The sequence below is a fragment of the Monodelphis domestica genome, chromosome 8 (assembly GCF_027887165.1).
Source record: "Monodelphis domestica isolate mMonDom1 chromosome 8, mMonDom1.pri, whole genome shotgun sequence".
In the NCBI taxonomy this organism is placed as follows: Eukaryota; Metazoa; Chordata; class Mammalia; order Didelphimorphia; family Didelphidae; genus Monodelphis; species Monodelphis domestica.
In genome coordinates, this window is record NC_077234.1 from 246,806,770 (window position 1) to 246,950,948 (window position 144,179).

At 36.5% G+C, this 144,179-nt stretch overlaps 3 protein-coding genes and 1 long non-coding RNA gene across 6 annotated transcripts in view; 2 read left to right on the forward strand and 2 right to left on the reverse strand.

The window, feature by feature from the left end:
• Positions 1–13,045: 13,045 nt before the first annotated feature.
• NSUN3 (NOP2/Sun RNA methyltransferase 3) lies at positions 13,046–33,724 on the reverse strand. Its single transcript, XM_007500795.3, has 6 exons — positions 33,534–33,724; positions 30,876–30,985; positions 28,945–29,288; positions 23,552–23,706; positions 22,427–22,548; positions 13,046–13,804 (listed from the first exon to the last, which is right to left on the reverse strand). The coding sequence occupies exons 1-6, from the start codon at positions 33,546–33,548 to the stop codon at positions 13,537–13,539; spliced, it is 1,014 nt and encodes a 337-aa protein (XP_007500857.2). The 5' UTR covers positions 33,549–33,724; the 3' UTR covers positions 13,046–13,536.
• A 105-nt stretch (positions 33,725–33,829) lies between these two features.
• Positions 33,830–43,921, forward strand: LOC103104861 (uncharacterized). The gene is made up of 3 exons (XR_471077.3): positions 33,830–34,396; positions 36,212–36,405; positions 41,060–43,921. It is a non-coding gene; the product is annotated as an uncharacterized LOC103104861 (long non-coding RNA).
• A 5,182-nt stretch (positions 43,922–49,103) lies between these two features.
• ARL13B (ADP ribosylation factor like GTPase 13B) lies at positions 49,104–118,948 on the reverse strand. Of its 3 annotated transcripts, none has more exons than XM_007500790.3 (10): positions 118,489–118,948; positions 101,232–101,302; positions 96,802–97,051; positions 72,803–72,908; positions 70,944–71,146; positions 67,730–67,838; positions 65,561–65,813; positions 61,741–61,860; positions 60,965–61,033; positions 49,104–51,435 (listed from the first exon to the last, which is right to left on the reverse strand). In XM_007500790.3, the coding sequence occupies exons 1-10, from the start codon at positions 118,533–118,535 to the stop codon at positions 51,359–51,361; spliced, it is 1,305 nt and encodes a 434-aa protein (XP_007500852.2). In that variant the 5' UTR covers positions 118,536–118,948; the 3' UTR covers positions 49,104–51,358. The 3 variants fall into 3 exon arrangements, with proteins under 3 accessions (XP_007500852.2, XP_056662980.1, XP_007500853.2); XM_056807002.1 differs by having other exon boundaries at positions 118,160–118,920; XM_007500791.3 differs by lacking the exon at positions 60,965–61,033.
• An 8,492-nt stretch (positions 118,949–127,440) lies between these two features.
• Positions 127,441–144,179, forward strand: part of PROS1 (protein S) — an 85,543-nt gene continuing 68,804 nt past the window's right edge. Inside the window, exon 1 of the mRNA XM_007500789.3 lies at positions 127,441–127,771. Within this exon, the coding sequence (XP_007500851.2) occupies positions 127,687–127,771 (85 nt within the window). The 5' untranslated portion in view covers positions 127,441–127,686. The remainder of the gene's footprint in view (positions 127,772–144,179) is intronic.

The following is a 144,179-nucleotide window of genomic DNA, read 5'->3' on the forward strand; positions in this document are numbered from 1 at the left end:
CTGCCGGAGTCAGGTGTGCTGCGAGAAAAGAAAACACTCCCTTCAAAGCGCATGTGTGGTGGGCAGAACAAGGACAGCCTACGAACTTGGCGAACGTCCTCCTCGTGAAGACCCTCCAGGGCATGTGTGAGGAGGAGATCGATCTCCTCCTCTGTGTGTTAGAATTAAGTTCTATGGACGAGGGAACATGAAGAAGGGAAGACAGACATCAAACTGCACAGGGGGACTAAAGAGCCTTCTATATGGCTACGCAGTGCCACAGGGAGCTTTGTGCCCATCAGTGCGCTGGAGGGAAGCGCTAACCAGAAGCCTTGACCTTGCCTGTGCCACACAGAGAGACAGCAGAGATGCCCGAGCCCTGGGGAGCAAGGACTGCCCACAGGCAGGCGAGCGACAGGAGGGAACACTGGAGGCATCCCAGGACAGCTCTGCTGGACACCCCAGCAAGGGAAAATAAGGCTCCCGAGAAGCCTATGGGCGAGTTTGCTTGATTTCTGCTGCATTCTATAAAGGATGTTTATTACGTCCAGATGTCTTAGAGCAGTTGTGAATTGGCCCAGCCCTTCCATGAGGGATCTGGCGTTCCGCTCTCAAAGGGGAAGGGGAGCGCAAGAACCCCAGCGCTCTTGGGCTCTGGATTCCAAATCTCCGCGTACGGCTTCCCCAGGAAGTCGGAGACGAGAACAAGGTCCCTGTGGAGCGCAGTAGGCACAGCAGCGAAGAGGTAGCACAGGGTAGACGCACATTGGGCAGGGGATGGCTAAGCAGATGACTCAAAGGCACGCAATATGATCGTGCCATAAGAAACAGGGAATGTAGAATGCAGAAAAGCATTGTGAGATGCAGCGGAAGCAGAATCAGGACGAGAAAACACACGATGCCCACCATCACGTAAAGGGAAGGAAACTGTAGAACGCAGCCATCGGGGCCAGGTCTTTGTGCCATTCAAGGCCCCTGAGTTGCCCGATTGAGGACATGTAAATCTGACAGGGTAGAGGGGTTTCTGGGGTGTCCTGTTCCTTTAAAGGTATGAATGGACCTTTGGGAAATCAGCATCATTGTGAAGTGAATCGCTATCAAACGAAGCTTTCTCGGTCTTCCACAGTCCTGCTGGGGATGCACCACCCTCTTCCCCATCCTCTCTACCAGCACCTCAATGCCCTCTCTGAGAGGGGGACCTCCTGGGAATGAAAATGCTATTTTATATTTGTATTATATTTACAATATCACTGAAGTCACATGTGTGTGTGTATTTTAAACCCTTACCTTCTTAGAATCAGTACAGTGTATTGGTTCTAAGGCAGAAGAGAGGTAAGGGCTAGGCAATGGGGGTTAAGTGACTTGCCCAGGGTCACACAGCTGGGAAGTGTCTGAGGTCGGATTTGAACCCAGGACCTCCTGTCTCTAAGCCTGGCTCCCCATTCATTGAGCTACCCAGCTGCCCTGAAGTCAAGTGTGTTTTGAGAAAAGAGAACACTTGGGATTCTATCATCTCTCTCTGCATTGCCTCAAAAATTATAAAATGTTGCTCCAATATACCAAATTAGACCTGACTCTCAGAGAAACACTTTCCCCAAAAAAGTGCACCATACAATAACCAACCTTGCAAAAGTTCAGGAGTCGGGGATTGCTCAGCCAAGCCCAGAGACTGGAGGTCCTGGGTTCAAATCTAACCTGAGAAACTTCCTAGCTACGTGACCCTGGGCATTGTGCAGCCTTACTGCTCTTCTGCCTTGGAACCAATACACAGTATTGATCCTAAGATGAAATTTAAGGGTTTAAATTTTTTAACAAAGAAAGAAAAATGTTTCTTTCCTTGGCAACGTGAACCCCAAGATAATGGATAGCGCCTCTCACCTTTCCTTAGCTGTCACCGGTGTGCTCTTTTGCTGAACTGTCCTTGTGTATTTATTTATTGATCCTTTTTTATTCTTCTGGGGAGTGAAAAGGGACAGAAAAGCCTCAGAAATATTCCACTTCTGCCCCCACCCTGGGCTCAGATCTTCTTCCAGCCTGGGGGGATTCTGTCCATCCTCTGTCACTGGGCTTGTGGAGAGGTCACACTCCAAAATAAGCATACTAGAAGCCAAGAATCTCTCCGAGAGCCTCTCTGCTTCCCCTACCAAGCCTGGGAGAGTTGGCTAAGTCAGGGTAGAAGCAGGAGTCGAGAGGTCCGCAAGAGCACAGAGGGGTGAGTGCCTGCAAACATGTGTGCACGTGGCTGACCATCCAGTACCAACACATACAAAGAACTCCCAACCTCCACCAGCTACAAAGGCTCCAGGGGGATCCCTGAGGGGCCTGCACGTGCTTGAGTGCTGACTCCATTGGACCAGGCCCTCAGAGTTCCAGGGACTCCTCGGGCTTCCCTTCGAAATTCTCCTGCATCCTCCCCACCTCACCCATGACAAGCGCTGCCCCCTCCTTGATGTCTTAGTACAAAGGGAGCTTCAGGGGCGGAATCAGGCCACTTCAGTTGGGTGCTGATCCGGCCCAAAGGAGAGGGGGTTCCATTCAGGACTAGAATCATCTCCTGGAGACTAATTCCATCTCTTGGGCACTGAGGCGACACCCATCCCATTTCCTCACTGAAATAGGTGGTCCTACACATGTATAAATTGTTTTCTTATTATTGTTCAGTCTTTCAGCCATCTTTGTGATGTGAACTTTAGATTACTCCATCCTGCTTAGTCTAACAAATGGGAATGTATACACCCCTACTTAAGGATTAAAAGTGTTGAGAAGGATGACCTATGGCAGACATGTGCTAGCAAATGACAAATCAGAAACAGCTGGCAGACCCCTGGGCTGTCCTAAGTCAAGCTTAAGCTACCATTGGTACATGTGAGATGCAGGAAAGTGATGTAAAACCGTCTATATATTTCACGTCACTTGCTCTCTCCAGCCTCTTGGACGGCGGAGAGATGGCTGGTGGCAGCGTGTTGGGCATCTTGGCATGACTACAGCTATTGTCCGGCTTGGCAGTGAGTTTCCCTTGATACCATACTGAGAGAAGCTGAGTATCTAGTTCAGGTTCAGGCATCTTAGCTGAGCTCTCTCAGAGTTTAGGCTGATACTTTCTCCTTTACCTTCCAAACACTATCCTCCTAGAGAAAGCCTCTAATATTCCCCCTGGTTCAGGCCAGGCGGCAGAAATCCTACACCTTTCCCTCTCCATTCTCCTTAATTTCTTTCCTCCATATTAATTAAAATCGCCATAAATTTCCAGCTGATTTGGGTGTTTTATTTGGAATATTCTCTGGTGACCAAAAATTAAATTTAGATTAGGTCACAATCCTAAATTATCCTTACAGTGACCCTATTTGAGTTTTTCTTAGCAAAAATACTGCAGTGGTTCTCCATGTCCTTCTCCAGCTCATTTTATAAAGGAGGCAAACAGGGTTAAGCAACTTCCCCTGAGGCCACATTCAAACTCGGGTCTTCCCAATTCCAGGCCTGGATCTCTTCACTTCTCCACTCAGCTGCCCTTTAAATTGTTTTATTTCTCTCTATAAACGTAGCTCTGTAGTTTGGACTGGGTCTCCAGGCTCACTCTAACCGCATGATGTTAAGAGTTCCCGAGTTTTCCTTAAAGGACCAAGGCAAGGCACAAACCAGGATATTCTGACAATGGTGTAAGTCCAAGGCAATCTTCCACCAGTGAGAGTCTCCGAGTCTCTTGATGACTTCTGCTCTCCTTTCTTTCAGGGCTCTGATTCAGTAGGATAGAGTGAAAGCTCTGCCAGGGAATGTATTTCCCATCTCCTTATTTCCTGGATTTGACCTGACCATGTCCACTACTGGAGTAAAGTTCTCTCCACTTAGGTGGTTATCAGTCCATTTAGTGCCAGCTGGCCTTCTCTGTGGTAGGCCTGAAAACCCCAGACCTCTGTCCAATTGCTGACCGTGATGAGCCCTTCTACTTTCAGACTTATGCGGGTGTTCCGATTATCTGCAGAAAGATCAAGAACCACTTGGGAAATTGGGACCCCCACTTTGCTTTCCTGTCAGTTTCCTCAGCAGAAGTCTACCCCTAGTTCAGTCCAGAGGGCTCCCCTTGTCCATGGGTAGACTGCTCTTGGGGAGAATCTGGCTGAGTGTAAACCTCAAATTTCCTTAGACTTAAAATTGTTGGAAATTTTACCATTGGGATATTTCATACTTGGAAAATTTCTTACTGATAGTCTATTGGAATGGGAACTCCATTGGCATGGGAGGTTCTTTCTCTTCCCTTCTTAAGATTACTTTAGGACAGAAACCCTTTGCTGAACAATGGAAAGGACTTTGACCTATGCTTAAGCATAGAACAGGAATTTCTTTGAGTCTTGATTGATTTTAGAATTGATACAATGGAGATACTTGGAATAAATCTCCACCCTATTCAGTCCTAACAGGATTGAGTAAGGGCTGCAGCCTAGATCAAAATTTAATTATTCCAATCTCTACCATACTCAAGTTAACAGGATTTAGAAAGGGCTGTAGCAAAGGAGTATAGATTTAATCATTTGAAAATATGACCTTCAACAGACATGTGCAAAAGCCAGGAACCTCTGGGCGGTCCTGGGTTAAGCAAGAGCCTCCATTGACAGGGAAATTGATGAAGAGTGATTGGTAGATGTGAGGACTGAGGGGAGGCAACTTGGATGGTTTCCTTAAAGATAGGAGGGTCTGGAGACTCGAGGAGGAGGTGGAGTTTTTGAGCGGTGTGGTTCCGGGGCTCTGAGGAAGCTTGCTCTGAAGGAAGCTGAAGGTGGGGGCCTCTGAGACTGTTTCTCCATTTTGGACACGTGAGTAATAGGGACTGATCTCTTTTCTTTGCCCCAGCTATCTAAGGGCTTGGGCCTTTTGGCCCAGCCTAAACAGAAGGGGTATTTAAGCCCTATTCCCTTCTCTCCCCTTTCTCTCTCTCTCTATATCTCTAATTCCTTTCTTACTCCTATTGTAATTAAACTCCAAAAAAAGCTGACGGCTGACTTGAGTTTTTCATTTAGGAATTACATAGCTGATTCCTTGGCGACCTTAAATTAATATATATCAGTCTTTTAAAGTGATTCCCTTGTAACATGAGAAAGGAAGAAAAGATAGGATGACCGCTTGAAGGGATGATAAAGGTTGTTTTCCAGGGAAGGTTTTGGAGGCATGTAAAGGAGTGGGGAAGCAATAGATAAGGAGAGGCTGGAGATAAGAGTGGGGATAATTAAAGGGGGCAATCTGCTGGAGAAGACAAGAGATGTGAGCAAAAGAGCAAGGAGAAAGTCCAGCTCATCTGAGACAGAAAAAGCCAGACTGAGGGGGATAAGTCAAGGGGTTTTGAGACAAAGGGAAGAGGAAAAGGGAATTCCAGGCAAACAGTCTAAATTATCTCAATAAAGTAGAAAGCAAGTGAGACAATGAGAAGGATATGCGTGGGAGGAAAGAGAAGGCTTGGAATGCCTTCTTCTTTGGGTAGTCATTAAGGATTCAATTGGAAAGGAATAAAAGGGTTGTCTTGCTGTAGGGAAGGCCCTGGTGAACATGGATAACAGAAATTTATAGAGTACCCAGTAAGCATAGTTGTATGACTTCCTTCAGTACTATTCAACAGGAAGGAGGAATGGGGGCAAGTGATGGACATTATCACAGGGGTTTGGCAAAGGACAAGTGGTGAAAGAACATGGCGGAGAGGGACTAAGGAGTATACAACAATGTAAAGTCATACTGGTTAATTATAAGGTCAAGAAACCTGGGCAGGAAGGAAAGTAAAGTTGGAGAAGGGGTAATAGCCTGAAGAAAAATGGAGGCAGAGGGATCAGAGGCCACGGTGAGGGCAAAAAAATAGGCAGAGGAGACATAAGAAATAGATGAGTTTATGGTCAGACAGAGGTGACAAGTTGTTTTATGAAACTAATGGGCTCCGACTCACTCTAGATTGGATTAGTAGGTTTGTCCTAGCCTGAACAATAAACCTTCAAGCACCCAATGACCTCAGCCTCAGATATAATCTCCTTTAAGTATCCTAGAGGCTTCTCCCAGGTAGTCCAGCCCCTGACTGGAATCCTCCTTCCCCAGTCTCCATCTAATCCAGTTAGTTGTCCTTCCTTTCCTTTATAGCCCAAAATTCCCATGATGGAGATTCCCATTTTGTGGAGTGAGAAACTAATGTGTTATTCTCAAGTTGTTAATTATTAATATTTACCCCAATAGTAAGCTTGTCTCTCTGTTGTGGGGTATCAAAGTGTACCCATGGGATTCCAGAAGGATTCCTTTCACAAGAATGCAAGACACCAAAACTTAGCTTAAAAGTAAAGAGAGATTTATTAGTAATGTTAAATTTTTTGGACAGCAAGACAGCATGAGTGGTGCAACCTGGGAGGCTGCTCCCTAAATGCCTCCATTCTGGGGTTTTTATATTCTTCTACAGCAGTGGAGACTTGACTCTGGAGCAAGGGGTTGGGAGGGGGAGGAGGTTAGCCCAAGGGCATGGGGGTGGTTCTCCTGATTTGGAAAATGAAGGAATGAGGTATGACTCTGTCCATCTCAATTCAATGAGGCAATCAAAGGAGGATAATCTTCTAGGACAGGTGTTTTGGGTTGGGAGGGTCTAAGGGAGCAGAGGAATTTCCCTGATAATAGTTTGCCTGAGTTTCTGGGAGTACAATGCCCATGACACCTCTACCTCATCCTTCTCCCTGCAGGAAAAAGGCCTTACTTCAGGTAAGTGTTTTGGATTGCCTTAGAGAGGTCCCAGGCAGATCTTGTCTTAGACCCTGAAGAACCCAATGATCAAATCTTAAGCATCCTTTTGTCTTCGAAGTTTCTCCCATAGTAGGTTTCTCCCAGGTGGTCAAGCCCCACAGCTGGAATGATCCTCTTGTATCCATTGTAAAACATCAGCCTCTCCCAGGTAATCCAGCCCTGAACTCCTCCTCTCTTTGTATAATATTGCTGTCCTTTATTTCTTGATTAAAACCTGTTTCCAACCCTTGTAAAAATGTTATAATCCCTTCAGGGATGCTTGATTGTATCAGGATTTTCCTATAAATAAGGGATTTTTCTGTAAACTTTTGAAAATTTGAGTCAGTGGCTCGAGGCAGTGTTCCACATTTCTCACTCTCTCCCAATGAAGGGAGCATTTTAACTGATGGTTCTGCCTGATCTTATTTTGAAAAAGTGGCTAAAGTGGGTTCACAATGATTGAGATTCCCATTCATGGTGCATCTTCCTGGAAAGTGTTCCCAGAGTCCCAGAACTTGGCTCTGGGGTGGTGTTGTGTATGTGTATACCTCCACATGGTGGCCATAAGAACACTGTTTCCATGTCCTGATTAAAGGTTTGTTCTGCATAACTGTTGTTTTAGTGGTTCTGTGTTTTTCTGGGTTGACAGAGGAATATCATAATTTTTTATTAATGTAGAGGAATACTTGCGTGTACTATCCCTGCCAGAGGCTGAGGTAGGGTCAGGGAAGATGTATGGTTTCATTAAGTATTTACTACATCCCAGCCATGAAGCCCCAGGATTACAAACAAAAGCAAAAAGGAAGCCTCTGCCCTCAAGGAGCTTACATTCTAAAGGAAAACAACATCAAAAAAGGTATCTGAAAATTAGTGCAAGGGGACAGGGGAGATCAAGGAATCAGGTATGAAAGCATGGCTTCAAAGTCTGAAGGAGATGGGGGGAGGGGCAGTAAAGTCTCTGAGTGGGAAAATTCTGGGCTTGGCTTGTAGCTGCAGTTTTACTGGGAATTATGTACCTAAGTAAAAGTTAACCCATGGTAGTCTTTTGGGATTGGGTTTGAGGGTCTGATCTTTGGTGATATTTCAGAGAATTAAGAGTACAGGTATTTTGCTCTTGTATTATTCCTTCTGAGGTTAGGGGGAATAGCAATCATGCAAATTCCATAGGTAAGGGATGTTGATGAGAGAGGTTATGCAAGGGGGATTGAGTGGGCAGTCACATCTTGCCAAAGGCCACTTTGTGGCCTCCTTAGCTACCACGAGTGACTTTGTCAAGGTGTCATGGCCTGATGGCTCCCAGCAGAAAGGCAAACCACTCCAGGATCACAAAGAGTGGGACATGACAGAATAACAATAACAAAGAGTATAAACACAACTTTTCCAAAGTATGGTTTTTGTCAGTCCTCTAAATTGCTTGTTAAATTATGTTGGTGGTCTATGGAAGATGTTTTAAGAATAGTGGCTGGTCTTTTTTGGTGGCAAAGAATTAGAAATTGAGAGGATGCCTATCAATTGAGGAATGGCTGAGCAAATTATGGTATATGATGGTGATGGAATCCTAATGTGCTGTAACAAATCATGAATAGGATGATTTCAGAAAAACAGCTGAAAGACCTACATGAACTAATGCAGAGCAAAATAAACAGAACCAGGAAAACACTGTAATAGCTATATGATGGAATGATCAACTGGGAAAGACTTAGCTACTCTTGGCAATAATGATCCAGGACAATTGTGAAGACTTATGACAAAGAATGCTACCTACATCCAGAGGAAAAAATGGTTGGGGTTGAAACACAGATCAAAGCATACTATTTTTCACTATGGTTTATTTGGATTTTTATTTTGGAGTTTGGGTTTTATATGAATATCTTCTTATAAAAATGAAATCAGATGTATGTTTTGCATGATAATGCACATATATAACCCACATCAAATTGCTTACCAGCTCTGGAAAGGGAGAGGAGAGGGAAGGGAAGGAAGGAGACAATTTAGATCATGTAACTTCAGAAAACTTACATGGAATATTGTTATTATATGTAATTGGCCAATAAAATATCTTTAGAAAAAAAGAATGTTGGCTGGACTAATTTTCAGTGGTACATAAGAAAATGAATACATATTCTGATTTCTCTTCCATTTTCAAGTTAGTAGTTAATACACCATTAAATGCACTTCAACCCCTCACATTCCTAGATGAGCACATGATCTGTTTATAAGTTTTTGTTTGGTTAACATCACCCTTTTATTTACCAGTATGCCAGAAGGAAAAGAGAAAGAATATGGACACATTTTTTTTTTAACTCTTACCTTTTAAACTCAATACTGTGTATTGGCTCCAAGGCAGAGAAGAGTGGTAAGGGCTAGGCAATGGGGGTCAAGTGACTTGCCCAGGGTCACACAGCTGGGAAGTGTTTTGAACTTAGGATTTGAACTTAGGACCTCCCGTCTCTAGGGCTAGCTCTCAATCCACTGAACTACCCAGCTGCCCCCTTGGACACATTTTTAAGTTTGTCAGTTCCCTGCATGAACAATCAATTGAGAGCTGCTTTTTCCTCAAAATAATCATGTATTAGATCATGATCAAGTCCAAACTCTTCATTTCTGTCTTATATAGTTCTATTTTCTTTTCCTTTTCAGCCATCTGTTAATTTTTCTATTTGTCCTCAATGTAATTTTTATGAATTAGGATGACAAGTTATTTTCTTTTTTCCTTTTCCATGGGCTATGAGTTTTTATTATTTTTCAAAGTATGGTAAGTTTCATCATCATTTGTATAGAACAGGTTTTTCCACAGCAATACACAAGTAGAGGATTCCTTTTTGATAAGCCATATCAAGTCTAACTGAGTTATAATGTATTCTATTAGATAAATTAGATAAACTTCAAATGTGGCAAATTAACCCTTTTTCTTAGGTATTGCATAGTTTCACTAGGTTTATTATAATCTATATAATAAAACTGGCTCCTTCATTTGTGAAAAGAACACTTTCAGAAGTTAATATCTGAGTTCATTAATTACATTTTAGCTAATACTTTATTGCTATCAGGATTCTATGTTTATATTTAATGAAATTCATCTCTGAAAATCTTACATAGTGAATTATTGGGCCAAGATTTTTTCAATTCCATTGTTTATTCAGTTATCAAATGAACATCTCAAATAATTTCTATTCTGTTTTCCCATTTCAAATGCCACAGGATAAGTAAAACTGATAAAAACTACCTGACAAGATTCTCTCCCGTTGACTTTCCAGCCTAAGGCAATTTCAAATTCTGACATTACTTTTAATGTTTTTAGGACAGTTGCTATTGGGACCTTTAGTACAATATTTAATAACATCTGTATGTATTAGCAACTTGTGAATCTCCATTTGAATAATCTTTACATTCCCATGGGATCTAGGATCTAATGTCAGGATGAACAGTAACAGCAGAAATGGGTAGCATCCTTACCTCCTTCCTCAATTCAGTAATAAGGCACGGTGGGAGATTGTAAACCATTGATTTGAACCATATAAATGGATTGAAAATAAACTGTATTATCTGTTTATATTTGTTCCGAAAGCCAAATTTACCTAACACATAATACAAGTAGTCCCATTCAATTGCATCAAAGGATTCTTGGCATCTAATAAAATTGCTGGTATTGGTTCCAATTCCTTTCTTGTATCCCAAATGATTATATTAGCCAATGTAGATTATCTGATGCTTGTCTCCCAGGCATAAAGTTCACTTGAATCAAGGTCTATTACATTTGTGATTACTTTATTTAGTCATGTGGCAAATGTTTCTGCACTATTTTATATCGAAGCACACTGTATAAGTGGAATATTTTTCAGAGTATTGCTAAAAAGGGATAGCATGCAGTTGCCAGTAGAAGGTCATATGGGAAAATTCTTAATAGTCTCAAGGTCTGCAGGCCATCAGATTCCCAAAACATTGATAATATCTACTGCTGTAAAAATACAGTACAAGCTATTTAAGCGCATCGCATTTATTCACACTCGACATCTAATACTGAAGGCTTTTTAGCTTGCTGATGAGATATAGAAGTTAATGTATTGGTAAGCAACCTACATTTCTTTAAAGCTATTCTGAAAGTGACTCGACGTCACAGAAAGTATTATCAATTATCCTTGCTTTTCAAATGACACTTGCCAAGCTGCTTGAAATTCCCATCTTTCAACTTAGCTTCTACAGAGCATAGGTGAAACGGAAACAAATACCTCCAAGAGGGAATTTTATGCATCACAATCATAAGGAAGCAAATATAGTCAACTTGCTCTAAAAATATTTCAAAGGATTTTTCAAATATTAATTAACCTTATATCCTGGAGTCAGGCAACTTCATAAAAGCGAAAAAAGAGGAAAACTACGTTATGGGATATCAAGGGAAACACAGTCCTATGTTTACAACGAACACAAAATGAACTCTGTACTATTAAATATCACAGGAAACATGTTGAAACCTAATATTTATGTATTCAGCATAGACTTGAAAATGGCTTAATAAGGGAAAGTTTATTATAAAATTCAATCTACTTCACTTTTTCATTAAAAAATATTTGCCACTAACTGATTACTACTTTTGATAGAGGACCTATATAGAAGAGAATCAATAATTGTGAAGATTAAATTTAACTTTCCCCTGATTGTGAAAATTAAATTAACTCCCCTGCCCACTTTTAGATTTAACCACCAAAAGTGTAAACATACTACTTACAGCTTAGTGGGGAGATCTGCCTATTTTTAGATCTAATAACCAAAAATATAAACATTCCACTTAATTATTTAGTGGGAAGGTCTGTGACCAACCTGTGCAATAGTGGGTGATGAATCAGAATCGAATGACTGCCCCCTAGGCAGTCCTAAGCAAGGCTTTAGACTATGATTGGCCCACGTAAAAAGTGGAGGAAGGCACAGGAAGTGACACAAAAGAGTCTTTAAAAGGAATTACAACTTCCTGTGAGACTTAGTTCTTCATTCTTTGGAGTTGAGATTGGAGAAGAATCTGCTGACTGGACCTGAGACCCTGTTCCTGGTGAGGTTGTTCTTAAATCTCTTCCTTTGGACTGGCTTGTGGTGAGTGAAAAGGCTGCCTCCATTCCTGGATTTTCTGAAGAGACTAGCCTCAGGAGAGACTTATCCTCTTGAGAGAGACTCTCTGTATCCCCAGTTCCTTGGCTACAAGAGCCAAGGCCTCTCCAGTTAAGGACTAAACTCCTCTGCCTGGTTTTGAGCCAGGGTCAGAGTAAATTACTTAGTGCTTAGGATAGATATCTTAACCTATCCTCCCTCTGATTTTCTTACTTCACTCTTTATTTTTTGTAAATAAATTATAAATAAATCTCTTTGGAATAAATTAAATCCCTGGCAACCCTATTTTAAATATAATCCAGTTCAACCTTTTTATATAATTAACCTCTTTTTTCCCCTTACACAATCATGTATAGAAGATCATTAGTATACCTTTTTGTTTTAATTCTGATTTATACCAGACATGATCAATTTAAAGAAACTGAGACTGACTGGCCCATGGAGATGAGGAAGTATCTGTCTTGTGAGCAGTTCCTTAGGCCGAAGTTTCAGAGAAAAGTAACGTACCAAGGCTTCTTCAACATCTTGCTATATATATATGTTTAAAAATAATTATGTTATGAGAGATGCAATGAGACAAATTTCCAGCATTTCAATCATCACTCTTTCATGTTTCCATGATCTGAGAGGAAAAAAGTTATCTACATATATGTGTAAGACATACAAAGACAGTATCCTTTAGTCAGTTTTTCAGAGAATAGCCACATTATTTCTTAATGATAGTAAAATCTGTTGGGATCTCTATAGATTTTTGAAGGGAAATGGATGTTTACTTAAAGATCTAATTCAAAACATACATTCATAGTACTCAGATGAGAAAACTTATTTAACAAGACTTCAAAGTTTCTGTCAGTGTAATCAGCTCTCAATAGAACATTCTTTCTTGTGTATCATATATGTGACGTGAGATTCACACAATATTGTTATAATCCAGAAGTAAAAAAAGCTCTTTGAGTATAACTATGACATGATCCATTTCTGTACTGCTCATTATGACTATAATTACATAACCAAATTCTACAAATAAGAGTTTTGTCACTTTGGTTTTGTTTCAAGTACTTACTTTACAGTCTGCTGGATAGACATTATTCTACAAGCTGAATGTTGGAAGTCAAGCATATGCATGTGAATATGTTATTTTAAGAGCTTTCTGGCTAGCATCATTTACTCTTTAAGTTGTATTTAATTAATGTGATAAAAAGGGAGAAGAAAACTGAAATGAACAGAATTGTTGGCCTTTGGAATTAACAGAAGATAGTCTTTAATAGTAAACAAGGTGGCAAATAAGAAACCTACCTTTCTAGAATTAGAAATAGTTCTGCTTAGGAAAATAGATACTGAATACAAATCAATTTTTAATACGAATCTAAAATACTCTATTTTTTTAAAAAAGGGAGCAAAGAAGACACCTAGTAAACAGTCAAAGTTTAAAGATTCAAAACATTAACATGTAAATGCCTTGGCCATTTTAAAAAACACAAATATGGTGCATTCTAAAGATCTCAACTCTAAAATACCACCCAAAACCACTTTAAATAACTTTTAATGATATAGTTCTAAGAAAAAAACCTCAAATATAGATTTTACCTGTAGGAATAAAATCTAATAAACTAAAATTCCAAACACCGAAGAAAAATATCAGCATAATCATTTATATATTCCAACATACAGATTACAAAAACAAATAGAACAATTTGTTAACATGATTTATAAAACATATGTTCAGGATACTGATTTCTTTAATTTTGCTACAAACATTGGGCCCCAGGCTTTACCTTTGTCTGGAAGCACCAACAACCCATATTCCTGTCCACTAGGAGCAAATGTGAAATCATGAGATGCTGCACTAGCCATTTCCTTCATGTCCACTGGGAATATGTTACTATGAGAATTTAGGACTTGACTGATTACTTCACTGTTTTCTGCCTTGGAAAGTGTGCATGTAGAATAAACCAGTGATCCTCCAGGACGCAATGCCTTGATTGCTGACCTACAAGTAATCAGAAAAGCACGTACCGAAGGCTGGTTTAATTTAAGAAAAACAAGAGGATATCACATTTAAAAATCAACAATTTAAAACTACTTCTTAATTAGGCTACATTAGGTTTTTTTTTTTAATTTAGGATATTTTTCCATGGTTACATGATCCATGATCCCACTCCCCCCGTTATTTCCTCCCCCTCCCAAATCTGACAAGCAGTCCCACTGGGTTATACATGTATCATTGCTCAAAGCCTATTTCCATGTTATTCATATCTGCAGTAGTGCTCTCCTTTAACATCAAAACCCCAATCATGTCCCTATCACATTACATGATTGATCACATATTTTTCTAATGCATTTCCATTTCCACAGTTCTTTCTCTGGATGTAGATAGCATTCTTTCTCACAAGTTCCTCTGAACTGTCCTGGGTCATTGTATTGCGCTGAGTTAGTTTTTTTTTTAATGTTAGGTCAGTGGAACAGAACATACAAGAAACAGTTGTAAAAGATTATTTTGCAAAGCCTTGTGTTCGACAAAAGCAGATATCCAAGTTTTGGAAATAAGAATTCACTAACTGGTAAAAATTGTTGGGAAAACTGGAAAGCAGTCTCGCAGAAACTAAATAGAGATGAATATTTTACATCATTGAACAATATAAGATCAAAACCTATACATGACCAAGGGAAGCATCATAAACAAATCAGAAGAACAGGGATCATATTAACTATCAGATTTATGGATAGAAGAGTTTGTTAATAAACAAGAGACAGAAAGCATTGTGCAATCTAAAATGCATAATTTTGAATACATAAATTGAAAAGGTTTTGCACAAATAAAATTAAGACTAGAAGAAAAGCAGTAAGCTGGAAAAAAAGTTTATAGTTTCCTGTATAGATGTTTCATACCTCAAATATAGAGAACTTTGTCAAATATATAAGAATATGAGCCATTTCCCAATTGCTAAGTGATCAATAGGTATGAAGAGACAGTTTTTAGATGAAGAAATCAAAGAGATGTGTGTGTGTGTGTGTGTGTGTGTGTGTGTGTGTGTAAAAAATCCAAATCATCATCAGAGAAATGCGAATCAAAATAACAGACATCATCTCACACCTATCAGATCAGCTAAAATGCTAAAAGCTAAAAATGGCAAATTACCCAGCAATATCAAATATTACATTGATTTCCTTAGGTGTCAGGGGAAAAGAACCTACATGTTCTAACATATCTATAGCAGTTATCTTTGGGTGGCAAAGAACTTGAAAACATGGCTATCAACTGGGAAATGGCTGAACAGGCTGTAGGATACAAATGTGATAGAATACCAATGCATGGTAAGAAATGACAAGCAGATTTTAAATTTTTAAAAAATGAAAAAATCTATACTAAATTATGAAGAATTATGAGCAAAACCAAGAGAAGATTATATTCAGCACTAGAAATATTATGTTAAGAATGACTTGTGTATGTCCACCTCCAGAGAAAGAATTTATGAATAGAAATAAACAAGACAGTTTTATATATACATATATCTTTTATCAAATTAGTTTTCTAATGAGGGGAGGGAAGGGAGAGAAGGAGTTCGCTAGATATTTTAATCTAACAAACAAATTTTTAAAAATAAATTAGGTCTTTCTGCAATATAACTCTTCTGAGTTATACCTTGTTACCTTATTTTTTACCATAATTATTTCTCTTACTTTCAGTTTTTGAAATTAGATCAATAAAAAAGTTCTTGTTTGGTTAATTCTACCAAAATTGGCATGTTATGCTTTATTTTTTCTTTGCAACTTTGCCACTTTTAATCTTAGCAATCAATAAAAATTTAACATTTAAAAAAATACCCTAATCATACAGTCAATCCAAGCACAAGGGTGCTGAAACCAGCTCGAACCAGCAGATAAGAACCAATTGTTAAATTTTCAGCTTGGTCACTTACACCCAGAAACTGGCAAATGCTAGAAATCAAGATTTCTTCTATTTTTTAAAAATTTATTGCTTTGAAAATTGTCTAGATAAGAAAGTGATGGAGAAAATGTTAATACAAATTAAGCGTAAAAATGTTTCTAGCACACTTTTCTTTCTTGGAAAGCTAGTTGTCAAACATTTACAGACACTCTGCTGTCTATAGTTAATTCTCCTTGGGGCAACTTAATGATAAGAAATCAAAATGCCTAACAGAAATCTAAGCTATACCTTTTTATATTACTCAACTATCTCATATTTCATTCACACTTATGCCAGTAGAAATTTAATATATTGGTAAAAGGTACTCATTTATATAGTAACACTGAAGTGGAAGACTGACTCATATAGCTAAAAGGAGAAGCAATTCAAAAGCGTCTTTTTTCCCAGTCCACTAAAGTTAGTTAAATCATTTGTAAACTTAGAATAAAATTAGACGACTACTCAAAACTCAGCCTCTCCCTGGCCAAACTCTTTTGAGTGGTTATGAATCCCAATTAAAAGGCTCTGTAATTAATATACTGTCATCTGCTAACTACAGAATCCAGAAGACCTCCAGTGAGATTCCTTATTCAATTCACTCATTAAACAGACTTCATAACAGTGGCAAATATATTTTGTGGAGATACTCCTTTTTTATGGACTTAATATTAACTCTCAGATAATCACTGACTCATCTAATTAATCAGCAATAATTTATTAGACACCTACTTTATGCCAATCACTCTCCTAAGATGTCATGAAAACTTAGAGAAGAGAGATTATCCATAAGGTATTCAATAGGGTCATATCATATACAATAAAGCAGTTAAGAAGGATGAGCTTTGGGAAAGGATGAGATCCAGCAGTTGAGAAGTCGTTGGTAATTTAGAGAGAACGGGTTCAGTTAATGGACGCGCTAAGATGCCAAACTAAAAAGTTACTGAGGATGTAAGAGCAGAAAGAATATAAATAACACCCCCCCCCCGAAGAAGGGAGGGGAAGCTACAGGAGGACACTTAGGGGATATTAAAACCAGTGAATCATTTTTAAGGAAGGACTGATATGACTGTAGACCTCAGGTAAGGCACTAAAAATACATACATATATAGGTATATAAAGATGGGTGAGTCCAGAGAAAAGAATGACTGAGATGGCAGTCGGCTAGAGAAGACAGGAAGGGACGTAGACACATGCAAAGATGGTAGCTAGGCAGCATAGTAGACAAAAGCACCGGGCCTAGAGTCAGAAGCCCTGAGTTCAAATATGGTCTTAGACACTCACTAGCCGTGTGAATGTGGGTATATCATTTAATGTGTCTCTTAGTTCTCTCAGTTGTGAAATGGGAATAGAAGCTCCTATTTCCAAGTCTGTTAAGATCATGAAGGGAGTTATTTATAAAGTGTTTAGCACAGTGCCGAGCACAGAGGTGGTGTTTAACAAATGCAGAGTTCCATGTCTGCTTTCTTTCTTCCTCCCTCAGAAATGAGAGTAACGGGGAATAGAGTCAGGGATAGGAAGCAGATTCCGGGATGAAGAGTAGAAGAGGAGCGCCACCAAAATGAGTGGTACTTGAAGAGTGGCAGTTGGAGTAAGTCACGTTGCATGGGGGTGTAAAAGGAAACTGTTTCTACCTCTAGTGAGATTTTTTTGATATTCAGTTGTAAAGGAGTAAAAGTGATAAGTTGTTGCAATTATCAATGAATTCTTGGTGATCTTCAAAACAATGCTGAAAAAGAGCTTTGAAGGCTGCTGAATCAGTGCTAAACAATAATATCCACTGTACCTTCCTTCCCCCAAGTCAGGCTTCTAGAATGTCTTCAGACCTCCCACCAACTACTATATCTTCTCCAGAAAGGAGATAATAAAATAAAAACGTTTAAGGACGTACCCTCGGAAATGGAAGTCGGCTATTCAGAAGGACCCATTCTTTGCCAAGTCTTGCTCATTTAGAATTGCTCGAATCAATACCATTTACAGTACAGTTCTTTTATTTTTTAGAAATGAAGTCAAACCCTTTCTACGTACTTTTCTCCTCATTTGCCATCACTCGGCACTGGCCTCTCCCTGCCTAGCTGCCATAGCCCTACGAAAAGTGTAGTGAGGGCCCAGCTCTTGTCTCTAAATCACAGAAACCTCTGGTGAGAGCCTCAAGGACTGCCTATGGGACAAGTAGGGACACTTGTAACATAGACATGATGAAAATATGGACGCCATCACTACCACCTTTCATGTTATTCCCGAAGTACCAGGATTAGGCTATATTACTCTGTGCAATAGATGTATGCTTGGAAGTAGATGACTTTGAATTCCCATCATAAAGATTTCCAAAACTTTGCCTGTTTTGTCTGTTAGGGGCCAAATCAAGTAAATATGATTCTATCTTATGATACACATCCAAAAGCAGTATGTTCACCAAAGTAACTTTTTTCTGCTTCATATCAATTTAAGTGCATTCCTGATACTGCCCAAGTTGTCCGTCAACTTTGATTTGTTTTTTTGACCCCAAATTCATCATTTAGATTTCTAAAACTGAATTTTGGGGATATAACTGGTTATATTAATTTCCAAACAGAACTTTTTGTGGTAAAACTGCTTCATGACTGTAATGGTGAACCATAGGATCCTAGGGCACCATTTTTAGGAATAACACTATAAGGTTTGGGGATTTTTTGGTTATTTGTTTTACAATATTGGGTTGTTTTTTTCTTCTTTCTTACATAGAAGTTTATATTTTGAAAATTTAATGAAACTGAAAAGATCAAGGATATTTACTAATAGCCAATATTATTATCATGAATTGGTAAAATTCATATTGATAGATATCAATGATGTTCTTCTCCTTTAGGCCCATACAGTGCAACTGGCATTGTTATAAAGAAATAGTTGGGGGTAGCTGGGTGGCTCAGTGGATTGAGAGCCAGGCCTAGAGACAGGAGGTCCTTGATTCAAATCTGGCCTCAGATATTTCCTAGCTGTGTTGCCCTGGGCAAGTCACTTAACCCCCCCTTCCCTAACCCTTACCACTCTTCTGTCTTGGAACCAATACATAGTATTGATTCTAAGATGGGTTTAAAAAAAAAAAGAAATAGTTATCAGTGAGCCAGAACTTATTCCATGAGATCAGTTAATAATTTTAATCATAAAAATGAGTATTTAACAGTGATACAGAATCACAGAATTTGAGAACTAGTGGCCTTTAAGTCCAATCTCTATACAATAGGAATCTCCAATATAATATGTCTGAAAAGTCCTCATTGATTGCTAGGATTGAGGATTGTGACACTGACAGATAGTCTCTGTATGGAATATCCTTAATTGTTTTTACTTTTCAAAAGAGAGAATGCAATCTGAAGAGACCAGGAAATGATTAAAAGATGAAACCTATCAACAAGTATTTATTAAGTCATTTATATGTGCCACACATCATGAAAAAATTTTATTTAAAATACAGCATAAGCCCCCCCCCCATTTCTAGTCATGATCTTTCCTTAACATTTTAAAAGATAAGTTTGGTGTGATATTTTAAAATGTATAAGGGAGTGGAATGATTCTATTTCTCTTAAAAATAAGAAATGAAGATAATAAAATATCTTTAGAGCATCAAGATCTATGTGGATCAGAACTCTTGACTATTTTCTAACCAGCACCATACTATAGTTCACACATATTCTGAAACACTGAACAAACTAGAGAAGTTTCTTCAAAACCACAAATAATGAAACAGATATCAGATGGATTCTAGGAGACAGACATCTAGCTATCTATTGGAAAATAAGAAAAGGATTACTTTGAAAAGAAGAAAATCTAAGATTAGGGCAAAAAAGCAATGCTTTTGCAAAATGATAAAATCAAATTCTGAAGAATCCTTGTCAATAACTTTATTTAAACTGGAAAATTTAGAGGCTGGTAATGTAACAACTGAGGCTGAAAAAAATCATATGTTTTCAAAACAGAAAAGGATGGCCAGAGGGGGTGACTAAAACTGGTACAATTTGGTTTGCTTTGCTCCAATTTAACATTCTGTTTTTCAATTAATATCACTTCCCTGAAAACTGACATACAAGTATTCCTAATTCACAGAAAATGATTTAGTAAAACAATCAGAAGTGGTATATACAAAGGATAAGAGATGATTCTTTAGGTTTCAGTAATACTTAGCAAAATTCAAATCTAAACAAGTAGTGGATAAAGTAGAAATTATGAGCAAGGAAGACAGAAAAAATGACTAGTTGATTTTAATGTTTTGTTTTCAGAGAAAGAGTGCCAGCTTGGCAACAGTATGAAAATAATGACTTTGAAAAATTGGAATACTTTAAAACATCACAGAAACTTGATGGTTACTAAAAGTCACAAAGTGAAGATTGTTTCATACCAAAATAAAGTGAATCAATTTTGTATCATTTTGTTCCAGGGCTAAATATTGATCATTTCAAATACAGTATGTGATTTTTAAGAAGAGTTATTAAAATCTTGGCTTCCAAATTCCCCTTTTCTAGTTGCTTCTTTTGGTGAATGATTAAATATTTGGCATTTTGCTGGGTCACTGTTAATTAGGTCACAAAATTTAACCATTTTTTGCATTACCAAATAAAAGAAATGAAAGCAAAATAAGAAACAATAGCAACAGTGCCATCTTTTGGCTAAAATTACAAACAGACCTTTCATTAATGTCATAAGTCATGATAATCAGCAATAAAACCTTTTAAAATTCTCTCTGTAAAGGGCTTGAAGTCATATTCACTGTTCTTCCCAGTTATCAACTTGATATAAATAAAGCAACTATAGAAACCAATACTCTAGAAAAAAAATTTTAAAGGACCAAACAATTTTTTGGTTCCACTTTTCCTCTTTTATCTCACTAAAATCTAAAGATTATAGACAGAAAGACATTCCTATTTTTAGGCCTTCAACTGTAGCCTTTTTCTTTTTAAACCCTTACTTTCCATCTTGGCATCAATATTGTATACTGGTTCCAAGGCAGAAGAGCTGTAAGGGCTAGGCAATAGGGGTTAAGTGACTTACCCTGAATCACACAGCTAGGAAGTGTCTGAGGCCAGATTTTAACCCAGGAGTTCCCATCTCTAGGCCTGGCTCTCAGTCCACTGTGGCACCTTGCTGCCTTCTAACCGGTTTTCCTAACCCCACTGCCAAATAACTCTCTCTCCAATTGATACTTGCCGAAGCTACCAAGAGAATGTTATTCAGTCATTTTTTTTCTGGAGAAAACAATAGTCAGTTACGTATAATAATACTGTATTTAATTTCTGATCAACAAAACAATAAAAATGTCTCTCAATAGGATGTGATATGGGTGAATTGAATAGCAGCAGCCAAGCACTGCATAAAGAATACAGATTACCAGTAAAAACTTCTATCCTATACCAAAATCACAGGAACCATTGGGCCAGCAGGAACAAGAATACTCAGGTACAGTGTGAATTTTAATTAGTTTTCAGAGGAAGTTAACAGCCATGGGATGAGAACTTAGATAGGTAAAGCCTTAAGAAAAAGGGTGTGTATTTGGAAGTCATTGAAGGATATACTTAAATAGTTTTGAAAGAACATGGAAAATTGAAGAGAAAAGCTAAAAAATTAGGAGCAGCTGAGGGGAAATGATCCTCTGTGCCAGAAAAAAGGAAAGTCAGTTCAAGGAAATTCCATGGACAGGTTCCAGAGATATAAATAAACTGAATCCTGGTGAAAAAGAAGGTTCCACCTAAAAAGGGGTACCTTTGGGCTAGAATAATGATGTCCTATTGACAAAGGGAACTAAGATGAATACCTTGGGCCTTAGATGAAAATAAGAGGTAGCTAGCAATGAAGGAGAAAAGAACTTGAAGTGTTCTTTCTCCATGCAGAGGATAGGAGTGAAACAGGAAGATCCTAGAAGAAACTAAGCAAATAACTCAAAATAATTTGAACTGAGTAACATGAAGCAATATTAAACTACCTCTTTTTATTGATTTATATCCCAAGATTACCTCACAACACAATCATTTCTTTTATTAGAAACAGAAGATTTTTCTTATCCTCCAACTACTGGTATGCCCTCATTTTCAAAATGTATTAAATTATTCTGTATTTATTCTCTTTAGATTCATCATGTACACTAATAAAAATAAATATAAGTATATTTGTATCTTTCATTTGAAATCTGTTGTTTGTATCTCCTTGAAAGTAGAGACTGTTTCATTTTTTTTATATTTGTACACCAGGCTCCTGGCACAATGCCTGGCTCATAAGCAGGTGCTAAATAACTACATGATGATGGACTGTGTATACTAGGCATAGTAGAGAAGGAGTATCACAGTAAAACTGAGTGCCAGAATCCTAGGTGTGTGTATCCAAAAGATAGATCTTCAAAATACTCCAAAATGGTGTGCCTACCTGGGAAAGAGGAGCAGTTCCCAAAGAGGATCTAGAGCAGCAATGTCAAACTCAAAGACAAACCAAATTTAGATTTAAAGATCCCTTGGTCAACGGTATATTAACATTATTTATGTTCTAGTATATTTTTGGTTATTTTGTTAAACACATTCCATTTGCATTTTAATATGGCTTGGGAAATACTCGGAATTGTGGGTGGCATATTTGACACCTCTGGTCTAGGTTGCTACCTTTTGACACATACTAGCTGAACTGATAATGGGCACTATATTAAACATCTGTCTTTCCATTCCTCACCTTAATAGTTCTAGCTGTACAAGAGGCAATTCCTTCCTTTGGTTTAGCCTATAGGATGCCTTCTGGGTATCAGAAGAGAATAACCAACTTCGATCATTTGAACATGGGGCATCGACTAACACCTATAGAAAAAGGAAAAAGATAATACATTATTACAAGGAAAACATATGACAAAAACCATGAAATAACATGTGTAAAGCAGTTAATATACAATGCCATGTAAATGTGAGCTATTATTATTATATAGCAATTTTTGTAATCATTTTCCACATATAAAAAAGGGTTGGAGATCCTTGAAAAAAATTACTAACAAGATTTGTCATTCTTTTTTCTGGAGTAGAAGAATGCATAAAAGTCATTCATTTAAAAAGTACTGCTATTTTATTTCTGCTTTTTAAGCATTTAACTTACTGAATGTTTCTATTTCAGTCTCTTTAAGTCCTCTTGATCTTCAATTATCATTAGCTATTGTTTAAAATACTATTGAAATAAAGCATTATTATACAGTTTTTTAAAAAATTACTTCTATTTGTAACATTCAAAATATTAATATATGATTTTTTTTAGAAGCCCGGGTTTTCCCAACTTGCACACACATAGGGGCTACTCACTGGCCTAACTCCAATATTGACTGGCATCTCCATTTCTGACTTGAGCCAGTTTCACCTCTAGGCAACCTACTGGCCAGCTGAGGGGAATGAGGACAGCTGAAACCACTGCCCACTGAAGTTCTGCAGTCCTAAGCTCAAGAGACCCACCTTCCTCGACTCACTCTAATTGGGATTACAAGTGTACTCCTACCATGCCTAGCTGTACATTTATATACTGACAAAGAGCATCTGTCTTTCAAAGCATCTTCTGAGCATATGGAAAATATGAAATGCTCTTTAATCTCCCAACTCCAATGTTACCAAATACTTGAGCCAAACTAACCATTAAATAAAGATTACTATAAAAAGGAAAATATTTCAAATGAAGACACTTCCATTTCCATTTTATTAAAAGTTCTCAAGGCACTAAAAAAAGGCAAGAGACCACATGAGGGTTTATGTGTGTGAGGGCATGGTGCTTAAACAGGAAAAAAAAGGCGTAGTGAAATTTAGTCCGTTTGCTCAAAACTATTACCTTGTCAAACATTTCAGGTTGAAGATCTCCTATCTCTCGGCCATCCAATTCTGACACTTTTATTATATTCATCATGGGTTGTGGGATGAAGGATTCTAGTGTCTGTTTCAACCACTTCGATCTCAGATTATCATACTCATTGCAGTGAAAATAACCTAAAAAAATGTTAAGACAAAGATTTGAAACTATAATTATTTAAACTTTAAATTTTGCTATACAGGTTTTATTTAAAGAGTTATAATTATACTGTTTAATATACTAAAAGCCTTCACTGTTAACATTTATGACCTTTTTGTGCATAAAAAATAAGTCACAAACTGATGACATTATTGGTGGAGCTGTGAATTGATTTAACTATTTGTGAAAATAATTTGGAATTATGTGGGGAGAAAATAACTAAACTGTTCATACTCTTTGGCCTAAATATTTCCAATGCTAGGCATATAGTCCAAGAAAATAATAAACAGAAATATAAGAGATATACACATACACACAGGAAAACCTTTTTGTTCCAGCAAAAAAATGGAAGCAAAGTGGGTACACATTAATTAAGTAATAAACAAACTAGAGTATGTGAATCTAATGAAATATTGCCACATTATAAGACATGGAAATTAGTAATTAACTCTGAAGCTTACCTTCTAAGCCAAAATGGATATGTTCAATTTTGGAAGATCTAGGGGGAGGTAAACATAGCTAGTAAAATTGTGAACTGGTATAATAATCCTGGAAAATACTAGAATTAAGCGAAAATAGTCATTCAACTATTTATAACCTTTAAGTATATACATCAAGGAAACAAATGAAAGGAAAAAGGGTCTCAAATGTAAAAACAAAATTGTGATAGCAGTCCTTTTTGGTAAAAGAAACTGTAAACAAAATGGGTGTTTATTAATTTTGGGAATGGTCATATTAATGATCACTGTAAGAAACAAACATGAGGAATTCACTGAAGCCATAGAAGGAATTATATAAAGTAAAAAGAAGCAAGAAAGCAATATATACAATGACCATAAAACAAAATTAAAGTATACAAAAATTTTCCTTCTCAAACAAATCCTCATAAGTCTCTGTCTTTTGCAGTGCAAAAGATAATACTAAAAAGAAAACACTGGTGAATTGTAATGGAAGGTCATGGTCCTGGAGAACTGATGATGAAGCATACTGCTTCCTTCTCACAGGAGTGGATGTGGAACTTAAGGTTATGACATCAGATGTGGCTGCTATGTCATTTGGCTTTCCTACTGTGTTAAAAGGAAGAGTTCATTATGTAAGACTGTTTAAGGAAAAAGAACTGGTACAGAAAGAAAAGAGGGAAAAAAAGATCTAATTCTAAAACAGATAAAACTATAAAACAAACAAAACAACAGCAGGGATTAGTTGCCTATAGAGCAACGAAGGGCACAGTCATCATCACTGAAATCATGGTTCTATTGACAAAGTACTGAAATAAGAACACACTTGAGGAAAAATTTTTCTCAATGAAAACTCACAATCTAGCTTTTGGTACTCATATGTACCATAATTGTATGTTAATGTTAAAATAATTGTTTTATTATAGATGAAAAATTATTATAGCTATCAATTGGGAGGATATATTAAAGAAACAAAGTACTACAAAAAGGATAGCAAATTTCTCCTATTTCTGAGTAAACCTTCTCTTGTAAGCAAAAATAGAGGAAATGACTATTCTGTAGTTTCCTGCTTCATTTCTGTGAGATTTAGTTATATACTGATGTAAACAAAAACACTGAAATCTCTCAGGACTTTGAGACCATTTCACACAGAATCATTAAGAGCAAACCCCCTCCCCCCCAATGAAACAAAATGAAACTATATATATATATATACTCACTCTCACTCTCTCCTCTCTCTCTCCTCTCTCTCTCTTTCTCTCTCTCTCTCTCTCTCTCTCTCTCCCTCCCTCCCCACCAATCTAGTAATCTAGTTCTTTGGGGGTTAGAACCCTATTTAAGAGCTCTACACTCCTAAATAATCACTACTAAACACATCTCAGTGTCTGTTACAAAGGAAGTGCTAAATGATTGTTGAATAACTTCTCTCTCTCTAAATGTTCTCTTAACTGAAAGAATTCTCAATTCTATGTAGTTTTTTCTCTGAACACAAGATCTTCAACTTTTAATACAGATTATTTTATTAAAAAATTATATTTTGAGAAGCATAATAATATGGTTGACAAACTGCTACAAGTGAAGAACAGAAGCATTTTTCATTAAAAATATAATTTTAGATCTACAAGAAAGAACACTATCCACATTCAGAGGAAAAACTGTGGGAATAGAAACACAGAAGAAAAACAACTGCTTGATTATACGGTCGAAAGGATATGATTGGGGATGTAGACTCTAAATGATCACCCTAGTGCAAACATCAACAACATGGAAATAGGTTCTTATCAAGAACACATGTAATACTCAGTGGAATTGCATGTCAGCAACGGGAAGGGTGGGGGGAGGGGAGGGAGGGAAAAAAATATGAGTCTTGTAACCAAGGAATAATATTCTAAATTGTCTAAAAAAATAAAAATTAAAAAATGCTATTTAAAGGAAAAAAATTAAAAAATATATAATTTTAGTTAAAATTTGTAAATTAGTTATTTAACATGACAGGTTGAAATATTGAACAGAAGTCATTCTTCCTGTGTTCAAGTTTTATTTTAAATTTTCTTAAAAGTTTAAACTTTCTTTTTCTATTTGAGTTTATTATCTGACAAAAATCAAGCACTGTTTATAACATGTATTCCATCAAACTAAGTTGATACTCCATCAGAAGGGATAATGATACACTATGTATGATCCCAATGAAAGGGATATAGACTTTTCATTCTGAATCATGATGCCAACTTCTGATGAAATTAACTCTAATAAATTGAATCCTAAAATTTTATTTCCAAAGAAGAAAAGGAAAAAGAACTCTCATAAATTGAGATTTCCACTAGGCAGCTTTTCTTTCTCAGTGAATAATTTTTAGGTTTTTTAAATTGAAAGGAAGCAGATTAATTCAATGAAGAAAGGAATGAGCTAAAAAGCAGTTCCATCCTATTTTTAGCTCTGTCAAGGACTTTAGGTGAGTCAGTTTGCACATTAGGCCAGTACTATGACTATTTTACATATTTATTATATGTGAAAAGAGTAATTATAACACTGTTCCACATCCCAGCAATTATATGAGTTAATTAATAATTAGATGCCCTAAGCTACCTAGAAGCAATATAACATTTCAAAAAGGACAAAACAATAAACATAAATTCTTAAAAGAAAACCAAAGTTAGCTAGCAACACATTAGTGAAGCAATGTATTCAAGTGGATAAATCACTGGCCTGAGAATCAGCTGACCCAGGTATTACAGCCTGGGCTCTGCAATTTAATGTTTGACCAATTAACCTCTATAGTTTCCTCATATGTTAAATTAAGCGTATAGTTTAGATGATATCTAAAGTCATTCTAGACCTAAAACATCATATTTCTAATAAGGAAATAGGCTCTTCCTTAAGATTCAGGAAATTCCAACCTGTCCTTTTGTTAGACAAGCAATCTATTTCTAACCTTCTCTATTTCTTAATACAAGATTGTAAAATATTCTCACTGAGTAAAAGTGGATTTCACTCTTGAAGGACTTTGAATGAGTAAGCACAAAGCTAAAAACTATGCCAATGATACCAGCAAGTAGTATTTTATTTTATTTCTGAAGCGGGAAGCTAAGCACACAAATTCTTCTATGTAGAATTCTTGTTCTACAAATACCTTAAGAGTTAGTTACTAGATGCTTTGAAACATCTATTATCGATGGCCCACTTTTCCTATCCTCCTAAAAGACATCTTTTACCTTAAATGATGATTAAATTTCAAATATATTAAGATTACACAAAGTATGCTTTAATAGGAAATAGCAAGGTGATGGAATCTACATTTAAAAAACAATTTTAAATGACAAGTTTTTAATAATTCAAAGCTCCTAAGCCTTTGACACAATTTAGGGTCTAGCTACAGCATTGAGAAAATCAACAGCTGAATTGTTAACTCTTGCTTTGCTTAGACAACTTTGATTTGCATTCAAACTAAATTTGGGGCTAAAGCTTTTAGTATCAGCATGCATTCAGTTATATCTGTAGGTATACCATTTAGGGAAAAAAGCCACTTTACTTGAACCTGTGTCTATATATAGTTTATTCCACTTAAATGGAAAAAAAAAGTTAACATTCTTCTCTATTTAAAGCTTACGGAATCTACAGCCAACAGCAATAGCAAATTTTACTTACATAAAACATTTAACAAAATTCTGGAGAGCTAGTTATATGAATTTTGGTCTAAATTTCTCTTTAAAATGGTAGTAGATATACAACCTGGATATAAAAAAAACAATAAATTCTAATAAAAATTAGAAGAGAAAAATATAGAGTCATGTATAATAGCAACACATTTTATCTTTTAATACCATAAATAGAAACAATTTCTTTTACTATAAACAATCTATAAAAGAAAAAGAAAAAATTCCTGCTTTTCTGGTACCAAGGAAAGCCAAAAAGTTTTAAACAGATTTTCCAGATTGAAAGGGCATTGTGCCCCTAACCCCTACAATGTGAAAGGGATACCTATACATGACTACAATAATGTAAATGTAAATAACAGTAATCACAAGTAAAATTACAGCGTTTTAGAGTGGCCGCACAGAAGAGAGATAAGTAGAGACTTCTCTCCCACTTGTTTGCAGATATCAAGGATCCACAGTTGTGGAATATGACATATATTGTCAAATGTTTCTCCCAAGTATTAATTGGTTTTGCCAATTTATATCTCTTCTTGCTTTTTTTTTTCCCAAAAAAAAAACACCTTTATTTTCTCAGAAGGGGAAAGGGTTGGAAGCAGGAAAGCTACAGAGGAAATTTTAGGCAATATCAAAACAAAAGGTATCAATAGAAATGTATTATTAAAAATTAGTAATGAAGTGACTACTAACTCTGAAATAATTTCTGTCTTCTATCTATAATTGTTTTTTGATACTTAAAGCTTCACTTTAATATTAAAAATAATAAAGGATCCATAAAATATTCATAAATTTTGACACTGTACAGAAAGCCAACAATACTAGGGTTTTTATCAGAGGCTGTGGAAGATTTTTTTTTAATTAAAAAACTCTAAAATTCACAGTAAACTAATATTTGCACCAATGTTTTATTATGCAAATTATTTTACCTGTTTTCCTTAGTTGAAGAATTTCAAGTCACTCTATTACACAGTGGACTTTGAAGCTTTCTACAATCCAAATTTACTCTTATGTTTCTATGTTCATCGGGTTCATCTATCTATAAGGCACTGAAAATCCTTTTCATATGGCACCCTAATTTAATATATACTAAAAAGAAAAAATTTACCTGGATATGCACACTGTAGAAGAGCTACTGATTTACCCCCAGGAGCAGCACACATATCCAAAACTCTTTCTCCATTCTGTATTTCCAGAGCCAGCACTGGGAGAAGGGAGGCAGCATTTAGAAGATAATATCTTTTCAATTTACCAGCTTGATGTCTCTCTGAAGGTATTCGGCCAGGAATTCTACTAACGTAGCATGTCAATGATTCAGGATAGTAGGGAAAATATCCTTGAAGAAGAGTATGATATCTCTTCAACTGTAAATCCTTTTCTAGCTCAAAAGGATAGTTGAATCTATTAAAAAGGATTGCATGTTGCCAACATGATGGAGATGTCAAGATGTCCCTAGAAATAGAAAAAATTAGGAAAAAGAGAACTATTATAAATATTGACTTTTAATATCATTATTAGTTACATAGGCATAACCTAAGTTTTAATCTTTAGATTGTCACAGAGTAACTAAGTAACAAACTGAGCTGTCTTATATTACTTTCCATCTATTTAATGGGAATAATATAGATCTAATTCACATAAGAGTATGTTGTATTCATAATAAAAATTTAGTGCAATAGATTGATACTAATGCAACATAGGAAATTATTTTTAGTATCCAAGTCTAGGTGTATTAAATGTTAGAGGAATTCCAATTATCATAATTATCATAATCAATAATGGGAATCAGATAATATAAAGTAAAAGATGATCCAAAAATAATTTACATTTGATACAGGAATACATTTTATGACTTTTTGTTTTTAGATTTGCTATCTTAATTTTGTTCTACTTTGGTATTAAGTTGAACAGAATTCTCCCAACTCACTGAGAGGAGAAACATAGTGGATAGCAAGTAGAACCAAGTGGGGATTAAATTTTAGATTATAAATTGGCAGATAATTTTAGGGAATCATTTTAGTTTCTTTCTGGCCCCAAAAGTTAAAATTCATACTTTTATAAGTGTATTAAGATTAAAGCTTGAAAAAGTCCTGGGGCAGCTAAGTGGCTCAGTGGATTGAAAGCCAAGCTTAGGCTTAGCGATGGGAGGACTGAGGCTCAAATATGGACTCAGATACTTCCTTGCTGTGTGCCCCTGTGTGACAGAGGGTTTGCACATAGGAAAAGTGCCAAGCTGAAGAGTTTTTGTGGATCTGCTCACCTTGAGGGGAGAGGGATCCCAGGAGATCTGTAATGTTGAGAAAACAGAAGATTCTGGCTAGGATTTCAGTTGGATAGGGCTCAACCTTGAAAAGCCTAGGAGGAGAGGTCTGGCCAAGCCTTTCTCCTGGGATATATCCATCTCTTTCCTCTCCTGATGACTGGGCATTCCCCCCCCCCCCCTGCACCCCCACCCCAGTTCCCAATTGAAGAAACATCTGAAGAAGAACCTTTGTCAAACTTTTACCTCACAGTTCCTGGTGCCCTGGGTCTGAACTGTGGGCAGGGGGCCAAACCCAGGGTCAGTCAACCTAAATATCTCTCAGGGAGATCAGGCTGCTAAAGCCCTTTGATAATGAAATATTAAAAAGAAAAACCCATAAAGCAATGTCTTTACAACAGTATTTTGTCACTCAGAAACTAAATGTTATGTAATAAAACTCACCTTCTCACTTGAAAAAAAAATGTTTGTCTATTAAATTGTAATTAATTCTGCCAACCAGAATTGTTGTTGCTGTCAGCAGAAATTAAAGCAAGCAGCTAAATTTAGTTAGAAACAAATAATTCAAAATTAATTTCAAATAGAGAATTCTCATTCCTAAACATAATCTTCCTAATTTTCCCCAGATTTGACTTAGTTCCTCCTTCTTATTCTCAATTAAGACAATTTCTCAGCTCTTCTCCCCATAAAATCGGAATACAATCTGTTTCCAAATTATAATTCCCTGGCACTTTCTCAAAAGCTACTTCATGGAATAGTAGCAAAATTTTCATACCAACCTTATTGTAATCCATGAATCTCCAAGCTCTTTGACATACTGCTTCTCAAAATGATCCAACACAACTCTGCAAATCTGTTTTGTAAGTTTTCTTTCTGATTGTAGTTTCAGCTATGAGAGTGAAACAAGGGAAAAATTACTCTGGTAGCCTGGAGTCATTTCATATTTATTAAGCCTAGATTACACAAAATAGTATTATAATAAAATATATTAGTAATAAATCATATATAAATATGCATTATAATATATATAATATTTTAAACTGGTTGCTAGCAATTTTTGAAAATAGAGAAGCAACATTAAGTTAAGTATGTTATTTAGTGCCAAATGGTTACCAAAACAGAATTACTATGAAGTAACTTTTTGTAGTTGAATGTAGGGACTAAAGGGAATAAGGAAGATAGAGGGAGAGAGTGAATGGGATTGAAGGGCTGAGAGGATGAAGAGATTGTTCTTCCCCTCTCTTCTTTTTGGGGAGAGACAGCCATGTCCTGTCTGCTTGAAAGAGGGAGTATGTCTTCTCAGAGAATGGTCCTGGGAGATGGAGGACAAGAGACTAGAGGGGGAAGTCTTAAGATGACACAATGCCCCCCCCCCCCTTGAGGTCCAATCTATTCTTGAAAGGCTAGATGAATTCCTATGCCTCTGTTTTCCTCAGGGACATCAACTGTCAGTTCCCTTCAGGATCTTGGGACTACCCCACTGTCAAGGAGAGATGTCAGTTCCTTGGGGCTGGCAGTCTTAGATCAATGGGATCCAGAAGTTAACCCCCTTTTTTGGGGAGAGGTATGACCCTCCCCAAATCTTCAGTCCCCTTGACTATTGTTAGAAACTGGTCCAGACATAAATCTAAAGTAACAAATGATTTATTTGGATACAAACAGGGAAGGAGTGGTAAGGGTATCAAGCAGGGAAAAGGGTGAATAGGAAGCCCTACAAATTGTGCTCTCTGGCAAATTGGTCCTCCAAAGTCTAGAGGTTCAAGGCTTCTCAGCCTTGATCCCTCTTCTTGCCAGCTGCCTATTGGTCCCTACTCCTAAGCTAACTAGCTTAAATACAGGAGTCCAGGAACAGATAAGGGAGAGAGATATGGAGAGTGAGATCTTTGAAAGGGATCTCTGTGGACAGCTTTCTTCAAAGTCCCAGTCCACAATATCCACTGATGACTTTGATTACTGTTATTGAGATTTGAGTGGGAGGTATCCAGGGGTTCAGAAAGACGCAGTTGATCTCCAGAGAGACACAGGCTTCTTCCCAACCTAAGAGATCTACTTCTTCCCTCAGGCTCCCAGCTGGAAGTAAGTGGGTGGCCAGTGCAGCATCCAAGCTTCTGGTTCTCTCTTGGAACTTACATTTTTTTCTTCTTGCTCCTCCCCTACCCTCTCTGCAGCTGATCTGTCAGAGACTGCTCTCTTGCTCAAAGTGAACTATCTCTCCTCCTATCTTATGTGACTTACCCAATTTCACACAGATTAATGAGCCGCACTACTATAACTTTAAATTTGTGTTCTATTTTTCTCATAATTCATTCAATATAGAAATATAATCCTCCACAGAAGCTAATAAAGAACAAAGGAAAACTGAAACAACTTAGGAAAACCTTCATTTAAAGTTTTTTTTTAAAAACTCAACATGATAGATCCTAGGACCAAAGCACCTTTTCCCCCTTTTTTCCTGTTGTGACCCTCTCCCCTTCCCCTGTACCTGCTGGAACTCCAGAACAAAGTAGATGTTCCATTCTTTGGGGTGCTGTTACTTACCATGCTATAACCCCACAGATCCATGATGGATTAATATTCTGGGGCTATCCTGTCTGTATGTTAGGAACTATACAACCGTGGGAACCAGCAACTTCCCACCCCCAGAGACAGGTTCCACACCCCTTAGGGCCATCCAATCATGTGGACACAAGTACTCTAAATTTGCTTAATAGAGACAATCCAGACTAATTCCAGACCACCACCCTATAAAAGATTCCTCCCTTCTCCACCCAAATGGAGAAACCCCCTACCCTTCTACGGACTCCGAGCTCCCCCTAGCTCTCTCTCCTTCTCTGCCCTCCACTGCCATAGGCCTTCCATCTCCCCCCTCCTTTCCTCCAATAAAGCCTTGCTACATTACTCAATCTCTTTGTCTCATTAGTATCAGTTAGGACCCCGGTCAGACAGGGCACAATCCAGCGGGAAGTAGATGTTACTGAGAGAAGATAATAATTTTGCTTTAAAAGCGTCAGATAAGCGATTTAATAAGAAGGGAGGATCGAGGGGATACTAGGGGTAATAATAAATACCTAGCATTAATATAGGGCCTTAAAGTTTGCTTAGTGTTTCGCATACGTTGTCATTGGACCACAGCAATAGCCCAGTGAAATGAATTACTATTAAACCAATTTTTAAAACGAAAAAAAGACAGCAAAGAGAAATGAAGTAGTTTGTTTGCTCATGGTCAGAGTTAAGAAATGTCTGAGATAGAATTTGAATTCAGGTCTTCCTAACTCCAAACGGAGAGCTCTATGCCCTGTGCTAACCTGCTGCATAGAAGATAGCCTCCGTCCAGCCTAAATTCGCAGCCGCAAACCCCGACACGGAAAAGAAGCTTCTCCCCACCCCCACCACTCCCCACATACACAGGTGTTCAGGTCTTAGTAAATGGTCCTCACCCGGCTCAGCACCATTCCATCAAGGTGAGCCCTAAGCGACCGACTTCACTGGGATCCGCGGTCGGGATCCAAAACATCTCGCAGAACAGGAGCAACTGGTAAGTGAAACTTTAACCAAACAGAAGCTACAGCACCCACTTCCTTTTGCCTAAACCCCGCCTTGCCCCGCCCCCTGTCCAAGTCTCGCGCTCTTCTCCCTCCCAGATCCCACGCAACGTGAAGCCTCCTAAGCATTCAAAGCCTTCATGGTGGCCTCCAAATCCCGCGATATTGTTTTATCCCCCGAATAACGTGCCTTGCGTCATCACGCCCCGCCATAGATTGAAAAGTATTTAAGCCGCGGGAAAAGCAGTCCTAGATTTCATTGAGAGAGCTGTCTTGGGGACCTCTAAAAGAGACAGCCGGGGAATCCAAGATCTTCAGACGTCCCGCTTCTGGAGCCACTCTCGGGTATGAGTCGGATGATAAGAAAAGCTGCTTCCGATGGAGAAGCGAAGCCCTGGACCTAGCGGCGCCGAGTGTTGTTCCATTGAATTCTCCCTTTACTTTCTCTAAATGTTTCCCTCAGGAGGGGGAGCGTTCATTTGTAACAAACCTATATGAGCTCTAGTGCTGCAGATGACAGCTGTAATATGTACAAATTAAGAATGGGACGCAGTTCCCGTCTAACGGCCTCACACGTCTTTGAAATCACCCTACTTAAAAGGTGAAGAGGGGAAAGCAAAAAAAAAATGAATGTGTCCCAAACCGAACTCATTAGATTTTCCCATCCATCCTCAACCTCATGTTCAAAGGAGTAACACCCACTAGCAACTACATGCTCAGAGGAGTAAGTCTGACAGCAGCCCTTTAAAGTCTAGATGGTGAGTAGACTCAGCTGATTGAATGAATCGATTATCATTTGTTAAACACTATGTGCGAAGCATTCTGCTAATGCTGGCCATAGAAAGAGTTGTCTGTCTTTTTTCTCAAGAACCTCATATTTTAATGGGGGAGACAATCAATCGGGAAGGTTCGGCTTCGGACCTTTTAGAATGCACCATTGAGGAGCATGCTAATTCAGATCCTTTGTTGTGGGATGGAGGAGAGACATTTATTTCGAATATCGAACATCTGAACATTTTTTTCTTTAGTAGCCGTGACTGCTTTAGAGCTGTGGGATGTAGCACCTTTGGAGGCAGTTGATCTCCATATGATAAGAGCCTAGGCTGGAAAATTGAAAAACACTGAAGTTGTTAGTGCTCCATACAGGTGCCCTGGCCACACACACCTTACATATGTGCATCCTTGTCACAAACGTTCCTTATACTCTCCAAATCAGACATTATGTGAGCTGTGTGCTACACCAAGTACATTCCATAAGTATATGTCCAATCTACTCTCAATAAAAAAATAAATAGTGAGAGGTGGTTGAGTTAGGATTTTAGACAGTCGAGGAACCACTGAGTACCTAAAATATCAGGTACTTTAAGGAAGAACAAGTAATAAATGGGATGGATCCAGGAAGCATCCACCCTCTGGAGTCACTGTTAAAAATATTTTTCTCTCTTCAAACCCCAACACCACTTCCATCCCCCTCATAGTTTCCTGAGGTCCTCCATTGTAGTCGAGGCTCCACCTCCTCTTTCCTTTGTCTTTGCTTCAGACTAAGATGTGGATTAACCTTTACCTAAGCTGGGACCAAGGATGGCACAGTAAACTTGAAGGAAGCAGGATAACACTTATGAAAAGCAAATTGTGATAAGGTGGGCGCCTATCCCCTTGTCTGCCCCTCTTCCCCTTGTTTGTATTTGTAATAAATGAAGGATGTGGGTTAACCTTTGAACACCTGCCTATCCCTGGACCAAGATTAGGGTTTCTGGAATGAAGAGTCATAAATTCCTGTGGGTTTTGTCCAAGTAGTCTTTGCCTATAAAAGTTCTGTGTGAAGCAAATAAATCTGGCACTATTTCTCTTTCATATAGTGTCCATCTCTTCTTTCATTTTTCGTTACATGTTATTCTTCATTTTTCGTTACCCCAAGTGGGATCTCACAGGACTGGCTGACCCTGTGCAGGAGTCCTACACTTAGCTCTACACTCCATCGTAACCATCACCATATTTTTCTTGATCATACATCAAAACTTTTTATCTTCATTGTTCTTCATTGCTGAAGAAGCATCTAAGTAGAGATATGTAAAGTTTCATGAAGCACCTTATTCTTCCTGAAATCCTGCCTTTTACATTTTCTCTGATTTCAGAAGATAAAGTAACCCCTCCTTTGCTAAAGCTAACCCCTTCATCCATGCCTTTATTTCCATTCCTTCTTTCTTTTCTAGGGCATTGACTATCACTTATTCACTTTATCTTCAAAGTCTTATCAACTTCGTGTGCTACTCCTAAACTCAAGATAAGTTCCCAAATCTTTTTCCTTTCACTGATAGAGCCCTACAAAGAGTAAGCTACATTCCTCAATCTTTTACAACCTGGTTATGATCCTCACTGAAAATAACCTCTAGGATCTTTACCAATCTCTGTATTGTCAAATACAATATTCCTAACTTTCTAAATCTCCATCTTCTTTAACGTTTTATGTATCACTTGACATTGAGTATCCTTCCTCCTTGATTCTATCTCCTTGGATGAAATCATTGTATTTGATTCTACAATCTAACTGCTTTTTTCATTTTGTCTCTTAGGGTATTCAATAGCTCAACTTTTCTTCTCCCTAAATGGTGGAAAGAGGCTTATCTAAAATGCTGTCCTTAGCCCTCTTATTGATCACATCTACTACCATGAACATTATCATCTCTATGTGGACAATGCTAAAATCTTTAGCTCCAGTCTTGACCCTATTTTGAAGGCCAGAGATGTCTACTGGATACTGAAATAGGTGGGTAATGTAGATGGAAAGTTTTGTAAACTCCTTGTATCAAGTTTTGGTACACCACTCAGAGGGTAGGTTTACGCTATCTGACTTGTTGACAACTTGGTAAAAACATTAACTGAGGTTTATTAATAATCAAGTAACAGAGGAAGGGAGGAGGACCAGGAACAAGGAGTCCCTAAACTTAAAATCTTGATTCTCCACCCAACTTTCTAAGGGCCCACAAGGACCATCTTCAAAGTCTTCCAGCTAACCTTTCACTTCACTGGCTCTCTATAAAAACCTGCACTAACTACCTAATCTGAGGTAACTGGTCTTTCAAATTACTGTTAGACAAGTTAAAAGTTCATCAAATAATGATAGCTTGAACTCTTGGTGAGTTCACCCTCTTACGCCAAAGGCCAAGATGGCTGGGCCTTTCCCACAGACTGGTTTCACTGGATACTGGCAGCTCTCTCAGCAGTCAGGAAAATCAGGACACAGGATCTTATAGGAACAAAGTTAGCTGGAAATTGGAGCCAGGGATGAATAGGATTTCAGGATCTCTAAATTCTTACCCCAAATAACAAACTGTTCTACACTTACTTACCTACTGCTTGAACAAGGGAAATGAAGGGAAAGGGAAGGGATTTACAACTGTTACAAATATCAAAGTATAAACATTTGCAAACATGAAACAAGAAAATTTCTGAATACAAATACAGACTGCATATGATTTTATACAATCATATAATAAAATCTAAAAGTCAAACTGCAAATACAAAAACTCTCACAAAAACAGTTTGTAACAAAAAACTGATGCTAATCCAATATAAAACCAATCTTATCTAAAAACACTATAGCAATGTATAAAATAGAAAAAATTACAATGTAGCATAAGCTTTTATAAAAAACACAATCTAACTAAACAAATAAACATGCAAAATGAATTTTAAAAAATCTAAGCTGAACAATTCAAAACAAACTCTTTCTATGCTAAATGTTAATGCTATTACCTAAAACCAAAACTGTCTACAGAGAACTTTGAACTAAGCATTCTACCTTATGAATCTAAGGTTTTCCAATCATTTTAACTATGCACATACCTATTTTACATAACCTGTACGTATATCTACATAGCTGTATGGCACATAAGTATATATTTACATATAAGTACAGATCTGTAAAATTCCTGCATTACAGCAACTATGGAAATTAAATTTATATATGTAATATAACTGTAATATGAGGGCAGGGAGAGAATGGAGTCAAAGTATCTGATTCCAGGGATAGCTTGTCATCATGGAAGAGTTTCTGACTTGTGCTAATCCCTTCCCCATATTTGTTTTCATGTGTGTGTTTAGATGGTTTATGGTCATTGATTTCTGGATGTTGTGGGTAAAATCTTTTGCTGTTGGGTTTAATTTTTGATCTATTTACATTCTCCTCTAACTTCTCTTGTTGTTCTTTTGATGTTGATGTATACATAATCTTTTCTGTAGCTTGTGGGTTTATGGTGGGGGTTTGTTATTTCGAATTCTACTTGGATTGTTTCACTGCTCGTTTGCTTTGTCTTTGTCCCTGGGGTTTAGAGAATCATGGCAATGCCCCTTCATTGTTAATGTTGTTTCATAGTGCTGTTTTTGATTGGAGGATTCATTACAATTCTTTTTGCTCTCTACTCCCACTCCATATCTACATGTTAAGAAATTTTCTAAATATTTCTTGATTTGCTCTCTAGTTTTCCCATTGCTTCCTTCTATGCTACAATGTGACTCAAATACTGTTTCTCATGTCTGCTATGTCAATTTGTAGTTCCCTCTCCATCTCTTGTATTTCCTTCTGTTTTTGAATTTTTGTTTCCTCTCTCACTCTCCATAGATTTCAATTCTCCCACCATCACTTATTACATTTTCCTCTCTGTAGTGCTATCCCATTTTCCTCCCTTGCACCCTCTGTGCATTATATCTAGCAATGTCCTGGTTTCATGCTGAATATCTGAGATTCCCTTTTGCCAGAACTTCCTTTGCTCCTTGATTTATTAAAGTTTGCATGGTTTTGAGATCGGGTGTTGTCTCTTCCTTGTATTTGCAGCAGTCACAGCATTTGGTTTTGTTTGCCTCACTGTGTATCTGCTGCTTTCCTTAATTTGTAACATTTGTTCTGTGTAAATCTATTCTGATAGTTTGAGCCTCTGCTATAACCTTGCTCATATTTAGATTTCATTGGGCACAATCTCACTATGTGTCCAATTCTCTGGCATAAAAAGCATTTCCTGTTATCTCTTTGCCCCTTTGGTTGGTATTGTAGCATTTGGCATGTTTGACCTCATCTAATTCTTTTTGTCTAAGGGTTTCTTTGGTCTCTTGCAATTTTTGTTTTAGTTCTTTCTTTTCTTTTTCTTGTTCTATATCGGTTTATATAAGTATGTAGCAGAGTCTCTCAGGTCTGAGATGGATAGAGATTCAAACCCTGGACAAAAATGAAGAAGTACCTCAAATTCTATGAACATTCCTTCAAAAACTGTCTTCTAACAGGGGAGACTGCTTCCTGCTTATCCTGATTATAACCAAAAATGGCTTCCATGTTCTCTAGAAGCTTGTTAACATATACAGATGGGTGTTCCGACTGCTCTTGCCTCAGTTTGTCAAATTTTCTTCATGCATTTGGTCTTGCACCAAATGATTTGATTGCCTCTAGCAAATCTTCCCTAGCTTTTTTTAGGTAGGTCAGGTTAAGTGGATGTGAAAAATCAATGTCTTCAAAAACTTTAGGCCAGCTAGTAAGGTTTCTGTCCTCACAAATTTTGTTAATGAATTGTTTGTGATCTTGTGGAGTAAATAGCTATGAAGGAAGGATCCCTACATTTTGGAAACCTGAGTCATAAAAGTTTGAAAGCTCTTTTCAGTTCTTTTAGAAAACAAAATGGTTCTACACAGAATCTAGGCATTCTCCATTTTAGGGAATCCAAGTCCTGGATGCTAAAGGACTTGTGTACCTTTGCATGGAGAATCCCTGAGTCTGGGATTACTTTAGCAAAATCCCTAAGTCATGATCTTATGTGCCCCTGGGACTTCCTCAGGCTCAGTGCTTGTTTGCTTGTCCATCATGATCATCAGTGCACACCCCCACTGTCAGAGCTGTTGTTATATTGGATGTCTCAGTGCCCTTGCCTATGTCTTTGTCCCTATCATTGTCCTTACTCACCTCCCCTGTAGCTGTCTCATTTCACTTCCCTAGTGTCTCAATCTTCCTCATATTAAATTTCTGACACATCTCTGTAATGGTGGACATTTGTGAGAACAAGAGATCTAGTCTGCTATCAATATGATTGCCTAATATTATTCTGATCCCCTTCTTAATGTTGTTATATATCTGCCAGATAGCCCCTAAAGTCCCATATCCCGCAGGAAAGGCAAACTATAAGGTGGATATCTCTAAGGATATTTGATCCCAGTATTTTGTGATGTTAGAAACTGTCCCTATAATGTTACATATTATGCCAGTGATGTACTGTAAATGGAAAATCACCACCAATGAAATAAAATGACTAACACCAGTAGTATCCAGGGTATGTGGCATTTAAAAGAGTGGAATGCCATAAACTGTAAGAGTTAAAATGGTTGAGGTCTTAAACTGTAGTGATTAAAATAGTGGAAGACTTAAATTGTGATAGATAGAAGAGTGGGTAAGTAAATTGTGACTGCAGAAAATATGTTTTCACTACAGTGTCTTGTTTAAAATCAAATATACGGTGGTTGCCAGGGAAATATTCCCAATTATGAATATACCCAAGTCAACTGGGTTTTATAGAGAATTTAATTAATTATATAACGAGGAATTTAAGAAAGAGAGAAAAGGGAAATAATGAGAAAAGGATAAGCCAGTCCTGGCCAGTCCTGGCCAACCCAGGCCTAAGCCCTAAGAGAAAAAGATCAGTCAGTCCTTAATCACTCACCACAAGATCTGTCCAAGCAAGGATTCTAGTGATCACCAGGCCAGCTCCATCTCAGCTGACTTCACCAGCTCAGTCCTGAATCTGAAACGTCCCTGAGAGTCTCGAGAGAGATCCTTCAAGGCAGCCTTTCCCAGCTAACTGTTCCCAGAGAGAGTTTTTGGTCTCCTTTTAAAGGGCAATTTCTCCTATGTCACCTCCCCTAAGTCCTTACATCCACCAATCACAGTAGACATTTTCCAAAGGACAGACCATTCTGAATTCACATTTTGTTATCACCTTCTTAATTCACATCTTGCTCTCACCTTTTCTGGGTAGACTAAAACTTCTGAGTAATTCACATCAGGAAAGCTCTGAGTACGTTTTTACCTCTTTGCTCCTTGTAAGTTCACAAGTTGCCTGACCTTTATTTCTAAAAATAGGCATGGCTTAAGTACGGGTTTAAGTACTTTTCATTGTTCAGCAAGGAGTTGTTTCCCCCCTAAAGCAGTCTTAAGTACAGGTGGAGTAGAGGTCTTCCCATTTCTGATCTAAGTAGAGTTCTCGCTTTCCAAATGGTGAAAGGTCCCAGTAGGGAATTGTTCCAATGGAGAATTCCCCAATGGGGAATTTTTTTAACATTCACAAGTCTGAGAAATTTCAAGATTCACAGGTATTTTCTGAATCATGATGTTTTTCAGTTATGGCTAGCCCCTTCAGTTGTTTTATTGTTGTTCTTCTTTATAGGACTCAAGATGTCTGCCTTGATCCTATGTATTCACCCTGAAGTTCCTACTCCCCAAGATGGCTGCCCTACCCAGTCAGTTCCAACTACCAGTCAGTGACAGTTGGTGATGGATTCTTTGACCACAGGGGTGCCACTGTAATATAACTGTAATATGAGGGCAGGGAGAGAATGGAGTTTTCCTTCCCTGCTGGGTCAGGATCTGAGAGAGGTAAAGATGGAGCAGAGTCAAATAGAGAGAGGATGGATTGTCTTCCCTCTGAACTCTCCCTGACAAATCCCACTCTGGTTGCTTTTCAAGACTTTAACTTCTGTTCCCTCAGAGACCTTGGCTAAACAGGCTTGATACAGTTAGGTTCTTTTTCCCGGGGGGAGGAACGTTACTTCCCTTCCCCCAATGTCAAGTCTCTCTAGATGTGGAGTCAGCCACTTGTTCTTATTAAAACTGTTTTATTCTAAGGGAACAAGGCAAGGGATAGGACAGATGGATTTAGGAATGAAGCAGAAGGGAAGAGGGAGCAGGGGGTCCCTAGAATAATTGAAACCCCTCCTCCCAAAAGTCTGGCAGATGAGACTTTGTTGATCTGACCTCCTGGGTCAGTTAGTGAACAAGTCCTGGCTCTAACTTGGCAACTGCAACCAGTCTAGGACTTTAAGGGATCTGGAGGAAATCTTCCTTCTAGTGAACAGCTTCCAGTTGAAGTCCTATTCACTTTTGTCTTGGGGTATTGGGTCAAGCTTTCACAGGAGATGAGTGCTGGTTCAGAGATCCACTCAGTTCACCTTCCTGGTAGCTTCTCAGAGAGAAGAATCTTTTCAACTGTCCACATCAGCTCACTTCCTCTCCTTTCCTCAGAATTCTCTCTCCTTCCTGCCCTTCCCTGTTCCTGCAGAATTCTCCAACTTGCCAGATCTGCTTCTCTCTTTTCTGCTGGCAGATTAAGTCCAGTTCATCTTTTACAAATATCTTCCATACATATACAGACTATATAATCTCATATATACACACACATAAGTACATGTATTTATATGCATGTACATCCCCTATATTATACTTGTTATCCCTATTTTATAAGTATGTACATATATTACAGAGCTATGTACATGTCTAAATGTGTACTGTATGTCACTAATCTCTACATTGATCCCTGTATGTTTCCTGATATTTCCTAAGTAGAATATCTCGATCACACCTCTTTAAGTAACATTTTATTGTATCTAATATGTAGAACTTTTATTGCTATATTAACCAGTTTATGAATATCCATTTACATGGATGTATAGTAGCAAATAAAGATCTTAAAACATTTATTGAAACATGTATCCTTTATGTGCTCGTTGCATATAAATATACTTACCAACTCTTCAGATCCTCCTCTTCTCATGTTGTCTAATGATTCTCTTCTATCTTCAGTTCTTGTGTAGCTATATAATGTTGTATGTAACTAATTTGGAAATATAGTGTATTTAATTACACATTTCTCTCACAATCTTGAGTCCAGTCCTCCTGTTCCTCTTCTTTGCAGATTCCTGTACAGTCTTTGCTATTCTGTCAACATCAGGTCATCTGTTTCTGCTTCCTTCTTCCTGCTGCTAAGATCTGCTTCTATGCTGTTCTCCTCCCTGGTCAGCTTGTATCATCCTCTTCCACTGGACTTATCCCCTTATGATCTTTTTTGCCTACAGACTCAAATTGCCTCATGAATCTCTCAGCTCTCTTCTATCACTTCTTCTCCTCCTATCTCAATTTCTATATCTCCTATTTTCTCTGTGTGCCAATTTCACATGCAACCAATGAATCTATGATTGTCTAAGATTTTTGCTGCTCAATGTGAGATTAATATAGTTGCAAATGGTCAGATCCAACTTTCTTGTGCTGCCGATGTTTTTCCAAAGTTCTTTACAGAGACTAAATCTTCTGGTTTTATATTGTGTAAGGAGTAATCCTATGGCCCAGATTGAACGAACAGTCCCAATCATGTAACTCTCTTATACTGTCTTGCAAAGCTGTAATAGAAGATGCTATCTGCATGTCTCTTCCTAGCACTGAGACAGAAGCCGGTTTGCAAGTTTTTGCCTGTAGAAGTGAATGTCCAAACAATGTTTCATATAGGAAAATATGTAAATCTGTCCAAGGCCTTCTACATAGGTAAAATAGAGCTAAAGGAAGTATTTCTGGCCACTTTAAATGAGCCTATGTACAAAGTTTTCCCACCATAGTTTTTATCTCTCTGTTCAATCTTTCAACCCGTCCAGAGCTCTGTGGATGTTATGGCACATGAAATCTTCCTTTTATTCCTAGATTTTCATATAGCTGCTGTAATATTTCCTGTGTAAAATGATTCCCCTGGTCTGAGTCTATGGTAACTGGGGTTCTATACCTAGGAATTACCTCCTTTAGCAATATTTTCACTACAAACCCTGCTGTATTTGTTGTCAATGGAAATGCTTCTGGACATTGTGTCAATCTATCCACCAATATCAAGCAATATTTATATTTCCTGCTTTAGGCATATTTATGTAATCTGTCTGAAAACTTTCAAATGGAGAGTAGGCTTAAAGGTCTTCCTACTCTTTCTTTCTAAATGCTACCTGATTGAATCTTTGACAGAACAACTATTACAGACTATTTGCAACTGTTGTTATTCCTGGAGCTATCCATGTTCTTTTAATGGAATTCACCAAGGCTTAGGTGCCAAAATCTCCTTTACTATGGATGGAATTACATATATGTTAAGAACTCTTTTGGCAAGATTGGCTTTCCAGTGTCTGACAGCCAAATGTCATTTACTTTTCTTGCTCCAAACTTATCCTGCCATGCCTGAATCTCAGAGTCTTTATAAGCTTTTGTTAGATCAGCTGACTGTGATGGATAGATTCATAACATAAGCTGGAGCTTCTCTAGTATGTTAAATAATAGAGGTGATAATGGGCATCCTTGTTTCACTCCTGATCTTATTGGGAAGGCTTCTAGTTTGTCCCCATTGCAGATGATGTTGCTGATAGTTTTAGATATATACTGTTTATTATTTTTAGGAAAGGCCCTTCTATTCCTATGCTTTCTGGTGTTTTCAATAGGAATGAGTGTTGTATTTTGGCAAAGGCTTTTTCTGCATCTATTGAGATAATGTGATTTTTGTTGGTTTGCTTGTTAATATGGTCAATTATGTGGATGGTTTTCCTAATATTGAACCCTCCTTGCATTCCTGGTATGAATCCTACCTATAACCCCCGTGATTACTTGCTGGAGTTTTTTGCTAGTATCCTATTTAAGATTTTTGCATCTATATTCATTAAGGAGATTGGTCTATAGTTTTCTTTGTTTTTGACCTGTCTGGCTTTGGAGTCAGTACCATATTTGTGTTGTAAAATGAATTTGGTAGAACTCCTTCTTTGCTCATTCTGTCAAATAGTTTGTATAATATTGGGATTAGTTGTTCTTTGAATGTTTGATAGAACTCATTTGTGAATCCATTTGGGCCTGGGGATTTTTTCTTAGGGAGTTCTTTGATGGCTTGTTCAATTTCTTTTTCTGATATGGGGTTGTTTAGGTAATCTATTTCTTCCTCTGTTAGTCTAGGCAATTTATATTTTTTGTAAATATTCATCCATATCACCTAGATGGCCATATTTATTGGGCATAATGATTTTTAATGATTGCCTTGATTTCTTATTCATTAGAGGTGAGGTCTCCCTTTTCATCTTGTGGAGCTTGTCTAACAGCATATTTGGCTATCATATAAGCCCTATAATTCCCTTTAGACACTGATTCTTTCCCAAAACCATGTGCTCTGCAGTGAATTATAGCTATCTGCTTTGGCTTTTGGATAGCATCTAGCAATTCTACAATTATTTTTGCGTGAGCCATATGTTTTCCCCCAGATGTTATAAAACTACGGTTCTTCCATATTGGCCCCATGGCATGGCAGATTAAAAAGCCATAGATTCTGTGTAGATATCTGCAATTTTGCCCTCAGCAAGGTTACAAGCTTCCATTAATACAATAAATTCAACCCCCCGAGCACTTATGTTGTTAGGCAGTGATACAAACCATAGAATCTCAAACTCTGTGACCACTGCAGCTCCTGTATAATGAATTCTATTGCAAATGTAAGAAGAACCATCAGTAAATAAAATCAGGTCAGAATTTTCAATGGGTATATCTTTAATGTCCTGCCTCAGTTGTTCCACTAATTTTATTACTTCCTCACAATCATGCAGTGGCTCACCATTTGTTGGCAAATTAGGAATCAGTGTAGCTGGATTTAATACACTACACCTCTTGAATTCTATGTTTTCATAACTTAAAAGAATCATCTCTTATCTAGCAATTCTTTGATCTGTAAAAGTTTGAGTGCAAAATCTTCTTAAAAGTGATTCAATTTGGTGAGGACAATAAATTACTGTTAATGGGGACCCCAAAACTAAATCTGCTGATTTCTGCACTAACACAGCCACAGTAGCAATGCCTCTGAGACACAGCACTATTCCAGCTGCAATTGGATCTAGCTGAGAACTATAAGAGGCAATTGGATGGAAGTTTTGTCCCAGAGTCTCTTTTAGAACTCTAGATGCTATTTCCCTGGTTTCATTCACAAACAACTGAAAATATTTAGAATAGTTTGGGATACCAAGTGCTGGGGCTTCTAGAATCGATTCTTTAAGCTTTGCAAGATCTTGTAGACGTTCAGGTTGGAGCTTTAAATGTTCAGGTTATGCATTTCTAGTCAGGTCAGTGAGACACTTGGTAATTTCACTGTACCCTGGGATCCCCTGATGGCAGAATCCCATTGTCCCAAGAATTGTTCTGAGTTGCTTTTTAGTTTTTGGAGCACTCATCAGTTTCTGGATAGTTGCAATCTGTTTCTGGGTAATGCTTCTAGAACCTCCCAATAGGACAAACCCTAAATACTCAACCTTTGGCAAGCACCATTGTAGTTTTATGTCCACACTTATAGAACGTACATAGAAGAAACTTACTGAACCTCAGACAAGCTTTTGCAAGAGGGGACACTAGAAGAATGTCATCCATAAAATGCACTAGCTTTCTCTTCCTAAATTTTATCATTTTGAGGTCTTTGTTTAGGATTTGGGAGAAGACTGAGGGGCTTTTGGAGAACCCTTGGGGCAGATGACACCATTTATACTGAGCCCCTTCCCAGGTAAATGCAAAAATGTTTTGTGAGTTTTTATGAATAGGGATAGAGAAAAAAGCTGAACTACAGTAAATTATCTAGCATGACTTGGGATAGAGGAGATAATTGTAGCTGGATCTGGTACTACTGGGTGAGATCTTATTATATGGTCATTTACAGCCCTTAAATCTTGAGTGAATCTGTAGACTGGTCTGCCATTTTTATCTAGCTTTCCTTTTTTTATAGGAAGGATTGGTGTATTATATTCAGAGAATGTTGGCACTATTATACCTTGCTTTATTAATGATTCAATGATTTGTCTTATCCCCCCCCCCCCAGCTTCTTTACTCAGTTTATATTGTGGTATACAAGGTGAAGGGCCACCTTTAGTTCTCACTCTGTCTGGGGTTGCTAACTTTAATAACCTTACATCAGTAGAAGAACTAGATGACAAATCTTTAGGTGTCTTTAGGTATTGTATAGACAGACCTTGTGTCTTCCTCAGCCTCTACTGAATCTAAGAAAAGCAATGGAAAGGCTTTCAAAGATTCCTCTGGAAAATGAAGTGATATGTCTCCAGAGGGTATATACTGAATTGTGGCTCTCAGTTTACACAGTAGATCCCTACACCCTGTAGGTTCATTGGGCAGGAAGGCATGAGAAGAAATGTAGGTTCTCTCACAATACATAACAAAGGCAAGAGTGCAACCAGTTGGTAAAACAAACAAAAATAATAATGATCTTGCTTCCTTATCTGTTCTACTTTGATTTCCTTGTTAACATTTACACTTGATATGACCACACTGAATTAATCTTCCCTCCAAAATTTGTCCCTCTGTGTCCTCTAACTTCTGTTCATTACCACTAGGCATTAGACATTACCACTACCTAAATTGAAAACTTTCCACGTTTCTTCCTCTACTGATTTCTAATTAGTTGACAAGTCCTAGTTGAATCTACTACTATAATTCCTTGAAGCAGCCTCGTGCTCTGTACTCCCACTACTATTACCTTCATTCAAGTCTTCTTTACCTCTCAGAACATTATTGTAATAGCCATCTACCTTGTCTACTTATTTCTATATTTATTCTAGCACCCATTAATTACCGATAATATAATGATAGCTAACATTTACTTAGTATCTTCTATGTGCCAGGTACCCTGCTAAGTACTTTACAAATACTGTCTCATTTGATCTTCACAATGACACTAAGAGGTCGGTACCATTATTAATAATTCTGCATTTTACAGATGAGGAAACTTAAGCAAAATTTGCTCAATAATACACAGCTAGCAAGTATCTGATGCCAAGTGTGAACTTGGGTATCCCTGACTCCAGGTTCAGCATTCTATCTACTCTGCCATCTTTTAAATGCCAAATAGCTTTTTACATATACAATTCTGCTCATTTTACAGCTCTACACACACACACACACATTCAAGGACTCCATGTGGCCCAGAGAATTAAATACAAATCCTTTGGTGTGAAGTTTAAATCTCTCCACCATCTGACTCTAAACCAACTTTATAGCTTAATTTCACACTACTACTCTTCTCTATGTTTTAAAATATATAACTAATTATACTTAAGATTTGCCCCCTTCCTGGCTGCTTGCATTTGAACAGGTTAGTCTTCCCTAATACACTCCTTCTCTTTCTTCAATACTGTAGCATAGAATTAAAAGAAAAATTGAATAACATTCAGTGATAAAACAGGTATCACAGCTGGAACAATGTCTAATGAACTATATACATATTATATGGTTGAGAATATAAAATGTAGTTTACATATGTAATAATAAAATTTAACATCATTAAATGATACCTCAGACTATAAGCTTATCATTGATTTCAAAATGATATTAGAGTAGAAAATAAAATTGTGTCTTTAAGAGAAATTATATTACTGATGCTTTTCTGATACTGCTATGTGGTATTTTAAGTTACTAGAAATTACTTTACATCATGGAAAATGAGGCATTCAGAAATTGGTACATATCTCATTGATTATAGGAATTTAGTAGTGAAAAGAATTATGTGGAAGGAAGAATGAAATGTAAACTTTCAACTTATTGACTATTAAATTTTAAATTTTCATAATTCAATGCTTTAGTGTAAAGCACCAAGAGACCCAATCTTGGAGGTTTATACTATATTTGTATTCATGAACAAATAAAGGGAGTCCTCCCAAATTCATAGTAATATTCTATAATGTACTGTATGATTCATTTATCAAAGATAAATTTAATTAAAACGAATGCCAACAATAATTGAGGACAAGAGCCAATTTTTACTATGTATTTTTATAGAAAATAACGTTAAGTAGAAGTATCTGGTATTTGAGGTGCTCATTGTATTGATGTTAAATTTTCTAAATATGTTTATAAAGGTTTTTGCCAATGCAAATTTGACACAATGCAAAGTGCTCCAACATCTTTTTTCAATAAGTATGATATCATAAAGCATTTACAGCCAGGTTGATTATATTTCTGGAGTTTGAAATAAGATAACAAGGAGCACAATAGCTAGTTGGGAAAACTGTTAATAAACAGAACCATCAAAGAATCATTTCAAATACATAACAGCATGTTCTCTAATTAGGATGTTTACTCTATGGCTAAAATCTCATTTAAAATTTTTAAGTAAATTCTTTCTTTCCAGTAGACACTTTAAAAAGTAATTAAAAACTTTTAAATATATGAATGCCCATAAAACAGCTTACCTTTTTTCTCTATACCGTTATAAACAAAGAGGCCTAAGAAATATCTTTTAAAATAGCACAGTAAAACATACCAAAGGATACTAATGTAACCCCAAATGTGTCTTAAATACATTTCATTGCCAAAAAAAGCGAAATTTTCCAAACAAAGAGGGAAGGCGGGGGGGGGGGGGGGGGATCAGAAACAACAAATTGATAAAAATTGCTTTATTATGTGTAAATATCAGTCTTTGAGAGTACAAAATTCATGATAGGACAATAAATCAAGCATTTCATAATTACAAACTAATTACATTTACAAAATGTCTTTTAAAATATCTTATGAGTTTGGAGAACAAATTATGCCAGTTTTGTTTAATTTTATAACCATTTTTCCTTTACATTTTCTAAAAGACTCCCACAAACCAACAGATAAAGCATTGATTCTGGATTGCATAATAGAAATTAAACTTAAATAAAACTGAAGGAGCTAAAAGCTGAGAAAACAATTATATATACTTCTATCTATATAACTATATATGAAGTAAAATACAAGTTCAATTTTAAAAACAACATGGATGTGTGCATTATATATTTATGTGTGTACACATACATACACAAACATATGAGCCAAGTCTAACTACTAAAATTTTCACTCTAGAAATTCAACTCACAACTGGATCATGTCTTATTAGACATGGACTATTTTTTCATATTTATCTGCTATGCAAATACTAAAAGAAAAGGCTTTTTCCTCAATAAGTATGGTATACATGGTGACTTAAGCAAACAATTAAACATCCCCATAAAGTTCTTCAAAGTCAGGACTAGAGTTCCATGGAACTAAATCCATGATAATTCAAGGGATTAAATAAAATGATAGTTAAAATGTGATACCATTAATTATAATGTTAAAAGTAAAACTGCTATTATATTACTTCTGCTCTAGAAATACTAATATTTTTATATCAGATAATTCTAAAAAAAGTTTTAGGCTTAAATATGGCTATACATTTAATTAACAATAAAGTTGTTAAGATATAGCAATAAAATATGTAACTGAATCATGTCATATGTGTATGATAATTGTACATATAATCATACCAAAAATAATATCAAACTTAAAATAAGCTCCACTACATTACTTTTAATCTGAAAACATTTATATTATTTCTATTGTCTATGAAATACTATTTAAAGAACATAGTATTCCATAAACTTTTTTTGTTTTTTTATCGCTCCAAATTTTCTCAGTGTCACAACTATTACTTAGTTATAAGAAAGATTTTTGGAAGCTACATTAACTTTTTGTGCAATTAAGGTACTGCTCAGCAAGTTTAAAAAACTGTACTGAACTTCCTAGCTGTGTGACTCTGGGCAAGCCACTTAACCCCCACTGCCTGGTCCTTCACTTCTGCCTTAGAACCAGTACACAGTAGTGATTCTAAGATGGAAGGTAAGGGTTTTAAAAAAAACTGTACTGAAAAAGTTATTGAAACCTGAAAGTGATAGTATAGATTTTAAAGGATTCGAGGTATCACCAAACTATGATTACTGAAATTTGTTATTAATATATTCAACACAGAGGGATTCTTTAAATTGCTTCTCATATAAGAATATAATTTTAAAAGGTATGGGCCAATAAAATATTTCAAATCTCATTTATTGAATCCATTGAAAACAGTTAAAAAAAAAACCCTGAAAATTCTCCTTGAGTAATTCATTTTGTCAGTATAATTTGGTATAGAATAAATTTTAGGTTTCTACTATAAGAAATATAATATAAAATAAATCAAGGCAAATAGAGAGGAAAACTTTAAGAATAATGCACTATTCTTACAAATGTATATAAATATATTCTACCTCTACAGTGATGTTGGCCAAAATGAATCTATTCCACCAAAAACAATTTGGATATTAACCATCTACAGAAAATAGCAAAACTTAAATTATACTTAATGTTAGAAACAAATTTTTAGAAAAAATATAAAAATATAGTTTAAAAATTTAGTTTATAATTCCCAGAATTTACCAACATGTATCTTACAAAAATTCTTAACATGTAAAATATATAAATACTAGTTATTAAACAGAATATTAAAAAGTGTCTCAAGTCCAATTGCTTTTTGCCTGAAGTCGTTTTCCTTCAGATCTGTTCCCACAAATGTTCAATGTAAACTTGAATAGTCAACATTTTATGCTGTGTTGTTTTCAAAAGTTTTAAGCATATCATTTTATACCGTTGCTTCTGTAAATGATGAAGAGCAGGTAATAGTAACTTAGCTGGAGAGTAGAAAAATTGATAAATTATATCCCTAAGTAGATTTCCTGGGAGAAATTTCAACGAACCCAAAAGATATCATCTCCACAGATAAACCAACTTCAGAATATTTTCTTCTTTGAAAAAATAAATTATCCTTAATTTAGTCATTAATAATTTGTCATTCCTGAAAAAGGTCACATGAGAACTATGAATGAGCATCACGGCTATCACTGTTAGGTCTCTGACTCATCAATGGTGGCAGAGGCTTTTTTCCATAGAAATCTACATAAAAAGAAAAGAAACCAAGACAGAATTAGTCCAAATTTACTACATTGACCTCCATTTTCTACATAACATTCCTTACAAAAGCCAGGCAACTCTAGGCTTGGGGGGCAAAGAGGACAGGGAGAGGGTTGGGGAAAAATTCAACACATTCTTCTTGGATGTTTCTACCAAAACAAAACAAAAGTTTCAACCACTGGAATAAAAAGCCTAACTCTTACACTCTTGTATAAGTTTGGTTTGGATTTTATTTACAGCATCAAAAGGTATATAATAATCCTGATTTTATTTCAAAGAGAATTCATATCCTAGTAAATTAACTTAATAATAAATTAAACTACATAGGATACATTATCTTCTCTTGAATTATAGTAACTATGTAAGATGGCCTAGGTGTTACCTATTTAAGATAACTGACCTAACATTAAAATTTGGGGGGGGTGGTGTTTTTTTTTTTTTAGTGAATTCATAGCTAAAGGACAGATCAATAACTATAAACTCTCTCATTTGCTCCCAACTTACTCTCTAATACTTCCTCAGATTTGGGAGATTTGGGAGAAATGTTACAACACTAAGATTTCAAGTTCATTCGAGATAAAAAAGGAACACATTTTGATCTTCATAATTCAACCTTACTCCTATACTAAAAAATGATTTTTAAATGCCTGCATGCTGATGGAAAAAAGAAACGTCTGTATTTCAGCTCAAAGGTTCCACTTACAAGATATTTACTCTATCCACAAAAAAAGAGTGTATTAAAAATTTATCAAGAAAAAATCTATCCAAAAACCATTGTAAAACTGAAGAAACATTAGATAGCTTAAATTAATTTGGTCCTTCTTTTACTGGTGGTTTCAATCTAAAATAAACAATTTAAATCTACAATAAATACAACTATTTGCTATAAAAATGCTATTTAATGTAAACATAATTAATATATAAATAAAATGTAATGCTTAATAGCCATTAGACCAAAGATAAATTAAAATTTACTCTAATACTTTTTGTTTTCCGACATTCCAAGATCAAGCAATCTACAAACTTTTTTAAGCATATAACATGTACCAGACACTGAAGAAACAAATACAAAGAAGAAAAAAAAAATCCTTATTCATAAAGAATCAATTTCAAATTTGTGTTCCCTTTTTAGTATGTAAGCAAAATGGAAAACACTTATCTTTTTCCAACTGACTTCCTATGAAGCCAAATGTAGATGTTTTCTTTGTTAGAAAATGAAAATTATTTAATTTTCTATTAAAATTAGACTATAGGAAGTTTATAATACTCATTTTCAATAAGCAGTTTCTTTAAGTTACTTGATAGTATCTGCTGTCTGTTCTCTTCTATCTTTTTATTACTGATTGCTCTATTTTTGTATTATGTGAAAAGCTGTAAGCAAGTTATAAATCCTAAGTAAAACAAAATGGTGACTCATGAATTACATAAACAACACATTACTCTGATAATAGAACTCATAGATAGAAATCATATTATCAGAGAATATGAAATTTAAAGATACAACTTAAAGGTACTAGTATTTCATGAACATATCGTCTATCTTCTCTATTTATAAAGTATGACAACAAAATGTTTTAGGTTTTGCATTTGGCATTCAGGAGTGGCAGAATCTACATAAAATACTGGCAGACCATGAATGGAACAATTAGTAATTTCCCAGGACAAATTACTCAAGTTTTAGAATATACACAAATACATGTTTACATGGTAATGAAAATAAAGCTAAAAATGGGGCCAGTCACACTATTATCAAGGTAAATGGCTAATATCAAGCCTCAATTAAGAAATTTCCTTGAACATTAATTTATAAAATGACCATAGGAAATTGGGGATAGGTTAAATGACAAACTAAGTAAGTTAATTCCTCCTCACTGTCCTTTCTATATTAGTTCTGCCTTTAATTTTTCCACTTGGAAATCAAATATTATTTTTCAGCTTCTCTTGCAACATTATGTCCAGTGGTAAAACAATTGAAACTTGTTTTAAATTTGCATTTTGATGATTATTTCTTAATTTATGTGCTGTATTTTCCCCCACAACCAGGCACAGAGTTGACTTTAGATACATGCAATAGAGACTTAGGAAATTTAGCTATTTAAACAGCATTCAGATTAATACATGCAACTACATGCACATATGCAAATTACAATGATGTGATGAACAGAAATCTGTGGAAACTGAAAGATAAATGTTTAAATTTTTCAAAGTAAAAATTTTTAATTTGAGCTTTTGTTTTTCTAAACTCAAATTTAACAATATACTTGAAATTAAAAGGTAAATTATGGTGTATTTAAAACCTAAATATTCAAAATTATACTATTTTCTTGGTGTACCATTGCTTAAAACAACAACAAAAACCTCAAGGGGGAGATTTTTTACTTTACTATATAATTATATGATATAAATGCATTGTGTTTCATATCTTAAAATGAAAATGTTACTATTTTTTAATTTCTGGTTCTGATTTATTAAGAAATATATACTACTAGTTCAACTCAGTGCTTCAAACAAATTCTAAAACTGAAATACTGGATATTCCTTTAATTTGTGACTTCACTAGGATGTACAAATTTAAATGTTCTTAATAATGGTTCTTTTTAAATCAAAATGAAGGGAAAGTTTTGGTCTTTAAAAAAAAAACCGCTAAGATTTATAGTTCTTTAATTCATATCCGTGATTCTGGAAAAAAAAATGGAAAGGTTAACCACGAACTGGTAATCTGTTTGAAGTGGCTGGAATGGCAAGACAATTCTCTAGACTATATATCTAACTATACATCTAGACACCTAACTAGATAACTAACTACGCTATACATCTAACACCAGACATCTTTATAATAAAGACAAATCTGTATCTGTACTTCTAGATCTTGTATAAGACCAGAACAAGGAGCTGAATGCTCGAATCAAACAATGGTGCCATGCTTCCACAAAAGCACATTTCCAGTACTTCCTCACGTGTAGTAGTTTTGGGTTCACAATTCAATTAACAAACATCAAGTGTCCAACAAAGTGATTTTTTTTATGCAAAGCACTGTGCCAGATGCAAGAAGACAAAGACAAAAATTAACCAGTTCCTGACCTCCAAGAGATTATAGTCTAGGTGTATAAACTGACAGGTTCAACCATTCTGGCAAGGCTTTGAGTAGGATACTAATATAAAGTGGTAGTAGGCCAGCCACTGGATGTAAATGCTACGGCAACTCAGGAAACAGTGGAAAATAAGAGGACGTGCCCCCTTGTACTTCTGTGGTAACGGTACTAGAGGAGTGGAAAAGATAGCTGAAAGCATTATGAATCCTGCCTTTTTCAGACACTAAATGTGAAATCCTTATTCAGTGGCCATTCACTACACTACTAAAGAAAATGAACCATACTGACAAAAATGGAAATTTTTACTATGAATAAAACTAGATGAAGATTTTGGTCATTCAGAGTGTTCAGATGTGAGGGCTCAGCAAGCTCTCGTCACGGCTGCTTTCCTCCTTTGTTGTCCAACTGACATTCAGCTCTCCTGTGTGCTTCCAAGAAGCTATACGTAGCCAGTGGCACAGCAGTCACACCTCGGTAAGCAGACTAAAACCAGATTGAGGTCAACTGACAGGCCTCTAACCCATTGTGAGTTGGGAGGAGGGGCATATGAAGACTTCCTCGAAAAAAGGCCATTCATTGCATCCCAGATTATCATTAGTCATCTTGACTTTTGTCTTGCTACCAGACTTTGATGACTAGAACAGAGCGAGGCTAAGGATTGGTGCAATTCGGCTTCATTTAAATCCAGTTGATGTTTGAGTCAAAAGATATCACCCACACCGATATTAATTTGGCCTTCAAGTACCAGGGACAACCAACCAATCCACCAAAAGAGACAACAGTTTGTTTCATTGTGCAGTCAATGGCTACTAGCAACATTTATTCAAACTTTTGACCTTGCCTAGATATACTCATGACAAGAATAAGCAAAAGTCATGAAGATAAGCTCAAGTTTATTCATGAACATCTTTTGTAGACGATGAGGAGGTAGATAAAATCTACAAAAATGTCAATAAAATCCTGCACACTACATTAACATCTCGGGACTTGGGCAGCTAAAGGACGAGAATGGTTTTCAAAAGCCCGACCAGCAGTCTCTCGAAGCTGAGGGTCCTTTTCTGCCTAGGTGGGGCGGTTTAGATGAATAATGAATGGGAGACAGCTTGAGAGGTCAGACCTGGAGCTCAGTGTCACAAAGTTGTTCCGCCTGGCTCAGGGTTCGTGTTTATTATATAGTTCAGTGGGTACACGCTTTTCTGGCACATAATCATTTTTCAATCATACATGATCTTCTACAGATAACTGGATATGTCACACATTAAAAAATTGCTTAATCAACATTCTGTGATCACATACCATGTTGCTACAACAGAAAAATACATGATAGAGCTAAATGACATAGGCAGGGTAGCCAGGGGGTCAGGACCTGTGGGATGACCAGCTAAGTGAATCATTTTTGCTTTTGATCAGCTTTCACAATCAATCAGAATTACTTAGGAGATGGGTAACAAGACATTTCGCAGCTAGGTATGGGGTTAAAGGGTAATTTAAGACAGACCAGAATCAGGAATTTTCCTGAACTCCAAGTTACTTTTTCTCTGTGTTTCATTAAGGTGACTTAGCAATGCTGCCTGGTTATTGTACACAAACGGACTCAATGAAGTGTGTCAGTAGCTTGTGTTTTAGAGGAGTGATTGATGTGCCTGTCGTGGTTGGCCTGCAATGGATGTGAAGAATCTGAATGTAGTTTTGCTGAAGGAGAGAAAGGAGGGGGGATAATGGGTACATGAAATTCATTAGGTTTTAATTCTGTGAATATGATCTTTGGAGTGGGGTCTTTAGGGTGATATTCTGGGGGGATTAAAGTGGGGCATATGTGTGGTGATTCTGTATTTGCTCTCATATTTCTCTTGTTCTGGGGAGAAAATAATTGTATTAGTAAGGGAAGTTAGTGGGAGAAGTCACATAGAGGGGTTCAGTGGGTATCTCGTCTTTTCTGGGGACTGCCTTGCAGTCCTCAGTTTCCAACTGCGACCATGTCAGACAGCATGAGTTTGATGGCTTCCCCCCACAGAAGGGGGAACAGTGTGTTGGAAAACATGGCTTATGGTTAAAATATTTTTAAAAAGGCAATGTTTCTGAACTACACAACAGACATACCTCTGTAAACCACGAACAATTCAAAAAGAGAATGTAGTTATTAGATGCTGAATGATAACCAATGAAAATTATCACAAAAAAATAAAATGACAGTTTAGCATTGTGAAAGTAATTTCTGAATCAGAAAGCTATGTGCAATCAAACTGAGTTGAAAGAGCAAAATCAAAATCAACAGCAAATCAGAAAAGGTAAAAATAAAAATCATATAATCACAACAGGAAGTTTCTAATATATACCAGGAAACCCAAAAGGAAAAAAGGAAAAGGTCTCAATATGGAATGTATCTGTTTTCTACAGAAGTTTTCTATGTATGGAGATCAAAAAAGCTCAGAAATCATTTTATTGATCCATCATGACCACTAAGAAGTAACTACCTGGTAAGTAGGCAAGGAGTATCATCAATTTAGAATATAAACTTTAAAAAGGAGGATGAAATGTCACATGCAATGTTGCTTCAAACAGAGGCAGAGAAAAAATGAGTTTGCAAAAGGGATGGCAGAGACTCAACTGAACCAAAAACAGTAATTTATAAACTAATTAAACTGGAAGGACAACATAAAAGATCTTTTAGCATTTTGATAAAAATTATTTTCATTACCAATTACAATGATACAGGATTTTGACAATGTACAAGAAAACAGTAAAAGTAGTCAAAGAAAGAAGAATATCTAGACCTCAGGGTACTACAAAGAAATCAGTGCTGGAAGTAACACAGAATTGGTAGCACTGAAAGACTATCAAGTTACCTAGAAGAGAGAAGGATATCAATAAATACTAACTGCTATGCCTATTTTCTATTCTTTATTAATATATTTCTAAAAAGTATCTACACGTGTGTATAAAAGTCAGGTCTTTATAAATGATATTCTACAGCAAACCATGACTTTATACTTAAAGAATTGGCAGAAAGTTGTAGATGATTGGAGAGTCCTGAAATATTGATTACTTGTCATTTATAAAAAGCATTTGATTCTGTAGAGCAGATTATGATGGAATACCATTGTGATGTAAAAAATGATAAAGGGGTGTTTTCAGAGAAACTTGAGATTTGTATGATCTAATGTACAGTGAGCACCACTAGGTGAACAAGTTATATACAATACAATACATACTGTAAAAGCAAACAACTCTGAAAGGCTTAGGAACTCTGATCAACACAATGTCCAATCACAACTCCAGAGGACTCAAGATGAAACATGCTACCACCATAATAAATAAATAAATAAATAAAACACTTAATAAATAAAATAGGCAAATAAAATCAATTTGAATTTTATTAAAAAGAAGAGTTTGGCAAGCAAGAAAAAAGAAAAGATGTCACCTGTTGAGGTCTAGGTCTTTACCTTTTCCTTTGAACCTCTAGAAAGTTCAATAAGTAGAGAAGGGGATTTATCACTCTACTCATTCCCCTTGACAAAGATTTCATGCACCAGCAGTATGAAATGACTATTAGAATATGCCTTACCCAATAGAAAACAGGACCAGAGTTAAGCTGTAGAGAAAAGCGAGCACAGGGACCTTAGTGGAGTAACTCATCCAGAAGACAGCATGTCTGGGCATCCAGGTAAAGCTATTCCGGATTCTACAGCCTCGAGTTCAGAAACACATTCAGTAACTAGTACAGAAGCGTGCATCAAGTGCAACCTCAGCAGGCGATGTGAGCTGCCCCTCCTCCCACATGCTTTGGCTACATCTATTCCCTATGCCTGTGTCTTTCAACTACAGAACTCTTCCCAAAGAAGCTATCTATGCTTGTAGAAGAGTGTGGCCTAGGTTTAGTAGAAAGCTGTTGTGTTGCTACTGTTAGTACTATGCTATTTTAGTAAAGTCAGCCTAAAACGGTGTTTTCTGGCTGGTTAAAGAGAATTATACTGGCAAGAGACTTAACAAGCTAGAGTTTTAGAAATGAAGGCTCAAAAGAGTGCATTGAACCTGGGAGAAAATTGTCTTCCAGGGAACCGGAAGTGAAAGTACAAGTTAAGCGTATGTGTAAAGGGGGATGACTTCAGGAGGTCTCTGTACCAATATCAAGCAAGACAGAAAACAGAAAAAGTATGTTGGCCAAAGGTGTTTGTGTCTGCCATAGGAGACATCCAAGATGTAACACAAATGAAAAAGTGGATTCTTTACTGAGGGAAAGACTACTGTTTTCAGAGGATATTGTACTGATTACTCCGATCTTTAGAATAATACAGAGCCTCCTCAATAAGATCTACAACGACACAAATGAACTTGGCTCCCTAATTCGTGCAAGAAAAACCAAATAATAAAAGAATGTCCATTGTCCAAATGATGATACCCTGAATAAAAACAGAGAAGAGCTAATAATTAAATCAGAGGGAAAATGTAAGTATGATTGCTTTTAGTAAGTTGTGTGATGGTTCCCAATAATCCTAAACTACTACCCAAAACAAAAATCGATTTTCTTAACATTAATCAGGAGTAGTCTTCCTATGACACTATATGGTTGCTAAATCATTCACTACTACAAATAATATTTTGGATGGTCCAAAGGGCAAAAGGAAGAACCAATTGGTCTCCAAATTAGCTTTTCTCTTCCCAGACTATCTTTTCTCTAATTTATCTTCATATAGCTGCCTAAGTAATCATAGCATTCAACATTAATTTCCAGGCTCAAAAATCTTCCAGGGTCCCTAGGTCTTCTAAGATAAAATATAAATTCTGGTAACATTGAAACCATTTCGAGTCTAACTTGGGCCTACCTTGCCAGATTTATTTCACACAATTCCCCTTCCACATATACTATGCCCCATTCATTCAAATTGGCCTATTTCTTGCTTCCAGGCCTTTGTAAAGTCTGAATGCTATGAACTGATGCTCCGTCCCCTAACTCCACCTGTATGAATCTTTACCTTCCTTTTAGGCTCTATACTTGAGATCACCTCATATGAGAAGCTTCCCATGTTGTTAGTACTCATTCCCCACTCAAATTATTCTGTATTTACTTTTCTATGCACAATATATTGTGAGCTCTTTGAGGGCAGAATTCATTTTTCATTTTGTCTTTGTATTCCTGGTGACTAGCAAAGTGCAAAAAACATCGATGTTTAATAAATCCTTGTTATATGGTGGGCACACATAATCTACAGAATGATTCCAATGCAAAAGTACAAAAAATATTATCCAGAAGATGTATGATCAGAAAAGAATATAAGCTTGTCTTATAATGAGAACATAGACAGTGTGAATGCTTACACTAGTGCCCAAATTTAAAGATCCTAGAAAAAGAAATATCGACTGGACTCTGTGGAAGATTTATGGGAGGACACTGAAAAAAAATCTCAAAGAAAAAAAAAGTGTATTAGTACTGAAGTATGAAAAGGATAATTATTTAGACCATCAAAAGGTAATTTCACCTAAAAAATTAGCACTGATCCTAGGTTCAAATCTGGCCTCAGACACTTCCCAGCTGTGTGACCCTGGGCAGGTCACTTAACCCCCATTGCCTGCCCTTACCATTCTTTTGCCTTGGAGCCAATTGACTCCAAGATGGAAGGTAAGGGTTAAAAAAAAAAATTAGTACTGAGTTGAGAAAAAAGGACTTTTTATTTAAATAGTGTGGTAGATACACTATCAATCTCTATACCATTCTCTTTTTAAAATTTCACACTACTGTTTTAAGCTCTAGTCATTTCCTGATTAATACCTGGCAAGCCTTCAGATTGAAGTTAATTTAAAAAAATGTTGTATCTTGTGTGTCTTACCTGATTCACATTTTAAAAAATAAATTATTTCCAAAGTTCAATATGCATCAAATTATAGAATGTGACAACTTCATGCCCATTCAGCACATGTATTTAACTAAATATGTGGACATTCAATTTAGTGGGTATAGGAAGATCATAATCCTTTATTAGACCTTCAGAGTTTAATTCCTAATTCCTGAACTTCTTTTTACTAGAACTTTATATTAATATTTGTATTCAAGATCCTTATTTACATAAGAAGACTCATGTGGCACAGTTATTTAGTATATAAAGAAAACTTGAGATTTTTTCATGTTACCATTAAATAAGGTCTTATTTTCCATTTCAAACACTTAAAGACTATTCTTTTTCTTTGCCATCATTATTGGATTAATTATGATGGGCAAATGATAGCTAAAATATTTTTTACAATTGCACTTTAATAAACTATAAAGACATCAATGTTTTTAAAAGGGGGTAATAAAATAAAATTTGGGGGAAATAATAAGAAAACAGGTTTGAAAAAATAAAATATCAGTTCATTGACTTGGTATGTGTAAAAATGGCTGGAAGGAAGAGATGAGACATCAAATAATGATCTTTTTGCATTACCATTTTGACGTATTTCACCAAGAGGTTCAACTTTTGGAAGTCTAGTGATTTTGGGGGTTCCCCAGCCAACTGAAGGAAAACAAAAACATTCAAAAAGATCACAATGCTATCAAGTTGCAGGTCTGCCGTGAGTGTCCTTGTTTCATTAGAAATTATTAATAAATGTAATGGCCAAATAAAAACTAATGATCATTCTAGATCTCTTTATATCGCTTTTAAATGTTTTCTAGTAGTATTTTTAATTAAAGGCACTTACGTTCATTATTTATATATCAAATTTATGTAATAAAGGGGAAACCACAGCATTAATAAGAAATAGCTTTCAAATTTAAATAAAGAGTACTAATAAAAATGTTAAAGGAAATCTATACACTTCAAGTTTAATAATTTTGGAATCACAATAATACTATAAATTAAGAATCAGATACTTTAAGGAGTTGCTTAAAAAAATATAATGCAATAAATGTCAAAATTATACATGCAAGTCTACCTAACTGAACGAGTGTGAAAAACAGTATTGTAAGGTAGCTCAACTCAGCAATTTATCATTTTGTATAGCAATCTGTGTACAGACCTTTAAAAGAAAACATGAAGGAAAAACAAAGTTATTTTCCTACTCTCAGTAGGAGCATAAAGATTGTGTGCAAGAGTTACCATGACTGAAACTTTATGGACAAAAGTGAAAACCTGCTAATTTAGGACTCAGAAATTGTCAAAAAATGTGTTGGTAACAAATAAATAAATAAATGAAAAAATTTTCCCCCCCAATTACTTACCAGGCGTTTTAGATGGGGATGTTCGTGGACTCCTTGGTTCAGATTCCTCCGTATTAATTGGTACTATCATGTTATTATTCCTTTTAAACCTGAGCCTCTTATTTTTCTTTCTATTTAGACCTACAAGGGATATAAATATTATGTGAAAGATAAATTAACTGACATGACAAAAATTATAACATAGGAAGATGAGTAACTTTTTAAAAGTCCAGGTTATTAATATTCTTACTCTATCTTATTCTTATACATCATCAGGATGAGGAGGTGGCCTCAAAATTATTTTAAAAAATACAAATTCTGCTAGGTCCGGCTAAACTAGAAAAGTTTTAGTTCAGGGCTTACAAGAGGCTTTCTGTCTCTGAAGTCTACCCTACTAAGTTTGGAAAGGTTCTTTGCTACAGAGTTGGATACTAGGTGATGAATTAAATTTGGACAGAGTAGCTCACTAAGGTACAGGAGGATTTCAATCTGTTATGGTAGATGATTATCAGCCCCAAATCTACCCCTGACTGGCAGCTCCCTAATATTGTCGTCTTAGGTTAAGCATGACAAGACACATGCCTATCCTACACAAATGTTTGAAAACAGAGATCACCCAATTCTTCCCATATCTTCTGTTGTCTAAGCTAAACAACAATCATCACTCATTCAGTGGACTTCTGTGTGATGAGATTTTAGTACTTCTCATTTTTCTGGCTGTCTTACAAGGAAGAATGCGCCAACTTTTAAACTGATACACCTGTCATCCCATCTAGGGAAGGTGGGGAGAAGGGGTGGGAGAGAGCTGAGATTGTGGGGCTCTTAAGTTTGGGAGTTCTGAGCTGCAGTGCGGTATCCAGCCCATATATGAGCAGTCCCTGTGCTTCCTGACTGGGTAAGATGGGGGAAACTCAGTCTTTTAAAACAAAAATGACACTTGGAACTGAACGATATTCAAAATGCAGTCTAACTAAACTAGAGTGAACTGCCCTTGTTATAACATTATGCTTTTCTGATGCAGCCTAAAACATTCTTCTCTTTTTTGGTGTGACTACTAACTCAAACTAAGCTCAGTCTACCCAAAGCCCCAAGGTATTTAATAAAAAAAAAAACACAAAATACCCCCAAACTCTTGAACTTCTTATTTATATTCTGAATCCAAGTATGTCTTTCCAGTCATACTTGTTGAAAATGTCATCTTTACTGAGATCATTATGGATCTATTTTGTAATATTAGCTTGTTATCTACACCTGATATGCATTCCATAGATGTCTTTAAGGTCTTAATAGAAATGGTGAATTGACAAGGCTAAGGTCAGAGCACTGGAGATAACCTTCCAGGCTGGTATTAATCCTCAATCAGTATCTTTGATGTTGATATTTCAAAAAGTTCTGAATTCACACAATCGCACCCTATGAGCAAATCCAGATCTCTTCCTTCAACCAGGATATTATGAAAGAATATGAAAGCAGCTGTTAAAAACCCAGGTGTACAGTGTGGGAACTCCCAATCTACCAATCTAGTAACTGTTAAAAAAAAGAAAGGAGGTTAAAGTGACAGTCCACAATTTATCACCAGTTTGGCAAGATTTCCCAGAGCCTCTCTAAATTCATAATCACCTAGATACAATGAGGCATCAAGATAGCATAAGTGATTTCTAACTCATATAGTAGAATACATAATTCTTTCTGCAAAATGTGAACTGTTAAATAAGCACACTCTGTGCCAGTGATGTCAAACTTAAATAGAAAAAGATTCCTGGATTGCTAGTGGCCTTATATTTATTTCTCACTGCATTACATTTTTATTCATCTAATTAAACATTCCCCAATTATATTTTAATTTTGTTGGCAACAATCTGGAATTGTTTGCCACAATGCAGGTCCCAACTTTGACATGTCTGCTCTTTGCCATCTCTCTCCACATGTCTTTCAAAAACTACTCGTCTGTCTCTATCAAGGTCTACTACCTCTTGCCCTATCCAACTAGTTATCAGATCTGTCAGTTCTCTTCTATTGCATCTCTTATATATATTCTTTTCCTTCTATTCACACCCTAGTCCTGCCACTAACTGCTTGGACTATTGCAAAAGCACTAAGTCTTTCCAACTTTTCTCCCCCTTTCCAATCCATCTTCCACATAGCTGCCAAAGTCACCTCTTCAATAAATCCCAAAGTCCTCTCTTTGACAGTTAAAGCCCTACACAACTTGCTCACTCCATGCCGGGAATGTACTCTTTCTTCATCTGCACTTCTAAAAATCCCTAGTTTCCCTCAGAACGTGGCTAAAGTAATACTTTCTATATAAAACCTTTCCTCTTCTCTCCAAGCAATCGTGCCTTCCTCACTTGCCTTGTCCCTTCCAAATTACTTTGTATTTATTGTACATATGATTGCATGTCTCCCCGATATAATGTAAGCTCTATGCAGGCAGAGACATGTCAGTTTTTTATGTCCTGTTGCCTAGCATAGCCTTTTTGGCATAGTAGTTACTTAACAAATATTTGTTGCTTGACTAATGGAAAGAATTAATGAAGTTTTGAGAATTTCCTTAAGCATTATCAACTTCCTTGACACTCTTAATACTATGAAGCCACACCATTAACCAGGAAAGGAACCGTTTCTGAATCAGTACAATTGATTTATCATGCTAGACAAACCAACAACCAATTCAAAAAGAACATTTAAAAGCCAGTCATTTTAGCATTATACAGGAGCGGGGCAAAAAGCTAGTTCACTTTTCATCTAGGCTATGTTGAATAACATTAAATATGCCTAATGATAGGAATGCTTTTGAAATGCAGGTTTTATTATTACCAAGGGGGAAAAGTAAGCTAATAAAAAAGATTAAAAAACAAAAAAAAATGCCCCTGAGACTGACGGTTAATGACAAGGATTGAGGATTCCTGAAAACCCACAGTGCTCTATCTCCATGAAAACAAATGTAAGAATGGAAATATTGAATGGAATATTTTCTGTAGTAATGTACAAGTTCCACTAAAAAATTACAGTAATTTAAAAAAACAAAACAACTACATATGCTTAGCCAGGAGAAGAAAAGACTTGAATTTATTACAGAAAATATAAACAATGGATAAAAGTTAGAAAACCCAATTTTGGAATTAGGGAAGCGCTTCCTTCAAATGAGAATCTTTCAAAAAAGGAATCATGTGCTCCTCAATAGTAAAGGTGTTCATTTGGAAGCTGGATTAAACCGTGTTGGAGATGTGGTAGAACTAGTTCCTCCTGTTCAAGAATTGTTAGTACAGATAAACTAGGCATGCCTTCCACTTCTGAAATTCAAGAATGTTATGATCCTTACCCGTAACTGAATATTACAGTTATCTCGACATATATAAGATGCTGTTATGGCAGGGAGAGTCTTTTTAAAAAAACTTTTACCTTTTGTCTTAGAATTTATATTGAATAAGGGTTCCAAGGCAGAAGAGCAGTAAGGGTTAGGCAACTGGGGTTAAGTGACTTGCTCAGGGTCACACAGCTTAGAAAGTGCCTGAGGCCAAATTTGAGCCCAGAACCTCCTGACTCCAGGCCTGGCATTCTACCTACCTGCCCCTAGGGATAGTGTTTTGACAAATTTTTAGCTTCCCTAAACCTAGTCCAATGCTCTATACATAGCAGACCATCATTAAGCTTTTGGGAAATTAATTCAAATGAATTCAATTATGAATTAAATGAAAAAAAATTAAATAAGTGTCAAATAAGTAGTATACAAAGATCCAAACAGTTTGAAGGAAAAGCCTTGGAAAGAAAACATTAGACAGATTTGTTTAGAGGTATTGTAGCTCTTATTTCATAACAAAAACAGTAAGTACTCTTTCACCTGAGTTATCACCAGAGTCAAGGCTTTCAGAGGGCTGTTGTTCTGTCACATCTTTCTTCTCCTCCAACTGCTGTGTTAATGCCTCCTTACAAGTGTCTATTAATCCAATATCACTGTGTTTTTGGTTGCTGGAGCTGATATGGCTCTGGGTCTCCATTTGTTCCTGTTCTGTGCTAGGTTTTTTCAGAGGAATGCTGTCCCTATCTTTTTCCATCATCTGCCTCTTTTTCTCTTTTTCAATTTTTTTTTCATTCTAACAAAAACAAAGCATAGCATCTTTACCATCACAATGTGTTTAATGTAGTTCCAAAAATTTAAAGCAGGAAATCTTAAAATAACCATTGTAAAATTGGAGCCTTTTAAAAATGTTAACATTTTAACAAGAAAGTGAAAAAACAAGGCTCCACATTGTTACAATAACCCAACATAAAATTCTAAGAAGTAGTTTTTCTTTCACAAAACAGTTTTGAAAAAACATTAGATTTTTTTAATAAGTGATTTTTTAAAAAAGAAACAAAGTTTTAGGAAGAAAAATTCAGACAACATAAAACTAAAACACAGACTTCTTCAATGTATAAAAAGAGAATTTGGAAGGTTTACAACTGAAAAATAAGGTATACATGGTTTCCCTTTTTAATGTATGATCTAATAAGAAATGTTATTATAAACACACAAGGTGTAATTTCACCACATCAATGTTCATTCTGAATTTTTAAAATAGAGCCTAGTTCACCATATTCTCAAGTAATGTTTCATTTCTTTATACTGTGGTACAATGTAGCATGTTTTGTGGAAAGGGTCATGCTAGTCGATCTGTATGGATTGGCAGATTGCTTTATAATATCATTTACCACAATAAATCTTACCATTTCCAAACTACTCACACAAATAAATTTATGTAACCAAGTACAGAATGCTTTAATATTCCTTCTGTATATTTTCAAATAAACATAAAAATGAACATAATATTTAACAGAAATTGGGTTGTATGTGATATACATTATTTTACTCATATTTGCAAACAAGAACATTGTTAAAGAAAATGTAACTAGAGCAATCAGAAAAAAAACACCAACACTAATAAATGCTCTGGTGTCTGAACAACTGAATATTCTAGGTAACTAAGGAAACTCAGATATACATGTTTCTTTTCTGAACTGCCTACACATTTCAGCAACAGATCTACTGAGGAAGAATCAATCAGTACTTGTTGCCCAGTGGGAAACTGTCATGAAGCAATGAGGAAGATTTTAGCAAATCATCTGCACAAGCAGAAGCAACAATTTAGCTAGATGAGCAATCTACCTAGAAACAGAAAACTAGCACACGTATCCCACCCACCCCCACTGTCTCTCTCCCTTCCTCTCCGCCTCTTCTCTCTCTCTCTCTCTCTCTCTCTCACAGAGACACACTTCTGAATAAGAATGAAATTCCAAAATTAATTTTGGTACAAAATTCAGACAACTAAAAATTATATTTACATGAGGATACTCAGACACAGTATTTATAGTCACTTGGAACATATACTCAGAAAGTAGTCAGAAAATAGTTTACAGTCTAAAGTGCATCTCTATGCTATAACAATGAGAATATAATAGCAAGGTGGAGGGAAGGAAGAGACCCAGAGTACCTGAATAGATACAACAAGAATTAACATATTCTGAAATGAAAGAAATGATGGCAATGGTTCATATTCATTACATTCATGCCCTCATTTTGGTTCACTTAATTCTCATCTCTTTCTGACAACTATCTTCCACGTTCCTGGGGACAGATTCTGGGCTTGTAACTTATTTCACTGGTACACGGATCTCCCACTGAGTAAGGAGTTAGTGCCTGTGCAGGGCAGCTCCTCTTCTGTAACTTGGAATCCTTCAAAGCTGCCTACGTGGTATAAAGTTAAGTGATTTGCCCAGAATCACAGAGTTAGTACATGACAGAGACAAAACGTGAAATCTAGGTCGTCTTCGTGGCTTTCAGACCAGCTTTTTATTAGCATTACACCACACCAAGTCCAGGACTGGGGGAGAAAATCAGATTGGTTATTCATCCACCAGATATATATCATGTATCTTTTAGTAACTCTTTCTCTGGCTTTCCTTCCACATTCCTCCCACTGCTTATGGACTTTGGTTTAAAGACAAAAATTGTGCTTGTCATCGTCCATACCTCCTTGATTACTGCATTTATGGGCTTAAAGGGGTTGACAATTGGCTCGGCATCCGCTTCAGATTCACTATGTTTGGCATATCCCTCAAGCTCTTTCTCCTTTCGTTCTCTGTTAGGTGAAGAAGCCAAAAAGAAATCTGTCACCAAAAAGTCTTAACTCATGCCAAGTAATTTCTAAAGAAGCTAAATTGTTTAAAATGCAAACAATTCACCATAAAAGTTATATGTGATTGACCTCTGCTAAGTCCCTTTCAGGACTCCAAACACTATTCTAGCCTCAACCATGAAATCTCTTTGTATATGATTATTTCTCACTTGTTTTCTTGCCTTTGCCTAGGCCCATGTTGGCGAGTCTATGGTGTGCATGCTGGAGGGGCTGCTCCCCTCCCTCTCTCCACAAGCCTGAAGACAACATTCCTTATTTCCCCCTCCCATTGGCCCAGTAGCCCAATAGGAGCGCTTCCTCCCTCCCCTGTCTGGGATAAGGCAGGGGCTCACTGCTGCATGAAGGTTGCAGTTTGGGCACTGAGTCTCTAAAAGGTTTGCCATCACTGGTGTAAGCTGTCCCCTAGGCTTAAATACAGCTCCTCTTCACTTCTGCTGTTCAGAATCTCTGGGTTCCTTTTTAGTTAAGCTCAAATGATACCTTCTATGTGAGGTATTTTCTGATTCCCTTAATTGCTAGTATTCTACTAAAATTACTTAGTGTATGACATGTGTTTACTGACTTATACTTGAACATGCTGTTTCTTGCAATAGAATCTAAGTTCCCTGAAAATGTAAGGGATTGTTTTGGTTTTTGGCCCAGCACCTATCATAGAGCCTAAGTAGCTTATAAACAAACATTTGTTGATGGATTGTTGTTTTTTTAATTTAAGTGCAATTTGGTATGGGAAATCTTGGACTGACTTCCAACCTCAATAAGATCATAGGTTTTTTAAAAGCATTATTTATTCCAAATGACAATGATTTTTGTTTACCATTTTTCCCAGTGTTTAAAAAAAAAAAAGTCTGCCTTAGGTATAGAAAATTCAAAGAACATTTTCCCCAAAATCTTTATCTCCTTCTTTATGAGATAGCTGATTTTTTGACATGCTAGATGATAATTACTCCTTTATTTGACCTGTTTCTTGCCTTTTTCTTGAATATATTTATGTAAAAATAGAGAACATGCGTACCTAGATAGAATTTGCTTACATACTTAAATAACAGAAAACATAAGGAAAAAAAGATACATCATTAGAACTCACATGTTTAAACCACTACATAATAGTTGTATTCCTGCACAACAATAAAAGGGCCTTTATGTTATGTAAATAAAATAAAGCAATACTCTGGAAAAGTAGGTATCAATGGCATATTTACTGTATCTCTAATGTAGAGCAAATGATAACTATATGAAGGGTGATTAAACATTCTTGAAATAGTCAAGAATATAAAAGAGAACATTTTAAAGAGTATGTTAGCTCTGGATCATGGCTATAACATAATATCATCAAGGGTCAGAAGCTGATTATTGTTTAATGATATAAGGAAAACATGACTAATAACCTTTCAGGCCACACCTTAATTTGATCTCATTTTTCAAGTTATTCATTTAAGAGTCATTTAAAAAATATAATCAGCTATATCTATGAACATAACACTAAAAATAGCATTTTCCAAGTAAGCTAGAAATGAATAACAGATCAATGAGACTAAATGCTAGAAAACAAAAAGTTTCTGTATCACTCACAAATTTAAAGCTAGGTTTTGGTCATTATGGAGGCTCTGCTCACCAGAAGGGGCCTTGGAACACAAGTAGGTTTGGGTCTGCATGAGGCAACAGGAAAAGGAAAAAAAGGGGGCGGGGGGGAATGTTACAGGGAACATTGTCTCCCAAATGGTCTGTAGTTTTTTGAGAGGAAGAACAAAAAAAAAACTTTGAAAAAAACTACTGATAAATGATTTTTTTCCCCATGAAAATTGCTCATCAAAATGCTTGCTTTGTGTGAAGTAGGAAAAAAAAAGTTACTCAAAGAATCTCAGCAATATGAATACAACTTTTTCCTTATGACAGAACTTGTCCAAGTTTAATCTGTACATAATACTCTTATTTTGTACTTTGAATATAATACAATATTCAGGATTTTTAAAATGAAATACATAAAATACCTTGAATAAAGTAAAAATAATTCAAGATTTCTATGAAAATTAATTAATATTCTCATTGGCATATTATTTATCAATTATCAATAAGACATGTAAAATGATGGCATTTTAAATACTCTCCGAAAATAAGGACATTACTATATGCCTTGCTTTCTCAGGAAAAGAAAAAGTAAGAAAGCTATACTCTACAAACACTTCTTCCTGAGGATCAAGTCAATACGTGACTTGTAGGAAAAATTATCATCAGAGAATAGTATTACCATAGATTTTGAAAACATGGATCTATCGCTCTGTGGTCAAAACTGATCTTTTCCTGGTTTCTGATCAACACTAAGGAGGCTCATAACCTAGTAGCTCCACCCTATCGTGATCTCTACCATTCCTTTTAGGTCCATGCCACCTTTTTTTTACTCTCCAAGTAAGGAAGGAGAGGACAATTACCCCTTCTTGTGCCACCTTCTTTTAAATTTCCTTTTCTCCCTTGACAGTAAGAGAGACAGATACATAGGTTAAATAGAATACCATATGCATTTTTCTTCACATTTTAAATTTCAACTTATGTTTATGTTGATGTGTTGCTTAAAAATAAAAAGGTATTCATTTTTAATCTTGCATTTAATAATTTAAACCTTAAGTGTTTTATTCAGATGGTATTTTTTTTAGTACAATTTTTCTTACCTTTCCACACCAGAAAAGTAGATTAACAGATTTTGGTCTAACAATTCCTCAGAAAATTCACTTTGTCTCAAAGGTGACAAAAAGGATAGACAAAAACACAAAACTAATGATAATGAAGGGTTATAAGCAAAAAAAGTTGATCTTTGTGTAAATTTGTCTATAATATTTGTATAATAACTGTATTATGTTACAAGTAGTATTATAAATACATCATCCACATTTGCATTTGCAAAAGATCTATAGAAATTATAAGTTCTTACCCAGTGGCTTCCTTCATACAGAAAGAGGAAACTGAATGGATAAAAATAACAAATATAAATTACTCCCATAATTTTGGTGATTTTGACACGTGATCCATTGGCTATGTGTTTGAACTAGTCAGTACCTTTCTTCTCGTATCTTCTTCACTCGTGCAGCTCGCTCCAGTTTCTCTTGTTGCTCAAGAGCTCGTTGCTCAGTTGTGTCTTTTTTGATGCGCTCATGTAAAGTATCAAAGTCATTTGCAATGCTATGCAACAACCAATAAAGCCCTTTTGTTATGGACTTGTCAATTTTCTTCCCATAACCCATGACTGCTGAACAGGATTCCTGAAAACATGTTTATAAGTGTTTAATGGTAAATGGTAAAAACAATGACTACCTAGATACGAAATATAAGACATTTACCAATATCAGAGACGGCACTTTTAAAATAAGATAAGAAAGAATATAGCTTTTCGTCTAACTTAAAAAATGTACTGCTTACAGGATTACACATTTAGAGTTGGAAGGGACTTTTGGGATCATCACATCCAAACCACTCATTTTGCAGATGAGGTAACTGAGATCCAGAAAGATTAAGTCACACAACTAGAAAGTGTTTGGGGCAGGATTCAAACCCGGGTTTTCCTGATTCCAAGTCTAGCACTGTATCCATTACCTCAGCTTAACTGAATGTCTGTAATATACTTTATAATTAAACCACAATGTATATGTCAGTAATTATTACTATTGCCATCATATTTATATTTGTACAAAAGGAACTGAAATATAGGAAATACTGAAGTCAATGTAATTTTAAGTTTTCATAGCTTTAGTAGCAATAAGATTTATGGGACACGTATTTCAATTGACAACTTTCATATGCTATTTATAATAACAAATATTATACTGGTCTAGATCTTTGAAGCTAGGTATGTTCACCCGAATGTGGAAAGAAAACACTAAAAGTTTCTACTTACATTTTTAATTTTAAAAAATTAAGTCTCTCTCCGCCCTCTCCTCCCTCCCTTTCTCTCCCTCTCTCTCCCTCTGTCTCTCTCTCTCTCCCTCTGTCTGTCTGTCTCTCTCTGTCTGTCTCTTTCTGTCTGTCTCTCTCTCTCTCTCCCTCTGTCTGTCTGTCTGTCTCTCTCTGTCTCTGTCTCTTTCTCTGTCTCTGTCTCTGTCTCTCTCTCTCTCTCTCTCTCCCTGTGTCTCTCTCTCTCTCTCTCTCTCTCTCTCTCTCTCTCTCTCTCTCTCTCTCTCTCTCTCTCTCTTTCTCTCTCTCTCTCTGTCTCTCTCTCTCTCTCTCTCTCTCTCTCTCTCTCTCCTCTCTCTCTCTCTCTCTCTCTCTCTCTGTCTCTCTCTCTGTCTGTCTCTCTCTCTCCCTCCTTCCCCTCCCAGTCACTCAGTCAGTGGCACACTCTCTGGGCCCAGGAGGTATCTCCAGGCAAGAAGACTGATACTTCAACATTGACGTATCTTAAAGCCTGAATGTTCATTTTGTGGTACCAGACCTATATTGGATCCCTTTACATACTATTCAACACTAAAATTTTCCTACATTCTATTTTTTAAATGAAAATAATTTTTAAAACCATAATTGTGATTTCACTTAGAATAAAGACCTAAAAGGAAAGAAAGGTCAAATGGCATAGATTAGTAAATGCTATTGAACTGTATTTATAAATTTTTCCTTGTTTATGGAAAAGTCAGTGCAATGTATAGCATATTTTATAGAGCATAATTATAAGCTCTAACCAGTAAAAAACTGAAATTAAAAAAAATTTTATAGTACTGATGTGACAGTTTGTAGAAGTTAATTTAATGGAAAACAAATGTTATAGCATTCATTAACACCAAGAAATCGAGAAAACATGATTTGTCCGAATTATAGTATCTACATATGACTGTTGTCTAATAAGCCTATTTAGCATTTTTCATAGAAATAAAAAAGCTAAATATAAAATAATTAGGAAAGATAGAATGAGAGATGGAGAAACTTACTATTTGACAATGACATTTATGTTCATTGACAAGTTTTTCTAGAGACAAACATTCAATTACATCTGCTTCTGCTAATGCTCCTTCTTTATCTTGTTTATTTGCCAATCTAGAAAATAAAAATAAGACATGGTTTTCAAACAGGCTTATAATCAAGTAAGTCATTCAAAAATATATATTGCTGGGGGCAGCTGGGTAGCTCAGTGGATTGAGAGCCAGGCCTAGAGACGGGAGGTCCTAGGTTCAAGTCTTGCCTCAGACACTTCCCAGCTGTGTGACCCTGGGCAAGTCACTTGATCCCCATTGCCTAGCCCTTACCACTCTTCTGCTTTGGAACCAATACACAGTATTGATTCCAAGACAGAAGGTAAGGGTTTAAAATATATATAAATATATATGTATATGTATATATACATATATAAAGTTTTTATCTATTAATCATGGATTTTAGAAATTCTGTAAGATTTCTTTTTACCCTTTATGTATGTAAAGCAAATTCTTAAGAGAATTGTAGAACTCATCTAGTTTACTGCTCATACTAATAAGTGTAGAAAAGAAGTTCTCCTCATTTTGATTTTACCAATAAACTTCACTTTCCAAAGTCATATTGATTTAATATTGTTAAAGGTTATTCTATGTATTTGTGTACACATTTCAATATTTAAGTGGCCAAAAGAGTTCTCACTTATATAGTAATAGAAATTAAAATATTATACGTAAAGTACTTTCTAAATTTTAAAGTGCTACTGGTCAATTGTTGTTATGTTCTACCAACTAAGCAAAATTACATAATAAATTTATTGACCTGGGCATATGTATCACCCCAGAAGAATATAAGCTCTTAAAGCCATGAACTATAATTTTTGTCTTTGTTCCAAGGTCGCAGCATAAAGCAGGCACTTTCAAAATCATTTCTTGAACTGCATGATGACAGCGGGGAATACCCTTCCAAAAAAATCCTACATCTCCCTGTGTCCCTGGCCAAACCATACTGTATTAATAATTATTATGACATTAGATTCTTGAGAGCTTCTATTTGCTATAAATTAAGATTTCTAAAAGTAACACAATAATTACTGTCAATTACATAGTGTTTTAACATGTGCAGAGAACTTCATACATGTTCATCTGTGCCTGACCATAACCCTGTGAAGTAGGTAGGGCATGTATTCTTATCACCATTTCACAAATAGGGAAAGAAATTTAGCAACATTGTAGAGTCACCCAGGGTTATAGAGCAATTGGCAGAGGTGGGATTAGAACACATATCTTCCTAATTCCACATTCAGAGTATTCTACTACATCCCCTTGTATTTGACATCTTTTTGTTTGCCTAAGTGTAGCACCCTTTCTTATGTATATCTCACAAAAATACCTACATAATTGAATTGCAGAGCTTTCTATCACTTTAAGAAGGGTATCATTTTCAGCATTTAAGAGAAAATATAATATACTGTGAGTCAAATATCATGAATAATTTAAACTTCTGTGCCTAGAGCCAAATTTTTGAGTTATTTGAGTTGTACATGCAACATTTCCCCCTTAGAAATTTTATTCGCAATATTTAACTAAATACACAATAAGAGCAAATATTTGAGCTTAATTTAGCATGCAGACTGAATATTAAGCTTCCAAAAACTAGTTTCCCTCCTACTTTAGTAACTTCTTGGGAAAATTGTTCAGAAAATTAATATGAACAGGGGATCACATACCCATAAATTAATGACACCTTTGAGTGAGAGTAAAAAGAGAATGCCAGTTATACAATTTTATTGAAAAAGAGAAATATTTATGTCTTAAAAAGTTGACCAAGAAAAAAATATTTTCATGGAATTGATGATTTAAGGCATTATAATAAAATGGGAAATGATATAAATGAGTAATTTCTCCTATTTGATACTAGTGTTCAATAAAGTAAATCACAAAAACATATCAATGTAAAGTCAAACTCTTTCAATAATGCAATAGGATTGCAACTAAAAAGATGCTTGGAAGTCATTGAATGATGTTTTCTGCACTAATTGCTTGAATCTAGCAGTTTTTCAAAGTTTTCATTAGACTTTTAATAGTAATATTATCATAATATGGAAATGGGTTTTGATCAGTGATACATGTAAAACCCAGTGGAGTTGTTCATTGGCTATGGAAGGGGGTTGGGAGGAGGGGAGAGAAAGAATATGAATCATGTAACTACAGAAAAGTATTCTAAATTAATTAAACAAACTTAAAGAAAAAATGAGTAATATTATCATAAAGAAATGTTTCCACATTACATAATTTTCTCACTGAAAGATGACTACCACTTTTTAAAGGACAAAAATGAAGTTATGTAAAATACTTTCACATGATTCAAAATATTCAGGAACTGAAGAAAATAAATAGTTTTTAAAGATACTTAAAACATATCAACAAACTTTTATTAACTACTCTGCATAGATAACTATGTTAAGTTTTAGAAAAGATAAAATGTTAAGATAAGACATGGATATGATCCCTCAAGGAACTTGTAATCTGGAAGGAATGTGGCACCTTTATAGATAATTATAAAGCATGCATGTGCACATGTATGCATACAGATAGACAGATGTATATGGATAGACAGACATACAGTAGATAGACTAGGTAATAAAATTCATTACCAACTTCCCTGCTCAAGGGAGGCTTCATGGATAATATGTCATTTGAGCTGGACTTTGAAGAATTCAATAGGCCAAAAAAGAAGATACAGATACAAGAGGAGATCCTAAGCATAAGGAACATAAGTACATGAAATGGGGAAATGAAGCAAGATAGTAAAAAAATGTGCTTATAGATCAGAAAGTAATATTAGTTGGAGCACAAACTGTTGGGAAGCTACTGAAAAAATCTATGTTGGTGGTAATGAAAACAGTGCCAATAGAGAAGACAGATATCAGATATCTGCAGAGCCTAGAATTAGCAGTGATTAGTATATTAATATGCAAAAAATGAGGGAGAAAGAATTTAAAATGTCAAGGTAGAAATGGTTAAGTAGGAAGAACAAGTTTAAGGGAGAACATAAACTTGGTATTGAGCTAAGTTTAAAGTACAGATAGAATGTTAAATTGATAATAAAAAGCTATTTTTAAAATACATATATGCCTTATTTTATGTTCCAAGAACTACTATGGATGGCTGAAACCATAGATTAGTGTATCTGAAGGATTTTATCACACAACTGACTGAAACTATTTCCAAACAAAATGAAAATTCTAACTAAGTCTATTAAACCTGCTTCTACCACCGCTACAATGACAGCCACTGCTTCTACTAATTCCAATAAGCAAACTAAACCTAAAAGCCAGAACAAAGAATAAGTAACTATTAGACACCACAGACCATTTACCCCACAAGATATGGAAGGATTTAAGCAGAGCACCCCTTCATTTGAGGAGGATCCTGTAGCAGTGATCAAAAAGACAAACTATTTGTAGGCAGTTCAATCCAACATGGATTGATTTTTGAATACATATCAGATGAAGTACTAAGAGGGAAGAGGATAAAGTCATTAATATTACTAGTGAGGAGTGGGGCACAATTAAATGGCCTCAGAAAGACCCTCATTGGGACTAGAATAATCCTGAGGACTATACAAGATTATACAAATGTTAAATTTTATGGTTGGACTGAATATTTAATTGGTCCCCAGGGATTTAATTACTAAATCCCAAAAATTAATTACTAAAGTCAGAACGGAATTTATGGTAGTTTATTTTTATAATAGAGGGAAGATATTCAGGAAGAGAGAAAAGGGGAAGGGGGAGGGAGACAGGGACAGAAGAAGAGAGAGGGAGAGAAACAGGAAGAGAGGAAAAGAGAGAGAGAGAGAGAGAGAGAGAGAGAGAGAGAGAGAGAGAGAGAGAGAGAGAGAGAGAGAGAGAGAGAGAGAGAGAGCGAGCACTCTGGCTCCCTCTGACCCAAGTAGTAATTCTAAGGCCCCAGACAAGGGAAAGGAGTCTCAAGATGAAGGGCCTTTCCCAGAGGCTCACGCCTCCAGAAAGGGCAAAGAAGGAAGTCAGTCTTTACACTCATCACATTGTCAGTTCAATCAGATTCTTTTATCAGCCTCAACTCCAAGTGATTTCATTGCAAGCTTAGAGCCACAATAACTTGCTCTCCAGATGGCTCTATGTCACTGGAATTGCCTGAGGAATCCTTAACTTTGCTCCCTGTACTTCTTTCACACACTCATGAGATGAAGGAGATCTCCACTGATATACCTGAGTCTCTCTGGACCACATCATCTTCTGATGTTGGCCTACTTAAATTGGCTGTCCCTGTTCAAATTAAAACAAAATCTAACCCACCTTCATTCCTCAGTACCCTCTCTCAAAGAAGGCAATTCAGGGCATTAACCCTGTAATACATTCACTAATTGATCAAGGTATCATAAGTCCCTGAAAATCTGAATATAATGCACCCTTCCTGCCTGTTAAAAAGCCAAAATTGGTGTCAAATGGCAAACATCTCTATCATTTTATCCAGGATTTGAGGGCTGTGAACAATCACATTATAAACAGACACCCTATAGTTTCCAACATAAATACTATTATTTCTTCTATTCCTAGCATAGCTACATACTTTACAGTAGTAGACTTGTGCTCAGCTTTCTTTTCTATACCTATACATGAGGATTCCAGGAATATCTTTGTTTTCACCTAGAAGGGTTCCCAGTGGACCTGGGCTCATTTGCCTCAAGGGTTCAGACAGCCAGACTTTGTTTACACAAATCTTAACTACTGATAAAGATGCCATTAAATTTAAATACAGCCATTTAATGCAATATATGGATGATTTGCTCTTGGCTTCACCAAATGCTGAAGCTTGCAAAGAGGATAGCAAACACCTCCCTTTAGAGCTACATAAGAGAGGCCACAAGGTCTCTAAAGACAAAGTTCAGAGGTGTCTCCCAAAGTACAATATTTAGTTTTCATTTTAACTCCTGTGTCCCATTTAATTTCTCCTAAAAATATTGAAAGTTTCCAAAAATTAAGTGCTCCTACCACTAAAAAGAGATTGAGGCCAATTCTTGGAGCAAAAGGATTTTGTCGGCAGTGGATCACTCCCTTGTTATGGGGAAATCACTAAGCCCCTTGTATTATGAAAAACTCGGTCCCTGAACCACTTAAATTGGAAACGCAACACCTAACAGCTTTCAAATTTAAAACAGGCTATCCTGTCTGCCCCTGCTCTAGGCATCACAAATTACGATAAACTATTTACCGTATATGTCCATGAACAGAAAGAGGTAGCTTCAGGTGTTCTAACTCAACTTTGGGGACCTGCTCAATGCCTGGTAGCCTATTATTTGGCCCAGCTGTATCCAGTAGGTTCAGGAGCACCAACTTGACTTAGAGGAGTAGCTGCCACAGCTTTATTAGTAACCAAATCTGCTGATCTAGTAATGGGATGCCCTCTGACCATAATGTGCCCACACAAGTTTGAGGCACTGTTATTAAGATATAGGACACAGGCATTACTGATCAAAGGATTAGGAGGTATGAGATAACCCTATTGAATAATGAACATCTCACACTGAGATGCTGTTGAGTTCTTAATCCTACAACCTTGCTCCCCAATTTGCCAACTTCTGGAGAACCATTACACGATTGTATATCTTTAATGTCCATTGCTGATACACCTCGTAATGATTTACTAGACACCCCTTTGGATAATTCGGATTTAATATTTACAGGTGGTTCTTCATTTATGAGGGATGGCGTGTGCTATATAGGAGCTATGGTAGTTACTGAATTTGATACTCTGTGGTCAGCTTCCTTACCTTCAAATGTAAGCACATAAGGTACAGAACTCACAGCTTTGAAAGATGTCTGTATCATTGCAAAGGATAAGAGAGTCACAATTTACACAGACTCCCTTTCCACTTTTGGCATATGTCACACTGTTAGCATGCTATGGCTTTAGAGGGGATTCCTAACATCAACTAAAAAATGTATTGCCAATACAAACCTCAATACTGAACTTCTTTCTGCCATCCAGCTCCCCGAAGCCATAGCTGTCATTCACTGCTCTGCACACACAGATGGCACTGACCCTGTCTCCAGGGGAAATAATCAAGCAGATCTTGCAGCCAAACTAGAAGCCTTAGAAAAACCTGAATTAATTTTGCCACTAATAATTACTGATGATTTGGATCTATCCCTTTCCTATAATGATAAGGAAGTGGGAAAATGGAAGCAAAAATTTGAAGCAAAACATTAATAGAGTATGGGCATCCTCAGACGGCAAACCCCTGCTTCCTAGAGCTTTCTATAATCAAATTTGTCAAAAATGTCACTCCATCCATAAACATGGTCATTTTGGTACCCAGGGTATTGTAGATTCTTAAAAGAGTATGGATAGCACCTGGAATAACAATTGCCTCCCAACTAGATAGTTTGTCCTACCTGCTAGGCTTCTAATCAATATGCCTTTCATGGAAAAGCCTTTGGTGGTCTTCTTCTCACACACTGTTTGAGTATTTACAAATTGATTTTATCTCTATGCCAAAAGCAGAACAGTATAAATTTTGTCTGGTCACAGTTGATCAACTGACCAGGTGGCCTGAAGCATTTCTTACTGCTTGGGCCACAGTGGCTTTTGTTGCCAACGTCCTTTTGAAAGAAAGTATTCCTTGTTTCAGCCTACCAACACATATTTGGATAAAGGAACTCATTTTACTGATTTGGTCTTATTGCAAATTTATTCATGTTTGGGGATAACTCCTAAATTTCATACACCATATCATCCCCAGAGCAGGGGCCAAATTGAAAGAATTAATAAAAAAAAAAAAAACTTCAAAGTATGATTGGCAAATTGTGCACAGAGACTCATTTAAAATGGCCCAAAATTCTACCTCTGGCCCTATTTTATCTCAGAAGCAGACCCAGAGATAATTTACACATCTCACCATTTGAGATGCTATTTGGACATCCACCTATTCAGAAACAACCATTTACCGCTACCTATACTTCGTTGTTAGGAGGGGATACAACCATTGCCACATATATCAAACAATTACAAACAACATCACAAGAAATCCAAGACTCTGGAGCTGCTGTTCAGGCAGGCCCCATAGACTTCTCACTTCATGATTTAAACCCAAGAGATAGTGTGTACATAAAGAATTTCAAAGAGACTGAGTCCACTGAACCTGCTTATGATAGATCATTCCAAATCCTACTAACTATACCAACAGCCATTAAAATTCGGGAATGGGACTTATGGATTCAAACATCTGCTGATAATGAATAATTACTTCTACTGGTTGTATTTGACCATTGATTGTGATGATACTTCTTCATTGCTGGATTTGTACTATTTTGTCGCACTTTATTTGATGATCCTTGTACTTGAACAAATTACTCTTGTGGGATAACACATATACTACCTCAAAAAAAGAAAATCTGTATTAATGACCTATATTGACCTGATGTGCCTTTTGTAGCATTTTGTGCCATTTCTAATCTTTTTCTATTTTCATGAATGTATTATTGCTTTATCTACCTCATTTGCACTCACACTGCAGATCATGGAAAGTTAAAAAGGAAATGAATCTTATTTTTTGGAAAGTAGCCTCTATACTTTACCTCTGTGATTGTGAAATATACACATTTTTAACATTTTTGTTTTCTTCCTACATGAGCCATACAGTATTTGATTTTTTCTCTCATTATTTGCTTTTGAAGCACATGTCCCAGTTTTGAAAAGCTTTTTTTAACTGTTTTGATTTTTGCAATATAATAAGCAAAGATGTCCATTTACCTAACATATACAAGCATACCCATATTTTTTTGGAGTAACTGAGAAGACAGGATAAAAATAATATTAAAATGCTAAATTACATCTTATATAATTACTATTTACTTACTTCTCATAACTGTTCTCACTTTACAAAAATGTTAGGTATAAAACACATTTACTTTGATATAAGATCCAGTGCCCTCCACTTACTTCACCAAATAGAATGCTCATTCACATAAGTATCCTGAAAAGATTCCATAATATGGCTAAATTCAAACTTTTAAAATAAATACAATCACAAGATCACTTCCATGTAAAATCGCTTTTCTTACATTCTTACATTTATTTATTCATAAATTATTTAGCTACTTTATAATTTTTGCCCAAAACAAAGTAAATTCATTTAATACATACATGGATTTCTCATTTAAATATAAATTTTCTCTTTTAGAAAAAACACTGTATGTATACCTGGGCCAATACTACTCTATGGAAGAAGTCAAATAAGCACTTCCTGTTATTGGCTAGCTCCAATGAAAATTATACTATTTTAGGTTAAAGGATGGGACTCCAACAGGCAGGACCAGATTCCCCAAGGGTGAAGTAAGCAATTTTTGAAGCTCATACCATGTTAACAACAAAGAGCCAAACTATCTCTTTCTAATATCCAAAGCAGGAACATATCTGATTTTCAATTCAGCCTACTAGAAAAATCATACAGAAAATGGAATATAACTGAGATGTGTTTATTTAAACAATCTATGCAATCCACTAAACCAGCTGACATTCAGATCGCTTTTAAAAACAGGAAGACTCCATGTCTTAGGAAGAAATCTAGCTTAAAGAAAGTCTTTAAGGTAAAGCTGCCAAGGTTAGATAGTAAAACCAAACAATTCAGTAAGTAATAGTATATTTTTTGTTCAGACTTATGATTAGGCTACTAGCAGTTAAGTTGCTTCAATCTATAATCAACAGGAAAATTGGGTTTATGCATAAAGCTTGTTTGTTTCCGAAAACTGCCAATTGTGATAAAAATCAGTCTTAGAGGAAGGAACTTGTTTTTAATTTTGAAGAAAAATTATTTTATTAAATTAGTTCTCATTTTAGACAAAGTGACAGGACATGGCATGCAAAAATATCTGAAATTCTTTTGTCAAAGTGAAACATGTAAATTGTAAAGGGCTCACTTTTTTAAAAATCTTGTAAGGTTGAAAAAACCTTTAAAAATAATTTTTTCCATTTAATGTCTGAATACGGTCTTATAAATTGGAAAAATCAAATCTCATTTGTTTACTGTAAATTAATATCATATAATAACTACTCTGTGATATTTGTTCAAGAATTTGCTTGGTTCTTTACAATTAGCAAAGCCCAATAAAAATATTTGGATTATGAAATTTGGTATTATCATTATCACTGAATTTGTCAGGTCCTACAATTAGTTGTATTTTGAAAAACTTGCCATTAAAGTGAAAAACATTGCCAGGCAATGTGACTTGTTCTAAATCAAAGTTTATCTCTATAGTACATCAATTACAATTAACTTTAATAGCTCTCAAATCTATTTTTCTTCTAATAATGGACCTTTAAAAAAAAGAGAATTTAATTAATATTCAAATTTACCCTAAAATGAGTCCATTTTTAAGAGTATCATAACAAACAGAATTACTAATTTGTCATGAAGCACCTTAATATTGATTAAAGTTCTCTCTCCAAGGATGAAATATTTAAAAGCAAAATAACCCTCATAATAAATTGTATAATAGCAAGCATCTAGCATACAGCTAGATGTTTACTGATTGACTGTAGCTCCTCTTAAGGTACTTAAATGTTTACTGATTGGTTGTAGCTCCTCTTAAGGTACTTAAGTAAACAGTTTATCTATGGAAAAATTTTTGATGGTCTTCAATCAAGCTTAGGTTAAATAAACCAGATCTAAATGAAAAGATGTAAAATATGTCTTTACATAGATAATTCAAAATAAGGCAAATAAAATAACCATAGTTTACAATAAACTCTTGATAAATTTATAGGAAACAATACCACTTTTAAGCATCCAAAATAATTTCAAAATAAGATTAATTCTTTTTCAGTTTGGAAGTAAGGAGTCAAGTGTTACCAGTTGTAAAGATTTATGCTCACAAGTAAAAAATGTTCTATTTGAAGTTAGATAAAACTAGGTTATGTCTAGGGTTAAGGTTAGCATTAATATAGTAATTAAAGGAATTTTATTTGTCACTATTATGTATTAAATTTTTAAATGTCTAAAGAACAGTTCTAATATAGAATATATTTAGTCAATCCTTCTTCCTTGTTTCCTTGGAGAGTTCCCTATGCCACTACACCCTGTCACTTGAGCCATACAGGTTTACTCCTCTTTTTCTTAAAGTGGATTCATAAATACATATATTAATTTGTGCAAAGCATAGTTTCAACTACAAGTTCTAAACTATGGAGAGAAATCCACATTCAATTGTTACAACACAATTATAAACCATAGCAAAGTCACTAAAATAGTCAGATGAGTGATATTTGCTTAGAAATCTTTCATAACTACAAAGATCGTGACTTATTTTATTGGGTTCCAAAGATAAACTTGCTATCATATAATTGATTGAACCATGTTCTAGGCCAGTAGTGTCAAACTCAAGTAAAACAAGGGACCGTTACAACATATATATGTATCCCTATGAGCCACATATTGACTTAGAAGACAACACATGTTTACATCTTTTTTAAAAAGTTAATACATCAACACTTTAAATTCTGACAGAAATGTCATGTTAATGTGGTTCTGGTCACATCCAAAAATATTATGGGCTTCACACAGCCTAAAAACAAGTTATAGATCTGTTATAGATCCTCTGTTATAGATCCTCTCATTAATTCACTTTGTGATTTGGGGCTTAATCTCATCCCATTTTTCTGACTCACAACATGAAGGGTGGAATTGTATGATCTCTATTGGTCCCTTTTCAACTATTAACATAATATAATTCTAACTTGAAATATTCTTTTACTGTATGAACTGGTACAAAGTAAATTGCATGGAACCAGGAGATTATTGTGACAGTAACAGCAATGGTACAATAATGATCAACTGTGAAAGGCTTGGTTATTGTGATCTATAACAATGATCCAAGACAATTCCAAAGGCTCATGATGAAAAATGGTGAACTCAAGTGCAAACTGAAATATAATCTGCTCGTTCTTCTCTACTTTTATTTTTTTTTTGAGATATGGCTAATAAGCAAATGTATTTTGCAAAATTTTGCATGTATAATTGATTTCATTTTGCTTGCCTTCTCCTTAGGTGGGAGATGGGCAAAAGAGAGGTAAAGAATCTGGAACTCAAAATGTAAAAAGAAGGTCAAAAATAAATAAGGAGATGGAGAGAGGAACTATTATCTTTGTATAAATATTAGTTAAGCCAAACACATCATAGGCTGTATAAAAACTACTTTTTAGATCTTTTCTCCAAAGTTCTACGCACACAATTATTTTCACATCCTCACAATTTTTTGTTTAGTTTTTGTCTATAAAGTGTTAAGGAATTCTAAAATGTTCTGTAAAAACCTTCAGATGCAAGGAATAACATGATTATGTATAGTTAATAAACTATATGGGACATCTAGGTAGCTTAGTGGAAAAAACACCAGGCCTAGGAGTCAGGAAGGTTCAAATAAGACCTCAGCCACTTCCTAGCTATGTGACCCTGGGCAAGTCACTTAACCCCAATTGTTTAGCCTTTAACATTCTTTTGTCTTTGAATTGATATTAGGGCAGAAGATAAACATTAAAACAAACTATGAAAATAGCCATAATGACGCATAGCATGCACCAGAAAGCTTTTGGGTACAGATTTCACTTTTTTTTAAGCAAGAACATGAGTAATTAACTGGTTAATCATTCAAAACTAAATAATTTGGGAATGGCTGGAAGGTACTGACTAATGTAAAGTAAATGATTAATCCCCGAGTACCATCATGAGCTCGCCTAAAAACAAAAACTGATAAGCATTCATTAGTAAACTCCAGAAGCAGAGATGAGAGGTAGAGTACATCATACGGAGCTAAGTTAGAGTCATGCAAAGTCAAGGAAGATTTCTTCTAGTGCCGCTTTCAAGTAGCTTCCAAATGGGTACAAGATCATAGCACGTATCAAGGGGGTAGGGAGACCTTATAGATCCCTTGGGCCGATTGTCATTTTATAAATATAACTCCTATGTATTTGTGTATGTGTACATTTCAATATAATTATTAGACCACTTACTAAGAACAACATGGAAAATACGCACAGATTAGCTTTATCCCTAAATAAATTTTAATGAGACTTGAATTTTTTGTCAATAAGACATTTAAAATATATGGGACTTTTTTTTTTTAAGAATACCATGAAAACTCCTGTAAAGAAAAGAATTCTATCATAAAGGAAATCATCAATCTATACTCAATCTTATTTTTGACAAATCTAAATCCTGCAATGTTTATTAGGCAATATACACAACTTTTTTCTAACTTATGGGAATAAACATGGCAATGTCAACTAGTCATTAATAAGGAAGAACATTCTTGGTGCTTACCCTTGTTTTTCTTCAATGTTGCAATTTTGATTAAATTACACAGTATTCTTACACTCAATGAATTTTTTAAAATGAGGATGATAATGCACATTGTAGCACAATAGAGTAGCAAGACACTGAAGAGATCGATGATGAATCCTAATTCTGAGGCTTGCTAGCTGTGTAACTAACCATGGGCCCGTCACTTAACCCCTTAGTTTCTTCATCAGTAGAATGGGGATACGAGAATGCATGTTCTACCTTCTTCACAAACTATTTTTGAAGACAGAATCTTATACATTTTACAAAGCTACAACATTCTGAGTTAATTGTATTATTTTGGTGATACTGAATCATTTATCCAGAAAACATTTATTAAGTACCCACAAAGTGCAAGGTACTGGGAGGTAGCTAGGTGGCTCAGTGGATTGAGAGCCAGGCCTAGAAGTCCTAGATTCAGATCTGGCCCCAGACACTTTCTAGCCGTGTGACTATGGGCAAGCTACTTAACCCTCATTTGCCTAGTCCTTACTGCTCTTCTTTCTAGGAACCAACACATTATTGATTCTAAGATGGAAGGGAAGGGTTTTAAAAAAAGGTACAAGACACTGTGCAAACCTCTTGAAAAAGACTCCTCAACCCCTCAACATGGGGCAGAAGGTGGTGCCCCTTAAAACTCTATTGCATTTGTTGTTTTGCTGCTATTAACCCTTTTCAGTTTTGTCTCCCCTTAAACATAGCAAAAAAAGAAGAATTTGTCTATCCCCTTGATTGATTTGTGCCATCCTGTATTTGACTCTTATCTTTATTTGTGCCTTTATGGAAGTCCATAACAACTTGTATTTGGGAAACTTGTATTTGTGGAAATTTGAATGTTTGGAATTTTCTTTATACCTATATTACCTCACAGAAAAACTGTATTAGTGACCTGTATTAATGACCTGCATTGACTTGCTTTGTATTTTGTGACTTTTTTGTGGACATTTTTTTATTTTCTTCAATGTTTTATTGGTTTTATACCTCTTTTTGCATTCACACTGTGGACCATGGCTAAGGTAAGATAAAATGCATCTAAATTCTTGGGTAAGAACCTTTATATTCTACCCCTCCTTAAGTAACACTACTGATTGTAAAAAAATTTTTTTGATTGTCACCGATTATTAGAAGATATGTATTTTTGAATTATAGCACATTTCTTATAATTGCACATGCAATTTAATTTTCTTAGGCACATCATCTAACTAAACTGAAAGGTTCTAGATTGTTGTATGAGTGTAGATTTTCTATGTCCATTAGTTCTAACTGTAAATAAGCCCAAAAAGCCTTAGACTACTGAAACTACCATTAGTATTTATATATTATGGGAATTAGTACATATGTCTTATTCAAAGAAATGGGAACAAAAAGGTGCACAGAGCTGATGCTCTACACAGTGCCACAGAAGTACATTTTAACCAGAACCAGAATGGTGCCAAAAGAGCACACAGGTCAAAAAGAGAAACCAATCCTACTAAGATTGTTGAAACTTCTATGCCAATAAAAAAAGGACTTAAACCTAGTGTGAGACTTGAGAAGTTAAGGACCTAAGACACAGGACCCCTTGTACCACACTCCTTGTGAAACCTATGTCAAGTACCTAACAATTGGCTTTATTGGTGCTTATACCACTAATACTGCTTCTAACACCAATGACAAAACAATCACTGCAACCAAAACAACTAAACAAAAACCACAAAAAGGCAATGATACTAGCTTTTCCCCGTTGTGTGAAGTGCCAACATTCAATCATGATCACAAACTAATTAATATCAGGCAACATCGACTATTTACCCCTACCGACATGGAAGGTTTTAAGAAAGGCAGTCCTTCCTTTGAGGAGGAACCAAAAGCTGTAATAAAGAAAATGGAAAATATTTGCAAACAATGGAATCCAAGTTGATTTTGAATACATGGATGAGCTATTGACAAAACGTGAAAAGGAGAAAGTGATTAAATTAACCACTGAAGAATGGGTCACTGTTCACTGGCCTTCAGTGATCCTCATTGGGATATGAATGACCCTTTACATTATTGCAGACTAGTCCAGGCTAGGTAAGCAATTTTAACAGCAATGAAACAATAAGCCAGGGACATGGAACAAATTCGAGATGAAATAAATACATGAGTTTTGGAGATGGGATAAGATGTTTCTTAGGCCAGTATCAGAAGAGTAGCCTGGTTTTGGGAAGGCCACCCAAGCCCAGTGCAGGCAGAGCCAGACCCTGAGATGAGACACACACAGAACCCTATGTTATAAAATAAGATTTTTAATAACATTAAGCATTGTTTAATAGGGATAGATTGGAAGGGATTTGGGATATAACTTACTCTAATAATAACTACCTATGCCTCCCAGATCTACAAATCTCTTCACAGAGATCACTTCTGAGTGTTTTCCCTATTCTACTCCTATACTCTCTCTATAACCCAAAATACTGTACTCAGCTAAACTAACACTAAATCCCCCTCTTGATGATCTAAGGAAAGGGTCTAAGTCTGACAGGGCCCAACGATGGACCAAGATCCAAAGATCTAGGCCAGGTTTCACAATCAGCTGTCAGTTGTCATAAGAACAGTACAGTAACTCAGCAGGTGTCAAATAACCCAACAGGATAATAGGATAATCCAAACAGTAGGTAGGATCTGAAGAACCAGCAGTCAAATGCCACAGGGAAAAAAGCTAATCTCCTCAGGCCCATCCAGAGAGAGAAAATCCCCAGCCCCCAGGCTCAACTGTCTCTCTCCAAGAGCAGCTGCTCTACCTCAAAATTCCAGAACTCTGCACTCTGCTGTCCATCTGCAAACTCACACATCTCACTTAACTTTTCCTATAATAGAGAGACTAAGGCAGGAAATAGACAAAAATCCATCTAAGTTTATGTTAAATAGAATTGGGAGAAAGATATAGACTTGGATATATCAAGAAAAAGGGCTATTTCACATCTAAGTAGACAATTTGTTTAAAAACTGCTGTAATGTAGTAAAAAACTATTTTAAATTGAATTTTCCCAACTGGAGTAGCATGGATTCAGAACTAAGAAGGATAGCTATGTATGTTTATATAGGGCATCATGAGAAAAAAGATGAGGATAGTAGTGAATTAGTGGAGGAAATGAGAAAAGAAATAAAGGCATTGAAAGGAAAACTTGATAAAACTGAAAAAGGGAAGACCACTCCTGGGTTGGCATTACTATGGGAATATAGGAATCAAAAACAATTTACTCATTAAGGACCAACATGTTATCTCTGTGGGAAAAGGGGAAATTTAATGCTTAACTGCAGATGCTGGAACAAAATACTGGGCAATTTTAGGAGTAATGGTGGCAATTTTAAGAGCAATTTTAGATTACAACAACAACTTTAGATACAATAGCAGAAGCAACAATTTTAGAAATGGGAATTATGGAGGCAATGACACAATAACCAGACTGAAGCAAATGAATTATTAAATTATACAAGGAACGGTGCACATCCACATAAAAACCAAATTCAAAATGCAAATACTCCTCAATGTTATAAGGGGAATTTTGGAGAAGGGAAAGGTTTGAGGAAGGGATCACACAGTTCTCTAAACAGTTTATTAAATAAAAGGGAAGGGAAGGGCAAGGGATGGAAATCTAATTTACAATTACTCACCCAGGTATTAACTAAGATTTCCTAATCTAACTAAATCTGACTGCTAAAGGGTAATAACTTTAAGAGGGATTTGGTAAGGGGAAGCCAATCCAGGGCCCTAGGAATTTCTCACACATGAGAGTCCTCCTTGGGTCCAGCCAGCAGCTCGGAGGGATAACAGCAATCTCCTGTAGATAATCCACTTTTCTAGGCAGGTTTCAGCAACTAGAAGCAGGCAGTAAATCCAAACAGCCAAAGGGAAGAAAAATTCAGTCAGGTATTCCTCTGGTCTATCTTGTGAGCAGGAGAGATGCAGCTTCTCCCTTCAATGATGTCCAGACACACCAACTAATTTTTCCAGTAATAGTTTCTGTGTTCGGCCCCTGCTCCTGGGAGAGTTCTAAGTGGAATATTGACCTTGCAACCTCTCGTGCATCTAACTTTGCAAAATCTCCTTACTACTACTACATCAAAGAGAAGAAGCTCAGAAAGGTGCACGCGGTCCATTATGATGGTGTAACAGGGCAGAAAGGACTATAGAAGCAAATACTGAAACACTTAAATTTCCAGACCCAGATGTAATTACACTAATAATTCAAGTTCATTCTCCCTCAAATAGCACAGAAGCAATGTAACTTTAAAAGTCAGAAATACATTTTATGATTGTCTTTTGGATACTGGGGCATCAAGATCTGTACTAATGATTACACCTGATTCAAACTGTAATTCAATGAGCTCAATGAGTGTTGTTGGAATTTCAGGAACTCTTTTTTGAAGTCCATGAGCTTTTACCAAGAATGGTGACTGTAGGGCCTTTATCTTTGGAGCATTCATTCCTGTTAATGCCCAATTCACCTATGAATCTATAGGGAAAGATTTGCTGTGCAAAATTGTTCTCAAGATGGTGACATAGCATTAGAATTACCAGAAGAATCATTGAACTTGTTCCCAGTACTATTTTTAGATAATCAAGAAATAGACAAAAATCAAATTTTTACAATACCTACAGATATACCAGAAGCTCTCTGGGCTACATCTTCCACCGATGTAGGCTTTTTAAAATCAGCTATTCCAGTCAAAATAACAACAAAAGGTGGTCCTCCTCCATCTACACTGTAGTATCCATTAGAAAAAGAAGCCACAGAAGGAATTACCCCAATGATAGACTCTTTAACCAAACAATCCCTTGCAAATCAGAAAATAATACACCTATTTTGCCAATTAAGAAACCGAAATTAGATGAGAATGGAAAACCAGCATATTATTTCATCAATTCCTAGCAATGCAAAGTACTACACATTTTTTTCAATACCCATACATGAAGATTCCCAAAAGATATTTGCATTTACATGGAAAAGGTCATAGATACACAGTGTCAATTGCCTCAAGGGTATGTAGAAAGCCCTACTCTATTTTTCCAAATTTTAACTCAAGATCTTGCAAATATTGAGTTTAAGGAGAGCTGATTAATCCATTTGCGCGTCACCTACTTCTAAAGTGTGTAAGGAAGATAGTAAAGACCTTCTGAAAGAATTATACAAGAGAAGACATAAGATCTCAAAATCAAAAGTGCAGTGGTGTCTCCCAAAAGCAAATTATTTAGGATATGTGTTAGCAAAAGGTGCACATTACATCTCTCCCAAATGTATTAAAGACATACAAAAATTGAGTGCCCCAACAACGAAGCCACAGGTGTTTACAGACAGTGGATTCTGTGTTGCAGGGAAATCACCAGACCCTTCATAGCTTTGATGAAAGATATAGTTAAGGAACCACTAAAATTAAATGCAGAACATTTAGCAGTCATTACAAAGTAAAAGAAAGCAATTTTGTTTTACAAAGTTAAAGCTTTAGGCATCCCTGATTATAAGAAAGATTGCAAAATGATTCTGCAAAATGAACTGCATTTGATTGCCAGGAACATGTGACAGAGAATCACATGGAAGCCTGGGTCAGGATTCTAAGGTCCCAACTGAAAAACAAACAAACAAACAAACAAACAGACTTCTGTGGGAAGTTTGGAGGTAGCTGAGATTTCCATCTTTCAACAAGGTTTCTGGCCCTTTTGTGAGATATCAGGTTGAGAGGAGAAAAACTGCTTTTACTAGCTGCTAGCAGCTGGACAGAAGACCAAAGAGAAACCATCCCTTCTCTGCTGGACCTACTTTGGATATTTCCTCGGATCTTGGCTCATTTACTGGACTCTGTTTTGTGAAGTTCTGTTTGGGGGATCTTAACTTATTTAGCCTAGATAAGATAGCCTAGATAAGATATTAAGGGATTTAGGTTTGGGAATAAGATTAAGAAGTGTTCCTTCTCCCTTGTTACCCTCTTTCCTCTCCCTTTCCCATCAACAAACTTAAAAATATTTAGATGTTTCTTTCTTGTCTCTTTCCCTTTTACAATCCCACCGTAGCAGGCATCCCTGATTATAAGAAACTGTTCATTTTGCATGTGCATGAGAGAAAAGGAGTAGCTTCTGGTGTACTAGCACAAGTGCTGGAACCACTACAACATCCAATTGCTTATTACTCAGCTCAATTAAACCCAATAGCTGCTGGTGCACCCCTATGTCTCCAGTGTTAAACACTAGCTGCCACAGCTCTTTCAGTAACAAAGGCTGTAGACTTAATGTTAAGATGTCCACTAACAATTATGTGCCCACATGAGGTTGAAACTTTACTATTAAGACAAAGAACACAGGCATTCTCAAACCAAAGGCTTACACGATATGAAATCAGTTTACTATGCAATGAGAATATCATGTTGAAATGCTGCACAACATTAAATCCTGCTACACTGCTTCCTTATTGTGAAATTGAGATTTACTAATTCTTTAGAATTTTAGTCACCAGGAATGTATACACCCTCACTTAAGGATTAATTGTGTGGGAAGAAGGTATCTATGATCCAAGTGTGCTAGCAAGTGATAAATCCCCCCTAGGCAGTCCAAAGACAAGTTTTAAGCCACCACTGGTACATGTAAGACACAGGAAGTGACACAAAGAACTGCCTTTATATTTCATGATCACTTCCTATGAGGAGGGACTTGACCATGAACTAGCTTGGGCATGAGACCTCAGACTGCTTTCCTTGGACTGTCATGTGGTGAGTGAAAGGGCTGACTCCCTTTTCCTTGGCTTTTCTGGAGGCACCAGCCTCTAGAGAGGATGATCTTGGGACCCCTTTTCCCTTGGCTTTCTGGAGTCACTAGCCTCTGGGGAGACCCCTCATGTTGGAGAAGTCCTCATAGCTGAAAGTCACGTTAGATTTAATCCTCTTCCCCCCACCCTCCCCCTTGTCTGGGGCCTCTGAATTCCTACCTGGTTCAGACAAGACTGGAGCAGCATTTTCTCTCTCTTTCTTTCTTTCTCATTTCCTTAATCTCTTCCCTCTATTGTAAATAAACTACCATAAATTCCATTCTGACTTGAGTAATTCATTGGGATTTAGTAATTAAATCCCTGGCAACCCACTAAAAATATATCAGTCCAACCATAAATTTTACCCCTTACATTATCTACTTATCACCAAAGAACCACTTCATAATTATGAATTAGTAGTGCAAATGGCAGAGAGATCACATAAAAATTTACTTGATACTGTTAGAAAATGCAGATATTGTGTTGTTCATTGATGGTTCATCATTTATGAGAAATGGGATAAGGCATACAGGAGCAGCTGTTGTGACAGAATTTGAAACTCTATGGTCAGCATCACTTCAATCTAATCTAAGTGCCCAAGCAGCAGAATAGATAACATTAAAGCAAGACTGTTTAATATCAAGGGATAAAAAAGCTATAATATACACCAACTCAAAGTATGCCTTTGGTATATGTCATGCTGTGGGTACCCTTTGACTGCAAAGAGGTTTTCTAACATCATCTGGCAAAATGATAGCAAATGTAAAAATCACATAAATGAAGTTTTAGTATCTCTCCAATTACCAAAAATGCTAGAACTGGTGCATTGCTCTGCACACACAGGTGGAACTGATTTTGTGTCAAGAGGGAATCACTGAGCAGATGTAGCTGCAAAACTAGCAGCAATAGGAGGTCCTGAGTTAATTTTGATCTTAATCATAAATGAAGCAGATTTATCACTTGCATACAATGAAAAAGAAATCAAGAAACAGAAGCAGAATTTTAAAGCCAAACAAATCAATGGTATATGAGTGGCATCACAGGGTAAACCAATACTGCCAAGAACAATTTTACCATCAAATTTGCCAATCAATACATAAGAATGATCATTTTGGAACGCAAGGCATAGTAGTTTCAGTAAAGAAAACATGGATAGCCCCTGACATAAGAAACATTCAACCAACATATATTTAGAAGAAAGGTATTTGGAGGACAGCCTTTAGCCTATACTCCATTTGAACATCTATATATTGATTTTATTATGATGCCAAAGGCTGGACAATACAAATTGTTTAGTGATAGTGGACCAATTAACAAGATGGCCAGAAGCTTTTCCATCAAACAAGAACACAGTAGTATTTGGAGCTGAAGTATTATTAAAATAGATTATAACTAGATTTGGTCTACCACCAAGAATTGATTTGGATAGGGGAACACACTTACAGACTCAGTTTTACAACAAATATATGCTTGTTAAATGGTAGGTTTGACCAGTAATAAAGTTGGTTGAATATTGTTACTGTGTAATTGCTCCTTCCTGGCCTGAGGGTGAGATGAATACCCACAAGCCTGGAGTTCACTCACAAACCCGATCTGACATTTCTTGCAGAACAAAATATGTTTATTCAAGTTGATATTCAGGAATTAGGAAAGGATTGCTCCCAGGACCCTTGGTCCCCCTCAGGTCACTTCTGTGTCCAACACTGTTGGATCTACTCTGTCTTCCTATCTAGTTCCCACCATTCCTGTATAAATAAACTAAGTTAAGTCAATCAAACAGTTGTTGAATCAAGGTCAGAGCTCATTGATAGCCACCACAGTCTATATATACACTGAGCCCACTTGAGGTAACTTAGAAGTCCAAATCAATTTCATTGATAGAGTCTTCTTGGGAGTCAACAAGAACTGAAGTAGGCAATTTGGGTATTTTTCCCACTCAATTTGGAGAGAGTTAAGAGCAGGAGATGTATCTTCTTCCACAAATACCTCACTCTCCTGCAACTGTCAGTTCCATACACTCAAAACTTCTCACTCAGAATTCCAAGCTCCCTCCTACATTCCATCTTCTGCATCCAGCACACTCCTGTCTGTGGTCCTTCATATTTTACCCATATTTTCCCCTTTCATATTATACCAAAATTCCATGTGCCATACCACCCACAAAGTTCAGGACAAGTAGAGAGACTTAGTAGAGAATTAAAGACTATAATCGGGATTGGGAAATTATGTAGAGACACACTTAAAATGGTGTGATGCCCTACCATTAGCTTTGTTTTATCTCCAAAGTAGACCAAGAAGGGATCTGCACATTTCACCCTTTGAGATGCTGTTTGGCCATCCACCTATCCACTCAAAACCATTCATTCGATCAAATTTACACTTCATTATTAGGTAGAGATACAACAATTACCAATTACATTAGAGATTTGCAGATTAAAATTAAGGAGTTATATGAATCAGGAGCATTAATTCAAGCTGGACCAAAAGACAATTCCTTGCATATATACATCTTTGGAGATGCTGTGTATATTAAGAATTTTCACCAAACAGGAGGAACTCAGCAACCCTGAGAAGGTCCATTCCAAATACTCTTAAATGACACCGACAGCGATCAAGATCGCAGAGAAATCATCATGGATCAATGGTTCACATGTCAAGAGAGTACCATCCATCAAGAATGAGGATCAATAAAACTACAAGAACTGCTACAATCAGATATTATTTTCAAGAATGACACTACAAGGACAATGGGACATTATTTTAAGGACACGGGACTACTGCTAAAACTAGACACTCAGACATCATTTTCAAGAACATTGAATGTACATTTTCTTTAGCATTAACGGTTTGATTTTAAAATAGAATGAATACTAAATAGATAAGTATATATTTTATGTTATGATGTCTGCTTAAAAATTATTAATCTAGAAATAGTAAATAAAATAGTAATATTAATAAATCAATAAATTATAAATAGAACAATGAATAAAATAATAATAAACAAATAATTAATAGATAAATATTAATAGACATTAATAAATATTCTTTTAAAATTATAATATTAAAGAAAATATTTCACCTCAGGGGAAATGTTATAATGTATATTTTTGTATATAGGGGTTTTTTTTACAAGGCTTTGTACATAGTAACTGTAAAATTACTTTGAATTATTAGTTTTAACTTATTTCTATAGTATATAGGTAGAATTGTGTTATAACTGTAACTGTAAATAGTTGGAATTTTATGTAATGTGTGACACTTGCATGTTGCAAGAATGGTCTTTTTTGCTTGCTTGCTTTCTTCCTTGCTTTACCTCTCCCTGTCCCTAGTATAGAATATAGAATAAGTTTAGTTTGAAATATCCATTTGGGGAGAATATTTCTCCCAAAAGGATATCAAGGGGGAATGTTATAAGGAGTTTTATTAAGTTCATTCTATCTTATTAAGAGCAGAAGTTTTATTATGACTTTCTTGGGAGCAGGTTGCTGGATCATTTTCTTTCAGACCAAGAAGATCTGTTGGTTATTTGAGACAGTTACTTGCAGAGTTGTGAGACACCTGAGAAGCTGAGGAAGGGTGTCTGACTGAAAGCTTCTCTCCTGAAGGGAGAGGCAGCTACCAGAAGGTGCTTTGTCCACTCTCTTTGGTTTGGAAGGAAGGCCTGTGTCTGAGGCTCTCTGCCAAGAGATTCCAACTGTTATATCTGCAGTCTGCTTCAGGCAGTTTGGGGTTTTTCATATATTACCTTTAGGAGTGAATTATAAATTTATGGTTCGTCATTTTAGCATAGGTTAGTAAGACAGAATTTAAATTTTAGATAGTGAATATAGTTTAAGGAGGCCTATTTTGGCAAGAAGACTCTGCAAAGAAAGCAAGTAGATTTGTGAGGTTTTATTTAGAGATTTTAGAATAAGGTAAAGAGACTTCCTATCCTATGCCTAACTCCTAGTTTCTAAACTTCTATTTCCTGTCCCTGTCTCTTCCCAAAGAAGAAAATAAATATTATATCCAACTGCTTCTGGCCTTCCATCCACTGCATACAATTTAGTTTACCCTAACAGCTTGGCATTATCAACCATCTATCATTACTCTGTACCAACAGATTTAGCTTATCAATACAAGCTTTAGTTTGACAATAACATATTCAAGGCCTGACTTGAGTTAAGAGAAGTTCGGTTTTCTTAGCTTTTCACAAAGAAAAGTTGTGTACAGCTATATCATTTCTCTATTGTTTACACAATAATAATTCAAAGCAAGGCAGTGGGTTATATGGATGTGAAACGTCATATGTTTTCAAATTCTGGTTAGTTTTCCTTAATTTTTATATAATATATATTGTATATAATATATATAATAATTTTTATAACATTTGTCACAGTGGAAGGGGTGAAGGTTTTGGGATATTCAGAAATAAAGTAAAAACAAAAGGCAAGATTAAAAGATTAATAGGATCAAGTTTAGTACTAAAATTAATAAACATTAGAGTTTAAGGTATTTGATAAGGGGATAAGAATTAATACTTCTTCCCATTTACATTCTAGGATATGATTATATTCTTTACTTCTTATCTTCCAGCTAATCACTAATTCCACAGGTCTGCCTCATTTCCTCACATAACATCATTAAAGACAAAAACAGCTGAGCGACATAGGACATGCTTAACCAACATGCGAATGTTGGATGATAGAAGACTATGCTATCAAAAAGGAAGGTAAGAAAGATCACTAAACACTTAGTATAAAAAAGTTAAATATACTGCATAGAGTTTCCCTGATATTTGTAGAATTTATATGATCATCTGTTCAATAATTCAAAATATGAACCAATCTGTTACATTATTTTATTTCACTTTAACTTGTTATATATTCACTATTGTTACTTACACCAATATGGGTTTTCCTGATATCCTGGGATGTTCTAGAAGTTCAGTCATTGTCTCTTTAGTTTCTTTCATTCTTTTTTCATCACTGGAATCCACAACAAATATTACCCCATATGATTCGGCATAGTAATTTTTCCATATTCCCCGAATTCTCTTTCCACCTCCTAAGTCAAAAATTGTAACTTCAAACTTTCCTTGTCTAAGATCAATTTTGGAAAAGCCAACAGTTGGAGCTACATCCTCAGGACACTCTGTTTTAAAGGAAAGAAAAACAAAACATAATCTCCTTCAGGCTTGCATTTGCTAATGAACATTTAACGCTATGTTAAGTTAATGAATGATAACTGAAATCTTGTATCATTCTTCTAAAGTAAAAGTACACTAATTTTAAATATTCATTTAAAGAAATATTCACTGACTGTCTTATTTTAAAAAGACTGTGTTAGGGCAGGCACTTTACACAGCAGAAAATACAAAGTTCCTGACTCAGAGAGCTTACAAGTCTAATTGGAGAGAAGAGACACATGAAAAATTAAACAATATAAGCAATGACTTACAAACGACTCATACATACAAATGCACGATACTTCCTCCTTTACTCCCTCTATTAAGAATATCTCATCCTTATAAAGTGTTTTTTATTTATTTGTAAAGGATTGTAAAGCATTTTTACATATATTAGCTTGAATGATCCTCACAATATCCCTATGAGGTAGATGCTATTATCATCAATCCCATTTACAGATGACTAAATTGAGGCTCAGAGAGGTTATGTTGCTGTCACAAAAATAGCTAACATTTGAATTAAGATCTAAACCCAAGTCTTCATGAACAGAGACTAAAACTATTTATTTGTCCTCTATGCCAGACTACCTGTCACTGACTCCCAAGGGAAAAAAATCTCCACAGGAAAAAAAAAATGGAGCTTTTAGAGAAGTAGAGATCTAGGGAGCAAACTATGAAAAGCAAGATCAGTTCTAGAAAGCTGACCCCCATCCCTAGAGTGATTTTCCTCATCTCAGCTTCCTGGTTTCTCTGGGCTTCCTTCAACTCACAGCTAAAGACCAGTCTTCTGGGAGAGACGGTTGCTGACCCTTCTTAATGATGTTTGCCTTCCCTCTTCTCCTTGCTTCCAATTGGTCCTGAACATTATTTTGTTCTTATATAGCTGTTTTTATATTGTCTCCCTCATTAAGCTGGGATCTCCTTGAGAGAAGGCTGTCTTTTGCCTTTCTTTGGAACCCCTATACTTACAGCACAATGCCTAGCACATTGTAGGTACTTAATAAATGCTTATTAGTTGACTCACTGAAGGAAAATAGTCCCAGGTCTTTTTAAATCAATAACCTCCCCTGACAAATATCTTCATTCAAAGTACCTTAATTTTCATGTCACCCTTTCTTTACAGAACATTTTACCATTTATATATTTTACAAATTATAAACTTTTAAAAATACAATTGCCTCTGATAGGATTAAAAGGTTTCTTTAGCTTAAATTTATATGCTGTTTCAAAGTTTACAAAGACTCTTCCTTACAACAAACTCTGTTTTACAGACAACAAAACTGAGGCTCAGAGAGGCAAATTACCCCTAGTCACACAAGTAACAGTTTAAACTTGGATTAAAACCAGGCCTCCAAATCCAGCACTTTTTTTTTTTATAAATTCCACCTCACCATTTAACATACAAGTTCATTTAACTAGACTACTTACATGCCAGTCCTTTAACTATATAAAGGAATGGAAAGCATGGTTAGAAAATGTGGTGATCTAGAAGCTGGAAGCCTGGTTGGAAGGCTTGTGGCAACAGAACACAAAGTATCTAAGAAAATTACATAGTTGAATAACAAAGACAAACTTAAAAAAAAATGATGCCTGGGGAAAGGGAGGAAAAAACTTTATTCATAGAATCCTAGAATTTTAGAACTCTAAGTATTTATAGAGATCATTCAGTCCAATTTTACAAATGAAAATGAGGAATAGGAAAGTCCACTGTCATGAGTCAGTAGTAGAATCATCATTAAAAATAAGGTTTCCTGAATTCTAGTTCAGTGTTCTTTCCTTTATGACAATGTTTTCCAAAACAAATTATTCTTTAGACCAGTAAAATGTATAAATTTTTTAAATGCCCATTGAACAAGACACTACAGTTTTATCGCTGCTCTCTTTAACTCAGCAGAGTTCGTCTGTTGTGGGAAGGGTGCTAACTTTGGATAAGAAAAACATCATGCAGGAAAAGGGAAGAGGGGAAAAAGGAGTCAGTTTATCTCCACAAAATGCTAAAGATCAGGATGGATTAGTGGTTTGGTTTAGTTAATAAACTACATCATAAAGCTTTCTTACTTTTTCCCCATTGCATAACCATATGCTTTGAGATTAAAGGATGCTACACTACTTTAAATACTCATATTGTAATTCAACTAAATTATAAATTAAATTGGCTCTCTGTATTACTACCTAGGACTAACAACCATTCACAACATTTTTCTATGACAAAAAAAAAAGCATTCAAAATTCCATACAATGAACTTAAAACAAACTTATGAATCACAACGGTTCTAGTAGAGTCATCAACACCAAAGGAAATTTCATTTCTGCAGTATAACATACAGGAGCCAAGACTGCTAAAATGAAAAATACACTGTTCTTCCCTTAGAAGAACAAACACACCTAGTCAGAGAGTAAATGTATATGAATAACCATAACACAAGATAGAAAGTGATCAGTAAAGTCAAATGGACAGGAATGCATTCAGAGATGGGAGGCTGCTCAGTAACTGAGATCAGGAAAGTCTTCATGGAAGAGATAGCATTTGGTTAGCTGAAAGGCAATGGAAAATCTGTAAAAATGTAAAGAAGTAAAAGAAGGCAAAGCAAGATAAAAGATAGTAGAGTGAAAATAACACTGGATTTGAAGCCATAAAATCTGGATTTGAACTCTTTCATTTATACATTAAGTGGCCTTATAAAACTCACTTAGTAGTCTAATAAGCTCAGATTCCTCATCTAGAAAATAAAATTTAGTTTGATGATCTCTAAAGTCCCTTTTGGACCATGAAATTTTTGTGATTCTGCAACTTGTGATAGCATATGAAACAATGCATAAAGCGGGAAAGAAAGGTTGGCGAGCAGACAGTGCATCATTTGGAATGCCAAGATAAGGGATATGTATTTTATTCTGCGGACCCAATGAAAGTCTTACAGTGATACAATCAGATCTGCATTTAGATACTTTCTTCAGGAGAGTCAAAGAATAGACTGAAAAAGTAGTAATTTGAAGTGGAGGAGACCAGTAGAAGCTCTCCCAATAGTCTGCGTAAAGGATAAAACTCTATATTAAGGTAATAATGGATTAGCAGGAAGAAATAAATGCAAGAAATACTGCAGACGTAGCATCAAGAGGATTTAGCAATGAATTAAATGTAGGAAGAGGATGCAGAAAAGGAAAGAATCAAATATCACCCCTGAGCAACTGGGAAGATAGTGATGCTCTCAAAAGAAACTGAAGTTGGGGAGAAAGTATTTAGGCAGACTACATGGAGTTCAATTTGGAACATTTGGAATTTGAGGTACTGACAGGATGTCCACAAATAGGTGATTAAGTATCAGATGAGTGAGCTGAAAGAAGAAAAAGATAACTGAGGGAGAGTTAGGAGTCAGGCAAGGCTTTCTGCCTTAGGTCCCTTCTAGCTCTAAAAATCTTACGTCTTAGTATAGCCACTTCATCTAATAAGGAAATTAGTAAACTTCAAATGAAGAGAAAGAAACATGGGGAAGTAGTGCTTTTAAGGAAGCAGTAGGTTTTAAGTCTGAGAGAGTAGGTTCAAATCCTGTGCTCAGTCTTCTCACCTAAAGAATGAAAGAATTGAACAAGATGATCTCTAAAGTTTCCATTTCAGTTCTTAAACTCTGATCTCATGATCTACTCTAATCTGGAAGGAGTGGGATTTGGGAAGATTTTGGGGGAAGAAACTGAATGAATGGATTATAAAATATGTAGATGGGAAACAAATATATTACCATCTTGTCTCAAATTCAAGTGCATAGTTAGTTTCATCTGCCTCAGTTTTCAAATATGTCTGGGTTCTCCCAAATTTCCCTGTCAACTTCTTTCACCCCTGAAGGAAATCAGTCTCTCACTCTCAGGGCCTACCCGAGTCTAACACTTGAAAATGTTCCCAATACAAACAGAGGCAGAAAGTAGGACCTCAACACCACCACTAACCAATCAACTATTAGGCATTAAGTACCTCCTTTGCACCAAAAGATCTATGAGGAGTCAGAAAAAGAACCAAAAAACCAAATTACTAATTGAGCGATAGCTCAATTTGATGGCCCAAAGTATACTTAAAAAAAAAAAAAAAAGCTTTATTAGAAATAGTTCATCAGAATTAAGGATAATTTAGCAATTATATAAATATCCATAGCTTACCTCCTTGGATTCCTTTCGCTGTTGCAGTTTTACCAGCATTATCAAGTCCAACCATCACAAGTGTCACCTTTCTGAAAATAATAAGATTTTTTAAATTACTAGAATTCATTTTAATATAACAAATTTACATTTTTTTTAAATTTTGATTTCTATGACACAATTAAGCAAAATTGATCATCTATGAAAAGAGGAAGTAGTGTAATAATTCAAAATGGCACATTAAAAAGCAACAAAACTATACAATACTCATGTATGATTGCATTAAATAAAACTGTGAATCTATGTGATTGGAAGAATGGTCCTACCCTCAACAGAAATAAGGAAGCTGAAAAGAAGGTTAAGTGAGAAGCTATTTTTGGCTAGTACATGAGGAGTTTGAGATGTCTACAAGACATCTAAGTTTGAAATGTCCAATATAAAGTTGGCGATGTGAGACTGGAACTCAGGAAAGGTTTGATATCTATATTTGAAAGTCATCTGTGTCAATATGATTGAAGTTTATGAAGCTGCTGAGAGTACAAAAAAGGAAGAGGGTCCTTGGGCAAAGCTTTAGGTATTGAAGGCTAGATTTAAAGTCTAGTGTTCTTTTTATACTACCATATTGTCCTATAATATCTAATACTTACTAATAAAAAATACATGTATTTTTCACTCCTGAATCATCTGCTACTAATCCCCATACCACTAACAGGAAAGAGCAAAATTCTAACAGTACCTATTGAAACACACTATTGACACCCCCAAAATAAGTAGTTAAGAGGAATGGCTATTCCCCAATTATCATGTCCTGCTCCTGAATAGCTAGCACTCACTCTAGGCCAAGCAGACCTATTACCACTAATGCTACTCCTAACGGTATATACCTCACCTCCCTTCTCCCCATCCAATCCTATTCTTTCCTCTTACAGTTCTTGCTCCGGAAACACTGCTGGAAAGGATATGCCCCAGTACAATGACTAACTACTAATCTTCCCAGGCCAAAATACCTCTTCCTTGGCCACCACTCCCCCCAGTATTCTCTCCCCCTACCAGGACTTTGCAAAGTGGTAGTCACATTGCTTTTCAAATTAATCCATTCAAAACAGATTGTAACAATAAACTGCCATAAAAAGTAAACTGAAAGGACCTAGAGAAACTGCTTCAGCCAGCAATAAGATTTTGCTAAGCTGAGAGGTAAGACCAATTTAGAATATAAACTCAGGTATAAAAACTTTATAAAGAAAAGATGATAAAGGACTATGACAGATTTGCCTGATACAAAGAATACTTGATAAAATACTCAATAAAGCAAAATTATCCTGAAGGTATTAAAGAAAGAACAACTGGAACAACAACAGATGAAAAATAGAAGAGATATGAGAAGATTTTTATACCAACCTCTTTTCACCCTCAAGAACCACATTTATATTCTACGATCACGGTCTTAAATGTACTGTTTTGGAGTATGAATTTGTTTCATTCTCTGTATTTGTACCGTCAGCACCTAAAACTATCTAGAACACAGAAGGCTACTTAATGTTTGTTGACTGACTGACATAGAAATGGTACAAATGTGGGCAAAACAGGTGGTCAGCAATGGAGGCAACACAAAACAGAGGAGAGAGTGATTCTGGAAATAACTGAAAAAGGATGCCAAAAGTATAGGAGACTCAAAAGGAATTTAGTCTTTCTACATAGGAAAAACCAAATAAATTAAGAATGTGTGTGCTCTATGACATAGCTAAAATGACAACCTCCAATTCTTTATATATATATAATTTGTGATTTTTAATAATGTCAAGCTTCTCATACTATTGCTGCCTTCATATAATGGTTCTCCTGATTCTTTTTCACTCAATATCAATTCATACAAATCTTCCCAGATTTCTTTGAATTCTTTAAGTCTATAATTTCCTATGGTACAATAATATTCTATTATATTCATAAACCAGTTTGTTCTGTAATTATCAATGAGTACATTTTTTCCAGTTGTTTTTTTTTTTGGCTACTATAAAGAATATTATCAAGAACATTTATATATTATATATAGGACTTTTTCATCTGTTGGGCTTCCTTGAGGTATATATGCCTAATAATAGTATCACTGCTCAAAGAGGAGGTTTTATTTTAGTGACATATATATAATATATAATATAATTTAATATAAAATAATATAACTCCACAATTTTTCAGAATGCTTAGAACAATTCACAGATAGACAAACAGCTAATTAAAATGTTTATCTTCTTACAGGGTCTCTTAACAACTGTCATTTTCCCAACTGACAATCTGATGGATATGAGGTAAAGCTATAAGTTTTATTTTTAATATCTTTTATTAATGATGATTTTGGAACATTTCATACAATTGTTGATCATTTGCAATCATGATCATTATTTATGATATACTGTAGTATTAGTAGAAAAAGTACTACCAATCTGGAGTCAAAGGTCAAAGGGTTTTTACTATCTATATTACCTTAAACAAGTCACTGAACTTCCCTTGAAGTTTCAACCATCAATTAAAAGGTTGGCCTGATGTCCTTTCCAGCTCTGGATCTAGGCTTCTCTGATCCTACATTGTTTGGCCATTTATTTATTGAAGAATGGTTCTAAGTCTTATATATTTATATCAAATCCAATATGTATCAGTTATGGCACAGTAAATAGAGCTTCAGGCCTGAAGGAGAGTATGAGTTCAAATCTGGCCATAGAACCTTTCTAATTGTGTCACTCAAAGCAAGACATGGAACCTGTCTGGCTCAGTTTTTTTCATCTATAAAATGGGGATAACAGAACTTACACCTCACAGGACAGTTGTGGGATCAGAGGAGATAATAATTGTACCAAGTGTTTACCCCAGTGCCTACGAAATAGTAAGCATTAGATAAATGCTTACTATTTTTACTGGATCTCTGTCATGGAGATTTCCTTCACAATTTGCGGACTTTCTTGCTCTACTTATTTTTTTCTTAGAACGGTTAATTTCAATTTAAAGTAATCTAAATTGCCAATTTTTACATTTTATGATAACTTCTATCCTTTTAGAAGTACTTATTCTTAAATAACATAAGAATTAAGAATTTTAAAAGAGAGAAGTGGGGTCAAGATGGTGGCTTAGAAGCAGCAGAAGTTCAGACCTCTGAAAACCCTTCCTTACCGATCACAAACTGAATGCTCCTAGAGGACTGGAAATCAAACCTAACAACAAGACAGAGCAAAGGAACCCTCCTGCTGGACTCAATTCACCGGAATCCGAGAACACTCGGGTTTAAGGGAAGGCAGAAGAAAGATCCCAGGTCCCCTCCCCCACCGAGAGCTCTAAGCCGCTAGTGGTAGGAGGAGCCTCTGGGCGGGCAAAGGTGCTGGTCTGGAGGGAATACCTTTCAGGCAGGGCTGGGCCAAGCTCAGAGCGTCAAACACAAGCTACAGGGAAAGAGCTGGAGAGGCAGTGCAGCCTGGTCATAGCGGCTGAGACCCTGCATATTATTGCTCCAGCCTTCCAGGAGGTTTTGCCTCAGAGCACATCCAGCCCAACCCAAATAAACTTAATACCATCAAAAGTCTTCAGGGGTCAGGGAAGCCCAAACTCCAACATCCCTCCCTCACAGACTACTGGACTTTAATTTAATCCAATCAAAAGCCTCCAGAAGACAGGGAAGCCCAAACTCCAACACCCCTCTCTCACAGACTGCTGGACTTAATTTAATACAATCAAAAGCCTCCAAAGGACAGGGAAGCTCAAACTCCAACAACCCTCTCCCACAGACTGCAGGGAGAGATCTTCTGTCAAAGCTCCACGAGGGGAGACTGACAGAAACCCCCAAAACCAAAAAAATGAGAGAAGCAAGAGCATAGACAAACACGGGAAGCAAAAAAGGGGTAAATATGAGCAAAAAACAGAAAAAGAAAAAAGAAATTACAATAGACAGCTTCTATACAGGCAACGAGCAAAAAGCAAACAGAACAGAGAGGGAGTGATCAGCAAACGATAAATCAGAAATCCCAGCGAATTTGATACAGGCTTTGGAAGAACTCAAAATGCAATTCAAAACACAATTAAGTGAGGCTGAAGACAATTGGGAAAAGAACTTAAAAACTAAGATAAGTCATCTGGAAACAGAAAATAGTGTCTTGAAAACCAAAATCAACCAGCTTGAAAATGAGGCAAGCAAAGAAGATGAAAGTTGAGGCAAAGGAGATGAGATGAGGCAAAGAGGATGAAAGATGACTTCCAAAGAAAGCCATACCAGAAGAAAAAGGATGACCAAAAAGCCAGGGATGAAATCCAGTCTTTAACAACCAGAATACAACTAGAACCAAGGGACTTCACAAGGCAGCAGGACACTATAAAACAAAACCAAAAGAATGAAAAAATTGAGGAAAATATGAAACATCTCATTCACAAAACAGAAGATTCAGAAAATCATTCAAGGAGAGACAATTTAAGAATCATTGGTCTATCAGAAAACCATCACAAAAGAAAAAGCCTGTACATAATACTACAGGAAATTATTCAAGAAAACTGCCACGATATTCTAGAACAAGAAGGAAAAGTGGAGATTGAAAGAATCCACAGATCACCTCCTGTACTTAATCCCCAACTGACAACACCCAGGAATATTATAGCCAAATTCAAGAACTATCAGACCAAAGAAAAAAATATTACAAGCTGCCAAAAAGAAGTCATTCAGATACCATGGAACCACAGTGAGGATAACACAGGATCTGGCTGCATCTAAACTGAAGGACTGAAAGGCATGGAATATGATATTCCGGAAAGCAAGGGAACTAGGTCTACAACCAAGAATCAACTACCCAGCAAAACTGACTATATTCTTACAGGGGAAAGTATGGTCATTCAACAAAATAGAAGAATTTCAAGAATTTGTAAAGACCAGACCTGAACAGAAAATTTGATGCCCAAGTACAGAACTTAAGAGAATCATCAAAAGGTAATTAAAAGAGGGGGAAAAGAATAATGAAACGAAACAACAACAAAAATGTTTTAAGAGACTCAATAAGTTAAAATAATATGTATCCCTATAAGAAAAGAGGTCATTGGTAACTCTTAAAAACTGTTGTTATCACCTGGGCAGCTAGAAGAATTACACTTAAAGGGAACAGTGAAAAACTGTATAGGATGAAATAACAAGTAAATAGGCATATAGATATAAGTATGTATAAATACATACATATATATATATATATATATATATATATATACACACACACACAAGAGTAGAGGTAAAATGAGAGGTTAATACTAAAAGAAAAGGGAAAAGAAACAAAAGGCGGTAAATGTATATGTCACAAAGAAGCTCATAGTGGGAGGGGGGAGAACATCAATACTCTGGAAGGGAAAAGAGGTCAGAGGCAGGAAATACTTAACTCTTACATGTATTGAAATTGACCAAAAGAGGGAAGAACAATCCAACCCATTGGGGCAGAGAATTGATTAGCGCCCTATAGGGGAGTAGAAGGGTAACAGACAGACTAGTGAGGAGGGAAGCAGTATAAGGGAGGGAAAGGGTGGGGGGTAGTTTAAAATAACTGTAAAGAAAATAAGGGGGGAATAAGAAGAGAGGGGGTAGAAAGAGAAGTAAAATAATGGTGGGAATTAGGGGGACTGATTAAAAACAAATATTGGTATAGAAGGAAATAGTGAAAGAAGAAAAGGCAGGATCAGGAGTAGAAATCAAAATGCTGGGAAAGACATAGCTAGTAATCATAACTCTAATGTGAATGGAATGAACTCACCCATAAAACACATGTGAATAGCAGAGTGGATTAGAATCCAAAACCCTACCATAGGCTCTCTACAAGAAACACACATGAGTAAGGTAGATACGCATAGGGTAAAAGTAAGAGGATGGAGCCAAATCCATTGGGCAACAACTGATAAAAAAGAAGGCAGGAGTCACAATCATATCTGACAAAGCCAAAGTAAAAATGAATCTAGTTAAAAGAGATAGAGAAGGTAATTACATCCTAATAAAATGCAGTATAGACAATGAGGAAATATCAGTAGTCAACAGGCATGCACCAAATGCTATATCACCCAAATTTCTAAAGGAGAAACTAGAGGAGCTCAAGGATGAAATAGACAGAAAAACTATACTAGTGGGAGACCTGAACCTTCCTCTATCCAACTGGATAAATCAAACCAAATAATAAATAAGAGGTAAGAGAAGTGAATGAAATCTTAGAAAAATTAAGAGTTAGTAGATATGTGGAGAAAAATAAATAGGGACAAAAAGGAATACACCTTCTTTTCAGCAGCATGTGGTACATTCACAAAAATTGACCATGTATTAGGGCATAAAAACATTGCAAATGACGGCAAAAGAGCAAAAATAATAAATGCAACCTTCTCAGATCACAATGCAATAAAAATAATTAATAAGGGTACATGGAGAGGTAAATCAAAAACTAATTGGAAATTAAACAATACAATTCTCCAAAACCGATTAGTCAAAGAACAAACCATAGAAACAATCAATAATTTCATTGAAGAAAATGATAGTGATAAGACATCCTTTCAAAACCTATGGGATGCAGGCAAAGAAGTACTCAGGGGGGAATTTATATCCTTGAGTTCATATATAAACAAATTAGGGAAAGCCAGAGGTCAATGATTTGGGCATGCAAATTAAAAAACTAGAAAATGAACAAATTAAAAATCCTCAGGTGAAGACTAAATTAGAGATCCTAAGAATCAAAGGAGATAATAATAAAATTGAAAGTCAAAGAACTACTGATTTAATAAATAAGACTAGAAGCTAGTACTTTGAAAAAAAAATAAAGTACTGGTCAGTCTAATTAAAAAAAGGGAAAGAAGAAAACCAAATTGACAGTATCCAAGATGAAAAGGGAAACCTCATCTCTAATGAAGAGGAAATTAAGGAAATCATTAAAAACTATTATGCCTAATTATATGGCTACACATATGACAATCTAGGTGATATGGATGAATACTTACAAAAATATTAATTGCCTAGACTAACAGAGGAAGAAATAGACTACATAAACAACCCCATATCAGAAAAAGAAATTGAACAAGCCATCAAAGAACTCCCTAAGAAAAAAATCCCCAGGTCCAGATGGATTCACAAATGAATTCTATCAAACATTCAAAGAACAACTAATCCCAATATTATACAAACTATTTGACTGAATAAGCAAAGAAGGAGTTCTACCAAATTCACTTTACGACACAAATATGGTACTGATCTCAAAACCAGGCAGGTCAAAAACAGAGAAAGAAAATTATAGACCAATCTCTCTAATGAATATAGATGCAAAAATCTTAAATAGGATACTAGCAAAAAGACTCCAGCAAGTCATCACAAGGGTCATCCACTATGACCAGGCAGGATTCATACCAGGAATGCAAGGAGGGTTCAATATTAGGAAAACCATACACATAATTGACCATATTAACAAGCAAACTGACAAAAATCACATGATTATTTCAATAGATGCAGAAAAAGCCTTTGATAAAATACAACACCGAATCCTATTGAAAACACTAGAAAGTATAGGAATAGAAGGGCCTTTCCTAAAAATAATAAACAGTATATATCTAAAACCATCAGCAAACATCACTTGCAATGGGGATAAACTAGAAGCCTTCCCAGTAAGATCAGGAGTGAAACAAGGATGCCCATTATCACCTCTATTATTTAACATTGTACTAGAAACACTAGCAGTAGCAATTAGAGAAGAAAAAGAAATTGAAGGTATTAAAACTGGCAATAAGGAGACCAAGCTATCACTCTTTGCGGATGACATGATGGTCCACTTAAAGAGTCCTAGAGAATCAACCAAAAAGCTAGCGGAAATAATCAACAACTTTAGCAAAGTCGCAGGATACAAAATAAACCTGCATAAGTCATCAGTATTTCTATGTATCTCCAACCCATCTCAGCAGCAAGAATTAGAAAGAGAAATTCTATTTAAAATCACCCTAGATAATATAGAATACTTGGAATCCATCTGCCGAGACAAACACAGGAACTATAAGACGACGACTACAAAACACTCACCATAAAATTAAAACTAGATCTAACCAATTGGAGAAACACTGATTGCTCATGGGTCGGATGAGCTGACATTCTAAAAATGACAATCCTGCCCAAATTAATTTACTAATTTCGTGCTATATCCATTGAACTACCAAAAAACGTTTTTACTGAATTAGAAAAAAAAGATAACAAAGTTCATTTGGAAAAACAAAAGATCAAGGATATTCAGGGAAATCACAAGGAAAAAAAATGTAAAGGAAGGAGGACTTGCAGTGCCAGATCTCAAACTATACTATAAAGCAGTGGTCATCAAAACAATTTGGTACTGGCTAAGAGACAGAAAGGAGGATCAGTGGAATAGACTAGGGGTAAATGACCTCAGTAAGAAAGTCTATGATAAGCCCAAAGATCCCATTTGGGGACCAAAACCCACTATTTGATAAAAACTGCTGGGAAAATTGGAAGACAGTGTGGGAGAAATTAAGTTTGGATCAACATCTCACACCCTACACCAAGATAAACTCAGAATGGGTGAATGGCCTGAATATATAAGAAGGAAACTATAAGCAAATTAGGTGAACACAGAATAGTATACTTGTCAGATCTTTGGGAAAGAAAAGACTTTAAAGCCAAGCAAGAGCTAGGAAAAAAAAAATCACAAAATGTAAAATCAATAATTTTGATTACATCAAATTAAAAAGTTTTTGTACAAACAAAACCAATGCATCCAAAATTAGAAGGGAAGCAACAAATTGGGAAATAATCTTAATTACAAAACCTTCTGACAAAGGTCTAATTACTCAAATTTATAAAGAACTAAACCAATTGTACAAAAAAATCAAGCCATTCTCCAATTGATAAATAGGCAAGGGAAATGAATAGGCAATTTTCAGTTAAAGAAATCAAAACTATTAATTAATAAGCACATGAAAAAGTGCTCTAAATCTCTCCAATGAAATTTCACGTCGGCTATGGGAAGGGTGGGTGGAGGGGAGTGAGGGAAATAAAGTGTATATTTAACCAAAAAAATAAAATAAAATAAAAACATTAAAAAAAAAGAATTTTAAAAGAATCCTCCCCTAATAACATAGTAGTTCAAGAAACCTTTTCTTCTCATCCTTTTATGATCTTTGATGATAGATAGATAGATAGATAAATAGATCCATTTAGATATTATTGTGATATATGGCTTAAAATACTAACAATAGTATTCTTTCTAGTAATGACATATGGGTGCTAATCTCTGAAGAAATAAATGAGGATCACATGAAGGTCAATGAAGATATGCATGGTGCACAAACTGGTTGTATCACATTACAAATAAGAAATTGCATAGTAAAAACTCTATAAAGGATCAAAAAAGAAATGGAGGGGGCAGGGCAGAAATGAGCCAGTCAGGTGGCAAGATAATTAATGGATAACTCATATGGTCTGCTGGTATCCACTCAGCATCAAAGGAATACAACTAAGGATCCCCAAATCAAATTGGAAGAGTAGGAGTTGAGAAGGGAGGTATAGTAGAAATGTCTAGCAGTAATAAGGGCCTATTTGAGGTTGGGTGATATCAATTTGTAGTGGACCTACTTTGAAGAATTGCATGATTTTCTCCACCTTCATTTCATTCAGCAGTAAATGTGCAAGAATAAAGTCAATGAAATGTGGGATTGATCCAAGGCATCACTGAGAGCTAGGGATCCAAGAGAAGACAATAGTATAAAGTTAAATTGGTTCACCAGGGCATCAAAATGGAGAAAAGAGAAGCGAGGCTAGTGTGAAGGAGATGGCCTAGAAGAGAACTGAAAGATTGGAGGTCACAGTGGGATGTAGAGTAGGTTTTTATAAAAGACAGAAGAAATAAAAAGACAATAGATTACAGTTGGATAAAGGGGATGTCCAAATTCTCAAACATAGAGATGGTATATTTGTGGGTGATGGCAAGATCAAGAGGGTCACTATTTTTCTGTGGGGTTGAGGTGGGGTAGAAGAGTAACTCTCAGATGGTAGATTAAGGAAAATGAGTAGTTAGAATATCTGATGAAGAAAATATATATGTTGAAGTTCTTTAATAAGTGGACAAGAGTTATCAGTCACTCGGTGCTGGAGTGAAGACATTCACTCGGTGCTGGAGTGAAGAGAGACACTTGAGGAGAGACTGGAAGACAGACACTCAGACTTGGAGTGAAGACACTTGGCTGTGGAACTGGACCCCTGGAGGAGCTCGTGCAGGAGACCTCAGACTGCTTCCCTTTTAGATGGTCACCATGGTGAGTTTAAAAGTCTGTCTGTCTGTCTCTGTCTCTCTGTCTCTCTCTCTCCCCTTTTATCTCTTCCTTAATATATTCCCTCTATTGTAAAAATCAACTACCATTAATTACATTTTATTTTAGTAATTCATTTTGGGATTTAGAAATTAAATCCCTGGAGACCACCAATTAAATTTTAAGACCACATAAAACTAACAGGGAGAGAAAAATTATTATAAGCCAGGTACTAAATGCATTGAAGGAAGGGGAATGATCTGGGGGTATTTAGATAACAGCAATTTAGATAACAGATTTTGTTTGGTTGGGAGATATGGATAGCCTGAACATCAAAGAAGAAGAGGATACTGAATGATGGAGGAAAAGGTACAACCTAAAGTGGCTATGGAGAGCAAGTATTTCAACTTCCCTGCTTCAACCAGTGATTTAAGAAGGAGGAATGAAGGTATTGTCACTATTAGAAAGGATGGCAGCAAGGTTGGGTCATCCAGAGATATCCAGGTTTCAGTAAAAGCCTATAGAGAGTAGGAGTAGAAGAGAAGATTTAAGATGAAGAGAAGTCTGATGCCAGTGGAACAATAATGCATTCCATAGGGCACAGTGGAATGGCTAAGATTAAGTTAGATTGAAACTTTAGGGTGGAAGAGTTGAGATGAGTGTGAGGAATTGGGTGGTATGGAAAAGGAATGGGGTTTGCATGATTTTCTACAAGAATTCAGAGTCACTGGGATGTGAAGGGTATGACTAGGTGTGAGAATGTTTACCACGAAGTAGAGGATGTATTCCTTTTGCCTCAAAGGACAAGCACAGTAAAAGACAGGGGGCCTGAAGTCAAAGGGAGGGTCGTTCTTTGTACCAGAAATTCTCTACATCCCATTTGGGAGATGATTGCCAGCAAAAGCTGGAAGTTGTCTGCTGGCACAGATAGAAATGGATGCTGAGGACAGATGAAAGACACTTGGCCCCAGCTCCTAGCAGCCTTTCTTCAGGATGTTGTACTAAGAAGGAGAAAACAGATGCAAGGTGCTAGCATGAGACTTCACCTGAGGAGACTGGCTAAGAGGTAGCAGTAGAAAAATGTGAACTCCCTGTGTATGGAGGAAGTCTTCTGGGGAAAGTGACCACTGAAAGCTTACAGGTCTCCCCAGTCTGAGTTGTCCTAGAACAATACAATATTCAATTCTCAAAAAAAAAGCAGTAACAGGATCCAGTCCAGACTTAGTTTCTACAAATGCAGAGAGCTTAGACCTGACATTAATTGCAAAGTCAGAAAGTAAAAGTTGAAGAACTGAGCAAAAAATAAATAAATAAATAAATGAATTGATTAATTAATTAATTAATGGATGAATGAATGAATAAATAAATAAATGAAAGAATCACTATAAAAAGTCATTATGTGGCAAGGACACTAAGATACAAAATCAGGAGAAGATAATGAATCCAAAACATCTACAAGCAAAGTGAAAAGAAAAGAAAAGAAAAGAAAAGAAAAGAAAAGAAAAGAAAAGAAAAGAAAAGAAAAGAAAAGAAAAGAAAAGAAAAGAAAAGAAAAGAAAAGAAAAGAAAAGAGAAAAGAGAGCAAAGGAAAACAAAAGAAAAGAAAGCTTGGGCACAAAATCAACCAGAATTCCTGGAAAAGAAAAATTTTTAAATTTTAAAGGAGTTTAATTTTTTTAAGTGAAATGTGAGTGCAAGAGGACAAATCTGAGAAAGAACATGAGAGGTGTGGAAGAAAAAAATTGAAAAGGGAATTAACAGCTTGGTGCAAGAAGTACAAAACCCTGCTCAAGCAAGAATTTCCTGAAATTTAGAATGGACCAAATGGAAGTCAATGACTGAGTGAGACAAGTATTAAAATCAAAAGACTGAAAAAAAATAGAATAAAATGTAAGTTATCTCAGAGAGAAAAAAAAAAACAGCGAATCTGGAAACAGAACAAGGAGGAAAAAAAAACAGTTAAGAACTACAGGACTACCTGAAAGTCAAGACCATAGAGAGAGAGAATACCCAGATTAGACATCACATTTCAGGAAATGTTAAACCACCCAGATCTTTTAAACCCAAAAGGTAAAGAGGAAAGGAAAAAAAAAGAAAGAAAGAAATCTGCTAATATTCACCTCCTGAAAGGAAAACTCTTAAGAACATAACAGTCAAAATTCTGAGCTTCCAGATCAAAGAAAAAACAATGTTAGCAGCCAGAAAGGAAAAAATTCCAGTTTTAAAGGAGCCACAGACAGAATCACATCCAATTTGGCATTCACCAGAATAAGGGAGCAGAGAGCTTTGAATACAGTGTTCTAGAAGGTAAATGATATAGGCTTGCAATCAAGAATAACTAATCAAGTAAAAGTATAATCCTAAAGGGGTAAAAATATGGACCTTTAATATATGTATCCAATTACATTATAAAGCCAAAATAACTTTAAAAGACTGAGGAATTCTAAATAACAAAACAATCAATCATGATTCCAGAAAACTTATGATGAAACAGGTTACCTGACAGACTCAGAGTGAAGAATGACACATTTCTGTTTGCATATATATGCATGTGTATGCATATGTGAGTACACATAAAGCACATACACAGCCAATATTGACATTTGGTTCACTTGCCTATACCTTGTTTGTAACAGGTTTTATTTTTCTTTTGTTCTCAATTGCCAGGGAAAGAGAGAAAGGAGAGAAGACAGATTTTCACTGATTGAAAAAATAAAATTTAATTAAAAAAGAAAAAAACCCCTATCATCCCTTAAAAGAACTCGGATACTACTTCCTTTCCTAATCCCCTTAATTTTTACTGCTCTTTACCTCTAAGTTATTTTTTATTTATTTGTGTACATACTGTGTCCTACTTTGCAGAATGTCAGCTTTTTGAGATCAAAGACTATTTTCTTTGTTTTTATTTACCCAGTACCCAGCACAGTGATCTATGCAAAGCAGGTGTTTATAAATTTATTTTTAACTGAAAAATGCAAGTCAGAAATTAGGTCAGGGAAAGGTTAAATATATGCAAAATTTTGGGAATAAGACAAATGGCACAATATTCTCTATATTCCATGTTTACTTGGAAAGTTCACATCTTGTGAGTTTTACTTGCCTAAAAGAAAAGGATAGAAAACAAGGATATCTTGTATACATATGAAATATTTGCATATTCATTCTCTATGCAAATTGGCAAAACAAAAATAAAAGTTGCCAAGTCAAAGAAGACAATCTTTGTTAGCCAAAATATATGTAAAACTGGTGTTTTTAACCAAAAAGGAACATAGGTACTTGCAAATATTTCCAATTACTGTGATAACATAAGAGGAAAAAAAAGCTTCCTAAAGTTTATGTTGTATCTAAACTCTTCTTTCCTAACATTCATTCTCTAGGTTGTATAATACAACAGATTATTATCAATACTTAATAAGCATCATCATTTTCCCTGTTACTAGGTAGGTATAAAAGGAGTATGTACAAAAACTTTAAGAAATAGCCCCTGTGGTCACTATACTATATGATATCAGTCTTGTATGGCATAAAATCAAAATTTAATTTAGATAATCAGTATTAACTACTTAATTAAGAATTCAAAGCCTCAGCAGTTTCTATAAATGGCCAACCAAATACATTTATATAGTTTGAGAAGAAAGGTCTTTTCCCCACTGAAAATGTAAACTGGATCTTTCAATAAAAGAAATATCAGATGATGTGTATAGTTTGCTAATCATATTGATATCTATTCCTCCCGGATATTTTGGATTGGTTATTGTGATCACAAAATTAACAAATATTAGAGTAAACTTTCCAAGTCCTCAAAAAATCCGGGGGGGGAGGGGGGGCCGCGCAGCTGGGTGGCTCAGTGGATTGAGAGCCAAGCCTAGATATAGGAGGTCCTAGGTTCAAATTTGGCCTCAGACACTTCCCAGCTGTGTGACCCTGGGCAAGTCACTTGACCCCTATTGTCTAGCCCTTACCACTCTTCTGCCTTGGAGCCAATACGCACTATTGACTACAAGATGGAAGGTGAGGGTTAAAAAAAAAAAATCCTGTAGGATACTGCCAGTAATGATGACATCCCAACACCTGTTTAAATACTTTTTACTTAATTGGGTCTTAGAGTGACACTACCAAGTATAATGCTAACTTACTGCCTCTTTCAAGGATTATAAATAAGGATTTTCCCTTAAGGATCATTCTAGACAGCAATGTTATTAGTTTAAGCTTCACTGGAAAAGAAAAAAAAACTGCAGGAACCAGTAAAGGATGCTAATAAAAGTCACTATATCTACTATTGCAGCTTATATATAATAAACACTCAAAAAATATGTATAGCCTCATTTGATCATACCACAGCTTATCACTAGGGCATCAATGATACCTCAGGGCAGAAGGTTTTTTGTGTCATGGACCTTTTGGAAGTCTAGGGAGTGACGCCTATGGGCTCCCTTCTCAGAATGTTTTAGGTGAATAAAGTACAATACATGGGATTTCAAAGGAAATCAAGCAAGTTGAAATAAAGATGCGTGTTTTCCTATCTAAATTAATGAAATCCCTGAACTATTCATTAATTTATTGGTGGTCCATGGATTAAGAACCCCCTGCTCTAAGGCCACAAATAAGTTCCACAAAAAAGTGGAAAGAATTCAAAGGATGAGAAGAACATCTTAACGTTAATAAATGCTAAATAGCAAGGTAGAGTAGAAAAGTACTAGGAGCTTAACCATGACTACTTCTTGTCCCTTTGGTGAGACTGGACAAGTCCTAGGAATTGAGTGAAAATTTCAACTATAAACTGAGGGAGTTGAACTGGACGATCACTAAGGTTTCTCCAGTCTGTAGGTATATAACAAAGGAAGCAGAAAGATAAAAGCTAGACGTGTCCATTTCTGTGGACAACATCATCCATCATTCTTGTACTCACCCAGGCTCAAAGCTATCTTTGCCTTTTCCTCCTCTTCCCTCATCCATTCAATATTAATTCCTACTGGTTCTGATTTTCTAAATTCTTGAAGAGAACTTTCTTTCTTTATATTCCCAAACCCTCTTTCAAGCTCTGATTACTTCATTCCTGACTAGCCATTTAACTGATCCTTTGCTTCCAAGATCCACTCAAACATCCCAGATATTGTTCATTCTAAAACACTATTTTGCATACATTTAAAAATCCTCAGTGACACCCTACCACTACCACCACCTAATCCCTAAAGACTAAATCCAAATGTCCCCGGTTGACTAATAAGATCTTTCACAATTTAGACCTCAGCCTAACTCTCCAAAACTAGCCTCTTATGCCAGTCCTGTAGATAACTTCCCTATAAGCAACTTTTGTACATATCTTTGAAAAATGGTATTTTTTTTACAAGTGCAAGCCCAAGGGAAACAACTATGAGTTATCCTGTGTGAAACTAAAGATTTAGAAAGAAGTATGAAATCAAATCGTAAATTATAAAAAATCTGAATCTGTAGATATGCTTCATATAGGAAAGCATGAAAGGGCAGAAATCAATTTCATTAACATTGATATCACAAGTACTTAGGTAGTCTAGAAGGCAAAATCTTTAATTTCTTCAGCTATTAAACATGTTATCAATAATTCCAGAAAAGCCACAATGACTCCTACAGTCTAAATACAGTTGGTAAATGAGGGAGGACAGAATTACAAAATAGTCCATAAAAGTAATTAGCACCAGGGAAGAGAGAAAAAAACACAGTTCCAAACCTCCCCCTTCTCTTTAAGGAGTAGATGGCTATGGGTGTGGAAGGCACACTGTATATACAGTCAGATATGGTAGACTTGTTGTCTTTTACCTTTCTTTGCTTTTTAATTCTTTTTTTCTTTAGACTGCTGAATATGTAGGGGTGGAAGAACAGATACATATTTGAAAAAGCTGTGAAAAAATAAATTCAAACTGCAGTGTAAATGTAAACCTAAAACATGTGTTCTTAAGATTGATATAAATTCTTCCAGTTATTCATTTTAATAGAGTACAACTTGAAGGAGAATAGTTTTAAGTAATGATTTTTTAGGTTTGTTTTTAAAACCCTTGCGTTCCATGCTGTGTATTGGTTCTAAGGCAGCAGAGTAGTAAAGGGCTTGGCAAAGGGGGTTAAGTGACAGGGTCACACAGCTGACAAGTGTCTGAAGTCCTATTTGAACCAAGGACCTCTCTGGGCCCGGCTCTCAATATACCGTGCCACCTAGATACCCAGAAGCCATGAAGTATTTTTTTTTTTGCGCCATATTTTACTATCTACTTGGTTCCAAAACTCTTGTGGAAAGAAAAGCAACATTAGTTATATGTAGCTGCGGAGAGGTCTCCATTCTAGTTTTCTGTTTAGGGAGTATTTTCTCTTGGCAATTCCAGGATGAGCTAATTCAACATAATCTTTTAAATTTCACAAAAACTTAAAAAAAAGGCAACTTCTTAAGATGGCCAAGGATGCTCTAAGGATTCATGAAAGGAAAGTCGGAGAACATAAACCAAAGTAAGTACCAGAGGCGGGGTAAAGAACAAAAATGCTCACGCCAATTATAAGAAACTTTACACATTTCTGAAATATACAAAACCACAGTAAAACATCTTCGTAGTGAAGAAAAATGTAGACTTCCGTGCGAGAAACAAAAAATGCGATAAAAATGCTTTTAAAGCAAAACGGGGGAAAGTAGAGATACTTACTTTAAAAAACTGTTCCATTTCTTTGCCTCTTTTTCAGTTTTCATTTTTCCCCCCAGGAGGGGATGAATTCAAATTCAAATTCAAAGAGTTCCCATTTAAAAAAAGTTTTCTTTACAAACTCTAACGGGCTCGTGAAAAGTTCCTATGGTCATTTAAGCATTAGGCTTTTTCCCTTCACGGCTCCAAGTCCCCTCGCAGGGATAAACCGGGGGGAGTAAGAAAATCGACCCATACAAGAAAACCTGCGTCACGGGCCCCCAGCTCCGAGGAGTGCCGAGCAGCACACCCCACAGGTGCGAGGCTGGGGCCCTCACCTTCCCCTTTCGTACCTGACGGGCTCCTCCGGCTTTTGGAAAAAGCTGCAACACTCTCCCATCACACCGCCCGGCCCTGGCCGTCACCACAGCGGTCGCAGCCACGGCTACCTCCAAGCTGGGGGTTAGGGAACCCGTACTAACGGCCCTGGGGCCCAGGAAGGATAGGACCGCGGGGGCCCAAGGTGGATAGGACCGCGGAGGCCCAGCGGGCCGGGAAACGGAAGGCAGGGCCTGGGAAATCAAAGTGGAGGCGGAGCTCGAGGGAAGGGGGTTAGTAAGGGAAACAAACAGGGGAAGGCACTCGAAGCGGAAAACAACCACAACGGGGTGCCCCAATAAAGCTCCAGTACGCCCGCTAAAGGTCCACACAGCGAAAGATGTTACAATGGAGACCAGGTGACGACTGGGTTCAGCGAACAGAAGCAATGACGTGCTGACGCCGCATCATTCCTTTACGTGCGAACCTAACCAAGCCCCGCCTGCACCCTTGGTCCAATAATGACTCAGGTTGCTGGGCTGGAGGCTTCCAAGTGGTTGATATATTGTAGCTCCGCCCCTTAGCCGAAGGAAAAGGGGAGAAGGAGGAGGAGAAGAGAGAAAGGGGTGGGGTTTAAGGAGAAGCGGTAGGGTGGAATGGGGACACGTAACCGGGCAACGGGAGCGTCCCTGTCCCCAAGCAGGAGATCTCGTAGTAGTGAAAACAAACCCTAAGCTACCCAGAAGTCACTCTCAATTCCTTCTGCTATTTTAGGTTCTTATTCCCCAAATCCACCTTCCTTCCGCCTCAAAAGAGCTCAGTCGCTAGTGTGAACTTTCAGTTCCTGTTTTTTTCTGTTCGTTTTAGAATTACTTTTTAAAAAATATTTTATTTTCCCAATTAAAAATAATTTTCAACAGATGTTTCCCGAAATCACCAAATTGTCTCCCTCCCTCCCCTCCCTTCTCTCAGCTATGGTAAGCAATTTGATCAGGATTATACGTGTATTAGCATGCAAAACCTACATCCACATTGGTCATTGGTGTAAGAGCGCACTCAATAAACCCCAAATCCCAAAACAAACCCTTAAACTAACGTGGAAGATGGTACGCTTTGATCTGCATCTGACTGCAACAGCTCTTTCTCTCGAGGTCAATAGCGTCCTTTGTCATAAGTCCCTCAGAACCCACCTAGATTGTCACAGTGCTGAGAGTAGCCAAGTCTTTGCCAGCTGATTATTCCACATAGTGCTATTACTATGTCAAATGCTTCCAGCTCCGCTTCTTTCATTTTGTTCATGTAGAACTTGCCAGCCTTTTCTGGAATCATTCTGCTTATCATTTCTCATGGCACAATAGTATTCCGTCCCCATCATGTACCACAATTTGTTCAGCTGTTCCTCTATTGATGGTCATCCTCTCGATCTCTGATTCTCGGCCACCACAAACAGAAAGGTTAGAAACATTTTTGCACAAGTAGATCTCTTTGGTATAGAGACCCAGTGGTGGTATGACAGAATCAAAGGATATGCACAGTCTTATATCCCTTTGGGCATAGTTTCAAATTGCCCTCCAGAATGGTTGGATCAGTTCACAACTCCACTGAAAACGCATTAGTGTCCTAATCTTACTGCATCTCTTCCAAAATTTATCACCTTCCTTTACTGTCATGTTGGCCAATCTGATAGGTTTGAGATAGTACTTCAGAGTTATTTTAATTTGCATTTCTCTAATTAAGAGTGATTTAGAACATTTTTACATGTTTTTTGATAGCTTTGATTTCACCTGAAAATTACTTGTTCATATACTTGGTCCATTTGTCACCTGGGAAATGACTCAAATTCTTATAAATTTATTTCTCTATAAGTTTGAGAAAATAGACCTTTATCAGAGAAATTTGTCATAAACCTTTTTCCCAGTTTGTTGTTTCCCTTCTAAATCTTGGTTATATTAATTTGTACAAAATCTTTTTAAATTGAATATAATCAAAACCATTCATTTTATTTCTATAGAGAGCATAAAAGTCCTCTTTCTCTTGTTTAGTCATAAATTCTTCCCTTCTCTATAGATTAGCCAGGTAAGCAATTCTATGTTCCCCTAATTTACTTATCCTATCACTATTTATATCTGATCATATTCTCATTTTGACCTTATCTTGGTATAAGGTGTGAGATATTATTCTATATCTAGTTTCTGTCATACTATTTTCCTGTTTTCCCAGCAGTTTTTATTAAGTACTGAGTTCATATCCCAAAAGCTGAAGTCTTTTAGTGTTTGATAAAAGTCTTATCAAACACTAGGTTGCTAAGGTCATTTAATCCTATTGTATCTAACCTATTCCATTGATTCACCATTCTATATCTTAGCAGATACCAGACTGTTTTAATGATTCCTGCTTTATGGTATAGTTTCAGATCAGGTACTGCTAAGTCACCTTCCTTCACATTTTTTTCATTAAGTCCCTTTGATGTTCTTGACCTTTGTTTTTTCAGATGAATTTTGTTATCTTTTTCTAGTTCTATAAAATAATTATTTGGTAGTTTGATTGGTATGGTACTAGAAAAGTAAATTAATTTAGGTAGAATTGTTATTATTATATTAGCCCATTTAATTTCTCCTTTAAAAATTTCAAGCCCAGATGGCAGAGTAGAAGCAAGAAAAGCTCAAACAACCATGAGAATCCTCTCCAACAAACCTTAAAATAACAGCACATAATGAACAGAGAAATGAAAGAACCAACAAGGAGACAGAGTGAAGCAACTTTCATTCAGAAAACAACTTGGAAGGTAGGCAGAGAGGGTCTGGGTGACTGGAATAAGAGGGGAGCACAGTCCACAGGAGGCTACACTGAGGAGTAAGGAGCAAGCCAGCAGAAACCCCCATGCCCCCATCATCTACTGTTCCAGGTTCTAAACCTCGACTCAAGCTAACATTGAGACCCTGAGACCCAGCCTGAGCCAACAGCGGTGCAACACCACGCAGGCATACCCAGTAAAGTTCCAAGCCTGCAGTAAAGTCCAGAATCCCAGCATGAGGCAGTGTGCTCAGCATGCTTGATCTATAGACCCAGAGAGAGGCCAGAAGCCTGAGCCAAAGCTTGTGGTGAGGTCCAGAATCCCAGCATAAGGCAGTCTGTCTAGCATGCCTGGTCTGTGTGAGCCCAGAGCCAGGGGCACAGTCCCAATCCAAGACAGTCCCTACCTAGCTGGGCTGTGTGAGCCCAGGCAGAGCCCTTACTAAAGCTGAAGGTGAAGTACAAGCCCCAGGGTAAGGTCATCCACAGCATGCCTGACTTGCTCAAGCCCAGAGTGAGACTAAAAGCCCCATTGAAGCCAAACCAGAGGCTAGACCCTGAGCCTCAACATAGGAAGCTCACAGTGCTCTGAGATCCACAAGCCATCATCAGTCTCAGGGGGTGACTGAAGCAGCAGTGGAAGGTGACTTTCAGAGCTCTCAGTCCACAGGCAAGCATACCTCATTGGAAGAACTGAAACTTACCCAAACCCAGTAATGCAGACAAGGGTGTAGAACTAAGCAGATAACGTGAAAAAAAAAATCAAGAGGTATAAAAGAGAATTGCACTTCGAGAAAAGGGAAGGGAGAGGTGGGAGAGGGTAAATGATCTCACCTACAGAGGCATGAAAAACTATTACAGCAGAGGGAAGGATGAGAGTGGTGATGGGCAATGCTTAAACTTTACTCTCATTGTAACTGACTCAGAGAGGGAATAACAACCATACTAACTGGGGTACAGAATCCTATCTCCCCCACAGAGAAGTAGGAGGGGAATAAATCAAGGGCAAAGGGGGTATAATAGGAGGGAGGGGCAAGTGGGGGGTGATTAAAAGCAAAACACCTATAAGGAAAAACAGAGTGAAAGGAAAAAGAACAGGATCAAAAGGGGAAAATAAGATAGAGGGGAATACACAATTGGTAATCATAACTGTGAATATGAATGGGATGAACTTATCCATAAAATGGAAATGGATAGCAGAGTGGATTAAAAACCAGAATCCTATTATACATGGTTTACAAGAAACACATTTGAGACAGGAAGGCACAGAGTAATGGTAAGGGAATGGAGCAGAATTTATTGTGCAACATCTAATGTTTAAAAAAAAAAAACAGGGGTAGCAATCATGATCTCAAAGCTAAAGCAAAAATAGATCTCATTAAATGAGATAAGATAGGAAATTACATCTTGCTAAAAGGTACTATAGTCAATGAAGTAATATAAATACTAAACATATATGTACAAATGGTACAGTCTACAAAATTTTAAAGGAGAAATTAAATGAGCTTCGGGAGGAAATAGATAGTACAATTATATAAGTAGGGAATCTCAACTTCCCCCTTTCAGATCTATAGAAAATCAAACCAAATAAAGCAAGAAGTAAAGGAAGTAAATTAAATTTTTAGAGTTAGAACTAGTAGATCTGTAGAGAAAACTGAATAGGAACATAAAGGAATATACCTTCTTTTCTGCAGTACATGGCTCCTACAGTTGTTTTTTCAATGAGATATTTCATTTTTCTTTTTTTTTTCATTCTTTTGATTTTGGTTTATTGTCTCTTGATATCTCATGAAGTCATTAACTTCTAGTTGCCCAATTCTAATTTTTAAGTAATGTTTCTGATTGTTGGTGTTTTTTTTTTCCATGAGCTCTTGAATCTCTTTTTCTGTCTGATCAATTCTGCTTTTTAAGCTGTTTTTTTTTTTCCTTCTTGCATTGCTTTCATTTCTCTTTCCCAGTTTGGGTTGTTTCAGAACCTAAAGGCAATTCTTTGAAGTTTTGTGTGTACTGCTTTCCTTTCACTGTCCTCTTCTGAGTCTGTGCCTTGTGCATTTTCTTCATAAAATTTTTCTACGACTAGGTTTTTGTCTATGTGTGTGTGTGTCTTTATGTTCGTTCATTTTCCCAGCCTTTTTCTCGACTTTCGCTTTTATTTTAAAAGTGGGCTATGTTCTCAGATTAGAGAAGGCACTCTCTTAAACTTCAATTTTTCCTTGCTGCTACCCTTAGTTCTATTTCCTGGTTTCTATAAGTTTCAAGTCTTCTAAGGTGGTACACTGCCCTCAGGACTGAGAGCTTCTGAAAGCCACCTCCCACTGCTGATTCAATCACCCCCAGGCTCAAAGCTTGCTGAGCTCAGAACACGGTGAGCTATACTGTGCTGGTGCTCAGGGTCTAGCCTCAGGCTTGGTCAGGGGCTTTGGACCTCACTCTGTACTTAGCTATGGACTGCCTTGCCCTGGGGCTTGAAGCTTTGGCTTGAACTTGAGTAGGGGCTCTGGGTCTAGCTAGGAGCTTACCCAGATCAGGCTTACTGTGTAGACTGCCTTGTACTTGATCTTCACTGCAGGCTTGGGCAAGGGCTCTGGCACTCCCCTTGGGTTTGCATCTGCTAGTCTCATAGTCCACTGTTTCGGGCTGGGGCTTGCAGGGACTCAGAGCCTCTTTCTGAGCCTGTACCTGCCAGACACACTATGGACTGCCCAGTGCTGGGGCTTGAGGCTGTGTTTGAGGCTTAGGCAGAGACTTGGGTTCTCCAAGCTGGCTTGGGTTCAGGTTCAGAACCTGCCACTACAGATGGGCGGCCTGGCTGTTGGCCTGCACAGGTACTCCTTGGCAGGGTCTTGCTGCTGGCTCTGCTCTCCTCTCACCCCAGGGAACCAGACCCTCCTTTGCCTACCTTTGGTCTTGTGTTCTGCATGAAGAAAGTCGCTTTACTCCAGTCCCCTTGTTTGTTCTGTCACTACCGTATTGATTTTGAGACCTTATTTTAAGGTTGGTTGGAACATGTTTGAGTGTTTTGAGCTTTTCCTGCTTCTACTCTGCTATCTTAAGTTATAAAAATAATAGGATCCTTCTGTCCTAGCCATGGCTCTTCCTTGTCTAGTGATCTTGGCCCCTCTGTCACTGGGCAATTAGGCTGTGTCTGCTCACTGAAAGGACGGGGAATGAGGCAAACTTAGTCACAAGTTAAAGGAACACCAACCAAAAGAAGAGAAGAAAAGAAACACAACAATGCTCCAGTTCACATGGCATTTGTGAATGCCCTGGAAAATCAATGGCACGTGCAATGTTATGGAATTGAACAGCAACAGATATTTCTACCAAATAGACCATTTCAGTGTAGCGATATGGGAAGAAGTAGAGATGTAAAGAGCTCTGAGGCTCAAGATTAGTTTGGGGGGAAATTGCTGAAATTGATCTTTACTGTCTCCCTCTGCCCTTATGGCACTTCTTTGTTTCCTCACCGATCTTGCTCAATCCAAGGCATCATGGGCAACTCAAAGATGGTCCTGCTTTTCTTTGGACTGATAGACTCCGGCTACCAGCCTTTACTCTTTTGTACTCACCTCTCCTATGCATCCAAATTGGACCGCTTGCTGTTTCTGAAGAATGCGTCACCTTTATACCATCTCAACGCACCCAGAATGTTCTCACTCTATCTCTGCCTTTCCAAATCCCATTGAATTTTTCAAGTGTTACCTCTTCCATGAAGCATTCATGATTCATCCTTCCTAGGGACTCCTACAGCATTTTGTTCATGTGGCATTTGTTAGGTACTGTGTTAATTGTAAGTATTTGCCCCTCCTCTCTTGTTCCTTAAAGGGCAAAGAGGGTGTATTATGACTCATCTTTCTTTCTTCAGCAGTGCCTACCCCTGGACCACGTATGCTAATGTACATTTATTGAATTAATGAAATATTAGAATAATAGGACCTCAGTCAGAATTAGAAGAGACCTCAACAAACATTTGATTCTATCTTGAGCAAGAATCTCCCTTACAACATCCTGGAAAAAGAGATTTTAATAATTTTAATAATGGTCCGAAGCTAAATGATCTACCTTCAGAGCTAGTGAACTTTTGATCTCCTTGGAGTTATTTAAGAAGAAGCTGGATGGCCACTAGTAGGATTTGTGGGAGTCAGGATTTCTTTTTCAGAATAGGTGAGACCAATTCCTGTCTAAGGTACTTTCAGTTCATATTCTCTGGTTCTCTTGTTATATGAGTCAACCAAGTTCTGCCTAGTGATAAAAAAATCACAACCTCCAAAGGCGAACTATTCCAGTGTACTGGATGGTGTCTAACCAAGGCAAAGAACAGTAGGCTATAACCTCATTTATTAAAAACATTATATTTCTGTTAATACAGTCTAACATACCATTAGGGTTTTTTTTTGTGTGTGTGTGTGGCTGCTTAAATTTTTAAGTGACTAAAACCCCCAATTCTTTAAAAAAAATATGCGGTCCCTAAGATTTTAATATTAGTCTCAACTATTGTATTAAAATCAAATTCCTTCTTAATTACATTACTTTCATTACAACATTACTAGGAAGTTGGAAAGTAAACATCTTTCAGGACATTTCCATGTCAAAGGAAATATTTGTCACAGATTTCAGGAGCTATAGACAGGACTAACAATAAGTCAGCCTATCAACAAGGTTGAAAGAGGAACAGGATCTATATGTAGAAAAACATTTATAGCAGCTATTTTTGAGGTAATAAAGAACTGGAAACTGAAGATATGGACCTCATTTGGGAAATGGCTGAACAAGCAATAAATGAATGCAATGAAAACCTATTGTGTCATAGAAATGATGAAGTGGATGGTTTCTGAGAAAGACGTATATGAAGTAATAGAGACACATGAGCAGAACCAACAAAACAATTTATACTATAATTTTGTAGAAATAAACAACTTTCAAAGATTTCTAGACCTTCGAGCAATAAAATAATGATTCTAGAAGATTGATGATGAAGAACATTTTGTTTGAATATACATATTTATCACAAGAGTTTTATTTTTGCGTGGGTGATGGTGTAGGTAGGAAGAAGAAAAAACAAATATTTCTAAATTGAAAATTTAATTTTTAAAAAGAAAGCAACACAACATAAGCAGTTTGAACCACAGAGTTCAAAAGCTAGCAAGATCTTAATAGTGTTATGAAATTGATTGCAGTAGCATCATCAGTTAATTTTTTTAACTGGCATCATGTTTTATCAATTCTGCAAAATAAGCAAACATGTCCAATAAAAATAGATATTTTATAAATAAGTAAATCAGTGCTGTTATATCTTGCACAAGATTAATGAGAGCACTGTAATGGGGTTTCAGGTAGGCAGGTATGTAGACTCTCTTGGCCTGCTGATGGGAATACTGTTTGGAAGGAGTTGGGAATTTTCTAGTGTAGGTCTTTGTTCATGCTTTCAACAATTTCAACAAAAGATATTTTTATTTTGTCTCTTCTTTCTCTATGTTGATGTTGATTCCCCTATCTGCTCCTTTCCTTTTCTCTTTCATAAATGCACTATTACAGTGCAGGTGGGAACTGAAGCAGTAATTCAATAGCTAAAAATACCGCTTTTGATTCTTGGAAGTTTTCATCCTTTCATATTGACTTATGAAACCTGGAATGTCGATTAATTAGAGATTTCACTGTCTGCCTGTAATAAAGTCAAGTCCGCATAACTAAAGGGCTTGTTTTTTACAAAATCCTGACCTATATTCCCAAGTTGAGTATCCAAGTGTGTAGCTAGGACTAAATAAATGGCTTAATGAAGTGTTAATGAATTAAATGCGAAGACTACCTGTGTTGTCTCTTTGAACGCCTTTATACTGACCGACTTCTGAGAGGATGTCGCTGCTACTAGCTTCTACACATTACTTCACTTTTTCTGCCCCCACTTCCTTCTTAAACTTGCACTCCTAGCTTTGACATGCAGAGTCTGGTGATCCCCCAGCAGTGTGGCCTTCCGCAAATTTTTCCTGCTGAAAGGCTTTCACTGTTAAAAATTTCACTTTAAAACGAGTCCTTCCCATAACCTATGAAGTAAGAGAGATGTGTAAGGAGAAAAAAAAGGGACCAGCCTGCTTAGACCTGGCTGCAAGAGAAGCAAAGATTCCGGGGCTCTGTTTACAAGGCGCCCTTTCCCCACCCCCTCCCACCCCCACAAACTCTGAAAAGCTTCCCGGAAAAAGTCCTGTTTCTGGGATGGATCCTGTCCCACTGTTATCTCTTTCCCCAGCAGGGGCTAGGGGACAGGGAGCTGGCAACCTCTTCCCTCCCTCCCGCTTACGGTTGTTTTGCTGTCTCCCTCTGAAGCTCTGGGACAAAGTAAATAGTGAAGAAGCCGGAGCAGTAGCAGAAGCAGAAACCGGCGAAGCGGCAGCAGCAGAGACCAGGCAGTGCCCTGCCTCTCGCGTACTCTCCGGCCGCCTTTGATGCTGGGCCTTCTCACCATGAGGGTCCTGGGAGGCCTCCTTATAAGTCTTTTTTTCATGATCCAGATCTCAGAAGCAGAAAACTGTGAGTAATCAATTGTGTGGATTCCCATGTGTCCCCCCTTAACGAGCCCCCCGTAACTTTGCCAAGCTAGTCCCGCTTCGTGGTCCAGGGAGTTCCTTTTCCCTTCTTAGCCCTCCCCCCGAGGAGGAGACTATACTGCGAAAACTTAAGTAGATGGGGGGCCGCTGAAAAGCAAGTGCAGCCGGGGGGCCGGTCGGGGCAGTATTTGCTTGGGACACTAATTGTCTGCCTACTCGCCTTCTCCGGGAACAAATCCCAGCGATTCTCAGTCATGAGAGAGGGCGGAGGGCACCCTGCTTGGTCCGTCCCGTCCCCCTCTCCTCACCGGTCCCCCCAGGTTAGAAACTGAACTTCGCCATCTGGGCAAGAATGCCCTCCAACTCTGGAATCCGGGAAAGCCAGAGCTCGTTCTTCACTCCTCCCCACGGCTCACCCCGCCCCCCACCGGGATCCCGCGCCAAGCATCGCCCCTTTCTGCTGCCTTACTTACTACCTAGCCTTATGCAATGCCCGTACTTTGAGCTTCTATCGACTTTCGTGGCCACACTGACTAACCGAAGTAGGACGACGCGTATTCTTCGTGCTAGCTCGGGGATCCAAAGCAAAGTTAAAGATGAGGTTGCCCAGATCGCACTTTAACACTAGGTAACATTCGAGTACTTCCTTTGCTTTCTTGACCGGTTCACAGTAGCTTTTCCACCATTTGGGTCTTGAAAAAAGTCTCCTATTGTCTTGTACGGAAAACTAATGCACATCTTGGTAGAGCCGAGCATTTCCACCCGAGGCTGATTGATTGACTTTCTAACGTCACGTTCTGACTCCCTCAAGGTTGCCTGAGGTGAATTATCTTAAAGCTGATTACCTACTTGGGTGATGTTTTCTAAGGAGGCAGGATCAGGACGAGTACTATCGCCCCTGAACGTTCTTCTCTGCATCAGGGTAGGAAACCCAAGCCCCGGACTCTCAAAGAGTTTTTGAGGGGTTTGGTGACCAGAAGGAAAAGATTCCAAATTTGGAGACCCCAAATTAGGATTTAGGAAGACGGTCTGCTACGAATTGGACTAGAACGACACCCATTTGGCATAAATTGAGATGATTAGAAATAAGATATTTTAAAATTCTAAATGCTGGAAGTTGATGCAATTTCTAAGACCTAAAATGGGAAAACCTCATCATAGAATGACTATTTTGTGGATTTCTTGATTTTAATCTTTAAATGCTAGAGAGAATTTACATAAGTCCAAGTAAAGCCTGTCAAGAATTCTCTTCAGGATACCTTCACCAAACCTTAAAAGCTAAACTGAATTCTCTCAGCAAGTCTCTTGATGGTTCCTCACATAAGACAGTTAACGTTTTTTAGTGTCAAAGGAAATTCTATCAGCTCTTCTATATACTAAATTACAACTAGATTTACTCTCCCTCATGATTTTTATAAAGTGCTCTTGTTATTTGGGCTGTTGTAATCACATACACACACTCCTACCTTTTTCTTGTTTCCTCTTGCCTTCTTTCATCTTAAACTTTTCATGTTGATTTCATCTTGCCCTTATGTTCTCTCTCTTCAAAGATCAGTGTTAATAGGTAGAAGAAAGTAGTTAGGACTTGGTTAGGGTTAAAGTCCGTGATTGGATTGAAGTTCCTTCTATCCATGTGAAGACCAATTCTACTCCTTTATTATGCTACAAATCTATGGTTTCAAACAGAATAATTTTGCAACAAAATATCAATTACATCCAATGTTCTCTGACTGCAATCAAGATTAAATAACCTATGTTTAGTCCAATATGCTTTTTTTGGGGTGATTTTTAATTTTTAATGTATTTTTGTTTCATTAAATACTTTCCAATTACATTAAAACTTTAATATTCATTAAAAAAAATTTTGAGTTCCAAGTTATCTCCCTACTTTCTGCCTCCTCATCCTTTGAGAAGGCAAGCTATATATTGATTTATATACCCCAAGTCATGTAAAACATTTCCATATGAGTCATGTTGCAAAAGAAATCACAAACAAAAAATAATTTAAAATTTTTAAAAATTAAAATGTTTTAATCTACATTCAGAGCTCATCTTTTCTCTCTCTGAAAGTGGGTAACATTTTGATCATGGGACCTATGGAATTGTCTTGATCAGAGTAGCTGTGAAGCGAGGTAAACTAAGTCATTGAACAGAAAACCTGTTTTTCCCTGGGAAAAGTAGAAATCAGAACTGAGCTTTCCTGTGAAGGTCAGTCAGCTCAGAACCAAAACAACATAAGTCAGGAATGAGAGAGTAACTCCCTAGGATAAGATATACAATGGAAGGTCCTGTCCATCAAGGTTATGTCTCATAATGAACATTGCTTGCTCTCTATCTTGCACCCTATAAAAACTGCATTGTAACTTCAGTCCACTACAGTTTTCATTATGAAAATTTGTCCTGGTCAGTAAGAAATAAATATTGGTTCCATTAATTTGAACTTCTGGGTATCCCAACTTGCTTTATGAAGTGCACCACTTCAGTTGTCTTCCACACATGATCAGCCTTACAATATTGCTATTATTTTGTACAACGTTCTTCTGGTTCTGCTCACTTCTCTTTGCTTCAATTCATATAAGACTTCCCAGGTTTTCCTGAAACCATCCTGTTTGTCATTTCTTATAGCAATAATATTCCATCATAATCATATGCTGCAACTTTTTCAACTATTCCCCAGTTGATGGACATCCCTTCAATTTCCAATTCTTTACCACCACAAAAAGAGTGCTATAAATATTTTTGTACAAATAAGCCATTTTCCCATTTCTTTTATCTTTTATCTTTTTGGGATACAGACATAGTAGTAGCACTGCAGGGACATATTTTTGTATGCACAATTTTATATTTCTCAAGGTGTAATTCCAAATTGTTTTCGAGATTGATTGTACCTATTCACAAATCTATCAGCGGTGCATTAGTGTCCTTATGTTTTCACATCTCTTTTAGTACTTGTCAATACTTTTCAAGATTCCCATAGTAATTCTCTCTCCACCGAAGTAAAACACATCTCCCCTGCCCCTACACATTGTCTCTGTCCTCTAAAATTCATCATGTGGTGTGACAAGGAAATTGTGGTCGCCACAATGTGACAAGGAAATCACTTTAAAAGACTGATATATATTAATTTAAGGTCGCCAAGGAATTCAGCTATGTAATTCCTAAATGAAAACTCAAGTCAGCAGTCAACCTTTTATGGAGTTTAATTACAAACAGGATGAAGAAAGGTATTAGAGATAGAGAGAGAGAGAGGGAGAGAGAAAGGGGAGAGAAGGGAATAGGGCTTAAATACCCCTTCTGTTTAGGCTGGGCCAAAAGGCCCAAGCCCTTAGATAGCTGGGGCAAAGAAAGGAGATCAGTCCCTATTACTCATGTGACCAAAATGGAGAAACAGTCTCAGGGGCCTCCACCTCCAGCTTCCTTCAGAGCAAGCTTCTCAGAGCACAACCTCTCAGGGCAAAACCTCTCCAACCAACCCTCCTCAGTCCTCAGACCCCGCTATCTTTAAGGAAACCATCTCAGTTCCCTCCCCTCAGTTCTCACATCTACCAATCACTGTCCATGTCTTCCGTGTGCCAATGGTGGCTCTACCTTAACCCAGGACCGCCCAGAGGTCTGTGGCTTTGCACATGTCTGTTGAAGGTCATATTCTCAAATAATTAAATCTTGATCCTTTGCTGCAGCCCTTCCTAAATCCTGTTAGGACTGAGTAGGGTAGAGATTGTATTTTCCAAGACCTGGTTCTGTCATTCCAAGTATCTCTATTGTATCAATTCTAAAATCAATCATGACTCAAATAAATTCCTGTTCTGTGCTTAAGCATAGGTCAAAGCCCTTTCCATTGTTCAGTAAAAGGTTTCTGTCCTAAAGTAATCTTAAGAAGGGAGGAGGAGGAACCTCCCATGCCAATGGGGTTCACATTCCAATAGAGTTCCCACTATCAATAGGAAATTTTTCAAGTATGAAATTTCCCAATGGTGAAATTTCCAACATTTATAAGTCTAAGAAAATTTAAGGTTTACAGTGGTAGACAACCTTCTTATCTTGTCTAAACTTAGCCAGACTTGTTCTCTAATTACAAGCAATCAAATGTTTCATAAATTCTATACTTAATTTTTAAAATTAAAACATTTTATTTAATTAATTTAGAATATTTTTCCATGGTTACATGTTTCATGTTCTTTCCTTCCCCCCACCCCATAGCTGACCACAATTCCACTAGCTTTTACACATATCATTGATCAAGACCTATTTCCCTATTATTGATAATTGCACCAGGGTGATCATTTAGAGTCTACATCCCCAATCACATCCTCATTGAGCCATGTGATCAAGCAGTTGTTTTTCTTCTGTGTTTCTATTCCCACAGTTCTTACTCTGGATGTGGAGAGCTTCTTTCTCATAAGTCCCTCAGAATTGACCTGGATCATTGCATTGCTGCTAGTAGAGAACTCCATTACATTTGATAAATTCTATACTTAAAGTCTGTTCAGCCTAAAAGGACCTCGCAGAGCTCTTTCTTCTCCTAGTATAACCTCAAAAACCTGGGTGACCTCCATGCAAAAACAAGACTTTTGTAGAACCATATCTAAACATTTTACCTCATAATATATGTAATTATATAATGATATATAATTAGGGAAAGGAGGAATGAAAATCTATAAGTATTTTTGAAAATCAGCTTTGAAACATGAAGACCAAATATTGTGTAAAATTTATTGAAGCAAATAAACCAACAAATCCTGTTTCTAGTTCTCAAGTCATATATATACATATTTATGTTTATATGCAAAAAGATATTTTAAAAGTAAATTTAGTTATAAAGTTTCTCAAGCATGTGTTATGATAGAAACAAGAAAAATTGGGAATTTTTCCTACAAGGACTTGTTGACTTTTCAATTTGGGTTCATAGTAGGTAATCATTCTTGTCGACAACAGCATGATGTAAGAGAAAGCCTATTTGTACTTTGAGTTAGCACAGACCTAATTTCCTATCATGACTTTGTTATGTGACTCTAGGTAAGTCACAACATCACTGTGAATATCAGTTTTCTCATCTATGGGTAGCAAGAGCCATTCAATAGAGCATGCCCAGAGTCGTTATTCCTGGTTTTTGGCACCTATGCAGAAGTTTAGGGGTGCCTGCTTCTTATCATATGTGTTTCATTTTTGAGAGGTTTTCTACATGACAGTCTCTGTATTGGCTTTGGAGAATTAGTGAAAAATGAGTCATCCTATAAAATTAGAGCTTATTAGAAGTCTGGGGAAGAGTTTCCACCAACTTTACTACCATTCTTGGAGAAGACATTATTTTCTTAACAAATTTTTTTCAGAAGTTGTATGGACAGTAACAAGTCAAGGTAAAAAGCAAAGTCTAATATCAATTTACAAGTGTTACCGATAGGATAATACGTAGAGGCAGAGTGTCAGGATCCACACCCACCACCCACCCCTAGACTGAGTGTTGTGCCATTCCCCTCAGAGACCAAGTGTTGTGCTCATCCACACACTGAGTGTCATGTGCATCCTGTCCCACCCTTACCCCATACAGGGGAATGAAGAAGTGCTCCCACTGGGCTGCTGGACAGAGGGGTGGGTGAAGTGAAAAAATGTTGTACTGGAGTGGAGTGCAGTGGAGAGGGGGAAGGGAGGAGCTCTTCCTGAGTCCCTCTTCCTTTCTAGTAACCGATTCTGGGAAGGGGAGGGCAGCTGCATGTTCACAGAGAGTGCTCTGTGTGCCATCTTTGGCACCTGAGGCATAGGTTCGGCATCACTGATCTAGCCTATGGACCACAAGTCTTTTGTGAACAATAGAAACATTGCATTGGGTCCATAAATCCATGTCTTCACCAAGCAGTGTCATTCTAATGACTACTTAGCTTCAATATAATATGCAGCCTGATTCAGCATTATAAGTAAGTGAGCATATGTTCCTGGCTAGTTCTGTGATTTAACATTGGAATTGGAATGACATAAGGTACTTGTAGAATATCTAGCACTCAAAAGAAAGGAGATTTACTTAGCTATAACTTGGAAAGGGTATTTAGTAAAGATACAGAATTGTTTCTTTTGGGCACAGCTCCTTCTGACTCTGCATTTGTCACAGTGGTGCAACCAGTCAGAGAAATGTGCTGGCTTTTTCATTTAGATGATTTGAAAACTATCTTAATGGTTTGCCAATCTCTAAGATGGTATCACTACTTTTTTTTACAATTTGTAAAAATTTCTTTATCCCTCCTGATATCCTCTGTCTTTCAATTGAGAAAATTATTTTAAAATCCTTTCATTCAAATCTGCATAATCCTGCAAAACAAATCTCCACATTAGGCATGCCCCCAAATTTATCTTTCTTCATTTTAAGTTCATCATTGCTTTCTTAGGGGGTAAGTGGAGTGTTTATCTTCATTCATTTGGTTTATCATTTTGTTGGTCAGAGTTCTAAAGTCTTTCAAGGAGTGTTTTTTATCTATAATGTATAAGTTATATATTTATGTTTGTATACATATATACACAATTTAAAATTTTAAATATATATAATCACATAAATTGTTCTCTTAGTTCTACTCATTTTATCCATATGCATTAGTTCATAAAAGACTTACCAGTTTCCTTTAAAATGTCCATTTCGTTATTTTTTATGGGGCACAATAATAGTCCATTACATTCACATGTCACATTTTAACTACTCTCAACTAGTTTCTAAATTTTGGCTGCCATGAAAAACGTTGCAGCTATGAAGCACAGAGGATAGAGTGCTGGGCCTGGAGTTAGGAATACTCCTGACCTTTGGCAAGTCATTTAACCCTGTTTTCCCTCAGTTTCTTCATCTGTAACATGAGCTAGAGAAGGAAATGTCAAGTCACTCCAGTATCTCTGCCAAGAAAACCTCAAATGGGGTCACAAAGAGTTGGACAGGACTGAAAAACCTCTGAACAAATATTTTTAAGTGTCTAGTTCCTTTTTTTTGTTCTTCCGTTTCTTTGGAGAATAGATCTAGTAATGGAAAAGCTGGAGAGTCTGTGAAGTTTGATAACTTTTGGGGTATAGTTCCAAACTGCTTTCCAGAATGTCTGTACAAATTCTTAGCTCATTTCTTACAGCCCCTCCAACATTTGTTATTTTCCCTTTTGTTATCTTTGCCAGGATAATAAGTATAAGTTAGAACTTAAAAGTTGTTTTAATTTGCATTTCTGTGGTTATTAGTAATCTAAAGCATTCTCATATGATTGTTGGTAGCTCAGATGTCTTCCTTTGAAAACTGCCTATTTATATCCTTTGATCATTTATCTATTGGGGAATTGATCTTTTTCTTATACATTTGAATCAATTCTTTATATATCTTGGAAATAAGATTTTTAAACAACCACCATTTGCTTATTGGATATTACAAACTGAATTTCCTGGAGATTTCACAACAAAATAGAATTAATTATCCCTCCCAAGCTACCCCCTCCTTATTTATCTTGACTATCATCTCAAGCTGTTGTACTTGATTTCTTCTCCATGTGTTGGGCAGTCTGTTAGAAAAAGATGTCTATACACATTGCCCTGATTTCTTTCACTCATTCTTTAACTCTTTGCAATCTGACTTCCTGCTTCAACACTTAATGGAACTTGCTCCTTCCTAAATTATCAATGTTCTCTTGATTATCTAATATAATGGATTTTTCTTAGTCTTATTTATTCTTGACTTTTCTGTTGCCTTGACATTATCTGCTGTCCCTTTCTTTTTGATACTCTATTCTCTCTTGGTTTTGTGATGTTGCTCTCTCCTAGTTCTTCTCATACATGTCAGATTGTTCCTTCTCAGTATCCTTTGAAGGATCTTTATCCAGGTCATGACTACTAGTCATAGGTGTCCCTCAGACCTCTGTCTTGGGTCTTTTTTTCTTCTCCTCCCATAGTATTCATAAAGTACTACATACTTGATCTCATCAGGTCCTATGGATAGAGTTTTTCATCTCTACCGAGTTCATTCTCAGATTTCTTTATCTAATCCTAACCTCTCTCATAACTTCTAGTCTTGCATCTCTAGTTGCCTATTATGCATTTCGAAAGTGTTTCCTATAGACATCTTTAACTCATTATGTCCAAAATGAATTAATTATCTTTCCTTTCCCAAATTTTTCCTTCTTTTTAACTTCTCTCTTACTGTGGTGGAAAATGCCATCCACACAGTCACTCAGACTTGAAACCTATGTGTCATCTTCTACTTCTTACTCTCTCTCTCTCTCACTTCTCATATATAATTTGTTGCCAAGGCCAATATATTGGTTTAACATTTGTAACAGCTTTTGTATACATTCTCCTTTCTCTTCTAACTTTGCTACAGCCCTCCTGCCTAGACTATTACAATAGCTTTATGGTTGGCTTCCCTCCCTCAAATCTACTCTCTTCTCTCTTACACATAGCTGTCAAATTGATCTTCCTAAATCACAAGTTTGACCGTGCCACTGCCTATTCAGTAAATTCCAGGACCTCCAGGATCAAATATAAAGTCCTATAAAACCCTTCCTTCAACACTCAGCTCAATCACCAACTTTCTACATGAATTCTGATCTTAACCATTAGTGCCCTCATTCTTTGTATACCTTGTATTTTACTACTTTGTGTTTAAATTAAATTAAATTTTAAATTTAGTTATACATACATACATACATACACACACACACATATATGTTTGGCATATAGGTGGTCTAGTGGATAGAGATCTGGTCCTAGAGTTAGAAAGACTCTATGAGTCCAAATACAGCCTCAGATACTTATTAGCTATATGACCCTGGACAAGTCACTTAACCTTGGTTGCCTCAGTCTCCTCATCTGTAAAATGATCTGGAGAAGGAAATGGCAATCCATTCCAATAATTCAGTCAAGAAAACCCCAAATGTGTGTTTTTCATGATAATAAAAAGAAAATTAAAAAAGAAAACCCTGAATGGGATCATGAAGAGTCAGATAAGCCTAAAACAACTGAACAACAACAAATACGTATATTTATTTCATATATGATTCCTTCCCCCAACCTATACTTTCTGTCTTAGAATCAACCAACACTCAATATCAGTTCCAAGGAAGAAGAGCAGTAAAGACTAAGCAATTAGGGTTAAGTATTTGCAAAGGGTCACACAGCTAGGAAATATCTGTGGGTAGACTTGAACCCAGTGGGTCTGACTACCCACTGAGCTACCTAGCTGTCCCATATAGACTTTTATTTTATTTGTCCCCCTCAAGCTATTTGGAAATATAGAGTGTTTCATTCATTATAACTGTACTCCAATGCTTGACAACAAGAAGAATAATTTATCAAGCTCTTACTGTGTGCCAGGTACTATGCTAAGCACTGGGCATATAAAGAAAGGCAAAACTGGAGACCTGTCCAAAGGGAACTTACATTCTAATTGAGGAGGCAACATGCAAACAACTATGAGTATATTTCATATAGAATAAATGCTTAGGCATCGAAGGGAATAGGAAAAGTCCTCTTATAGAAGATAAGAAATGAGCTGAGACTTGAAGGAAACCAGGAGAAACTAGGAGGTCAAGACAAAGAAGAGCCTTCTAGAAATAGGGGATAGTTGGTAAAATGGCATTGGAGTTGGAGATGGACGGTCATGAGGAAAGTAAGGAGATTAGAATTACTGGAGAGGAGGTGGAGAGTAATAAAATGTTAAGAAGACTGGAGAGGTTTAAATGATCTTAAAAGCGAAAAAGGGAATTTTATTTTTGATCCTAGAGTTAATAGAGAGCCACTGCAGTTTACTGAGTAGGGAGGTAACATGGTCAGACGTGCTTTTTTTGGCAGCTAAGTGGTGGATGGACTGGAGTGAAAAGATACTTTTGGTAAGGAAACCAACCAGAAAGTTATTACAATAGGCCTGGCAGGAAATGATAAGGTCTGCACTGAGGTGGCAGGATGTCAAAGGAGAGAAAGGAATGTAGATGAGAGTAATGGTAATTTGGCAACAAGTCATATATGTAGAGTGAATGAGAGTAAAACTTTAAGTGAACCCCAAGTTGTAAGTCTGGGTGCCTGGGAAGATGGTGATATCCTGGACGATATCAGGGAGTATTAGAAAAGCCAGGGGTTGGCAGAGATTTGGGGGAGAGATAATGAGTTTCAGTTTTGAAAAGATTGATTTCAAGCTATTTGCAGAACATTTAGTTTGCGATGTCCAGTAGGAAGTCGGAGCTGTGAGAATGGAAATCAGGAGGGGCGCTAGAGCTAATCAGAGAGGTTAATTGCAACCACAGGAGGAGATAAGATGGCCAAGTGAGATGACATAGAGGGAGGACTTAGAGGGCCCAGGACAGAGTCTTGGAGTGCACCCATAGTTAGATGGTATGACCTGGTTGGAGATCCATCAAAAGAAGCAATCAGATCGGTAAGAGAAGGCAGATCGTAAGAAAGCAGGGTCATGCACAGGAAGGGGCTTATCTGTCCATGGGCTCTTGATTTACTTTGGGTTATCACTCTTTCTGTGTGTTCCCCACTTCTGTGCTTATCTACAAGACTAGCTAAGGAATACTGTCACACGTTGCCTCTAAAATATTTGTGATTTCCAGTAAAAATCAGCACATTACCTCATGATAAAGCAAAATGTGTCTCTTTTTTTACTCCGAGTTCCACATTTCTCTTGCTCTTTAATGCTGCTGATATTAACTTCATAACAAGGATCAGGGTTTCACGTTTTCTTTATATACAAGACAAATGATAGTGATGCAAGAACAGAAGGCAAGGAGGGAGGGAGTACATTTTGTGGACATACGGCAGCTGGTGGTATCACTACTAGCTACAGCCAAAATCAATGTTTCCTAATTTAGGCTTCTTCCCTTTTGAGGGCGAAGGGACAAGTTAAACCTCTGGAGGAGTGGGACAGTCAATGGAAGTGGCATCTGTTCCCACTTCAGGGGAGTGAGTGAAGAAGCGGGTTCTCTAATCATCTTTCATTGCTCAGTAGTTTTTCTTTTGGGGTCCCATTTCTGTTCACTTAGCACTCTAGACACCTTATCATGGCTGTATATCACAATTGCTTTGGTAGCCGCGAGACTTGTCAGAGTCTTTGTAGGAAATCTTAGGTGAGCACAAGTCCAGAGAGCCAGGTCAGTGCTCCACCCTGGATTGTTCACATGAGATCGAAATGGAAAATTCACTTCAAAGTCCAACTCTTGATTCAGCTCAGGACCAGATGACCTGGAGCCATCTTGATTCAACCTGTCTAAAACATAGTTATCATCCACTCCCTTTCACAAAAAGAATCCCATAAAAACCACATCAGGTCCATTTCCAAACCATTGCTCACTTGGTGGCTGTTAGGGTTGCATCTTCATGGGAAAAAGTATATTTATAAGTAAAACTCTGAAATATTTTAAAGCAAAAAATGGGCTAAAACAGTCCAAGCAAATCAGAAAAGGATGGTGAAATCTTATGAGATGAATTGTATATTTCTGAAATGATCAATTATTAAGCAACTGTCGGTTCTTACATTTATATGAGGCTTTAAAGGGGACAAATAATAATTATAACAATAGCTGACATAGATGGTTAGTGATAGAAAGGAGATAATATTTGGAAAGTGCTTAATACAGTGCCTGGCAAATACCAGGCACTTAAATGCTTGCCTAGAGGGAGATTGGACTTTGAGAGGCAACAGTAATCAATAAATCAAATAAGCATTTTTGAATGACTTTTATGTACCAGCCAGCTTAGATAGTAGAGATACAAGAACAAAAATCAACAGTCTCTGCCATCTATTAAGGAAACAACATGCACCTATAAGCATGTAGGCATACATACATGTACATATATGTGGGTACCTATGCATATATGGACACACAAAATACATACAAAGTATTTTGGTGGGGAAGCACTGGTAGATGGGGGTATCACAAAAAGTCTAGTGTAGAACATGCCTTTTCAACTAAGTTTGAAGGAAGCTAGGGATTTTCAGAGGTAGGGATGAGGAAGAAATGCACTTCAGGTAAGGCACATCAAGCAGGAAGCTTTTTAAATAGACCAAGCTAGACTTATTGAGGACTGGTAGGCTTGGAATTAGGAAATGACGAATTCAAATTCTACATTCTTCTTTTACTGGCTATGTGAGGCTGGGCAGGTCAGTTAACTTCTGGGCACCTCAGGCAATTCTCTGGTACTTATTTTTATTTTTTTAGTAAGTGTACAATTGGTAGAGGGCATAGCCAAAATTACACATCTAATGTTTGCAAAGCATTTCATGTACATAATCTTGTTTAATCCCCTACTAATCCTGTAAAGAATTCATTTTGGGGGCTGGACCTGTTATTTCATTGGCATGAAGAATTTCCAATGATGAACCCTCTTTTTTTCCAAACAGATAAACAACCGTTCTCCAGTTTTTTATGCTGGTCTTATTGTACAGAAGAGTCTGGGACACTAGGCTTTTGTGACTTGCCCCACCTCGTGTGAAATGAGAGAAATTACTTGAACTCAGGTCTTTCTGACTGGGAGGCCAATTCTCTATTCATTGCACCACTGCCTCTCCTGAAATAAATACAGGCATTATTATCTCTAAGTATAGTTGAAGAAACTGATGCATAGAAGTACATCATGTATTGTAATAATATAGTATTATTATTGTTTTTTCTTATCAATATCGCTTCCAAGACAGAGGAGAGATAAGGGCTAGGCAGTTAGGATTAAGTAACTTGCCCAGGGACACACAGCTAGGAAATACTTGTCCCAGATAAGACTTAGACCCAGGACCTCCTGTTTCCAAGTCTTATGCTCCATCCACTGAGCCACTTAGCTGCCCTTATATTTAATATCATTTGTAATATTCTTTAATTTAATGAAAAGTATTTGGCAAATATAAAAATTTTCAAAAAGTCACGCTATTAAATACCATTTAGGGAAGATTTCAAGAGACAACCTGGCCTAGCAAATAAAGAACTGTTCTTGAAGCCGGGAAGACTTGGTTCTAAGTTCTATTTCTTTTCATTAAAATTTTTTTTTCAAAATTTTATTTAATTAGATGATTTAGAATAATTTCCCATGGTTACAAGACTCATGTTCCTTCCCTCCCTTTTCCCCACCCCTATCTGATGCACAATTCCACTGGGTTTAACATGTGCTGTCGATCAAGAGCCATTTCCTTATTATTAATATTTGCATTAGGGTGATCTTTTAGAATCTATTTTCCCAGTCATAGCCCCATCAGACCTCAATGTGATCAAGCAGTTGTTTTGCTTGTGTTTCTTTTCCCACATTTCTTCCTCTGGGTGTGGATAGCATTCTTTCTCATATGTCCCTCCTAATAGTTCTGGATCATTGCATTGCTGCTAGTAGAGAAGTCCATTACATTTGATTGTACCACAGTGTATTAGTCTCTGTGTACAATGTTCTCCTGGTTCTGCTCCTTTCTCTCTGCATCACTTCCTGGAGGTTGTTCCAGTTCACATGGAATTCCTCCACTTTATTATTCCTTTGAGCACAATAGTATTCCTAATCACCAACAGATACCACAATTTGTTCAGCCATTCCCCAATTGAAGGGCATCCCCTCATTTTCCAGTTTTTTTGCCACCACAAAGAGCGCAGCTATGAATATTCTTGTACAAGTCTTTTTCCTTATTATCTCTTTGGGGTATAAACCAAGCAGTGCTATGGCTGAATCAAAAGGGCAGACAGTCTTTTAGTGCCCTTTGGGCATAGCTCCAAATTGCCTTCCAGAATGGTTGGATCAATTCACAACTCCACCAGCAATGCATTAATGTCCCAATTTTGCCACATCCCCTCCAGAATTCATTACTTTCCTATACTGTCATTTTAGCCAATCTGCTAGGTGTGAGGTGATACCTCAGAGTTGTTTTGATTTGCATTTCTCTGATTATAATACATTTAGAACATTTTTTCATGTACTTATTCATAGTTTTGATTTCTTTATCTGAAAATTGCTTATTCATTTCCCTTGCTCACTTAATCAACTGGGGAATGACTTGATTTTTTGTACAATTAATTTAGTTCCTTATGAATTTGAGTGATTAAATCTTTGTCAGAGGTTTTTGCTATAAAGATTTTTTCCCAATTTGTTACTTCCCTTCTATTTTTGATTGCATTGGTTTTGTTTGTACAAAACTTTTTAAATTTAATGTAATCAAAATAATCTATTTTGCATTTTGTAATTTTTTGTAATTCTTGCTTGGTCTTAAAATCTTTCCTTTTCCAAAGATCTGACAAGTATACTATTCTGTGCTCACCTAATTTACTTATTGTTTCTAAGTTCTATTTCTGATTGATATTTTCTATGTCACTTAAAATCTCAGGAATCTAGGCAATTCTATAAGATTATAAACTTCCAGGAAGTAATAAACTGCATTGGCAGAAAGGGAATTTCCTAACCCAGTATTTCCCTATACCAGGTCCAGTCTCTATCTTTAAGAGAAGATATAAATAGCTATTTCAAAGTGTTTGGTGGCACAAGGTCACTTGAAGTTTTGTTTAAAACAAATGTTTCAGCTGTTGCAAAGTCCTGTAAGAATTGCTAGTTTATATTTTCCTTGTTAGGGAGAGATAGGAAAGGATGTTATAAAATCAAATGAAATGTTTTATAGTTGCTTTTAAAGATATGCAGGAACAGTTTGCTTGCTCATTTTCAAAACATAAACACAGTCCCAGGGAACTAGTTATGTAAATGACAAGACATGCCAAAAACCCAAGTCAAATAACCCCAAACAAAACATCCCTAGCTGCATCTCCTGCTACATGACCTCAGAACCAGGCATGCTTTGGCATCCCACAGCATAAGAATGTCAAATGGACAAGGAAGTCTGACTTCATTACAATCTTGTTGAACTCCACTAATGGGACTTATCATCAAAGCCCCAGGAAGCAGGGTCAATTTTACATGTAACTTTTTTTTCAGAGAAAAAAAGAAGGGATTGGAAGAAACCAGTCCCTACAATTGCATATCACAGACTCACAGGCAGCTGTCTCCCAAAGCTAGCACTCATGTTCAGGGAGACACAGTCACATGCCCTCTTTCCCCCAAAACATGGCCATTCCTCCAACTATAGACTTAGAACAACAATCCCTTGAGCTTTTGAAGAGGCCTTCTTGAGGGTAACGAGAGATCCTCTCAGTCTTCTTGATGACAGTATTCATTAATTACAGTTTGGGATCATTCAGATAATCCTGCTGCCTCTGCTGACAAATAATAGTATATCTAGTGTGGGAAGAGGGATCCTGTTCATTATTTTCTACTCAAAGAATCTGATTAATTCTTGGAGAGAGCAATGATTTTCTTCTACTCTTGTTGCTATTACTTATCACAGGCAATTCATTAATAATTTCCTATCTATTCTATAATTTGAGCCGGCTGCTAAATTTTTTTTTTAACCACCAAATCATTTTCTTTCTTCCATAGTGAATAGCCAGCTATCACTATCTGTACTTAGGAGAAAGTGGCTCTTATTATAGTGAGGAGCAAAGGACCATAAGATGCTAAGTGTTGCTACAAATGGCTTGATGGAGACAGATGAAGTGATCTGATAGATCTGACAGCCAGATTCAGCCAGGGATATCAACAAACATTTCTACTTTTTCAATAGTTGCAATGAAAGGATTTCCATTAGTGGCATCTGAGGGGGGTAATGTGGGGCACAAAAGAAAGGAAGAGACTCTCCAAGGCTATACAGTATGAAGTATAGCTCAGTCAGTCAGTCAACAAACATTTATTAAGAGTTTACTTAGTCAGACATTATGCTAAGTGCTAGGGAATGAAAGAAAAATAAAGAAAGGAAGAAAGAAAAAAAAGAAAAATTCCTTCCCTTAAGTTTATATTCTAATTAGGGAAATGCTGATTATGATGATTTATATCATCCTTTAATGTTTGTAAAATGATTTCCAAATATTATGTCATTTTATCCTAGCAATGACCCTGGGGTAATGGGTTCTATCATTATTTACATTTTGTGGTTGAGGAAACTAAGGCAAACAGAGATTATGATTTACTCAGGGTTACATAGGAAGTATGTGAGGCTAAATTTGAATTCAAGTTTCCCTGATTACAGGATTCCCTGATACTCTATCCACTGAAATAACCAAGTATAATAAGTGTTTGAGACTAGATTTTTAACTATATATAAATATATACATATATATATAATTAATTTAGAATTTTTTTCCATGGTTACATGATTCATGTTCTTTCTTTCTCCTCCTCCCCCCCCACCCCAATAGCCAATGAGCAATTCCAGTGGTTTTTACATGTATCATTGTTCAAAACCTATTTCCATATTATTATTTGCAATAGTGATCATTTAGAATCTACATCCCCAATCATTGAACCATGTGATCAAGCAAATGTTTTTCTTCTGTTTCTACTCCCACAGTTCTTTCTCTGGAAGTGAATAGCGTTCTTTC

Bases quoted from the DNA above. Each gene is read 5' to 3' on its own strand.
- ARL13B (XM_007500790.3), bottom strand. From the start codon at position 118,535: ATGGGAGAGTGTTGCAGCTTTTTCCAAAAGCCGGAGGAGCCCGTCAG. The intron at 67,839-70,943 runs GTACTGACTAGT...TTCACCTAACAG, and splicing joins AAGAAGATACGAGAAGAAAG to AGAACGAAAGGAGAAAGAGC. The intron at 61,034-61,740 runs GTAAGTAATTGG...GTTTTCCTTCAG, and splicing joins ATCCCCATCTAAAACGCCTG to TTGGCTGGGGAACCCCCAAA.
- NSUN3 (XM_007500795.3), bottom strand. The intron at 29,289-30,875 runs GTTGGTATGAAA...TTCTATTTCTAG, and splicing joins GATTCATGGATTACAATAAG to GGACATCTTGACATCTCCAT. The intron at 23,707-28,944 runs GTAAATTTTTTC...ACATTTTTTTAG, and splicing joins TCTACAGTGTGCATATCCAG to GTTATTTTCACTGCAATGAG.